Raw genomic sequence first — 144,179 nt, 5'->3', positions numbered from 1 at the left:
GTGACTGGAGCACAGTGGGCACCATATAAATGCTAGCTATGAAGATGAGAAGGAGAAGGAAGAGGAGGAAGACGATGAAGAAAATGATATTGATGGTGACCACGTCGCCTGACTTTCCTGCTGCCCAGGGGCACACAGCCAATAAGTGTCAAGTGTCTGAGGCTGGATTTGAACTCAGGTACTCCTGACTCCAGGGCCGGTGCTCTATCCACTGCGCCACCTAGCTGCCCTGTCCTAGTACTTTTAATCAAGCCCACTACTCTGTCCGCTTAGCCACCTAGCTAGCTGCTATTCGAGTCTAGGATCAGCCCTGGAGTCGGGAGAAGTGACGTCCACAAGGCCATGCAGGGAGTATCAGACCTGGGATCTGAATCTGCAGACTTGGCCCCCAATCCATCACTCTTTCCACCCTACCAGCTGCCACAGGGACAGGGCATATCATTACTGTTGACTCCAGTCTTTGGGCATTAAGCTTGAGAATAGGAGGCTAAGAGTACTTAAGGGTTAAAGTATATACTTAACCTTGGTGCTTAGCTGTTAAGAGAAACCCAATTTAAAGAGGCAGGCACATTTAGATTTTAAACATCACACTGCTAGAATGACTAATGCCTGAGGATGGTCTGGTGACCCCAAGGAAATATTGCTGGGGGCTTGAGGAATCATCTCCCCTCCCCATTTTTACAGTAACCGCAGCTCACATTCACATCTCCTAAACGATTGTTTCATGTGATTCTCACAATAATCTCCAGGGACAGGAAGCATAGTTATTATTTTATTCTTTTTATGCCCACACATTTTACTAGTGTAAGAGACAGGACTGGAACTCAGGTCTACTGAACTGAAGGGAAACCTTTCCATGCCACCTGCCCTTCCTCCCATCAGGCATTGAGACTATCTTATGCAAATTACTTGGGACTGTCAGAGGGCCCACACCCCCTCCCTTCTGGAACCCCATTACAAACAGCTTCCTAGGAATTCATTCCCTCAGGATCATTATGTTTCTTTCTCCACTAATTGGGGTTACATTAATAATACATTGATTTTTATGTAACCAGAGGGTGAGAGAAAGTTGGGCAAGATTTTCTTTTTCATCTATATTTGGCCCAGAACCTTTTTCTCTCAGAGGTAGAATGTGCTCCGGTTACCCCAGGCCTTTTTGATCTCCAGAACATCACACTGCAGGGGGGCAGCCTTTGAAGTCAAGTCTACCTGAATTCTCTGATGGAATAGATACAGCTCTTCATGGGAGGCCTCTCTCAGTCACGGGAGGATGGTGTTTCTGGCACATCCCTTTTCTCATTCCTTCACAATGTCTCTTTAAGCTTGTTCCTGATTTCCCATTTCTCTACCGCTGAGAGCATGTGATTATCCCAACCATCTCCTGCCCAATGGCTCAGCTCAAAATCCGTGTGATTCTGAGTAGTAACTACCCAGCTTAGAGCTCCCATCCTTCACCTCCATGCCTCCTTCCTTGCACCCATCCATGTGAACCTTATCCCTCCCAGGGTCCTACCCAAATCTGCTCAACCTTTCCATTATCCCTCTACATTCAATCTGAGTCAGTAAACAATTAAATGATATTAAGTGGGGCAGCTAGGTGGTGCAGTGGATAGAGCATTGGCCCTGGAGTCAGGAGGACCTGAGTTCAAATACAGCTTCAGACACTTGACACTCACTAGCTGTGTGACCCTGGGCAAGTCGCTTAACCCTGATTGCCTCAAACATCTGGGGCCATCTCCAGTTGTTCAATATGTATCTTGGCACTAGACCCAAATGGTTCTGGAGGAGAGAGTGAGGCTGGTGACTTTTCACAATCCTCCCTCACTTAAATCTAATTCATTGCAAGTCATGACATCACCTTTTGATGTCATGGTCCTCCGAGAACGAAGGACAAACAAAAAGAACATATATTAAGTGATTTCTATAAACAAAGAGGAAGATTCAATTCTGGTATAGTGAGAAGAAAGACAGCTCAGAAAGTCTTTGAGTCTGCAGAAGTCATTTAACCATTCAGTGTCCCAAACTGAAAACCAGAAGGGTCCTCAGAGGACAATCTCCTTGTTTTACTGATGAAGAAACTGAGGCCCAGATGGGCTCTAAGACTATTAGTTGCAAGGCAAGTGTCAGTCTATATTGGTTAGAAGGAGTTTCCTCATTGAAAGTTCTTTGCACCAATGAAATCTTAGATCTGGTCAAAAAAAACAAAAACAAAAAACAGTGCAAATTCTGGAGTTACAAAAACTAAAAAAAAAAAGTTTCTGCCCTCTAGGATCTTTCTTTCTTTCTTTCTTTCTTTCTTTCTTTCTTTCTTTCTTTCTTTCTTTCTTTCTTTCTTTCTTTCTTTCTTTCTTTCTTTCTTTCTTTCTTTCTTTCTTTCTTTCTTTCTTCCTTTGCTGAGGCAATTGGGCTCAATTGACTTACCCAGGGTCACAAAGTTAGTAAGTGTCAAGGGTCTGAGGCTGGATTTGAACTCAGGTACTCCTGACTCCAGAGCCAGTGCTCTATCCACTGCGCCATCTAGCTACCCCTAGGACCTTACTTTCTCTAGGAGAAGATCACAAACATAAAAATAAGTACAATCCAAGGACATCTGAGGAAGGAAAGCTGAATGACAGTTGGGGTGGGGATGGGTTAGAGTTGATCAGGAAGGCAATGACACCAAAGATGAGCCTTTAAGGAAGATTAGAAGAGGCAGAGATGAGGAGCCAGTGCATTCTAGGCCTAGGGGATGGCCCATGCAAATGCAAAGAGACAAGTGATGGAGTATGCCCATTCTGGGGACCACAAATATTTTAGTTCTTAGTCTTTCAAGGTGTCAAATATTAAAATATAGTTTTGTATCTGCCTGTCTCCTACAAACTGATCAGGGAAATGTTTAATTTCTCCAACAAAATTAATAAACAGATCAGAAAAATTATGATATCTTATAATATCTCCTACAATTTGTTTCCATACTTGTCCTCCTACAAAATATAGTAACAGATCAGAGAGCATAGTTAAGAACCAGATCATAGAATTTAATATCTCCTACAAGACAAAACCAGATCAGAGACAGACAGAAAACATAATATCAATTTAATATTTTGTTGTCCCAAGAAGAAAGAAGTAACACATGATCATGTGTGGAGTCTTCCCTAAAAGAGAGGCTCAGAGCTCCTCTTTTTTCTAAGGGTTTTTAAATTTCTTGGCTCACAGGTTACAGAATAACTTCATTGGCATGATATAGATTAATCCATTACAAATGTAAATCAGTTAAACAATAAAAATTTGTCAGAGACTAGGAGGTCTCTGTTTGCTTCCTGGGGAAAGAAGATAGTGGATGGGAATTTCAAAGTAGCATTTGAGTTTGTTTATTTTCTTGGGGAAAGTAAATAGGGACAGTCTGGTTTGCTTTGAAGTCTTTGAGCAAAGGGCATCTTATTCCTATTAATCCAAGGTCTCATAAAATCCATTTGGATTGTAAGGCACCTCCATCAAATCCAGGTGAGCCATATATTCATATTAACAAAGGTTATTCATTTTTATACTAGTGTTGTTATTAGATAAAGTCTCCTGTTTCTACTCACTTCATACCATGCTGGTTCACCTGGATCTTCTCAGATTTCTCTGAAACCATAATTTCTAACAGTACAATATTATTCCATTTAATTCATATATAATTTGGTCTGCTAATATAATGAAATAGCATTAAGTTTCTGCTTGCTGTTCTTTCCCATTACATTGTTGTAGTCATCAAGTCCCCTCAAATTCCCATTCCTTGACACTACAAAAAGAACTGCTATAAGTATTTTTGTACCTATGGGTCTTTTTCCTCTTTCTTTGATCTCTTTGGGGGGGGGTCTGGGTTTGGTAGTGGTACCCTAGCCATGCTGTTCTGTAAGACAAGTCCATCAGTTCAATTAGTTTGCTGATTTATAAAAAAGTTGGGAGAGGGGCTGGGGCCAACATCAGGACCAAGCTAATTATTTCCTCTTTTTTTTTGGAGCTCCTTATTAATGAACCCACCTTTGAAGTAAAAAACAAAACAAAACAAACATCCTGGAGGTGGGCTCAGACAGATAACTATATAGGTCTGAATTTCTGTATTAGCTAGGATCCTTCCTGCTTGGGCTGCTGGGTGTGGCCAAGCTTTAGCCACTGTTTGGTTGGCACTCTTCTGCATTATGTGTTTGGATTTCCAATTCCACCCTTCACTGAAAGTGCAGCATTCATTGCAAGCATCAGATTCCTCCAGAAACAACTCAAGTTAAACCTCAGAATTCAAACCACATTTTTTTTTTTTAAAGAGTAACTTCATTTTCCTAGAGGAACTGGAGAAATTCTGCTCTCCAAAAGCCATAAACTGGAACTTTGTTAGCTCAAGATGGGAGTGGGGGGATTTATGAACTGGGTGACCAGCACTCACTCTCCCTGCCCAACATTGACACGCAGCCTCCTCCAGAAATTCTTTCTGATTTCCTAGTTATTAGTGGCTCCTTGCCCCACCTGGTCCAAATGACTCTGTATTTACTTACCTGTGTACATATTCTCCACTACCTCAGCCCCATGTCAAATGAAAACTCCTTGAGGGCAAGGACTGTTTTCACTTTGGTCTTTTTATCTCCAATACTGGCAGAGTGCCTGGCACAGAGTTACTTAGAAGTCATCTCCTCAATCAGCCTGGGAACTCTTTAAGGGCTTATTTCGCCTTTCCTTCTACCCCCAGGTCTTGCTGAGTACATTGCATTAAATATAATAAGTACTTAATTAAAGCTTGTCAACTGCCTGAAACAAATGCTTAATAAGTGCATGATGAATTGGCTTGAATTGAACTCCAGGTGGCAGTACTGAGAACACAGTTGAAAAATTGAAGCCACCAAGTCAATAAACATTAATCATTTCCTACAGACCAGGTAGAGTGCTAAGCACTTCAAATGCAAATTAAAGAAAAAATAAAGACACTCCCTGCCCTCAGGGAGCTTATATTCTAAAAAGGAAAAGCCACAAGGAAAGCTAAAAATGAGAAGGCTAGTATAGTGGAGAGAGTTGAGTCAGTTGTAGAGTCCCAAAGTGAATGAAGACGATAACTCTTCTCATCTGGGCACTTTCCTGGGAGAAATCATAGAAAGCACTCCTTTGGTGGGGCCAAATTGATTGTACATACTTTGATTAGTAATGTGGAACACTTCACCATTCACAAAAGTCTTCTTCTAGGGTGTTAGCACGACACTCCACTCAATTGATCAGCCAATAATGATTTATTAAATGCCTGGCACTGTACTAAATGCCAGGCATACAAAAAGACAGTCTACCCTCAAGGAGCACGGACCCAAGGTTACCTAGAGTCATAACAGAAAAGGGATAGTTCTGCTTAGCTTTACCAAATTGGAAGGTGTACATCCATCTTAGAACTGGTTGTCTGGACTCCATTATTCCGAATTATAGCTGAGGAATGGGACTAAAATGATTTTTACCATAAAAGTATTCTGTCTCAGGATGATTTTCTCATATAAGACAACATGCCCTTTTCCTGCTTACGTCTACTGTTTTTTTTTCCAAATAAATAATAATTTTACTGATTTTTTAAAAATATCACTTCAGTGTCCCCCTGTGTCCCTTCCCTTCTTTGTTCCTAGTGCTATCCCTTATAACCAATGGTTTTAATAGGGAAAAAAAAAGGAAGAAGAGGGAAAAGTCAGCTAAACCCATCAATGTTGCCCCTGCTCCCCATCTGCCAATATATGCGATCTCCCAGCTGGGAACCTCCATACCCAAACTCTGCAAAGTCACAGGAAAGAACCATGTTTTCTCATTTCTCCTATCTGAGGCCAAATTTATTCCTGAAATTTTGTAACATTCATTTTTGATTATTTTGTTATGCTTATTTTTTTTTCCATTTATGGCAAATTGGCAGTGTGAGCCCCACTTAAAACCAATTGGCAGAATTCCAGCCCTCCGGAGTGTGTGTGTGTATATGCTAAGGCTAATAAGGACAGAGATCAACATTACTCCTCCCCCCTTCCCCGGCCCCCCCCCCCCCCCCCCCCCCCCGTGCTTTCATGCAACAATTTGAGTTGTTTTCTGAGCTCCTGCCCCTTATTCCTTATAAGGTAATTGAGAAATCAACTCTTATCTCAATAGTCCACATTACTCCATTAGTTTATGATAGGGCACCCCGTAGTCTATGGAACATTGTCTAAAACTCCCACCTTTTCCCATAAAGATGAAAAAAAATTGGAAATAGCCAATGCTGAAGGGGTTGCATAAAGATAAGAATACTAATTATACAGTATTAATACTAAGGCAGCCAGGTGGTGCAGTGGATAGAATGTCTAGCTGGGAGTCAGAAAGATTCATCTTTATGAGTTCAAATCTGACCTTAGACATTTACTATCTTTGTGATCCAGGTCAAGTCACTTAACCTGTTTGCCTCAGTTTACTCAACTGTAACATGAGCTAGAGAAGGAAAAGGTAAACCAAGAAAAGTCCAAATGGGGTCCCAAATAGTTGGACATGACTGAAACTGCTGAGCAACAACAGCAACAACAGCAACAAAAACCATGGAATCCTAATAAATGGTTGATGGAGATAGAAATTCACTCAACATGGAAAATGCTTGGGAATTATCCTAAGAAGACATTAAAGTACCCATTCCCTTTGATGTTGACATCCTACTGCTATATCCCAGGGAGGTTAATGGTAGACAAAAAAGTTGTCTTATATACTGAGATACTCAATGCAGAGCATTTTGTATTAGCAAAAACCTAGAAAATAGGAATTCAGTTACAGGGGCATGGTGAAGGAAATGGCGGTTCATGTTCTAATGGAATATTTCTGGGTCATAAGAAATAAATTGTGAAGAATTCAGGAAACTTTGGAAAACTTATATTACCTGATAGATTAGAGGAAGCAGAACCAGAAAAAATGACTACAAAAATGTAATAGGAAAAGAGCAATAAAAGGAAATATAATTATATGCTAAATGATTATAATGACCAGGTCTGATCCAAGAGAAGAGGGTGCTATTGGTATGGGATACTGCATATGTTGATGGACATAGTCTGTATCAGTTGGGCTTGCTAAACTCTGGTTTGGCTTGTTTTATATGTTTTTTTTAAGGGAAGATTTAATGTTACATGAAAAGCCATCAACAAAAAGAAAATGGAACAAGCAGCCTCAGGAAATAATGAGCCTTTCCTTCTCTATTTTTTCCTCTTGGTCTCTCTGGCTTCCTCTAAGTCAATACTAAAATCCTACCTTTTATAGGAAGCCTTTACCATTTCCCTGTAATTCTAGTACCTTCTCTCTGTTATCTCCAATTTATCATATATCTATATCTATATCTATCTATCTATCTATCCATACACACACACACATATATCTCCAAGTGTAGGGAAAATTACCGAGGGTTTTTAATATAAATTAGAAGCTTAACACCAATTTTGGGCATTAAGCACTTATTAAAGTACAGTAAAAGGGAACTCCTGGGTTAGAAAGTAAGAAAAGGCCTGTCTAACCTAGAGCCCTAGCCCGTCTTGGTTCTTCCTCAAGTCCTCCTTCATGAGCCTGTTTGAGAGATAAACTGGCTGAGGCATCATTGGCCAGCATCACCCAAATCCATTGGTTCACTGGACTTGAGGGTGGTCCTGTGTTGAGGTCAGAGTCTACATCCCCTGAGAGCCAGCATCTTAGGTAGGTGTGGTTTCAATCAAGTCAACTTCAAGTGAGTCAATCAGCAGTCAGTCAATCCAAATCAGTCCCTTTGATCTGGGGCCTTTGGATGTTGGCAAAACCTATTATTTTCTTGCAATACCATTTGCACATGGATATTTGCATGTTGTCTCCCCCATTATACTGTGAGCTCCTTGGGATCAGATCTTGTCTTTTGCCCTTCTTTTACCTCATTGCCTTGCATCTAGTAGGCACTTTTTTTTGGTGAGGCAATTGGGGTTAAGTGACTTGCCCAGAGTCACACAGCTAGTATTAAGTGTCTGAGGCTGGATTTGAACTCAGGTCCTCCTGACTCCAGGGCCGGTGCTCTATCCACTGTGCTACCTAGCTGCTCCCAGCAGTTAATACATACTTATCCAATGATAGACATCAATGGAGTTTTTTGTAACTATTGGAATGATGCCACCTGCTGGAGAGCTATTGTAGGAAAGCTCCACCATGAGGAGAAGCTATGCGGCTTTTCTTTGGTGTCAGGAAGTGATGTTTGCTTCTGGGAGGAAGAAGAGGTGAGGCTGGCTCTTCGCTCTCTTTCACCAGGACTCTCATGGAGAGCAGAGCAGGAGAACTGTAGCTCCCCAAGATAGATGGCTGAATCTAGGCCTCTTTTTCTCTCTCTTCACCAAATTCTTATTCTCTTTAATAAATGCTTAAAAGTCTAACTCTTGCTAAAGCTTACAATTTATTGGTGACCACTCATTGGATTTTTAGACAGACTAGCTAGAATTTTAGCCCCTTACATCTTCAAGTTCACATCAAGGGCTATCATCTCCCAAATTGTGATTGTCAAGTCTCCGATTAATCCTTCTTCACTCCCAACCTAAAAATAGAGGGGCAAAGTTCTATCAGATTCATGGTTCTCAGATTGAAACATAAGGTCTGAAGTCATGCTACCTAATTAGCTTTTCATTCTATCTTGGGTCAGCAGGTTAGAGAATGCCAGACTTCATAGATCTGGATAGAAGAAATTCTTGTAACCCCCATCATGGTTCAGATGGAATGCTGGGGACAGATACCATATCAGTTGTTCTTTTAACAGTTGCCCACAGCTCTAGTGGATAACTGAGTGGATAAGAGTGGATAACTGAGTGGATAAGAACACAGCAAGCCAAATCCTAATGGGCTATTTACTATTCTTGTGAGACCTTGGATAAGTCAATAACATCTCTGGGGCTCCGATTCCTCGTCTGTAAAATGAGGGGATCGAAATAGAGGAAGTCTAAAGTCCCTTCCAACTCTAATCTCTTACTCTCTGAATCAAGTCAAGCCAACAGGCACTGTGCTCAGTGAAAGATATTGGCTTGCTCAAAGTCCCAAGACTCTTGGTCAAAGTTGAAACCATGATCCAGATCTCTATGCTTCCTTTCCCATGCTCTTTTCCTGACATCTTTTCCCTGCTTCTGTCTCCATGACTTTAAAAAACTGCAGATGAAGGGTTAAAGCCATAATATTGCAATGAGCTAAACATGAAGCTGACTTAAAACTGTGGCTGGCAACAGCCACTATGAGTTTTCAGTACCATGAATTGCTGATTCAACAAATGAGATAGAATAATTCAGTTCTGGAAAGACCTCTTTTTATGTATGACTATGTGAAATGTGAACTCTGCCCTATTAGAACAGTAATGTTTATGCTCGGGCTGTTTGCTCTTGATAAAAAGGCAGCTTAAAAAATTACCCAGTCTCCATTTCCAAGGTCTCGGTCTTTTACCTGCTAACAAAATGAAGAAAAATGAGCCATGGGGCCCCATCTATTCCCTGATGTAAATTGCCTTTTGATTAAAAATAGTGCTGATTATTATAGGGCTCTCCTAATTTAAATGAATGATTTTTCAAATAAGAGTCATTGCCCATTCTTTTTGCCTGCCGTGTGAAATCTTCAGGTTCCTGACTTGCATTCTTTCCCATTCAGAAACAGTCCCTGATCAACAGTGACTTAGCCCCTCCATTAATTATTCTGGTATTTATTCATTCATATGCATGAAGTTCTATCCCTGCAGAAATACATTCCAATGAAGATTCTGGAAAGTGACAAGCTATAATTTCTAGCCAAGGATTCCGTCAGGGTTAAGCAATGGCAAGCTCCTGAAAAGAGACTCTGTAATAGCATTAGGAGAGAGGGGGAATAAAATCCAATTTTAATTATATCCTTAATTAGGAGAAAAATATTGAAATCCAACAGTGCACCTGATGCTGAAGAATTGTTCCTGATGGTAAAAGTATACTTTTGAAGAGGAAAAAAGAGAGAATTCCACGTGTAGGGAGAATAAGTTTGTTGCTTGGATATAACCAACTCCATTTTGTGTTAAGCCTCCATTCTGTGACTGAGTAGTTGTCTTATGTTGTTTTTCCAGTGTAATAAGATGAGGATTTGAGTAGTATAGTTTGGCAATGATGTAGGCATCCCCCAAATTTGATAAAGAAATATTAATGATGTAATGTCTTCCAAATCTGATAAATGACTACCAAACGCTTTCTTCTATCCTACCCTATCTCTTGACATCTGTCCAAATTCATGCTAATTGTTTCCATAATGCTATCTATCCATCTCATCCTCTGCCATCCACTTCTTTTGCCTTCAATCTTTCCCAACATCAAAATTTTTTCCCGTGAGTCTCATCTTCTCATTATGTGGCCAAAGTATTTAAGTTTCAGCTTCAATATTTGACCTTCCAGTGAATAGCATGACAATTTCCTTATGTATTGACTGATTTGATCTCTGTGCTAGCCAAGAGACTCACAGAAGTCCTCTCCAACACCACAGTTTCAAAGGTGTCTATTCTGTGGTGCTCGGTTTTCCGTATAGTCCAACACTCACAGCCAAAGATTGCTAATGGAAAACAAACAAACACACCATAGCTTTGACTATATGGACCATTTCTGGCAAGGTGATTTACACTTTTTAGTATGTTATCTAGATTTTCCATAGCTTTCTTTCCAAGGAGCAAGTGTCTTTTAATTTCATGGCTGCTGTCAATGTCTGCAGTGATTTATGAGTCCAAGAACATGAAATCTGACACTGCTTCCATTTCTTGTTCCTCTACTTGCCGGGAAGTGATAGGATCAGTTGCCAAGATCTTAGTTTTTTGATGTTCAGCTTCAAGCCAGCTTTTATTTTCTTGTTAGCATTAGGAGGAAGCTATTCTGATAGCTCCATTTTTCAGATCATGGGATCATAGAGAGGGAGCTGGAAGATCACCTAATTAGAGACTATGTAATCCAACACCTTCACTTTACAGATGAAGAACAAGGTGACGTGTTCTGGATCATCCATCTAGGCAACTAGGTGATACAGTGGATAAAAGACTTGGCTAGGATTTAGTAAGACCTGAGTTCAAATACTATCAAACACTTAGCAGCTCTGTGACCCTGGGTAAGTCTCTTGGCCTTTCTCAACCTCAGACTTCTCTCTCTCTAAAAACAGAATAATAGCACCTACTGCACAGGGCTTTGTGAAGATAAAATGAGATAAGATTTGTAAAGAATTTTGCAAACCTCAAAGCACTATATAGATGATAACAATTATTGTGAGTAGTAAGTGACAGGGCTGGGCTTGCTGGAACTATGGACATATCCCCATTTTTTCCTCTTCAAAGACATACTTTTGTATTTTTTTTTTTAGTGAGGCAATTGGGGTTAAGTGACTTGCCCAGGGTCACACAGCTAGTAAGTGTTAAGTGTCTGAGGCTGGATTTGAACTCAGGTACTCTTGACTCCAGGGCCGGTGTTCTATCCACCCTGCCATCTAGCTGCCCCAACATACTTTTGTATTGATGAATAGTGTAACAATTTATCAACTAGTTTTTAAAATTACATATAATTTTTTTCAGTCAATAAAAAAAAATCATTTTGTTTCCTTCCCACCATTGGTAAAAACCAAACCAAACCAAACCAGACCAAACCAGAACAAAACAACAAAAAAAAAAACCAAATCCTTATAACAAACATGCATAGTCAGACAAAATAACCCAACCCTTCCCAAGTATTGGCTAAGTACCCCAAAGATGTCTCATTCTGGTGCATTAACTGTCGATTGTGCATAAAGGAGTTCTACATTTTTCTTTGGTTAAGAATGTAATTAAAATATTAAAGCATGGTTGTGTTCCCCTTCTCTTTCCCCTTCCCCACCCACTCCTTTCTTAGCTATTTGAAAAGTGGGAGGTGAACCTCAATCTTCTTGGCTGCAGGTTCAACTGCATTAATCATCTGTGGGGTCAAAACTTGTGGCAAAGAAGAACATGGTCCATTCTCCTGCCTTCAACAACATTCAGGGAATCCAGGATAACTGTCTGTCCTCTAGTATTTGCTTTAAAGTGACCCTGGTTAAAAAGTTACCCTGAATAGACTTGGCTCTTCTCAGAAGTGCAACAATTCAAAACAGTTTCAAAGAACTCATGATAGAAAATACTCTCAACATCCAGAAAAAAGAACTGTGAATTATTCATGCAGATTGAATCATACTCTTTCTACTTTTGGACTGTTTTTGTTCCTTCTTGTTTGAGGTCTTTCCTTTGTGCTCTAATTCTTCTTTCACAAGATGACTAATGTAGAAATATGTTTGATGTGACTGTACATATACAACCTATATCGGACTGCTTTCCATCTTGGGGAGGAGGGAGGGAAGGGAGGGGGGGAGAAAAGAAAAATTTGGAACTAAAAATTCAGTGTAAATAAATGTTGAAAACTATCCTTAAATATGTGACTGGAAAATAATAAAATAAAATAAAAAATAAAGAAAAATAAATAAAGAAAAAAAAGTCACCCTGACCCTCAACAGCAAAAACAGATATTGAGAGTTATCTCAATAGTTTTCCAGGGGATAGGGGAACACAAAGACAAATACAACTTAGCAACACATATATAATACCCGGCTGAGTCACATAACCTTTCAGCCTCAGTTTCCTAATCTGAAAAATGAGAATTAATAGTAGAACCTACTGGGGGCAGCTAGGTGGTGTAGTGGATAAAGCACCGGCCCTGGATTCAGGAGGATGTGAATTCAAATCCGGCTTCAGATACTTGACACTTAGTAGCTTTGTGACCCTGGGCAAGTCACTTAACCCTAATCTCCCCCCCCCCCAATAAAGATATCTGCCAGCTGTGTGATTTTCGACAGGTTATTTCACCTATCTGTGCTTCAGTCTGTAAAATGAGAGGGTTGACAGGGGAGGAAGGGAACAAACATTTATTAAGCACTAGATGTATGCAAGGCACTGTGCCAAGTACTTTACAAGCATCATGTCATTGGAGCCTTACAAGAACCCTTCAACTTTACAGCTGAAGAAACTTTGGCAGATAGAGACCAAGTGATTTGTCCAGGGTTCAGACAGCTGTTAAGTCTCTGAGGTTGGATTTGAACTCAGGTCTTGCCTCTAGGGCCAGCATTCTATGAATCCCTTATTAGGGGCTTCTCAAGGAACTCACCAGTGGGAGAACAGGGAGAATAGAGGGCATGGCAGAGGGATGTTCCAGCATGAGAAGTCTTTCCACTGAACTTTAGATTTATGTCACCAAATGCCTATTGGACATCTTCAAACTGGATGTCCCAGAGATGTCTCAAACTTAATATACCTCTAAATGAATGCATTATCTTTTCCCTCAAACTTTCCCTTCTTCCAATATTCCCTGTTTCTGTAGAAGGGACCAGCATCCAATCTCCCAGGTTAGTAACCTGGGTATTATCCTTGACCGTTAACTCTCACTAAGCCACTATATCTGTTCAATGCCAAATCATGATGCTTTTACCTACAAGATATCTTTTGTCTGGATCCCTTCTCTACTCATGCATCTACCATCTTTGTTAAGGCCTTTCTTACCTCTCACCCAGGTTATTAGAACAGCCTCTTAGTGGGTCTTTTTTTTACTACATCTCTTTTCCTTTTCAGTCCTTAAAATGTAAACTCCTCTCTTTTTCTTTTAAAGCCTATCACATTTTGACCCCAACCTCTCTTTCTAGGTTCATTGGCCATTACCTTCCCTCAAGCCCTTTGTGTTCTAGCCAAACTGGACTTCTCTCTGTTAGTCGCACATGACACTTTGTCTCTCTTCCTCATGCCCTTTGCATTGGTTTTCTGATATGCCTGGAAAGCACTCACTCCTTACTTCTACCACCCAGAATAGCTCTCTTTAAGATGCAGCTCAAGCACCTCCTTCTACATGAAAGCTTCTCTGGTTCCCCTCCCTCCTAACTGCTAATGTCCTCCCTTCCAAACTATCTTGTATTTAACTACATTGTTTTTATTTGTATTACTTCTCTCACTTTTCCCTTAGAATTGATTGTTATTTTTCCCAATTATTAAGCATTACTTTTTTCCCCTTCCTACCTTCCCTCAACCACTGAAAAAAAGGAACAAAGGAAAGAAGGAAGAAAGGAAAATAAAAGAAGGAAAAAAGGGAGTGAGGAAGGAAGAAAGGAAGGGAAAGAAAGGAGGAAGGCAGGGAAGAATGGAGAAAGAAAGGAAGGGAGGGAGTAAGGAAAGGAAAGGAAAAGAAAGGAGGGAGGCAGGGATCTCTGAAATACATGAGCACAGGGAAGCACAAGGTATTCCAATATTGATCATGTCCCAGGATGCATTTCCTATTCTACATAATAATCTATAGTCTCTCTGGCAGAAACGGGGCAGCATTCTTCTCTCTCTGAGGCAGTTAGAAATTAAGTGACTTGGGCAGCTAGGTGGCACAGTGGATAAAGCACTGGCCTTGGATTCAGGAGGACCTGAGTTCAAATCTAGCCTCAGACACTTGACACTTACTAGCTGTGTGACCCTGGGCAAGTCACTTAATCTCATTGCCCAGCCACCCCCCCCCCCAAAAAAAAAAGAAATTAAGTGACTTGACCAGAGTCTGACAACAGATTTGACATCAGGTCATCCTCATTCTAGTCCAGGTGCTCTATCCTTTGCTTCACCTATCTGTGAGCCTGTGAAAAATAGGCACACCAATGCACTGTTGGTAAAGTTGTGACTGCATCCTCTGGAATCATGGTTGATCATTTCATTGATGAAAATTCTTAAGTGTTTCCAAATTGTTCATTTTTGATGTTTTGATAAAAATGATTTTCTTGGTTCTGCTCAATTCCTTCTGCCTTAGTTTTTTCAAGTCTTTTTATGTCTCTTTGGGATCATCTTTTCTCACATTTCTTACAACATAATAGTATTTCATCCTGTCCATACACCACAGTTTATTAAGTTATTCTCTGATTGATGGGCAACCTCTTAGTTTATTGTTTTTTTTACCACCACAATAAAATCTGTTACAAATGTTTTTGTACAAAAAGGAGCTTTTCCTTAGCAGGAACATGGCAGGGGCAAAGGGCACATTACTGTTTAATAATGTTTTGTCTACAGTTCTCAATTGTTTACCAGGAGTGGACTCATTTGTTACTTTCCTAACAGTGCATCATTGTGCCTTTTTTCCATAGGATCACAGTTAGGTGGTGCAGTAGATAGAGTACCTGGCCTGGAGACAGGACGACTTGACTTCAAATCTGTCCTCAGACTCTGGACAAGTCACTTAATCACTAACTACCTCAGTTTCCTCAACTATAAAATAGAGCTAATAATATCACCGACCTCCAAAGGTTAAGATATTTAAGAAAGGGGCAGCTAGGTGGCGCAGTTGATAGAGCACCGGCCTTGGAGTCAGGAGTACCTGAGTTCAAATCTGGCCTCAGACACTTAACACTTACTAGCTGTGTGACCCTGGGCAAGTCACTTAACCCCAATTGCCTCACTAAAACAAAACAAAACAAAACAAAAAAAACCAAAGATATTTAAGAAAATGATAATATTTGAGATCATATGAGATCATATTTGTAAAATGTTTATCACAGTGCCTGGTACATAGTAGGCATTAATAGAAGCTTGTTTCCTTCCTTCAATAGTCCCTTCAACATTTATAATTTCCCATTTTGGTCATCTTTTCCAATATCGTAGGTGTGAGGTATAACCTTGAAGTTGCTTCAACTTGCATCCCTCTAATTATAAATGACTTGGAATATTTTTTCATGTGGCTATAAAGATCTTGGACTTCTTTTCTTGAGAAGTGTTTTTTCATAGATTTAAAGTATATATCCTGGCCCTGGATTCAGGAGTATCTGAGTTCAAACCTAGCCTCAGATACTTGACACTTACTAGCTGTGTGACCCTGGGCAAGTCACTTAACCCCCATTGCCCTGCCCCAAAACAAAACAAACAAACAAACAAAAAAGTATATATCAATTGGGGAATGGATTTTATTTTCTTCTTATTATGATAATCAATTATAGCTACTGGGACAATAACTCACTATCTGACTAAAACTTCTTGGAAAATTGAGCATCAATATGGAATCTATTATGTTTTTACCAACACCTTACATATAATATCAGGATAAGCTCCAAATGGATATGGGACCTAGATGTAATGGGTCATATCATTAAAAAAAAAAATAGAGAAACAAGAAGAAGGAAGAAGGGTTCATGACCACACAAGAGATGAGAGGTTTACAAAAGATAAAACTCAGATGAAGCTCCTTGCTCACTTTATTCCATAGTTCCCAATAAATAAATCTTTAGGGGACTTAAAGCGCAGGATTATTTGCAAATTTTTTGGTGTTAAGTAGTCAAAAGATCTATTCTTTAACCATTTGTTTTCCAGTAAGCTAAAATTTTTTTTATGCCATATAAAACACAGGTTGATAAGCCTTGCTTTTTCATGCCTGACTGAATTGGTAGGTTATGAGAGTCCCATGCTGTGATTATTTTCTCAAGGGGAGACCCCTGTATTAAATGGTATGTTCTGGTAATTTCCTTACTATACACAAAGAAAAGTAAGAATAAAAATAGGAATAGAACATTCAAATTCATAAGGACCAAACGTAAACCCAATTGAAAATTTAAAGGGACAGGCACATGTGGAAATAGGGGAAAATTTTTTACTCAACCAGATCAGAAGATCGGGGTTCAGCTTTCCTCTTCGTGGTCAGCCAAACTATGGAGCTTAAAATTCTAACTGTGATGTCTAAAAATCTAATGAGTGGTCACCTTAAATTAGAAACCTATAGCACTGATCTTTGGGCATTAAGTATTTATTAATGTATATTAAGGGTTAGTAAAGAGAAAGAGAGCAAAAGCTGCTTTCACCTAGCTATCAAAGAGATTGTGAATCTGTCTACCACCAATAGCTGGTTCCCAAACCAAAAGGAAGATCCTTAGCTACTTCTCCCAGAAGCCCCCTGTGAAACAGGAAGCAGGGCCATCCTCACACACAGCTCCAAGCTGATTGGCTGGTAGCAGTGATTAACATGACCTATGGGTGTTTATATGAAGAGATGTAACTGTTTGGATGCTAATCACATGCTTTTTTTCTTAGGGTGGCAGCACTCAGGAGACATGGTTGGCATTGGAGTTCTCCTATTTCTCCTACTTCTTTCCCATGTGACCTCAGGCAAGGTATGTTCTGCTCTTGGTATCCATTTCTTTTTGTTTTTTTTGTTTTTGTTTTTGTGGGGCAATGGGGGTTAAGTGACTTGCCCAGGGTCACACAGCTAGTAAGTGTCAAGTGTCTGAGGCTAGATTTGAACTCAGGTCCTCCTGAATCCAGGGCTGGTGCTTTATCCACTGCACCACCTAGCTGCTCCAATCCATTTCTTTTTTTTTTGCTTTATATTCCTGAGTTTATTGAGCACTGCATTATTATGTTCAGGAATTACATTTCTTTTTTTTTTTTTTTGATGTATGAGGTATTTTATTTTTTCCATTACATGTAAAGATAGTTCTCAACTTTTGTTTATACATGCTTTACAATTTCAGATTTTTCTCCCTCCCACCCCTCCCTCCCCCCCCTCCCCTAGACAGCAGGTAATCTGATATAGGTTATATCTATATATCTCTATACATATACATATATATATATATATATACACACACATATATATATATACACATAATAACATTAATCCTATTTCTGCATTAATCCTGTTACAAGAGAAAGAATCAGAGCAGTGATGCAAAACCTCAAAATAGAAAGAAAAAAAAAACCAACAGCACCCAAAACAAAAGAAATAATATGTTTCAATCAGCATCTATACTCCACAGTTCTTTCTTTCTTTTTTTTTCTTGGATTTGGAGATCCTCTTCTATCATGAGTTCCCTGGAACTCTTCTTTTTTTTTTTATGAGATATTTTATTTTTTCTGTTACATGTAAAGATAATTCTCAACTTTTGTTTATACATGCTTTACAATTTCAGATTTTTCTCCCTCCCTCCCCTCCCTCCCCCCTCCCCTAGACAGCAGGTAATCTGATATAGGTTTTATCTATATATCTCTATACATATACATATAGATATATATATACACACACATATATATACACATAATAACATTAATCCTATTTCTGCATTAATCCTGTTACAAGAGAAAGAATCAGAGCAGTGATGCAAAACCTCAAAATAGAAAAAAAACCAACAGCACCCAAAATAAAAGAAATAATATGGTTCAATCAGCATCTATACTCCACAATTCTTTCTTTTTTTTTCTTGGATTTGGAGATCCTCTTCTATCATGAGTTCCCTGGAACTCTTCTGTACCATTGCATTGGTGAGAAGAATATAGTCCATCACAGTAGGTCAACACTCAATGTTGATGATACTGTGTACAATGTTCTTCTGGTTCTGCTCATCTCACTCATCATCAGCTCACATAAGACCCTCCAGGTTTCTCTGAACTCTTCCTGCTCATCATTTCTTACAGCACAATAGTATTCCATTGTATTCATATACCACAACTTGTCCAGCCATTCACCAATTGATGGGCACCCCCTCAACTTCCAATTCCTTGCTACCACGTAAAGAGCAGCTATAAATATTTTTGTACATGTGGGTCCCTTTCCCCCTTCCATGATTTCTTTGGGCAAAAGACCTAAAAGTGGGATTGCTGGGTCAAAGGGTATGCACAGCTTTATTGCCCTTTGGGCATAATTCCAAATTGCTCTCCAGAATGGTTGGATCAGCTCACAGCTCCACCAACAATGCATTAGTGTTCCAATTTTCCCACAGCCTCTCCAACATTTATTATCTTCCTTTTTGTCATTTTAGCCAATCTGATAGGTGTCAGGTGGTACCTCAGAGTTGTTTTAATTTGCATCTCTCTAATCATTAGAGATTTAGAGCATTTTTTCATATGGGAATAGATAGCTTTGGTTTCTTCATCAGAAAACTGCCTGTTCACATCCTTTGACCATTTCTCAATTGGGGAATGACTTGGATTCTTATAAATTTTATTTAATTCCCTATATATTTTAGAGATGAGGCCTTTATCAGAAGCACTGGCCTCAAAAATTGTTTCCCAGCTTTCTGCCTCCCTTCCAATTTTGGATGCATTGCTTCTGTTTGTACAAAAATTTTTTAATTTAATATAATCAAAATCATCCATTTTGCATTTTATAATATACTCTATCTCTTGTTTGGTCAAAAACTGTTTTCCTTTCCAAAGATCTGATAGGTACACTATTCCTTTCTCTCCTAATTTACCTATGGTATCACCTCTTATGTCTAAATCATGTATCCATTTTGACCTTATTTTAGTATAAGGTGTAAGATGTTGGTCTATGCCTAATTTCTGCCATACTATCTTCCAGTTTTCCCAGCAGTTTTTGTCAAATACTGAGTTCCTATTCCAGAAGCTGGAGTCTTTGGGTTTATCAAACACTACATTACTAGTGTCATTTACTACTGCATTTCCTGAGCCTAGCCTATTCCATTGATCTACCACTCTATTTTTAAGCCAGTACCAGATAGTTTTGATGACTGCCGCTTTATAGTAAAGCTCCAGGTTTGGTACCACTAACCCACCTTCCTGTGAATTTTTTTTCATTATTTCCCTGGATATTCTTGATTTTTTGTTTTTCCAGATGAATTTTGTTATTATTTTTTCTAGCTGTATAAAATAATTTTTAGGTAGTCTGATTGGTATGGCACTGAATAAGTAAATTAATTTAGGTAACATTGTCATTTTTACTATATTAGCTCTGCCTATCCATGAGCAATTGATATCTTTCCAATTATTTAGATCTGATTTGATTTGTGTGAAGAGTGTTTGGTAGTTGTGTTCATAGAGTTCCTGGGTTTGTCTTGGCAAGTAGACTCCCAAGTATTTTATATTATCTACCGTTACTTTAAATGGAATTTCTCTTTCTATCTCTTGCTGCTGGACTTTGTTGGTCATGTATAGAAATGCTGATGATTTATGTGGATTTATTTTATATCCTGCTACTTTGCTAAAGTTGTTAATTGTTTCAAGTAATTTTTGACTTGATTCTCGAGGATTCCTTAAGTATACCATCATATCATCTGCAAAGAGTGATAGTTTTGTTTCCTCCTTGCCTATTCTAATTCCTTTAATTCCCTTCTCTTCTCTGATTGCTAAAGCTAACATTTCTAGAACAATATTAAATAATAGGGGTGATAATGGACATCCCTGTTTCACCCCTGATCTTATTGGGAAGGCCTCTAATTTATCTCCATTGCATATAATACTTGCTGATGGCTTTAGGTAGATACTGTTTATTATTCTAAGGAAAGCTCCCCCTATTCCTAAACTCTCTAGTGTTTTTATTAGGAATGGGTGCTGTACTTTGTCAAAAGCTTTCTCTGCATCTATTGAGATAATCATATGATTTTGGTTGGTTTTCTTATTGATGTGATTGATTATGTTAATAGTTTTCCTAATGTTGAACCAGCCCTGCATTCCTGGTATAAACCCCACCTGGTCATAGTGTATTATCCTGGTGATCACTTGCTGTAATCTCCTTGCTAATATCTTATTTAAGATTTTAGCATCAATATTCATTAGGGAGATTGGTCTATAATTTTCTTTCTCTGTTTTTGCTTTGCCTGGTTTTGGTATCACCACCATATTTGTGTCATAAAACGAATTTGGTAGAACTCCTTCTTCCCCTATTTTTCCAAATAATTTGTATAATATTGGAATTAATTGTTCTTTAAATGTTTCGTAAAATTCACCCGTAAACCCATCTGGCCCTGGGGATTTTTTCTTAGGGAGTTCATTAATAGCTTGTTCAATTTCTTTTTCTAATATGGGTTTATTTAAGGATTTTATTTCCTCTTCAGTTAACCTGGGCAGTTTGTATCTTTGTAAATATTCACCCATTTCATTTAGATTGTCAAATTTATTGGCATACAGTTGGGCAAAATATTTCCTAATTATTGCTTTAATTTCCACTTCATTGGTGGTAACATCACCCTTTTCATTTTTGATACTGGTAATTTGGTTTTCTTCTTTCTTTTTTTTAATCAAATTAACCAATATTTTATCTATTTTATTGGTTTTTTCATAAAACCAGCTCTTAGCTTTATTGATTAATTCTATAGTTTTTTTGCTTTCAATCTTATTAATTTCTCCTTTAATTTTCAGGATATCTAATTTAGTGTCTAATTGGGGATTTCTAATTTGTTCTTTTTCTAACTTTTTAAGTTGCATGCCCAATTCATTAATCTCCTCTTTCTCTTTTTTATTCATGTAAGCATTTAGAGCTATAAATTTTCCCCTAAGCACTGCTTTGGCTGCATCCCATAGATTTTGGTATGTTGTCTCATTATTGTCATTCTCTTGGATAAAGTTATTGATTGTTTCTATGATTTCTTGTTTGGCCCATTCATTCTTTAGAATGAAATTATTTAGTTTCCAATTGATTTTCATTCTACTTTTCCCTGGCTCTTTCTTACATGTAATTTTTATTGCATCATGATCTGAGAAGGATGCATTTACTATTTCTGCCTTTCTACATTTGACTATGATGTTTTTGTGCCCTAATACATGGTCAATTTTTGAAAATGTGCCATCTACTGCTGAGAAAAAGGTATATTCCTTTCTATCCCCATTCAATTTTCTCCAGACATCTATCATGTATAACTTTTCTAGTAATCTATTCACCTCTTTCACTTCTTTCTTATTTATTTTTTGGCTAGATTTATCTAATTCTGAGAGGGGGAGATTCAGATCACCCACTAGTATAGTATTACTATCTAATTCCTCTTGTAACTCATTTAACTTCTCCTCTAAGAACTTGGATGCTATACCACTTGGCGCATAAATCCATTTCTTTTTAAAAGAATCTTTTTACGAACCTAATCATGAAGAATACAAACAACTCAATACATGAAGAACAAAAGAGAGATTTGCCCATTAAACCATGAAATTCTATTATTGTACATCTCTCTTTTCCTCCCTGCCTCCCTGCCTCCCTCCCTCCTTCCTTCCATCCTTCCTGCTAAGTTTCTTCCCCACCCCCATAACATTTTAGATATCAGTATCTTCACCTTCTCCAATAATATATATATATATTTGCGGGGCAGTGGAGGTAAGTGACCTGCCCAGGGTCACACAGCTAGTAAGTGTCAAGTGTCTGAGGCCGGATTTGAATTCAGGTCCTCTTGAATCCAGGGCTGATTCTTTATCCACTGCGCCACCTAGCCGCCCCCTCTCCAATAATATTAACGAAGGATATTGAAAATACAATGTAAATCAGGACAAAAATGGAAGAGGGCTATACATTCCAGCATTTGAAGTTAGGAGGCACCTTAGAGATCATCTAACTACATCTTACCTCTTTGACAGACAAGAGAACCTGGTCAGGGGGAGCAGGGTACCCTAGGGTGGGGCGGGTTTAAAAGTCATCTCTCTTTTGACTGGCTAGGGAGGGAGTCCTAGAGTGGGGACCACTGTGAAGGTAGGGGTTGGTAGGATCTCCCAGATAAAAAGTCCCTGCCAGTTGTACAATTGGGCAATAGCTAGCACATGACAGTCTGGAACAGCCCAGACATTTAGTCCACAGACAGAGGATTGAACAGACCTGGTGCCTGAACATTTGGACAGGTGAGTAGCTGGGGAAGAGGTTGCTTGGTGACTGAACAAGGGAAAATAACATGTACAGGTATTTATATTCTCACTAACCATCTCATTAAGTGAATCAGTATAATAAACAAGCAAATATGCCTTCTAAAGATTAAAAAATATCACCCATGTGTATGAATACTTTCAAGAGCATGGAGAAGCTGGTTATGATTAACAGAATCCAGTCATGGGGAAGAGACATTTCTTGATATTAAAAAGCAGAGCTTATATCAAAAATGCCAGAGCCAGAAAGACTACCTCCCATTCTCTAATTTTTAAATGATGTGATTTTTGCTTAGGTCACTTATCTATTTGAAACTTGTGGTGGTGTATGGTATAAGATACTAACCTTATAATTATCAAAATTATCTGGTACAAGCTAAGAAATAGAAAGGTAGATCAGTGGAATAGAGTAGACATACAATTTATAGCAGCAAACAAGCACAATAACCTTGTATTTGACAATTGTAATGACTTTGGGATGTGAATTAATTGTTTGGAGAAAATGTTAGGAAAACTGTAAAGTAGTAGGGCAGAAACAGGACAGAGACCAATATCTTACACCATTTACCAAGAGAAGATAAAAATGGATACATTACCTAGATTTTTAGATTTTACAAGAAAATTAGAAGAACATGGAACATATTGCCTATCAGACTTATGGATAGCCGAACAATTTCTAAACAAAACATAAAAAAGCAAATAGGTTTAAAATGGATAATTTCAATTATATTAAATTGAAAAGGTTTTGTACAAATAAAACAAATGTAGCCAAGATCAGAAGGAAAGCAAAAAATTTTGGGAAAAATATAAACAGTTTATCAGATAAAGGTCTCATATCTAAAATACATAAAGGACTTTGTCAAATCTACAAGAATATGAGTCATTCCCCAATTGATAAATGGTCAAGTTGAAACACATAAACGGGTAGTTTTCCAATGAAAAAAATCAAAATAATTTATGGTAATATGAAAAAAATGCTCTAAATCATTATTGATTAGAGAAATGCAAATTAAAACAATCTTTCCCCCACATTTATTTATTTATTTATTTAGAATTTCCCCCACCTTACATATAAAAGCAAATCATAACATTGATTTTTAAAACTTTGTGTTCCAAATTTTCTTCCTTCCTCCCTCTTAAGAACTCAGGCAATTCAATAGAAGTTATACATGTGTAGTCATGCAAACCATAGCAGACAAAAAAACTTTAGAAAAAGGAACTAGGGGCAGCTAGGTGGTGCAGTGGATAAAGCACTGGCCTTGTATTCAGGAGTACCTGAGTTCAAATCCGGCCTCAGACACTTGACACTTAGTAGCTATGTGACCCTGGGCAAGTCACTTAGCCCCCATTGCCCTGCAAAAAAAAGGGAACTAACAAAAACAACAAAATATCTGTATTCGGATGCCATCAGTTCTTTCTCTGTAGATGGATTGCATTTTTCATAAGTCCTCCATAGTTGTCTTGGATCATTGCATTGCTGAAAATAGCTAAGTTATTTCCAGCAGATCATCTTACAATATTGCTGTTATTTTGTATATAGTACATTTCACTTTGCATAAGCTTATGTAAGTCTTTCCAGGTTTTTCTGACAGCATCCTGCTGATGTTTTTTTTTAATAGTAAACTACATTTATATAGTACTTTAAAGGAAGATTTCCTTTCAAAACACCCATGAGGTTGATTATTGCAACAACAATAATAGCTAATATTTATGTAGTACCTTATAGGTGGCAAAGAATTTTCTTCACAATAGCCCAGCAAAATAAGTACCACCACCACCATCATGATCATCTTACATTGGTCTTGCCTCTGCTTCAAAAATTTCCCCCCCGTTACTATTGCTAACTGTGTTTCCCTCCATCCTATTTGCTCCCCATGATATTTACTCTATTTTCTATCTTCTTTCACCCTTTCCCTCCTCAAAAATGTTTTGCTTCTGGCTGCCCCTCTCCCTATCTGCTCTCTGCTCTTTCACCCCTCCCCCCTTATCCCCTTCACCTCCCACTTCCCTACAGGGCAAGATACATCACTATACCCACTTGAGAATGTATGTTATTCACTCTTTGAGCCAGTTCTGATGAGAGTAAGGCTCATTCACTCCCTCACTCCTCCCCCATCTTCCCCTCCACTCCATAAGTGTTTTCTTGCTTTTGTTATGTGAGATACTTTACCCCATTTTCCCTTTCCCTTTCTCTGTATGCAATCCTCTCACCCCTTAATTTTATAAATTAAAAAAATCTTGAGATATCATTTTACACCTACCAGATTGGCTAAAATTATTAAAGGAGAAAGCAACAAATGATGGAGGGAAATGTGGAAAAATTGGGACACTAATTCATTGTTGGTGAAATTGTGAACTGATCTAACCATTTTGGAGAGCAATCTGGAGTTATGGCCAAAGAGTTATTAAACTACCAATACCCTTTGACTCAGCAATATCACTATAATATCTATTTCCAAAGATAGTTACAAAAAAAGGAAAAGAATCTATATGTTAAAAATGCTGGGGGCGGCTAGGTGGTTCAGTGGATAAAGCACCGGCCCTGGATTCAGGAGTACCTGAGTTCAAGTCCGGCCTCAGACACTTGACACTTACTAGCTGTGTGACCCTGGGCAAGTCACTTAACCCCCATTGCCCCGCAAAAAAATGCTTATAATAGCTTTCTTTGTGGTGATAAAGAACTGGAAATTGCAGGGATGTTCAATGTAAGGAATTAATTGTGATTTTCTTGACCTCATCTTTTCAGTCTGACCATGATGAAGCAAAGATGGGGTCATGGAAACCCCAAATCACAATTCTTTACATCATCAATAGGGAAATGGTTGAACAAGTTATAGTAAATGATTGGGATGGGATAATATTGTGCTATAATGAATGGTGAGTTCAATGATCTTAGAAAAACATGGAAATACTTACATGAAATAATAAAGGGTAAAATGAGCACAACAAAGAAAATATTGTATATAGTAATAGCAATATTATTTTAAGAATTACTTTGAGTGAATAAGTTATTTTGACTATTACAAATACCCAAATTAACTACAAAGGACATATGAGGAAAGATGTTCTCTGCACCCAGAGAAATAACTTATAAATTGAAGTGTATATAAAATAATTTTACATATATTATATACATACATATATATGTACACACACACCTATTATATATAGTATATATGTGTGTGTATATCTCTATCATTTCTCTCTCCCTCTCTCTCTCTTTCTCTCTCATCTATAGGATATTTATACCTAATGGTAGCCATCTCTAGAGTGGGAGGGTAGAGAAGAAGAAAAAAGAAAAAAAAGAAACTTACATGTTAATTTTGTTGTATATTTGAAAGGAATAGCAAGTTGTTTTGATTTATTGTTGTTATTTTTCTGTTTATACCATCATAGTTATTGTATATATTGTTTTCCTGATACTTCATTCTTTATTTTGCATAAGTTCACATGCCTTCCCAGGTGTTTTGTATTCATCATATTCAATTTCTTATAGCACAGTCATATTTTGTTTTATGTCTTTCAATTAAAAAAACATTTATTTTCTCTACTTCCCACAACTCCTTTCCATTGGAAAAGAAAAAAAAACACAAGAAAGAAACAAGAAAAAATATATACAAACAAAACAAATTTCCACATTGGAAATGTCCAGAAATATGTTTCATTCTTCATCATAGATTTATCACGTCTGTGTCAGGATGTGGGCAACATGGATTATTATGCTTCCTGGAATTGTAGTTGATCAGAATTCTAATTCTTTCAAAATTATTTTCTTTTACAGTGTCATAGTTGTATAAATTAACCTCCTGCTTCTGTTCACTTTACTTTGCATATTTGTAATTTGTCTGAAATCTTCTCTAATGGCACAATAGTATTCCTTTAAATTCACATGTTTCTTTCATTTTTAATTTGTTCAGTTAGTTCTCAAATTGATGGCCAGCCATTCCTTTTAATTTCAAGAGCCACCATAGTAATATTGCATCACATTCATGTAAATAACTTGTTCAGCCATTTCTCAGTCAATGACTTTGACATTGATTTCCTTTTGCCAGTGCATAAGGTATTGATATAAATCTTTCAGTATATCTCAGGAGTTTCTTTTTGCCAAGAGATAGGATCTTTGAGTCAAAGTGTGGTGGAATGTGAGACCCAAATAACCTTAGAGACCTTAAACTTTAGCAGACATGAAAACTTTAACTTAAACTGTAGACACTGAAACCAAAGATTTCAGAAATGAAAAATAATCCATTTCACACCTCAGGGATGTGATGTTGCCAAGACCAGGGGTCATGCGGACCCCAGGCTATTTAGAGACATTTCTATCTATGATGTAAAAACCAATAAGCATATCAAGGTCTGCAAGGAACACAGATGATATGAGAGTTCCATACTTGCATGCCAGCAAGATGTGTACATTACTTGACCCCTGAACATCTCCACCCAATGCCCTCTCCTGGGTGATTTTGCAATCTCAATTCTGTCACGAAACCTTCTTTGTCTGAAACTGTGTAAAAAGTCAACTCTCCTTTCCATTCAGATAGACACTATCCATCATGACTCTCTTCTGGTCATTTATTCCTCTTTCCTAATAAATCTTTCTATTTTACAAGATTTGCTGTGAGCCTGCCAATTTTTTTTTGATGAGCCAGCCCCTGAACCAGCTCCCATGTCATTATGGTGCCCAAAACCCAGGAGAAGTACAGGTAGGTGGGATGCTCATTTGACTGTTGGATTCCCGGGATGGAATGTGCACTGTACTCTCTCCTCTGTCAGGAGCCTCAGTTTCATTGGGCAGGTCCCCACAATCTGAGGTCAGACTAGCCAAGACTATATTTAGATTCTTGTTTCTCTAAGGTCACAAGACATCCTAACTTCAGAAATACTAGGTCGTGGGGGTATTTTGGGGGGCATCCACTTAGATGCAGGTGTGCTCTTCTCTCAGTGCAGTTTAGCCCATCCCACCATAATAAAGGACAAGGAGAAAAACATTTTGTGTGACTTCCCCCTTGGGTGTATACCTGCAAACTGGATTTAGGTGAAAATGAAATGAGTGATTTTATATTGCAACACTAAATGGTTGTTATCTCTCAGATGATTTACTTCTGCTGTCAGGAAACTGCAGTTCTACAGTACCCATGGGACTGGCTTGTCTTTCTGACACCCCCTCTGAAATTCCATCTCCCCTGTCTCTCCTCACTCCCTCTTCTTCTCTTCCCTGCTCAGTTGCACTCTTCCTTTCCCCCAGTTAGCTTCTGGCATGAAGCCTTCTTTGTCTGAAACTGTATAAAAGGTCAACTCTCCTCCCATTCCGAGAGACAATCTCCATCATGCCTCTCTCCTGGCCATGTATTACACTTTCCTAATAAATCTATTTGACAAGATTTGATGTGAGCCTGCCTATTCTTTGGATGAGTCAGCCCCACCAAACCTGCTCCCATGTCAAAGAGTATGGTTCCCACCATTGTAAGTTCCCACGTAACCGAGTAAATACCATATTAAAGGGTTATTTCTTGTGACTTCCCACAGGTATGATGTGGATGTATATTCTCATGAGGAAGCCTTTCTTAGATGTTAATATCCACCTGTTTCCAAGACTAGCAAGAGCTCACATGTGTAGCCTGATGGCTCAGAGACAAAACAAGACTTCAGTCATGAAGAATTCCCACATTCTGTATATCACACAGTTTAGGGGAATGCCTCACCTCATACACGACATTTCTATTCCTTCTGGCTCTAAAAGTAGAAAATCCAAGAACAGCTGGTCCTTTCCTGTATTAGATGGAAGTATTCATCTGGAACAGACTGAGACAATTGAAGCAAACTTGAGAAACAGCGAAGCTTGTATTAAGAGGTAATGAGAGGGGGCAGCTAGATGGCACAGTGGTTAAAGCACCGGCCCTGGATTCAGGAGTACCTGAGTTCAAATCCGGCCTCAGACACTTAACACTTACTAGCTGTGTGACCCTGGGCAAGTCACTTAACCCCCACTGCCCTGCAAAAAAAAAAAATTAAAAAAATAAAAAAGAGGTAATGAGAGATTCACTAATGATTGCTCGGTGACTAAAGGGTTTGCATCTGAAGGAGAAATGATTAAAATTAATGTGTAGCTCACAGGATCCACATATCCGAATTTAAACCATGTTTATTTGCCTTCTAAAAAGCCAATAATTAAGATAATAATGATAGTAAGTACAAAGGATCATAGGGAAGAAGACCTAGAGAAAGCCCATCCATTCACTTATTTTTCCCTACAGCTTACCACCCTTTCATCCACCCCACTCCACACTATTCCACTCCACTCCAATCTACTCTATTCCACTCAAATCCACTCTACTCCAATCTAACCCGAAACCAATCCACTCCAATCTTAAAAGTTTTTTTGTGTATCAATTGTGATAATCATATGAAGAAGAGAAGCAAATAAATGGGAAAAATCTTTGCAGTATGTCAATGAAGCTTTCATTTCTATGAAATATAGGGAAATGATTCAAATTTATAAGAATAAGAACCATTCCCCAATTGATAAATGGTCAAAGAATTTGAACCAGAATTTCTCTGAGGAAGAAATTCAAACTATTAATAGCTACATTACTATTTTTATTGCATTATTACCTGTAAAGGGATTTTTATATTTGTTTTCAATATTTCTATGTCCTAATGCATGGTGATTTTTACTAAAAATTCCATGGAATGCTGAGAAATAGGTATATTCTTCAGCAGTCCCACTCCCAGTTTCCATAAGTCTTTTAGCTCTAGCTTCTTCAGAAATTTATTTAATCCTATAGTTTCTTTTAAAGTTGATCTTAGATTTATCTAAAACAGAGAGTAGGACACTAGAATCTCCCATTATTGTGTTATTGTCTATGTCTTTTTGTAGTTTTGTTTAACATTCAAGTTTTTTTCTTGCTTTTATCTAATTACTTCATTCTTCCTCCCTTTTGTCCTCAGTTAAGTAATTACAGAAAATCCTCCTCCTTCTCCTCACCTTCAACTTACTGTTAATAAGTTTAAATTTTAAAAAATATTTCTGTGTCCTTTTCTTTATTTTTAAAATTGAATTAATGTAGCGGCAGCTAGATGGCACAGTGGATAGAGCAACGGCCCTGGAGTCAGGAGGACCTGAGTTCAAATCCGACCTCAGACACTTAACACTCACTAGCTGTGTGACCCTAGGCAAGTCACTTAACCCCAATTGCCTCACCAAAAAAAAAATTGAATTAATGTTTAATAATTGCAGGTGCTGTGACCTCTTTCTCCTGCCCAGGCAGCAGCAGAGGAAGCACAGGGGGCTGGGGTTGAATGCCCCAGCAGTGAGAATAGCTGCTCCAAAAGTGATTTTCTTAAAATAAAAAAAGGACCACAGGGGTAGGAATGGTACCCAACCCCAACACCAATTTTTATGTTTGTGTACTTTTCTTAAAAGAATTTCATTGTCTTCATTTCATTGTTTATCTTCCCTTTATACCTATTCTAGACTTTCATTCTGATTCATAGCCCTTATATTTTTAATTCTTCTTTAGTCTTTATTCCTCATGGAATGAAAACTTCTAAGGTTCCTATTTCTTCCTCTATACAGTTTCTATGTTATTGATCCATTGATCCCTTTACCCCTGGGACCTTTTTCCCACCTTTTCTGTTGCACCTTTCTTCTTAGAAATATAAACACCTATTTGTGATAGAGAGGACATTTCCCCATGGTACAAATTGTCCTCTTTGTGACTGTGCAATTTAAAAATTATTATTATTATTATTATTATTATTATTATTATTACATGGGGCAATGAGGGTTAAGTGACTTGTTCAGGGTCACACAGCTAATAAGTATCAAGTGTCTGAGACTGGATTTGAACTCAGGTCCTCCTGAATCCAGGGCCAGTGATTTATCCACTGTGCCATCCAGCTGCCCTGTGCAATTTATTATTAACATTTACTATTCTCGTGGTTATTTCTTTCCATTTGCCTTGAAATCTGCTCTTCTGGGTGTCAGAGGCCCCTAAGAACTCTGCTTCCCCTTATCCTGTGGCAGGATGAATAATCCACTAAGCACGAAATCCCTGCAAATTATATTCATGATAAGGTCCCTATCCCCCATTCTAGAAAATGTCTCTTCTCCCATAGAAACATTCATCAGTGGTAACTCTTGCTATCACTAAAACAGGATTTCTCCCTTTCTTTACCCTCTTTCAATGTCTTCCTTTGTCCATTGCTCTAACAATATATATTTTCTAACAATAATAGCTAATATTTGTATAGTGTTTACTATGTGTCAGGCATTGTGCTAAGTGCTTTATACTTATTATATCATTTCATCTTCACTATAACCCTGGAGGTAAGTGGTACTGTTATTCTCACTTTGCAGATGAAGAAACCGAGCAAACAGAGCTTAAATGACTTTCACAGGGCCCCACAACTAGTAAATGTCTGAGACTGGATTTGAATTCAGGTCTTCCTGACTTCAGGCTGGGCCATCCACTGCCCCATTCATGAGAAATTTATACTTATTTTCCATTTTCCATCTGTTGCTCTGCCTGGAATAAGTTCATCACTTCCTTTTAAAAAATAAACATTTTTTATTTAAAGTTTTGAGTTCTAAATTCTATTTCTCCCTCCTTCACACCCCTCCTCCCTCCCTGAGGTGGTAAGCAATCAGATACAGGTTATACATGTGCAATTATGTAAAACATTTCCACATTAGTCATTTTGACTCAAATAAAAGAAAAAAGAAAGTGAAAAATAGCATGCTTCAGTCTGTGTTCAATCAATATCAGTTCTTTCACTGGAGGTGGATAGTATACTTCATCAGTAGTCCTTTGGGATTGTCTTGGATCATTGTATTGCTGAGAATAATAGTCATTCACAGTTCTTCATCAAACAATATTGCTGTCTTTGTGCACAACATTCTTCTGGTTCTGTTTACTTTACCACACATCAGTTCATACAAGTCTTTCTAGGTTTTTCTGAAATCATCCTGCTTGTCATTTCTTATAGCACAACAATATTCCATTACTATCATATACCACAGTTCGTTTAGACATTCCCCAATTGATGGACATCCCTTTGGTTTCCAATTCTTAGCCCTCACAAAAAGAAGCTCATCACTTCCAATCACATTAACATGCTGTTAACTAAAGCCTTGACTGAAACCACCTCCCTCAGCCTCCTGTCTCCTTTAATTGGAGGACTGGAGGCTGGAGGACTAAATTCATCCAAATGCCTTTGTTTATAGAGGGAAGAAATTGGACCCTCAGGTCTCTTCACTCTGCATCTGCTGCTCTGACTGATATCAACTCCATAGAGCAAGATATCACTCTTCCTTTCTTGCCTCCTTTTCTGTGCTGTCTTCTCTCATTAGATTGCCAGCTCTTTCAGGGCAGGATCTGTTTTTCTTTATATTAATTATATCCCTAGTACTTACCACAGTGTCTAGAACATAGTAGGTACTTAATAAGTATGTATTGCATTTTATTACCTTCATTGTTAACCTTTGTAACGATTGAAATGATGCCACCTGCTGGAGACTTACTGTAGGAAAGCTCTGCCATGAAGAGAAGGCGCCTGAGGGCAAGACGTGGCTTTTCTTTGGTGTCAGGAAGTGAGGTTTGCTTGTGGGAGGAAGAGGGGGCGAGGCTGGTGCTCTCACTCTCTTTTGCCAGGACTCTCATGGAGAGTGGAGCAGAACTGTAGCTCCCTGAGATAGAGAGCTGAATCTAGGCCTCTTTCTCTCTCTTCACCAAATTCTTATTCTCCTTAATAAATGCTTAAAAGTCTAAACTCTTGCTAAAGCTTATAATTTATTGGTGACCACTCATTAGATATTTTAGACAGTATAGCTAGAATTTTAGCCCCTTACACCTTTGAGTTTATTAGGGTACATCATATATTCCCCTCTATCTTCCTCCTCCCTTTCCCCCTTTTATGCATTCCCTGATTCTGCACACATTAATAAAAATGATGTTTGGGGCTTGTTTCTCCACAATCATTTCTGTCTGACTTCTGCTCTCACCCATGTTTCCTTGGGTGCATTTAGAAAGAAAGCTTTTGATGATTTCTGTTATTTTGTTGTTTTCATCTTTGGTTGCTCTATTTTACCTTTCTTGTAAAGGTTATTTAAAGTATTTGAAAATCAAATAATTACTTCAGGTATGGTTTTCTTTTTAGGGATGTTTCAGATGTCTTCTTTTATTGAACATCCATCTATTTTCCCCCATTAACAGTTTATCTCGGGTTGCATCTTGAGTTCCTATGCTTTTCAGAAAACATTCCATTCCTTACTATTGTTTGTGATAGGTGAAGAATAATTGTGTTGTGTTGCGTGAAATTCCTTTCCTTTATCTTTGGAAATGTTCCTCCTGATTACTTGTAGGATTTGTTGTTTGTCAGTGGGATTGTTCAATTTAACCACTATGCATCTTGGAGTTTGCAATACAGGGTTCTGCCTCAGTTGATTTGTGGATTCTTTGGACTGATGCCTTGTTTTCTACATTCAGAAATTCTGGGAAGTTTTCTTGCATTATTTCTTGCCTCGTGTTTGGGTTTTTTAACTTCTCATATTCTTCTGGGAGACCTATAATACCTAAGTTGTCTCTATGCACCGTGTCTTTTAGATCAGTGTGTTTTACTTGTACTGGGATCGTGTTTTATTTCAAGGTTTTTGCTTTTTTGCTCATCTTCCATATTATCCTTTACTTCTGGGTATTTGCATTCCCGCACCTTTCTATCACTCAATCATTCTCTTTGTTCTTCAGTTCTCAGGGTGCTGTTCTACTGACTCAGTCTGTGCAAGCATTTGCCTTTTTCTATTCCACAGAACTCAGGAAAGGGGGGAGAGTAGAGAGAGTTTTATTATGCTGCAATCCTGTGCCTTGGCTAGTGTATCTCTTCTACTGGAGCATACTAAAAAGTGGGTACAAAAAAAAAAGAAAAGTGGGTAAGAGGATGCTGAGTGAGCACATGAGAGGCTGGTGATTACCCTTCTTTGGTACTAGATTATTGAATTGTTACCTATTTGGATTCTTGGTGTCCTAGACCATGTTGTTGGTTAGTCATTTCAGTCATGTCCAATTCTTCATGACCCCATTTGGGGTTTTCTGGGCAAGAGATACTGGCATAGTTTGTCATTGCCTTCTCAGGTTCATTTTACAGATGAGAAAACTTGGACAAACAGGGTTAAGTGACTTGCCCAATGTCATATAGTTAGTAACTATCTGCAGCCAGATTTGAACTCGGAAAGATGAGTTTTCCTGTCTTCAGGCCCAGCACTCTGTCCACTCTACCACCTAGCTGCCCTGTCCTAGACCCTAGTGGGTCACATAAATGAATGTGGGGATCATGAAAAATTTGGAAGGACATTTCACCAAAGCAACCTCAGCCATGCAGCACTATGGGGTAATAGAAAAGAAAAATGGGTTTGGAGGCAAATTACCTGGGTATGAATTTTTCTTTTGATGCTTGCTCCCTGTGTGACTGTGGTCAAGTCACTTAATACTTCTCAGCCTCAGTTTCTTCATGTGTAAGAAGAGGGGGTCAGACTAGACATTCTCTTCTAAGGTCCTTTCAAGCTATAAATCTATGATTCTGTGATTCTGTGATCCTTGACAACTTTACAAACTATGGTCACTTTCTGGGTGACCCACCCAAATCTTTCCTCAGGGTGATAATAATATCCATAGTACTGACCTCATGGTGTTGTTGGGAAAATTAAGGGAGGAAGTGCAGATAAAGTGCTTTGTAAACTTCAAAGCACTGTGTAAATGCTTGTAGTAGTAATAGTAACAATTAATAAGAATAACAAACATACTAAAAATTTTAAAGCACATTGTCACAGATTTTTGGTCATCTTTTGGACAAACAGATATTTAGAGTTGCTTGGAAAGGTCTCTGAAAGAGAAGAAAGAGACACCCTAAGACACACCCAAAACAACCACAAGCTACTGGTCCGTGACCATCTCAAGCTGGTTCTGGATGATGACTCTTTGAGCTCTCCCCACTGGCTGGCTATGATTTACCCTATGGCACAATTTCAAATGCTGGATGTCTTACTGGTGAGTTGAAGAAGCTGACTCCCACTTTACTTTCCTGGGAAATCTGAGTTCTTGATCTGCCATTTTACCTGAGCCAGAGTTGAAGGTGCAATGCAACAGGTATTCCATTCAAGTCCAGGTTGAAGATAGGGAAGCTGCTGAATACCTTCTCAATTTTCTTGGTGAGATTCAGGTCACTAGTTACATACTTGACTTCTTGGGTGGGATCTCTCTATTTTTTATTGACCAAATTATTTGAGACCTTGACCCAAAGTAGAGAATGAGCTAGGTTAGTTGCATCTAATGCACCATAACTAAACCAATCTTCCTAGGAAAGATGATCTTTTGGCCAAGATGGCAGAAGAAAGCCAGTGATTCCTCAGAGCTCTCCCCCAAATCCCTTCAAATAATGCCATAAGACAATTCCTGGAACAGCAGAACCCACAAAAGGATGGGATGAGATCATTTTCCAGCCAAAGATGGCTTAGAAGGTTGGCAGGAAGGGTCTGTTATACCAGGGTGAGAGTGGAGTGCAGATCCAGGCCACACCACACAGACCCAGACCCAAACCCAGAGCATCAGGCCTCTGGAGCTTTGGAATCAACTGAGACAGAAGCTGTTTCTGGAACTCAACTCACGTACTGGTGAGGGGGTTGAGCGGTTGGCTGGGGGGAGACTGCAAGGGTCTCTACTGGTGCTGAGGTGGGACTCTGTTGTGTTGCTCATGCTTGGAACCAGGAAACAGTTTCAAGTGGCGGCCCAGGTGAGGGAGGGGCACAGGCATGCCAGAGCTTGCAACCACAGTGAAACAGAATTTTGTTCCCGGATTAAAGAGAAAGCAGGCCTGTGGTTACTTACAGACCAGAGTGCAGGCCAGGGGAGTATAGAATGTGCCTCTCCTTAAATCATACCACCTTGGACCCCTTGAATCTTGGTACAGTAAGTCCTGGAAGCAGTGCTCCACTTTAAGAAGGAGTTAAAAGTCAAGAGATAGGCTAAGAAAATGAGCAGACAGAAAAAACTGTGGACCATAGAAAGTTTCTTTGGTGACAAGGAAGATCAAAATACACCCTCAGAAGAAGTTAACAAAGTCAAAGGTCCTACATCCAAAGCTTCCAAGAAAAATATGAAATGGTCTCAGACCATGGAAGTGCTCAAAAAGGACTTTGAAGATAAGGTAAGAGAGGTGGAAGAAAAAATGGAAAGAGAAAAGATGTTCTTTTTCTACCCATGGGCCCCCATGTGTGGTAGTTTTTGTACTCTCAATTGTCTTTTTTTTTTTTAATTTTTTTTTTTTTAGTGAGGCAATTGGGGTTAAGTGACTTGCCCAGGGTCACACAGCTAGTAAGTGTTAAGTGTCTGAGGCTGAATTTGAACTCAGGTACTCCTGAATCCAAGGCCAGTGCTCTATCCACTGCGCCACCTAGCTGCCCCTCAATTGTCTTTTTATAGAGCAGTGGGAGAAGCTATTGATTCTCAGTCAAAAAAAAAAAAAGTCATCAGGAGGTAGCTAGCCCTAGTCTCTGAAGCCAAATCAGAAGAGCATCAATAGGTATGCTTAAACTCCATGGAAATTCTTTCAAATCGAAGTCCACACTCTGTGGATCTCATCCCATTGATTGGGGAACTCATTGGATTAATCCTTGGATTATTTGCCTTGTGACAAGGTCCCAGTCTCTAAAGACTATGGGAGTTGTATTGCTAACCAACGTGGGAAGAGAAGAAACTATGAAGGGAGTGAAGATAGAGGGCAGATTTTCTGGTACAGAGACAGCTTTAAATATCTCTTTGGAAAGGGATACAAGAGAAGAAGCTAGAGAGAGAGTTGGAGAGAGAGCAAGATCTGCAGCAGGAGCAGCAACCCCAGATGGAGTACCCTTTCGAGGAGACGGACTCTAAGTCTTGAAGTGGCTGGAGTCTTTGCCTTTCCGCAGCCCACCACTTAGCTTATTAAAAGAATGCACCATAGAGTGTCTGAATTAAAGCTACACTTTCTCATTCTCCTTTCTGTTTTATGGCCATAGGCAAATGATGGGATGACCCATTACTAAGAGTCTCTCAGCTATTTAAAATTTTGTGTACTGGTAACATGCATTTTTGACAAGGGCTTACTAGATAAAAATGAGATAATTTTAATTGTGTCCTGAGTAGATGCTTTTTTCTATAGAAAGTTGGGGTGGGGAGGGAGAATGTGGATAATTGATTACACTCGATTCAAATGATGGAGAGAATACCTTCTGAGCTTATTCACCAGCAAATTTCTGGAGCATTTTTTGAATTTTATCTATAATCTGTATTTTTAAGTTTTCTAACTTTGTAGAGAAAGGAAACCATGCAGAATCGGGACCTTTGCCCTAGACCTAAATCCTTAGGAACTAATTTTATTATCTCCAAACGGAGAGATGATTTTTTTACCAGGGACCTTTGGGCTTTTCTTTATCTTCCAAGGTGAGAGAGGGGAAAAAGGGAATAAGGACTTAAAGAGAAGGTTACCAGCTGAGCAGATCCCCAGAGGGTAGAGATAGGCATGATGATTCTTGTTATCTCACCTCAAAGTAAGGGGTGGGGTACAAAGGGAACTCTTCTTCCAAACTTCTCTCTATAGTGACATCTGCTAGGTATTGTACATACAATATTTTTGGATAGTTTGATTGGTATAGCACTAAATAAATAACTTAGGTAGGATTGTCATTTTTATTATATCGGCTTAGCCTATTTCTTTTTTCAAATGAAAGTATTTTATTATTTTCCACTTACATGTAGAGATAGTTTTCAACATTTGTTTTTATAAGATTTCACATTTCAAATTTTTCTCCCTCCCTCCCTTCTCTCCCCCTCCCCTAGACAGCAGATAACCTGATATAGGTTATATATATATATATATATATATATAGTAACATTAAACATATTTCTGCATTAGTCATGCTATAAGAAAAGAATTAGAGCAAAAAGGAAAAACTTCAAAAAGGCACCAAAACCAAAAGAAATAGTATGGTTCAATCAGCATCCATATTCCACAGGTTTTTTTTTTTCTGGATTTGGAGAGCCTTTTCCATCATGAGTCCTTTGGAACTTTCTTGTACCATGGCTTGGCCTATTTCTAACACATTTTGTCAGTTAATAAGCATGTGTTAAACACCCCCTGTGGGCTAGGCACTGTGCAAAGTACCAGGTATTCAAAGAAATGGTCTCTTTCCTCAATGAGCTCCTAGTTTAATGAGGGAGACAACATGAAAACAACCATGTACAAACAAGATATGGACAGGATGAATTGGCAGTTGTCTCAGGGGGGAGGCACTAAGATTCTGGAGCATTGGGAAAGGCACCTGGCAGAAGGTGAAACGTCAGCTGAGGCTTGAAGCAAGGCAGAAAGCAGAGATAAGGAGGGAGAAAGTTCATTAATGGGGGACAACCAGGGAAATCCATGGAATTGAAGTTGAGAGATGGAGGTGTGGGAGGGACAGCAAGGAGGTCAGTGTCACTGGATTGCTGAGCACATGGAAGGGAATAAGATGTAAGGAGACTGGTAATGCAGAAAGGGCCAGGTTATTTAGTGCTTTAGCAGTGAGAGGATTTTATGTTTGGTCTTGGCATTAAGAGGGAACCACTGGAGTTTATGGAATGGAGGGGCAGTGATAAACTTTAGGAAGATCAATTTGGCAGTTGAGTGGAAGGTACACAGGAGTGGGGAGAGACTTGAGGCAGGTGGAGCCATTACCAGGCTATTGTAATACTCCAAGAAGGAGGTGATGAGGGCCTGCACCAACATGGTGGCAGTGTCAGAGGAGAAGGGGGTGTGGGTGAGAGATTTTATGAAGGTAAAAATGACAGAGAAATTATGGAACTTATCAACTGATTGGATATGGGGAATGAGAGAGTGAAGAGTTGAAGTTGACACCTGGGTAGTGAGCTTGAGGGACTGGGGATGGTGTTATCTTTGACATAATAAAGAAGTTGGGATGTGGGATGGGATTTTGGGGAAAAGATGAGTAAAGTTTTGAATATGTGGAGTTTAAGCTTTCTATTAGGCAGTTAGAGATGCAAGACTGGAGGTCAGCAGGGAGGTTATAGTAGGATAAGGAAACATAAGAATCATCAACAGAGTCAATTAGTATTTATTAAGTGCCTACTGTATTCTAAACACTATGTAGAGAACATGGGAATGCAGAGATAGTGAATCCATGGGAACTAACAAAATTACTAAATGAAATAATATATGGGCAGGAGATGAGGACCCAGGACAAGAAACTGGGGGTGGGGGTGGGGGGACTGACTTGGATGAAGATATAACAAAGGAAACTGAGGAGTGGTCTGCAAAATGATTACCAGGAGAGATCGCTGTAACTAAAACCTACAGAGAAGAGAGTTTCAGGAAGAGGCTGCAGAGAGGTCAAGAAGGACTCAGGAGAAACATTAAATATGGGCTGTTCTCTAGGTATTTCTATTCTCTTGGAGGAGCTTACCCTATAGTGTGGGAAATGACATTAACTCTAGTGAAATAGTCAGACAATGGCACCTTTTAAATTGAACAACATATGGGTTTAGGCATTGATTTCTAAGCTAGGAGATTTTTCTTGTTTAAAGAGCCAAATGTGCATGATCTTATAGGAATTGGGAAAATATGTGGCGTTTGGTGCATGTTAATTGCCAATGATGCAACAGTGAAGGGTGGAACACTATACCCTATCACAGTGAAGAAAGAACTCCGTGCTCAAAATATTGCAATTATGAACCGTTTGCCAACAGTGTATTTGGTGGACAGTGGAGGAGCATTTCTGCCCCTACAGGTACTGTTCCAAATGGTTTTACAGGGCATTAAATCAATGATCTCTTATTAAGCACCTATTATATGCCTCCTAAGTGCTATGGATTCAATGACCAAAATGAAACAGTTTCCAAGAGTGTACATTCCTTTGGGGGAAACAATAAATACATATATAAGTGTATACATGACAGATACAAAATAAATGGGAGATAATGGAGTGGGGAAGAGGTGCAAGCAGCTAGGGTATCAGCTAAGGCCTCACAGAAAAGGTTGTGTTTCAGCTAGACATCGAAGGGAGTAAGGAATCCATGAGGCGGAGATGAAGAGGGAGTGAGTTCCAAGCATAGGTACATAGATCATTGGGTATAATTGGGTAAATTTCATAATCTTTATACTTTTCTTTCCTTCTACATAAGGTATCAAGGTACCTCAATGGAGGAAAGTTTCTGTTTGTATTAAAAACCCATGCAAAATGTAGTCATTATGAACCAAAAGATGCAGAACAAGCTGCTCTTTGATCAAAGAAAAGGAAGGCTTAATATAAATAAAATCTCAATGAGATCATTCCCCACTCCCCCAAGTGACTAGGAAGGTGCTGAACATTTGCAGCAATCTGTCTGCCATGACAGTTCACCATGAGAGGTAACTGTCATCAAGTAAAAATGGCCAAGCAAATTTTGCAGTGACCTGCAGAAAGGCTACTATATTTGTATTTCTGCCTGTGTCAAGTAATAGCCATGTATACACAAAGCTTGGGGTAGTCTCCCTTTAGAAGAGAAGATGGCTTCAGTAACACCTTGCTATTTTCCAGCTTCTTTATGACAAAAAAGTATTCTCAGATAGAATGGAATAGGTATTTCTAAGGGAAATAAGAAAAAGCTGGAAGAGACAGAGATAGATAGATAGGTCCATAGATGGATATAGGTAGGTAGATAAAAAGATGATATCTGATAGATGATAGACATATAGACAGACAGACAAGATGGATGGATGGAGAAATAGATAAAAAGATGATACATGATAAATGATAGACAAACAGATAAATGGTAGATAACATAGAAGAATTTTTAAAGCAAACAGAACCTGTCCATGTCTGTAGAAATCCAACCATTAACCATATTTGACAATTTCTTTTCTTTTCTCTCTCTCTGCTGAATCAGCCTTTAGAAATATACTTCCTTTTGCTAGTCATCTCTTTAATATCTTTACCCTCACAGGTCCTTGAACAAGGCTTAATTTCTAGCAGGGAACACCAAATTTTTTTCTTGACAGAGCTTTCTCATCTGCCTTTGATACCTGCCAAGTGAACCATAACTAGGTTGAGGTGAGCAGAGCTTTTCCCAAAGTGCTGAAATGTAAAGGATGCCAACAGCATTTGTACTCCTTCATTAGCAAGGAAACCACTGATCTTAGCACCATTTTAGCAAAAATAATTGACTAAAATGGGAACCAGCTGAGAGGTAGAATTAACTAGTGGGTAATGAATGGGCTGGCTGGTCTCAGAGTCAAGAAGACCCGGGTTCCTCACTGATCTCTAACATAAACTAGCTGTGTTATCATGGGCTGAAAAGTCATTTAACCTCTCAGTACCCCTCAGATAACTATCTAAGACTTTAAACAACAGATGAGTCACTAATCTGAATTGATGGAAGGAGTTTCTACGCTGGAAGTTCACTGGAAAAGAAGCAACTAGATGATAACTTTCTTCCCCACTGGATCACAGGGCAAGGCTCCCTACCCCCACTTGTGGCATGTTCTTGCTTTGCCTTGGGATTTCTATCTGTCCCTTTCCCCCAACAAATTTGTAGTTTAAAAGTTAATTGGAGTTTCCTTTTCATATTGATGGCTACAATTGTGCTTTGTGAAGCATGCATGCTGTGCAACATATTCTGGTTACAACTCAGCCTACCCATTCCCAAATGCACACAGAAACAACTTTCATTTTTGATATTAGAGAATAATAAAATTATTTATCCAGAACATTTTAATTTATTTAACTAGACTCTTTTAGTGGACTGTTCATTAAAATAGCCCCCATTTTTAAAGCTTTGTTACAAAAGGTCCATTTTATTTTTATTTATTTATTTTGTGGCACAATGAGGGTTAAGTGACTTGCCCAGGGTCACACAGCTAGTAAGTGTCAAGTATCTGAGGCTGTTTTTGAACTCAGATCCTCCTGAATCTAGGGCTGGTGCTTTATCCACTGTGCCACTTAGCTGTTTCCACAAAAGGCCCATTTTAAAGAAAATCAAATCCACAATTTAAGCATCTGTGATGAGTCAGGAACTAGATTTGTAATTCAATTGATAAAGAGGATTTCCAAGTGTGGAAACTCCCTCTATCAATTCTGATCAGCATGTAGTTGGCAATTTCCAGTTTCATACAATAGCTTGGAGCACAGAGAAGTTAAATGATTTGACCAGCTACACAGCCAGTATAGTTTAGAGATTAGACAGCAACTCAAGTCTTCCTGGTCTAAGGTCAGGCCAACATCTACTCTGCCATGTTGTCTCTCATTCTTGAAATTTAAGCAGACCCTGCCCCCTAGGAGCTTATATTCACATTAAGCAACAAAATGCCTACTGCCCATACAGTTATCCCCTTATTATATAGGTGATTGCAAAGATTTACCTAGTTGTGTTTTAATACAATAGCATTTTTAAAATTCACTGGTAATTGATTGATCTCTAGAAGTGGCCATATTTGAAAATGTACTAATAAGGATCTCTCTCTCTCTCTCTCTCTCTCTCTCTCTCTCTCTCTCTCTCTCTCGGTCTCTTTCTGTCTCTCTCTGTTTTTCTCTGTCTCTGTCTCTCTGTCTCTGTCTCTCTCTCTTTCTAGGCAGAGATTTTCCCTGATCATTGCCATGGTGGAAGAATTTTCTACAATATAGTGCTCATGTCTTCTATGAAGATTCCTCAGGTAACTGGCCAGTCCAGTGAAGATCTAACAGGTCTCCTTCCTTACCACACCTCCTTGCTTACCAGCTTTCTTTTGTGTTGTCTTTTCCTTTGGAATGTAAGCTCTTTGTGGTCAGGCACCGTCTCCCCAACTCTTAGTATAGTGCTTGACACACAGGCATTTGAAAAATGCTTTATCTATCTGCAAAATGTTTCAGATGTTTAGAGGCATATGCATGTTTGTTTTTTTGTTTGTTTTTTTGTTTGTTTTTTTGTTTGTTTTTTTGGGTGAGGCAATTGGGGTTAAGTGACTTGCCCAGTGTCACACAGATAGTAAGTGTTAAGTGTCTGAGGCCGGATTTCAACTCAGGTTCTCCTGAATCCAGGGCCAGTGCTCTATCTACTGTGCCATCTAGCTGCCCCAAGACATATGCATTTTCAAGATCGCTCTTCAAAAGTTCTGGACAAACAGATGAGATTATTTAAGTTTTATGAAGACTTCCTTTGTCCAGGACACCTTAGTATCCAGTGATGGCTCTAACTTGGTTATTTAATCAGAAGATTGCATATTAAGGGCTGTTAAGATGGCTCCTCGGGAAAGAGGGTTAATAGAAGTCTTAACAATTGAAAATTCATGTTCATCTTTAAGTCTCATGTTCTCTTTAGGTGGCAGTGGTGTGTGGCTCTTGCATTGCAGGAGGTGCCTACTTTCCTAGTATAGCAGATGAATCTATAATTGTAGACCACATTGGCTCCATGTTTCTTGCTGGACCTTCTCTGGTCAAGGCTTCTACAGGAGAAGACATTTCCATTGAAGAACTTGGAGGAGCCACTCTGCATTCACGGTAGGGATACAGTGTGTTTTTTTCAGCCTGATGTTTAAAGCCCTCCACAGATAATGGCCTCCACCTAATTTGATGGTATTTTCCCTTTTGCCCTTCATATACCCAAGTGGTGTAGTGGATAGACTGCTGGCTTTGGAGTCAGAAAGACAAAAATTCAGATTCTGCCTCAGACAATGTGACCTCAGACAAAACACCTCACCAGCCTGTGCCTCTGTTTCTTCATCTGCAGAAGATGCCCCTGGTATCCCTTTTAGCTCTAAAGCTTTGATCTGATGATTTTCCCCACTATCTTTTTCTGCCCCTTTTCGTTGTAAATAATCTCTGACTTAAGATCATGTTGTGCATACTGGCATTGACTGATCCGTGTAAATGCTTCATTCTCTCAGAAGAACGTAAGCTTTCTGAGGGCAGGGAGTTTTTCATTATTTTCTTTGTACCTCCAAGTACCTCCTGAAGTGGCTTGCACATAGTAGGCATGCCAAACTGCTCGATGGATAAGTGCCTAATATTAAGATTTAGAATAAAGGTCCTGGAATGTTGAGTGGAAAGACCTTTGTGGAGAATCCATGGGAAGTCGTGCCCAGCTATCTGTATGACCTTGGGCAAGTCATTTCATCTTCTTGGGCCTCAGTTTCTTCTTATGTAAAATGACGGCACTAGATGGCCCTGGAGCTCCCTTCCAGCTCCAGCTCAGGGCCCCTGTGGACCCCAAATGAGTCAGAGCCTGAGTTATTGAATGAGAATTTACGTCATTAGATCAGGAGAGATGAAAATGCTGAAGTGTAATTTACAGCTTGGGTTTTGCCAATTACTTTTTAGATGTGTTGAAATGGGATTTATCTGTCCGTTACCTCTTTTCCTCTTAGAGTCAGCGGTGGTATTGATTATATTACGTCTACTGAGGAAGAAGCCTATGAGCGGGTTCGGAATGTTGTGATGACCTTCAATTATAGACAATGCCCTGAAGAGGCCGTCGAGTATGATGACCCCTTATACAGTGCCGAAGAACTGACATCACTGGCACCACAGAATTATGAATGTAGCCTAGATGTCAAACTGGTAGGCAAAGGAAGGGCTTGGCTTTAAAGGAGATTGGGATTGATCCCTTTAATGAGGAAGGGCTCTATTTTAAAAGGGAGTGTAGCTAAGTACCCAATGGGTCTAAGGAGGAAATATGTCATGCATGTGCCAAACGTTCAGGTTAATGATAATGAAGAAGGTAGCAGCAAGAATGCTGAAACTGCATCAGAATTCCATCTGTGCTTCTTACTGCCTCTGTGGCAGCTAGGTGGTGCAATGGATAGAGTGTCAGGCTTAAAGTCAGGAAGACCTGAGTTCAAATCTGCCATCAGATTTTTACTGTGGGACCCTGGACAAGTCACTTAAAAAACCTTACCTCAGTTTCCTTAATTGTAAAATGGGTATAATAATAGAACCTACCTCTCAGTATTGTGAGGATCAAACAAGAAAACATTTGTAAAGCAGAGGGCCTGGTGCATATTAGGCATTAAATTAATATTTTCCTTTCCCTACTTTTTTTTTTTTTGTGGGACAATGAGGATTAAGTGACTTTCCCAGGGTCACACAGCTATTAAGTTTTAAGTGTCTGAGGCCAGATTTGAACTCAGGTCCTCCTGAAGCCAAGGCTGGTTCTTTATCCACTGTGCCACCTAGCTGCCCAGACATCTTTCTTAAATGCACTGTGCTGATACATAGAGCATGCGGTGATGTTTTATTACTCAGAATATTCAAAGAGATCTGAAATCTCATTATGTTGGGAATTCCCTCCAAGAGTCAGGTTGCAGCCTACTAATGCCTGCCCTCTGTGACTCTTGTCCATGTATTCCCTCAGTTTTCCAGGTGCCTGGTACATTTTCAGTCCTAAATTTCTCTTTCCAATTTGAGGGTGCCAGTGTAACACTCTGGATGACCACTTGTCACCCTTCCTTTTTGCCATGTCACCAGACTTTTTTCTCTTCCTACCCTGTGATCCTTTACTATCATACTTTGTTCCTATTCCTTTTTTGGAGATCCTCATTGGTCATATGATTCAACCTGCTTACACACCTACCATGTGCCTTGTATATGAACAATCCCTTTGGAGAAACAACTCACCTTTCTTGCCCCTTCTGGCACTGACCAATGACCAACTGCCACTGATGATTAGATGATCTCAAGAGGGCATCCCTGCCCTGCCCCCCACCCCCAGACCGTCAGTCCTGCTTTCAGCCCAGCCCCAACAACCATCATTCTCAGAAGTGACCCCTGTGGAGATGCAGCTGTGGCTACTGTAGACTCAGAATAAGAAAAAAAAAACCCAAGTCCCACTATCAAAGTTCTTGGCTTTGTCAAATGGTCCAACATCAATGAAATTTAAAGAATTTTTACCAGTGGCAATAACCTTAATAAAGACATGTCACTATCTCCCTTGCTTCCAAATTATAAGGAAGATGGGACTTTTCCATTTGATGTTCAGCTGAAATCTGCCTTGTGTGTTGCCTTCTGCCATTAAAATGAGAGCTCCTTGAAGGCAGGGACTGTATTCCCTTTCTCTTTGTATCCCCAGTGCTCGGCATAGTGCTTTGCCTGTGGTAGATGCTTAATAAACGCTTCATTGCTTCATTCATTCATGTCCAAAAAAAGGATGTCTCATCATTCTCCATCTAAAGTCTATCATCTCTCTCCAAAAAGGTGGGCAGCCTCATTCATTTTGAGTCATCTGGAATTTGTGGTTGGTCATTGCATTGATTGGAGCTCTTACATCTTTCTAAGTTGTCTGTCTTTACAATGTTAATGTTCTTTGCCAAGAGAGCCATCATAAATATTTTTGTATATTTGGGTTTTTCCCCCTCTTTCGGTGATTTCTTTAGAATACAGGACTAATTGTGGCATCTTTGGGTCAAAGGGTATGTACAGTTTAGTGCTTTGTGAGCATAGTTCAAAATTACTTTCTAGAATAGCTAGACCAATTTACAGCTCTGTCAACAGGACATTAGTGTGCCTGATTTACCACAGCCTTCCCAACAGTTGTCATTTTCCATTTTTGTCATTTTTGTTAATCTGAAATGTGTGAGGTTGAACCTCAAAGTTGTCTTCATGGGTAGCGCTCTCATTATTAGTTATTTGCAGCATTTTAAAAAATATGGCAGTTAATAGTTTGGATTTCTTCTTTTTGAAAACTCCCTATTCACATCCTTAGACCATTTATCAATTATGGAGTAGCTCTTGTCTTTATAAATTCAAATGAGTTCTTTATATATTATGGAAATGAAACCTTTATTAGAGAAACTTGCTGCAAAGAGGGTTCTCCCCCCCTCCCCTGTTAACTTTCACTTTTGATTTTAATTATAAAAACAATAATAGTGGTCATGTGGCACTTTACAATTTGCAGTTTACTTTACCAACATTATTTCATTTAATTTTCATCCCTACTCTGTGAGGTAGGTACTATTATCAACTCTACTTCAGATGAGGAAATCAAGGCAGACAGCAGTTAAATGAGGATCATCTGTCAGGATAAATATCTAGATCTGAATGTAAACTCACGTTGTCCTGACTCTAGGCTTAGACCTCTGTTAATTTTCAACTCAGGAATGGCTCTTATTCTTCTAAACTTGAACTAGGTCCTTTTATATTTTAGAAAATGAGACCCTTAACCAAGAGACTTGCTGCAGAAATTGTTCCTTCAATTACTTGTTTTCCTTCAAATTTTAGCCATATTGATTTTGTTGTGCAAAACCAAAATTTTTAATTAACATTTTCTTTTTTATCTTCTGTGATCCTTTGTTTATAGATCTGACAGATAAGCTCCTTTTATTGGTTTATGATATAACCTTTTAGATCATTCATGCATCCACTTGGAACTTATTTTGGTGTATGGGTTTGGGGTCTTCAGGGAGGACCAGCACATCTCTGAGGGCTGCTCATACACCTGTGGTGTCCACCAGGCTCTTGGCTCTCACCTATGGCTCCAAGAAGCTGCAGCATGAGCAGAGGCCTCGCCCTAGGTAACCATTTTGGCAAACAGACTAAACCAGGTTGAGGGTAACCCAAGGGCCTCACATCTGTAGGTGAGTTAAGGGGATGTCTGCCCCAAGCAAGTGAAGACTTCCCCCTCATGGAATGAGTGGATGAGAACAATTTGTTTTACTGGTCATGAAGGTGGTACCTTGGTTAGATATCAAAGACATAGACACCCACTGCATCCTGGGCCAACACCAGTCATCCTGACTTTTATCTTGTCACTGGATGTTGATGACTCTAGAAGAGAGAGTGAGGCTGACAACTTTGTGCAACTCTGTCCCCACTTCAATTCAATTCACACACAAGTCAAGACATCACTTTATGATGTCCTTGGTCCTCTTTGAAAATGTAGGACAAACAGGGGCAGCTAGGTGATGCAGTGGATAAAGCGCTGGCCCTGGATTCAGAAAGACCTGAATTCAAATCTAACCTTAGACACTTTACACTTACTAGCTGTGTGACCTTGGGCAAGTCACTTAACCCTCATTGCCCCACCAGGAAAAAAAAAAGAAAAAAAAGAAAAGAAAAAAAGGGAAATGTAAGAAAAACAATACCATCTTGGTATGTGTTGTGATATTTTGTCTCTACCTAATTTCTGCCAGTGTCTACCCCCTACCCTCCTACTGCCCCATTTCCCTAGCAGTTTTGTGAAATAGGGAGTGAGCCCTTTTTTGTTTCACTAGGGAATGTTTGGGTTTTTGAACATTGGGCCACCGGGTTAATTTGTTCCTCTATGTCACATATCTCATCTGCTCCACTAATAGACACCTCTCTCTTTTTTTTGCCAAAAATAATTTTAATGACTACTGATTTGTAGACTAGTTTGAGATCACATAATTTTAGGCCCCCTTCCTTACCATATTTTCCATTATTTCTCTTTATGTGTTGTCTTTCCCATTAGAATATAAGCACCTTGGGGGGAAAAAACTATTTTGCTTTATTACTTTTGTATTAGTGAGGCTTAGCACTGTGCCTGGAACATTTTCATTCATTGATTCATTCCTCCAAATTCTTAAAGTAGGTGTTCATGATATAGAGGGATGAATCTGTAATCTACAAGGCATCGATCTCTTTCGTTCCTTCTTCCTGAAGCACGCTTTCCTATGTATTTCCTCCCATCCTCACTTTTTCCAACTTTTATTTTGAAATCACAAAGTATAAGAGGTAGATTAGTTTCATTTGGAGGGTCTTAGCAGGTTTCTCATGGATTTTCACTATTTCTCTATCCTTAGCAACCAATGTTCATGCACAAATTGCAATTATTTTCATTATGGTCTTTGTTGCAAATACTGTCATTAGTACTATGATATGTGATGACCAAATTATCCATGAGACAATGTTTCTTGTCACCTTTGGGTGCTAAAACCCACTTTGCTAATTCCTTTCTTTGCCTCTCCAAGGAATGCTGAGTATTGGCTTTCTTTGTTTTTTCTGCTTTCAGTCATAGCTACAAGGTCAAAGATTTATAGCCACAAAGATTCATTTTCTGTAGCCATATGTCCACTCAGTTGTTGGACATGGATCTCCCTTTCAGAGTATCAGGATTCAATTTGAGGTCCATTGTGATTTTTTTTTTTTTGTGGCATAACCAATGAATGGCTGAACCAATTCATAGCTCCACCATTTAGTATCTTTTGTCATCATGTACCATCCTTCTGCCACCATCACTGCGAGAGAAGAAAGGGGCGAGATGTGGGATTGAGTGACAATTTTTATTTTTATGTTTCATGGGTTTTTATCATATTTTAATAGGAATTTTACATTTATAGAATTGATTATGTATCTGTATGTATATGTATATACATACATACATATATATATGGAGAGAGTGAGAGAATGAATTAGCATTTGGATACATGGACATACACACACACACACACACACACACACACACACACCCCTATGAATTGTTTTTAGGTCCCTGTCAATCTTGTGGTAGATGGTGACACCCTCTGGCAAAGGGTGGTATAGCACCCCAGTCCTTTGAGCCCATTTTAAAAACTACTTTGAAGCAAGTTCCTCCCTGAAATGAAGACCTACCTCTTTCCTGACACCAACATGCTGGTGATGCTGTTTGGCTGAGCGTCTCTGAAGAATTAAGGTTGACCTTCGCTCAAAGGGAAGTGGGGAAGCAATGGCAGGTTTAAGCATGTCAAGAACCATTACATCCAAGGAATTATACAGTAGAAACATAAAAGTATGTTGTTAAAAATATATATGACAAGAAGAAAGGATGGGCTAGAGCTCTGGACCTAGAGTCAAGATAAGCTAAATTTAAATCCAGCCTCTATACTGGGCAATTTATTTAACCTCTGCTTCTATTTCCTCATCTATAAAATGGAGTTGATAATATTTTAATAATTTTTAAAATTTTAAATAAAATTTTATTATTTTATTCATTAAATAAATTTTAAATAAAAATGTTAATTTTAATAATTCCCTCCAAGAATATTTGTGAGAATAAAACAAGTTGATATTTGTAAAACACTTTGCAAACCATAAAACTTTAGGTAAATGCTAGGGATGATGATGATGATGAGAAGGAATAACTGGCATATACTGGAAAGATTTCAAATTCTAACAGAAAATCTGGCTTCAAATATCACTTCTGATGATTATTGTTTGTGTGAACTTTGGTAAGTCACAACCTTCCTGGGGTCTCAGTTTCCTCATGTGTAAAATGAAAGAGCTGGACAAAATGACATTCAAAGTCATTGCTCCTAACTGTAGATCTAGGGTCCTATCCTTAGACAAAATGTGCTCACCTGTTATCTAACAAATATTAGGACATCTAGAGGAAGATACTCAACATGTTTGGTGGGTCCCCAGTAGTGGACTAACAGAATTTTATTTAAGAGAAGGCATGAATAGTTGATGATCTGAATTACTAGAGATAAGACTCACTTAGCCAGACTGTAGTTCCATAGAGGTATCAAAACATACAGTGGTATGAAAATGTCTTCTATTATAGAAGATGTGTGCCTCCCTATAGCATGGGGAAACTGTGTGTTCTCAAAGGCTATGCCAGTGAGGCACAAGATTGTCTGGGTCCTACTGAGTTGGAAAGGCTTCATGTCTGCTTTCTGGGGACCAACCTAGCTCAGAGGGCAATAAGGTGTAATGAAAAGAGAACTGGATTTTGGAAGCAGGGGACGACACTTCAAGTCCGTCCTCAGCCATTTGCTATGTGTGATCTTAGACAAATCAGACAAATAAAACTCCCCTGGTCTTAGTTTCTTCATCTACAAAGTTAGAGCATTGGGTTAACTGGCCACTAGAAGCATTTCTAACTCACAATCTATGATCCTACAGAGTAGAAGTATGGATAAGCTCACAACCAGTATGTTGGCTGATACAAAATTAATTCTTTGGTCTTGGTGATCCATTAAGGGTTGGGTGGGCATAAGGACTGAACCTCTTACTTGATTGGGATCTCCCAGGTGAGGTAACTCTACCAATGAAGGTAGCCATGTTCTCTGAAACTTCCAGTCTTAATAGAGTTGAACAGAGGTGATAAACCCAAAACCCATGGCAGTGCTGCCATAACCAGGTTAAACTGTAATTGGGTAAATGTTTAACAAAATAAATGGAAATCCAGGCAAACACAGATAATGATCCTTTATGGTTTTCTAAGTCCATGTGCTGCTGTTGGAATCTGTTTCTATCTGAGTTTGGTGCTGCTGGTCTAGAACACTGACAGTTTTAGGCACTTGCCCATGTATACACATTAAGGATGGGGCAGAGAATAAGACTTCAACCCAGTGACTCCAAGTCTCTATTCACTACATGCCTCTGCCTCAGTCTAGGATCATTTGACCATAAGCTACTTAGTCATAAATAAGTGATGATTTTCATAGAGATAATTTTTCATACCAAGAATTTCTAGTACTGCTAAAATCACATCTTTAAAAAAAACATATTTGTATATGATTTTATAATGGAACTCATATAATGGCTTAAGTGAAATGTATCTGGCCTGCAAATCAAGGAATACTGACCGACTGTGTTAGCAATCATTTATAGGCTGTTTATATTCATTCCTTTTGCAGATTCTGAGTCGTTTGATTGATGGGAGTCGATTCCAGGAATTCAAAGCTGAATATGGAACAACTCTGGTAACAGGCTTTGCTCATATAAAAGGGTAAGCCTTTCAATGCTTCACAGCCCTAGGTCCCTTTGAGGACTCTCAGAGAGGTTAAGTCACTTGCTCATGGTCACAAAGCGAGTAAGTGCAACTGGTCAGATTTGAATACAGGTCTTCCTGGCTTCAGGTCTTATCACTTCTGAAGGGGTTGTACTAGGTGACTTGTAAACTCCCTTTCAGCTATGAACCTGTGAGTCCATGATGCTGTATCAACTATGCCATGGTTCAGTTCAGCACAAGGACATATTTAAGATTGGGGGAGGGAGAGAGAGGACATCCTGCTTCCAAGAAAAGAAAGCCAACTTCCTGAGTCTGGGCCCAGGATTCTTTCCATAGTACCACCTGGCTCAGGCACTTCAGGAAGTTGTAGAACAAATTGATATCTGCATTCGTACAAGGATTTTTCTCATGTGGTACAGGGGAAAGAATACCAACTCTGGAGCTGGAAGACATGGGTTCAAACCTTGCCTCTGATGTTAATGACCTGTGGGATTTTAAGAATTACCTAAACTAATGTGTCTCATTTTTCCTAGATGCCCATTGGGGTCCCTTTTAGATCTATGACCTACACCAATGAAATCAAAGGTCTGACCCCCAAAGCTCCAAACCATGAGCAAGCTCACAAGGGCTTATCACTAGCCAATCGCTCAAAAGCTGTGAGTCTTTTAGTTCATCAAGTGTTTTGATTTTGAAAGCAAGAGGAATACATCTCTCATTAGGTTCAGTCATCTGTTCTTCCCTTGACTTTGTTATACAGTGTTTCTCTTGTATCCCTCTTCTCCCCTACTCCAGCTCCCTTTAGTGGTGAAAAGGCATAAATCAGTAGTCTGTTTGATTCTAGTGGTATCTCAGTGAGTCGAATGTTTTATATTTGAAACTTAATTCAGTTGTATATTTTACTCTTAGCCTTCACAAGCTGAAAAATTACATGATTTCCCCAAAGTCACTTAAAACAAATTATTTGGAGTTCTCAGAATGATCCTTTTTTCCTTATTTTAATTTTTTTCTTATTAGAATACCAGAAAAGATGTTTGCACAAAATAGATTCTGGGGATAAGCCTGGTGCCTTCTTGTTCTCGGCTAGGGCAGCTGTCTAACAACAAACCTCTCTGTGATGGAGAAGGGGAGCCAGGGAGGCTTGGGGAAGGGCTGGCATTCATAGTTCCAGTAAAATCTTCCTGTGAGCTGTTCCCTCATCATCTGGGGAGCCCTGGGGAGTCTTCCCAGGTTCCAGCTGGGAACAGTCTATGAAGCAGGTCTGTGTTAGGGAGACAACACGAATCAAGTGTGTGGGAGAAGCAAAGTTGGCAGTTAAGGCATTTTTCATCCACCAGCAATGGTTTCCAAAGCAACCAGCTCATTTCAGGGATAGGGATGGCTGTGGCTGTGCTTTGGCATGGGCGTCTCTGCCTTCCTGCTTCTCACTCCGTTTCTTGGGGTCATTTGAAGACAAGGAAATGAAAGCGTGGCATTTTCAGTGCACGTCTGGTCAATGAGGAGATGAGAGTCTGTGTGAGCCCCTCAGACTGACCTGTGAATCCTATCCCTGATTCTCCACTCCCTTTCTGCCTCCACTTCATTGCTCCCCCTTAATGAAAAGGCAAACAAAAAGCTTAGTGATAAAAGGGGATGGTGGGCAGATGCCAAGCTCTTTGAGGGGAGAGACTGTCTTTATGCTCACATTTGTAGTCACAGTGCTTGGTAAAGTTCCTGGTACATGGTAAGTCCTTCAAAGATACTTCTTCCCTCCCTCTCTCTTTTCCTCTCTACCTCCCCATCTGCCTCCCTCCCTTCTTCTCCTTCCTTCCTTCCTTCCTTCCTTCCTTCCTTCCTTCCTTCCTTCCTTCCTTCCTTCCTTCCTTCCTTCCTTCCTTCCTTCCTTCCTTCCTTCCTTCCTTCCTTCCTTCCTTCCTTCCTTCCTTCCTTTCTTCCTCCCTCTCTCTCTCCCTCCCTCCCTCTGGAGTCTTCCTTTTTCGTTTTTGTTTTGCTAGGCATCTAATTGGCGTGGTGGCGAACAATGGGGAGCTAACCCATCAGGCCTCCCTCAAGGGCAGCCACTTTGTAAATCTGTGCAGTTGTCGAAACATCCCCATCCTGTTTCTCCCGAACACTGCCCCACAAACATCTCCGTGCACGAGCCTTGCACAGGTATGAGATCTTCTGGTACGGAGGAGAGTCAGTCATAAGTGAGTGTTTGCCTGTAGAGAGGGCTTCATGGTGATGTGTCTACACCCATATGTCACTGAAGTCCAACAACCTTATTCAGTGATGCTGCAAATTGCCATAAACCCCCTCTTTACAGGGGAGGAATCAAAGGCTGGAAAGGTGAAGTTAATTGTCCAAGGCTACCCAACTTTTACATGGAAAATCTGAACATCGTTCTAGGCCTCTGGTCTCCTAGTCCAAGGCTCCCTACCTCTCATGAAAGAGTCAGAAGATCACAGATGTAGAGTCCATGTCATCTAACCCACTCATTTTACAGAGAAGAAAATGGACACCAGGATAATAGTAACAATAAAATAATAATAACAACAACAGCAATTTGTGGCACCTACTACCTGCATGACCCTGGCAATAATAACAATAGTTTACATTTATATAGAGTTTTAAGGTTTGCAAAGAGCTTTACAAATATCTCAATCGATCCTCACAACAATCTGAGGAGGTAGGTGCTATTATTATCCCCATTTTACAGAAGAGGAAACTGAGGCAGAAAACAGTAAAATGACTTGCCCAAGGTTGTACTGTGTACAGGTGGCCAATCTTGAGTTTGACCTCAGTTCCTGTGACTCCAGAGTTTGGTGTTCTTTGTACTGTCCCACTAGGACCCTCCACATTCATCTGTCGATGGATTTTTTCTCTTTTACATTACAACTCATTAGTTTTTCCATCTGATTTGTTCATTCTAGTCACTTCTTGAAGTTTTAACTTAATAGCTTCCCTTGAGAGTTTGGCAGAAAGTTCCCAGAAATATGAGACCCCTTCATTATCTAAGTAGAGCTCATCTTACACTATTTTGTCTTCACTCTGAGCTCATCCTCCTTAGTTATATTCTATTCTCTCTCTCTCTCTCTCTCTCTCTCTCTCTCTCTCTCTCTCTCTCTCTCTCTCTCTCTCTCTGATTTAAATCCCACTCCTTTCTGCTCCTCTCCCACCCCCTCACAAAAGATCCATTTTCCTTACTTTGATAGTGACAAGGTTATAGAATCCCAGGATTCAGAGCTGGAGGGGGATTTAGAGTTTATGTAAGCCAACCTCCTCTTTCTGTTCTTTACTTTTTCTTCAGTCATGTTTGACTCTTTGTGACTTACCCAAGGTTTCATAGCTAGCGAATAGTGGAGCTGGGATTCAGAGCAAAGTCTTTTGACTCAGAATCAATTGCTCTTGCCTTTCCATTTTTTATTTGAAGGATCACTGGGCTTCAGAATCAGAAGACTGGGGTTTCAGTCCTGGCTCTCCCATCCACCATTAAAAAACCCAACATTTATTTCCTGACTTTCATCACCCCACCCCTCTCCTGTCCCATGCCAAAGGAGAAGGGAAAAAAGAAGAGAAAAAGAAAACCATTATAACAAAATTTACTGCCTTGGTTCTGTCCAGCCATGTTTGTCTCCAGCATCCTGAGTCCATCCCCACTCCATTGGGAGGTGGGCAGAACTCTTCATCACTGGTCCTCTGGATTCATGGTTGGTCATTGCATTCATCAGAGTGATTAAAACTTTCAAAATTGTTTGTTTTGGTAATGTTATTTTTATAGAACAGACTGTTCTGTGTCTGCTTCCTTTCCTCTGTGTCAGTTCATACAAGTCTCCTCAGGTTTCTCTGAAACCATCCCCTCCATCATTTCTTAATTTGTCCAGCCCTTCTTCAGTGGATGGATGCCCTCTGAGCATCCAGTTCTTTGTCACCACAATAGGAACTGCTACAAATAGTTTCATACATAGGAATCCTTTCCTTGTTGTTTGACCTTTTAGAATTATAGGTCAAGTGATATTATTCTTGAGTCAAGGATAATTTTTTGGTCAAAGATTTTGAGCAGGTTAGTAACATCAAGTATCTAGGCAGTGAAGTCACTGGACCTTGAGTCAGGAAGACCTGAATTCAAATTCTGCCCCAGATAAACACCATTTGTGCAACTCACTCTCTGTCCACTTGTTTCCTCAATGGTAAGATGGTGATCACAATAGCACCTACGTTCCAGGGCTGTTAAGAGGATAAAATAAAGTAATATTTGTCAAATGCTTTGCAAACCTTAAGGCTACAGCAGTGATAGTTATCAATGATGATGATTTCTTAATTATCTAGCTACTTTCCATTAAGTTTTTAAATGGCTACTAAATTACCACAAGACCCTTGTTTTCAGAATGGCTTCCTGATCCAGAGGCCCCCTTCCATTATCTCTTTGATTATTTTTCTTTGCTAAAACACATCAACAAGTATTTGCTACATACCTATCGTGTGCTGGGTTCTGGGGAGGCAGAGACACAAATGAAGAGCAGCCAGGGCTCTGAAGGGACTTGTGCTTCCCTGTGACTCTACTTCCCCTTGTCTTCACTAAACCTGAGTGTGCTGATCTCAGACCACCTCAGCATGCACTGGGGAAGAGAGAGGTCATCAGGATTCAGGCCATTGGCACAAAAGGCCTGTTTCAAAAGAAGGCTAAATAATAATACTGGTGATAATAACAATAATAACTATAGCATTAATGTGGTATTTTAAGGTTTGTAAAGCACTTTGCAGACATTATCTCACCTGATCCTCACGGTAACCCTATTTTTATCCCCATTTAACAGATGAGGAAACTAAAGCAGAGTGTCTTGGGACTTGCTCAGGGTCACATGACTAGACAGTGTGTTTCAGGCAGGGTTCAGGTTCTGAGCCCAGTGTTCTTGTCCACCCCTCCTCCTAGCTGCCCACACTTGGGGGTCGCTGATGACCCCTTCACTGGTGGTGAGTGTGGTAGAGAGAACCCTGGAGTCAGTAGAGACCTGAGTTCAAATTTGGTTCTGAGAATTCCTAGCTGTAGGAGCACGGGCAGGTGCCTTTAACTCTCTTACCCTTAATTTCTTCCTCTGTAAAGTGGGTGTGACTGTGCTTGTTCTACTTCCCTCATAGGACCGCTGTGAAGAAGGTGCTTTATAGTTCAAAGTGCTAGAGAGATTCAAGTGATGGTTCCTATCCTGGTCCATGAGTGGCCTCAACCAGTCATTTCTGTGCTTGGGCTCAGCAGAAGGATGGGACAGTGACATGGAGGCCTATGGCACACAGATGGGAGAAGGCTGTAGAGAGGAGAATGGAGGAGGGATGATAGGAGGGAGGTGAGGACACAAGGCACAAGATGGAGAAAGGCAGGAGGGATCATGAAGGGAGGGATCAGGAAGGGAGGGGTCTAAGGAACTTAGAGAACTTCTAGTCTGATTCCCCCCCCCCCATTTTACAGAGGAGAAAACAAGGCTAGAGAGGCTAAAGATCCAAGATCAAGTCAGGTCCACCTTGACTCAAAGTCCAGTGTTTCCCCCATTACACCAAACAGATTCTTGCTTTTTAGGGGAAAAATGACTTAGAAAAGTCTTTATGCCATCCGTGTCTTCTTTCCACTTTCATTTCAGGCAGAGGATCTTGGCAGAAGACTCAAAGCCCAGGCCTGTATGATGACCACCATTGCTTGTGCAGAAGTTCCCAAGATAACTCTGGTCGTTGGTGGCTATTTTGGAAATGACGGCTATGCCATGGTATGGAAATATTGATTATTGGGCTAAGTAACACCTCATGTTCATGGACTTCTTAAGCTTCCCCCAAACCAAGGTAGTGCCCCACCCTTTGCCCTCCCCCATACTACTTCCCCGGCTTCCACTCTCTTTGTTTGGCCAGATTACTAGAGGCCATTTACATATTACAAGTCTCAGAGTTCTAGGGAATAATAACACTGTTGTCATATTACATTATGTCATATATATTAATTATATTGTGTCATGTCATGTTGTATCATATTATGTTGCATTGTATCATGTTATATTGCACTTTACTAAATTAAACTATATTGTATTGTATTATCATGAGTCCCCATCAGTATTCTTCACATTAACAAGGAGCCAGTAGATTTTAGTAAAGGTATTTACTAAGAAAGTGTCAGGAAGAACAGTTATAGGTTCTAGTGCATTCTTCCTCCCCACCAAAATGTGGGGCTCTCTCTCCCACAAATGTACACAGAGTCTGTGGGGAGATTGGGCACAAACTTGGTGGAAACTGAGGGTCAGATAAGCTAAGTGACTTCACAAGGCTAATTAAGAATCAAAGGCAGGACTCAGACACAAATCTTTTTGACTTCAAATCCAATCCTCTATTCGCTATCCCATGTTGCCTCTGTTATCGTGTACATAAAATCTGAGTTAAGTATGTCTTCTTTCAGGTAAGTAAGTGACTTAATGGCACCTAGCTGGTGCAGTGGAGAGTGATGGACTTCGTGTCAGGGAGACTTGATATACAATCCTGCCTAGGCATTGACCTTGTGACCCTTGGCACCCTCCCTGCACTTCATTTCCCTCATCTATAACATAAGGGAGTTGGACTTGACACCCTTTAAGGTCCCTTCCATTCCTAGATCTATGGTCTTGTTGTTATTGGCATGATGTTCCCGAACAGCAGTTTATTCTTATTTTTTAATCACTCTGGGGGTTGGCTCATTTTTAGTGTGGAAGATCATTTGACCCTAATTTCTTGTTCCTGTGACCCAATGCAAGAATTTCCCTCGTTGATAGCAGATCACTATTTGCTGACTTTATGGAAGGAGATGAATACTTCTCTATGAATCTGGAGAAAAAGTAAGTTTTTAAAAAAATTAATAAAGTATTTTATTTTTTCCCTATTACATGTAAAGATAGTTCTCAAGTTTTGTTTTTACAAGCTTTCCAATTTCAGATTTTTCTCCCTCCCTCCCCTCCCTCCCCCCTTCCCTAGACAGCAGGTAATCTGATATAGGTATTATATATATATGTATACATATATATATATAATACACACACATAATAACATTAATCATATTTCTGCATTAGTCATGTTATAAGAGAAAAATTAGAGCAATGATGAAAAACCTCAAAATAGAAAAACAACAGCGCCCAAAACAAAAGAAATAGTATGGTTCATTCAGCATCTATACTCCACAGTTCTTCTTTTTTTCCTGTACCATTGTATTAATGAGAAGAATATAGTCCATCACAGTAGATCAACACTCAATGTTGATGATACTGTATACAATGTTCTTCTGGTTCTGCTCATCTCACTCATCATCAGCCCACGCAAGACCCTCCAGGTTTCTCTGAACTCCTCTTGCTCATTGTTTCTTACAGCACAATAGTATTCCATTGTATTCATATACGACAACTTGTCCAGCCATTCCCCAATTGATGGGCATCCCCTCAACTTCCAATTCCTTCCCACCACATAAAGAGCAGCTATAAATATTTTTGTACTTGTGGGTCCCTTTCCCCTTTCCGTGATTTCTTTGGGAAAAAGACCCAAAAGTGGTATTGCTGGGTTAAAGGATATGCACAGCTTTATCACCCTTTGGGCATAATTACAAATTGCTTTCCAGAATGGTTGGATCAGTTCACAGCTCCACCAACAATGTATCAGTGTTTCAATTTTTCCACAGCTTCTCCAACATTTATTGTTTTCTTGAAAATGTAAGTTTTGAGGTCCCTACTCTGCTGACTCTTCACTGATATTTGGACAAGGCCCATTAGAGCAAGTAATGTAAATAACCAGACTTAGGAGAGAGAGTTCAGGTCTGTAGTTCTCTTGGCTTTGTTCACTGCTTCTTTCCTAATATTCTTCAATTAAAAACCATTAACCCATACCTGTGGAGCAGGAAATATTTTTGTTGTTTGACTTTGTATACCCAGGACTGTTGGTAACACAGAGCAGGAATTTTAAAAACACTTGTTGAATCAAACACTAGATTCAGGTTTAGCATTTCATGGCTATAGGGACCAGTTTGAAACCTGGTTCTTTTGACTAAGCTTCATTCCCTTGGGAAGTCACTTTACCAATTTTCTTACACATAAAATGAAGGAGTTAACAAAAAAGAAGAAAATGTCTCATCTGCACAAAAGTATAGCAGCTGTTTTTATCATGGCAAAGAAATGGGAACAAAGGGAGATGTTCTTCCAGTTGGAGAATGGGCAAACAAATTATGACATATGAATGTAATAGAACATGATTGCATTGTGACAAATAAAGAGATGTAGTCAGAGAAGTCTAGAAAGACTTCTGTGAACTGATGCAAAGTGAAGGATAATATACAATACAATGACATAATAAATAATAAAGAAAAACCATTATGAAAGACTCAAGAATTCTGATCAATGAAATGACCAACCAACCAGGATTCCAGGTGACCCATGATGAAATGTGTTGCCCACTTCTTAATAAAGAGGTGGATAATAATACAATGCAGAATGAGAAATGCATCTTCAAACATGGCCAATGTGGGAATTTCTTTTGCTTGAAAATGCCTATTTGTTACAAGGGTTTTATTTGCATTTTTCCCATTTGGGAGATGGTAAAAATAGGAGGGTTTAGGAATAATATTCCTTACCTTCCCTACCACTGATTTCCCTTAAAAATAACATAATGGAAGGAAGGCTGGAAAGAATCAAAGACTAGCAGGATAACTTTGAAAGTTACATTTTGCATTCATTACACACTTAAAAAAATAAAAGCAAGGGGTACATGATAGAGGTTCACAATTTCTTGTATAATCCAAAAATAAATATAGAAGTGCTCATTTTATGGTTTATTGTTAAGGTCATAATTAAAAAAAAGTAAAAGGAAGGCATTTGAGGACAGTTGATTGTCAGTGTTCCTCCATTTCTAAGTCCCATGAGCTCTTTTTCTATTGTGAAACTGAATTATTATTATTATTTTTATTTTTTTTGTGGGACAATGTGGGTTAAGTGACTTGCCCAGGGTCACACACCTAGTAAGTGTCAAGTGTCTGAGGCCAGATTTGAACTCAGGTCCTCCTGAATCCAGGGCTGGTTGTTTTATCACTGCACCATCTAGCTGCCTTGAATTCTTTTAAATTAGTATATGTTGAGCCACAAAATGAATCAGCTTCTTCTTAGTTAATATTAACTTAAGATTTAACAAAGAGTAATGACAGATTTGGTTATCTCCCTGCAGTTTGCAAAATGTTTTCACCTATTTGAGCCTCACAACACACTGGGAGGCAAGAAAAGGCATCAACACCTGGACACAGAAGGGGCTGGAAGATAGAACAGCAGACTGAGAAACAGGAGAACAGAGGGCAAATGTTACACTGGCTCCATCCTCAACCTTCTTGACCTCCCTGTCTATCACCTTCTCTTGGATGTTCTCTTCTCTCTGGGTTTTTAGGACACTTGTCTCTCTTGGTTGTCCTTCTAGCTATTCAACCACTCCTTCTATCTCCTTTGTTGGATTATCATCCATAGCCTGTGCCCCTAACTGTGGGTATAGTCCAAGGCCCTGTTCTGAGCCCTTCTTTCTCCCAACACTTTCTAACTCAGTAACCTCATCAGCTCCCATGGCTTTAATTATCATCTCTTAAAGATGACCCAGCTCATCTTTACACTGCCTAACACAATCAGCACTTGATAAATGTCCTCTCTCTCTCTCTCTCTCTCTCTCTCTCTCTCTCTCTCTCTCTCTCTCTCTCTCTCTCTCTCTCTCTCTCTCTCATCTATTTACATCTGTTACACTTGTATATTTCGGTTGTATTTTCCCTCCTGAGTTCCATTTCCACATCACCAGAGACAGGATTCAAACTAAAATCCTCTCTAACATCATGCCTGAGGGTTTTTCCCTCCATAGTCATCACTCTATTTCTTACCATAGCTGTTGTCATTTTCAGTCTCAGATATAGCTGTATTTTATTTCTTGTGTGTCAGTAAAATGCTGTCTCATGGAGGGCAGGGTCTCTTTTAATTTGTTCTTGTTCGCAGCCACTAGCACTGTGTCTGGTGTATATACTTGGTGTTTGATAAATGCTGATCACATTGAATTAGCTGTTTGTAACTATCAAATTTCATGTTCTCTTTATCAGACTGGAGAGTGAAAGCACAGCGTTTTATTCCTCAGCCAGACTATGGGATGACGGAGTGATATTGCCCCAGAGTTCCAGAGAGGTGAGTTACCTTTGGTGCTCTGTCAGTTTGGGTCTGGGTTTCTGGAGACATCTTTAAGGATGGGAGATCCCAGGAGGTTGACTACCATACCATAGTATATACCATAGTCCAGCGAATCTCTAATGATTACTTGTTTGGGATGATAAGAAGATGGAAGAGTCTAGGCTTTGTTTTTTTCCTTTCCCTTGAATTAATAGGAAGTTAAAAGCATATGAACTGTTGATTCTGCCAAATCATTGTTTAAATTAAAGAAAAACAATGACCAATATGTTATGTTGACTGACCTTGTTGGTGACTTCTCCCAAACTAATTTATGTGTATATATAACCAGAGCCAGCAGGTCCCATGGTCATGTGTGTGGTTTAGTGGAGAGAGACTTTGATGCAGAGACTTGGGTTCAGATCCTGCCTCTCTCATATTGGCTGTGTGACAAGTGCTCTAGGCAACTCTACAATTTCTAAATTGAAGAGATGGTACCCACAGAATTTCCTCCTTGGGGAGTCCCCTGTACCAGCAGAATGACAAGTCTGGTCCCTAACTCACTTTTTTCCAGGCTTATTTAGCTTTGATATAACTCAATTGTTTTCCAATTCAAACATTCTCTTTATTATTATTATTATTATTATTATTATTATTATTATTAGTGATCCCTATTGTTATTGGGGCAGCTGATTGCATAGTGGATAGAGCACTGGACCTGGACACAGGAAGACCAGAGTTCAAATCCAGCCTCTGACACTTATGAGCTATGTGACCCTGAGCAAGTCACTTAACCTCCATCTGCCTCAGTTTCTTCAACTGTAAAATGGGAAAAATCATAGCACCTACCAAGCAGAATTGTGAAAACAAACAAGGTAGTAATTGTAAAGTGCTGACCACACAAATACTTAGTCCCTTTCCTTTCCCTTTATTCTCCTTGTCCAATCTGTAAATCTCTTCTTCTAAACAAATTCTTTGAGTTTTTGGTCTTTTTTCACTTGAGGAAAAGCAAGAGATACTGCTCAATATCCCATTTTGTAAATGAAAATACACAAGAATCTTTGATTTTCATCAGCATGGGAGCATTTCCAGAGTGGGAACTCTCTTTACCAGTATATATTGAAATTTATTTATGACTTAGTACAATGGTTCTGGATTCTCACCCATCTCTTCCTGACTGGAAGTTCGGCACTCAACCACTACATCACGTTGTCACTTTTACTGGATTTTGTTGCTGAGCCAGTAATTGCCCCAGCTGTGTCATCATCAAATACTTCGCAAAGAGAATTTTCTGTTTTTTCTGTGGAATTTGTTCTTGTAACCAGTGCCCCAAAGTGCTCAAGGTAAAAGCTATAGCATTTAGCAGATGTGGCAAAGAGACTCAGTTGGTGTATATAACACTAGACTTAAAAAAATCCAAGTATGAAGCAACCACCGAAATTCACCTTACCAGTGTGAACACCCACCCCCTTGATTGACTATTCTTCAGACAAAGAAAGAGATCCCTGCTTACACTGGGGACCCCGAAGCCCCAGCAAGGAATGGTAGAAAATTTAAATAATAACATCCAGCATTTGTATAGAGTTTTAAAGTTTGCAAAGCCCTTTGCATTTATTCTCTCATTTGATCTTCACATTAACCCTGGGGGAGGTTCATTATTATCTCCATTTATACAGATGAAGGAACTGGAGCAGACAGAGATTAAGTGACCTGCCCAGTGTTACACAGCTAGGAAATATCTGAGAATGGATTTGAATTCAAGTCTTCCTGATTCTATGTTTTATGTTCTGCACCACCTAGCTACCTAGGTGCTTTAAGGAGCACACCAAGGGAAGAAAAATGATGACAAAAATAGGGAAAGAGACTGACTTTATGAGAACTCACAGCTAAAGATTTGTAGAGAACTTGACAAGTTTCCTAGAACCATAGACTCTTTTTTTTTGGTGAGGCAATTGGGGTTAAGTGACTTGCCCAGGGTCACACAGATAGTAAGTATCAAGTGTCTGAGGCTGGATTTGAAATCAGGTCCTCCTGACTCCAGGGCCAGTGTTCTATGCACTGTGCCACCTAGCTGCCCCCCAAAGACTCCTTTTTTCACTTTTTTTTGTGGGGTAATGGGGGTTAAGTGACTTGCCCAGGGTCACAGTGTCAAGTGTCTGAGGCCGGATTTGAACTCAGGTCCTTCTGAATCCAGGGCTGGTGCTTTATCCATTGTGCCACCTGGCTGTCATCATAGATTCTTTAAGGTCCAGAAGGGACTTCAGAGATCATCTTGTCCCATGTCCTTGATTTTCAAAGGTGAGGAAACTATAGACTAGGAAACTAAATTGATTTTTCCAAGGTCACATACTTAGTCAGTATGAGTCAGACAAACACTTCTCTCCATGTCAAGTTCAGTATTTTTCCCAGTACACCAAGGTAGACAATATGATGTCTCTTTGCCATGGCAGGTCAAGAGGTCAAATGACTACTTTAGGGATTAGTTTTAGAATCTCTTGGATGGGGGGCAGCTAGGTGGCACAGTGGATAGAGCACCGGCCCTGGATTCATGAGGACCTGAGTTCAAATCTGGCCTCAGACACTTATGAGCTATGTGACCCTGAGCAAGTCACTTAACCCTCATTGCCCCACAAAAAGAAGAAGAATCTCTTGGATTTAGAGATTGTGGAATATTGTAATGTGCTGCCAAGAAGCTCCCTTTCTGGAGATTATTATGAAAAGAACCCCAGCTACCAGGCTGAGATTCTGTCCTTGGGTGAAGAAAAATCATTCCATCAAGAAGCATTTATTAAGAGCAGGAGACTTGCCACCTTCCTCAAATTCTCCGTCCCTATGGTCCTAGAATCCCCAAATCAGAGTTGTGATTTTAGGGATCTCAGAGGTCATCTTGTCCAACCCATATATCTATGACACACCCACCAAGTGACCATCCAAGCTCTTCTTGAAGACTTCCAATGATGGGAAGCCTATCACACGCCAAGGTGGACCAATTTACCTTGGGATAATGCTCCTTTGGATATATTTATCATGCCTCAGGAACCTTTTCATCCTGAAAGATCACATCAGCCATAGAACTCACACCTTGCCAGTGCCCTCTGACCCTGAAGCCCCCCCCCTCCAGATGGAGAATGGAGAGTTCTTTTCAGAACTTCCATTGAAATAAGGCATTCGGGCAAGCCATATCTTCATTTTCTACCTGGTTTCACTTTGCTGGGCTTTGCCATCATGAACCCAAGTTGAATACCTTCACTCCTCCCTGCTCCACCCTCCTTCAGCTTCCTTTTTGAGTATAGTCTTCTCTCATTAGATTGTAAGTTTCCTGAGGGCAGAGACTGTCTTTCTTTGTATCCACAAGTGTTGACTTGAGCTCTAAGAGATGAAGTGACTTGCCCAGGATGAAACAGCCCAAACATGTCAGAGGTAGAACTTGAACCCAGTTCTTCCTGGCTCTGAGACCAGCTTTTTGCTCACCTCACTATGCTGCATTGAATAAGCTGTAGAATAAAGTCCATCCCAACTCCCCAACATTGCCATAATACGTCCCACAGAAGAACAGAAGACAGCAATCAAAAGGAGATCATTTCATATATGTGGATTCATTCATTCCCACTCTTGATCTCTTGCATTTTCTCTGAATCTAGGTCATTGCAAAGTGCTTAGAGATCATCAAACAGAAGGACCGCCCGACTCTCAGCCATCAGCAGCAGCCCATTCTCCGAATGTAATTAAAAGTGACTGTTACATGTGTGAAATACTGCGCTAACACTGGCTTCAAGGGACTTTTGTTTTTTACAACCATAAGATTGGATTGATGTTTATTTACTGACACTGAACAAATTGAGCAAAACTCAGAAATAGAAACTTACTAAGAATGCTGAATCATTAGCCTTCTACTGCCTCAGTTTCCCTACTTCTGGAAGAATCATAGACATACTGTTTGGCTTCCTAGCAAAGGACTCTTCCTTATCTTATGTACTTCCTTCCTTATCTTAGTGGCCAAAGGGCTGGGCTTAGAGCCCCGAGGACCTGGGTCATATTTCTGATTCTGACCTTCACTATCGATGTGACCCTAGTGAGTCCTTCAACTTTTTAGGTGTCTGTTTCATCATCTGTACAATGGGCAGACTGGCTGATGAGGTCCCAGTCCCCAGAAGATGTGCAATTTGGCTTAAAAGATGAGCCCGCCTCTGGTGTGATGGAGGGCCCTTCTCTCTCCATGATTCAAAGCATGCAAAGGTACCCTCTGTTTCCAATTACCTTGCTGGGTGGTCATGGAAATGCTTTTCATTGGCTGCTAAGCCAGAAGTGAGCATGGGTAGAAGGGCTGGGAAAGAAAATGGATGAATTCTCTCTTCCCTGGTGGTCACTGAGGCAAGAACGGGGGTCCTGGAAGCAGCCTCTCCCCTGTAGGTGGGAGTGAGGGGAAAGCAATGGCAGAAGCAGCAGCAACCTCCTGTCTGTCCCCAGCCCCCTTCTCTCTCCACTGAACATGGTCTTGCCTGCTTCTGCCCCTTGTGTGTTTCATTCCTGATCTTATGTGAAGGAATATTAGAGAAAGAAGAGAACAGCTGATGACTGTGATCTTCAAAAGATGGGAAAGTCCCAAGAGGACCAGCAATTACAATTCAGACCAGACTCTAGCAGCAGTGGCAACTGCTGAGCAAAGTGAGGAGCCAGCCCTGAGGTGGGATCTACCCAACCCAGCCTAGCAGTCACTGGATCCAGCAGCTGAGATGCTGCAAGCAATGACTCCACAATAACCAACCGTGATTCCAGAGGACCAATGATGAAGCATGCTGCCGACCTCCTACCCAAAAGTCTATAGACTCAGGGTCCAGAATGAGATATATTTTTGACATGGCCAATTCAGGAATTTGTTTCACTTGATTCATCGACTGTAGATATTCATTACAAAGGTTTTGTTTTTCTCTCTCTTTTTATAAATAATGACAAGGTTGAAAGGAGAAAAAAATCCATTTTTGTTAATCAAAAAATAATACTTAAATAAAGAAAACAGGCACAAAAATGGAGTGACTCATTTATCAACTGAGGGGAATGACCTGGTGGAATGTGTGGTAACCACCATTTCCAGTTTAAGGTCATTATCTACAGGAATCAGGGAGGTGGAGGGGCTCTGCTCCCAGGTTGGGAGCTTGTCGCAATTATTTTTTTCCATATTTTCTCAGTAATTATTCCTTTGTAAGAGCCAATTGACTACACTGAGGAGGTATTAACTGGTGATTGATTGATATGGGGGTGGGGACATACCAGGTGGGGGCTCATGAGTGGTAGATTTAGAATACTCCTCCAAGCCCTGGTCATCCCTAGGACCCCGAGGGGAGAAGTAAGAGCCATGGTCTGGGGACCCAGTGTGCTTCTCCAAGTGGGAGGGGAGAATGAGCCCCAGGGCTCTGTGTTCAACCTGTAAAACAAACATGGAGATAATACTTAGGACCATAGACTTAGGGCTAGAGAGGGACCTTAGGTGTCATGGAGCTCACCTGTCTCCTTGGACACAGGAGAAACCTGAGATGCCAAATACTGTCTGAGGAAAAGAGGGAAAATCACCTGCCCTGGGTCATAAAGATCATACAGTCATGGGATTATAGATTCGGAACTGGAAGAGTGTTGAGTCCAGTGACTGATTTTACAAAAGAGGAGCCTGAGGTCTTGAGAGTGGAATGACCTGGGATTGGAACATAAATGGCAGCCAGTGGCATTGGGGCTACAGTGACAGTGGATACTTTGGGGCAGAGGCCTCCTCAGCTGGTGTCTCCCCTGTGTCGGGCAGGTTATAGACCTAAAGGAATGTCAATGAGGTACTCACCGAGCTCATGGCCTCCCCATCATCTGCTACACTTCTCTGGTATTAATGTCCTTGGACCCCTGGGACTTACCATCAATCCTATTGGTGCATCTTAAAGACAGCTGGACCTTGCCATGCCCCATTGCCTACCAGCCTGCAGCCAGACACTCCCATGGGCGTGTCTCTTGCATTGGCCTGGGAGAAGGGCCTGCCTTACTCTTCTGTTTGTAGACCAAGCACCTGACACACAGGAAGGATTTAATGTTTCTTCCTTCCATTACCCAGCCCCAAGTCAGAGCTTTTCCCATCACCCCATGCTTTCTCTTCACCAGAGTGAATCCACAGAAGATCGGCTATTGTAGTCATAGATCAGAGAAGACACCGGCTCGTTAAATCCCCTCTTATTCGCAAATGTGGAAATGGAGGCCCAAAATGGAGAATGACTTGCTCAAAGTCATACATGTGACAGCAGAGGAAGGACCCAAGACTCCAAATCCTGAGCTCTCTGCACCATATCACACCGATTACCCCCAACAGGGATCTGGGACTCATCAGCAAAACTTTACACACATCAGCAGCCCCAGAACCTGGATCTCAGACCAACAAAAAGAAGACTGAACACAGAGATTCACTGAATGCACAATTTTGTACCTGGAATTGTTTTAATGATATCCACACTCACACCATCTAAGTGTACCCCATAGTCTGTCCAAGGGGGTCTTCTCAGGGACCCCAAAGGTGATCTTTTTGAGGGTAGTAAAGTGCCCAATGCTGGATGAGACCTCAGGCATTGTCTGGGAAGATTTGGGCCACTCTAGGAGCTTGTGGTGAAGACGGGGTCAGGTGCCCTCAGCTCAGCAGGGCAGGACTAGAGGAACAGAAGGAAGGATGGCCCGGCCCATGGGGATGACTAGGGTGGGCTGCTGGGGGTCTCGATGGTGCTGAAGAATGACCCAGGGTCAGGATTTTTTGAACAGCCCATGGAAGGTGACAGGGATGTTGATTTCCACTTCAGCCCGGGCCATCTCAGTCATGTCCTTGGCATTGAGGACCAGGAGGTAAGCGGGCTTCTGCCCCACCCCGGGGCTCACCACCACGCTCAGAACCACTCCTGGCAATCAAAGGCAAATAACAAGGAGAGAGGGTTAGGGCCAAGCTCACAGATCATGTCCCTGTGCCTATATTGATGGGGAGCTGCAGGAACAGGAAGCTCCTGGTTCTGTCCTGACTCTGACACTTGGTGAGTGTCAGATACCTTGGTGGGCAGATACTTCCATGGTGCAGGAAGAGGGCTCACCCTCCCAGCCCCCCTCACCCCCTGGCTGATTGTTCATGTGGCTCTGATCACCCCTCAGGGCTCTGGCAATGGCCTGACATTGGAAGGTGCAGAGAAGTTGTTGATCTGTGTTGGGGAGACAGTTTCCTTATCCAGGAGGTACCTATACGAATGAAATCACAAGTGGCAGATAGGTCTAGAGTCAGGAAGACCTGAGTAAAAATCCAGCCCCAGATATTTCCTACCTGTCTACCTCAGTTTCCTCAACTATAAAATGGAGATGATAGTGCCTATCTCACAGGGTTGTTGTGTGGGTCCAATGAGGTAGTATCGATAAAATACTCTGCAAATCTCAGGGCATTATCTGTTATCATTTCTACATTATCTCATCTGAGCCTTACAATTTGCTGGGGAAATATGTTTTTATTAACCCCATTTTACAGATGAGGCAACTGAGGCTCAACAAGGTAAAATGACTTGCCCGTGCTCACACAGCTAGTGAATGACTTAGGTGGGGTTTGAATAATAATAGACATTAATAATCAACATTTATGTAGCATGTACTTTGTACCTGAATACAAAGCCCATGTAAACCCTTTTGTTGTTGTTGAGTCATTTTAGTCCTATATGAGTCTTTGTGAGTCCTCAATTTGTTGTTGTTGTTGTTGTTTTGGCAAAGATACTAGAATGGTTGGCCATTTCCTCCTCCAGCTCATCTTACAGATGAGGAAATGGAGGCAAACAAGGTGAAGTGACTTGCCCAGGGTCACACAGCTAGTAAGAGTCTGAGGCTGAATTTGAACCAAAGAAGATGAGTCTTCCTGATTCCACTGCACCACCTAGGTCATCTTTTTATAGCAAGTGGCATCGTTACATAAAACTTCCTAATAATCAGATGTCCCAGAATGAAACGTGTTTCCCCCGGAGGATCCCTATCAAGACTGCACAGTCACCTTCATCACCACAATTGCTACCATCCAAATAGCACCTTAAGGTTTGCAAAGCCCTTTCTGCACATTATTTCATTCAGCTTTCACAACCACCTTGGGAAGGAGGGGCTGTCATCACCACCTTCCTTTTACAGATGAGAACACTGAGAAGGGCAGTGACTTCCCCAGGGACACGTCGATCCATCCCCTGCCTCCACTCTCCTCTCAGCACCGGCTGCAGTACCAGCCCATTGAGTCTAGCTCTGCCTCTAGGCCATGCACCACCCACCTAGTCCCACTTCTACACAGCAGCCGTGACATCCCCCTACACCTTCTATTCTCTCAGCTAAATCTTTCCAGAGCCTTCCAGTGGTGGGGCTTCAAGGTCCCTCTGACCTTGGCTGCGTTTCTCTGGATGCTCACCGGCTCTCCAATGTCCTTCCTAAAATGTGCCCTTCCCCCAACCAGATCCTTATGCCTGTCATGGTAAAGAATTATTCTGCCCTCACAGGGAAAAGGGACTGGCTCCTCCTTAGCTGTTGAGCTGAAAACGAGAACACAAGAAGGGTCCAGGATCCTAGGGCATTTCTGGTCCTCATTACCGTCATCCTCTTCCTGGGCATCTGGGTGGGACACAAAGATGGGCTCTGATGGGTAGGAGTCCGGTTCTTGCCACAGCCACGTTTCTTTAGTTTTGACATTCAGTTTACAGAGCTGCACAGTCAGAGAAGACGAGAAACACCCATGAACAAGTTGTTTTCCTTGAATAAAAGAGCTATCTCAGGCTCCTGCCCCCCAATGAGCTCTGAGGATTACCCTGTCGGGAACAAAATGGTTCAGGCCCAGGCCATATGCGTACATGTAGGGCTTCCCACCATACTTTTGGTAATTGATCTGGGGAAACTCGAAAGCTGCAAAAGAAAGCACAAGAATGAGTGAAAAGAATCAAAAAGCATTTCTGAATCAGCTACTATGGACTGGGCACCATTATATGGGGGGATACCAAGAGAGGAAGGTGGGCCAGTCTCCTTAAGGAGATTCCATTCTCCTGGGATGCCCTGTGGGGCAGCTGGGGTTGGGGATGGCTTCATGATACCTGTGAAGATGCATTCTGTGCAGAAACTGGGCTTCCTAATAAAAGGGTAAACCAAATGAGAATTCTCAACCAAATTTAGAATTGTAACCTCCCCTTCTTTTCCCAGGAAGGTCCCATTCACTTGTTTCGTCCAGTAAATAAAGTAACCATTAAAATAAAGAGGACTGAGGAAATTCCAATTACTTCGACTTTAGGGAGAAGAGAACAAACCCAAGAAAGTTCCACATATTAGAAAACGATTCCCCTGCATCAGTCACGATAACTCCAACCCCCTCATTTTGTAGGTGGGGAAATGAGTGCCCAGGGTCACTGGGGAGTCAGCGGCAGAGCTGAGAGTTAAACTCAGGTCATGAGATTCCCGAGGGATGACTTTTCAGAGAAGGAGATGCCAAATATAGGAGTGGCCCTGTGGAAGGAACCCTGATTGGGGTCAGAGCCCTTGGGGCCTGAGCTTGTGAGCTGAGCCTGGGAGTTTTCATTTGCAAAATGAGGGGTTTGGATCAGATGGCTCCTGAGGACCAGAGCAATGACCCGCGTTTATAAGGCACCTGCCTTCACGAGGGAGTTTGAGAATGATGCTAACTTTGCAGATGAAACCGAGGGCTGGAGAGATGATGAGACTTAGCCAAAGTCCAATGACTACAAACAGCCAAGACTTGGCTTTAATGAGATGGGAACCAACTGGAAACATCTCGGAGAAGTGACTGTGGACCTGAAGTGGTGTCAAGACAAGTGAGGCTTCCCTTCTGCCTTTGTATTTCCAGGGCTGGCCCAGCTCCCAGCTCGGGGGGACGTGCTTGTGGAATTATATGTGGGGGAGATGGTGCTCCCAGGTGTCTCCTGCACCACTGATCACCTTACCTTGGCGGGGCCCAGAGAAGAGGACCTCTGGCTCCAGCCAGACGGTCTCATCACTACAGAGAATGGCGGCAGCTGTGGTGTTGGGCAGACTGACCAAATTCTTGCCTGTGTCAGCCTAGGGGAAAGACAACAAAGAGCCACTGGGAGAAGAAAAGCAAAATGGTGGGTGGGCACCTCCCTATGCCATCATGGCCTTCTACAGACATGCCCAAGATATGATGATGACATCATTCCCGAGGTTTGCTAAGTGTTGTCTTCACAACAGCTCTGGGAGGCAGGATAGAGTGCATATGTTATTATCCCATTTTACTGATGAGGAAATCGAGGCTCTGAGATATTATGTGACCTGTCCTTGGTCATAGACATGGGAAGTGTCCAAGGCAAGATTGGAACCCAGGGATGCAGATTCTCAAGCAAAGAGAACTTTCTATTATACCATGAAGCATCAAGGCTGCCTAAGGCACAAAACCCACACTGGGACGGGAGGCATGAGAAGGGAAAATGGTGGGGCTGAACTAAGTGCCCTCAAAAGAAGAGTCAGCATTTACCTAAACACTTGAAGTTTTTCAAGGCATTTTACCAATATTACCTCATTTGATCCTCACAACAACCCTGTGAGGAAGGTGCTGTTATTATTCACACTTTGCAGGTGAGTAAAGTGAGGCAGACAAAGGTTCAAGTGACTTGCCCAGAATCACCTCACCATTAAGTGTCTGAGGCATGTTTCAAACTTGGGGTCCTCCCGATTCCAAGGCTAACACTATGTGTTCATCCACTTAGCTGCCTCAAAAGTCCCCCTAAGCTCCCCAGAGCCCAGGATTCCGGAGAGGCCTTATTATAACAGTAGTTTCCATAAGAATTTTCTTGGGTGTTATACCTAGAATCCAATGATGTATACACATATAGGTACATATACATGGATAGGGATATATATGGATACATGTAGCTATACATGTGTGTTTCTGTGTGTGGAGAGACAGAGTGCTAACATGCTGGATTTGGAAGTAAGAAAACCTGGGTTTAAATCTTACCTCTGACATTTATGAACTCTATGACCAGGGGCATGTCATGAAATCATAGAAGAAAGATTTAATGCTAGAAGGAACCTTAGAGGCCAAGTCCAGCCCCCTTATTTGACAACTGGGGAAACTGAGTATCAGAGAGTTAAGTGACTTGCCCAGGGTCACACAGCCAGTAAGTGTCTCAGGCAGGATCTGAACACCTCTGCCTGACTCCAGGTCCAGCTGTTACTATACCTTCCTGGGCCTCAGTTTGCTCAATGGTGAAAATGAGGGAAGAGAAGTTGCAAAGTTCCTACCTCAGAGGGTTGTTTTGAAGCTCAAATGAGATTATGTAGGAAGAGTATTTTGCAATCTCAAGTGCCCAATAAATATGCTGAATATATGACCTGTCTACACAGTCACCATGTGTATAAATCCCAGAATTCATTTGAGGGACATTTTTCAGTCACAATTGTAAGATCGACCCCTTTGTTCCATTCGACCTCTTGGCAAGGGCTCATCCTCTTAATTTTCTTTTCCTGGTGTATCTAGCCATAGATTGGCAGGGCCCTTGGAGACTTGGGGAAATCACCTTCCATTTCACAATTGGGATTATGTTGCACCAGAGGCAAAGGTATTGAGAAAACTCAGATTCAAGTACTTTCTAAAAGTTTATTTTTATCCACTCTGGGTTCATGGAGAGAAGACACTGGAGAAATTGAACCTAAGATGGAATGTAATTATAACATCTTCTCCCTTGTCTCCAATTACATTTTGCCTCCTGGCTTTGTGATTTCACAGATGGGTGATTTGCAAATGAAGTCAAAATAGACTTTGATACTTGGTGACTACAATGCAAAGGTGGGAAGAGGTGATGGAGACAAGCCATCCCAATATGTTGGGAAATGAGGTTGAGGAGGAAGGAATGAGAGACACCAAGGGTTTGTGGACTGCCTTGAAGCCTCACACCTTGGCCTCACAAAAGAAACAGAAAGGGGCTGGACCTGGCCGGCACCAAATATAACATCAGAAAAAATTAAATGAGTTCTATTCGAATAGACAGGAAACAGCTGGTGACCAATAAGGAAGCCATTCCCAAATGGGATGTCTGTGTGCAGTTAATGAACAAAGATCAAACAAAAGCAAAGCTGGGAACAAGCTCCCTTGTGTCTCTGGAACTTCCTTCCCCCAAGGCAGGGGACTCAGTAGGCAAGAAATAAGTCCTGTGATTTGCTGAAGGTGACACAGATCCTGAGCCTCAAGGACCTGAGGCTCCTTCCACTGTGTCTGCCTCACCTCTCTGAGTGCAGGGCTCCACAGTGGGTATATACACTCTCTGTGGGGAAGGGAAGCCAGCTGATGTTTCAGGGCCATGAAGGTGTGGTTATGCCTGATGTGTCTGGAGCTGCTTTGGTGAAATTACCTTGTTGATAGTCAAGGGAAGGACGTATCTCCGAACTTCAGGTTGGGGAGCCTTGGTGGCGTTTCTTTTGACCTCCTCCCAGTTCTCCCGTAAATTGGCTAAATACAAATAATTGTAAACGAACTCAAACCTGCCAAAGGAAGAATCCCAAAATGAGCAGAATAGCAGCAAATGTGAATATTTATACTTCACCAAGGGCTTTGTGTGTCTCCTGCAGCCTCACAACAGCCCTGGGAAGCACTTGCTGGTTTTATTCCTTCTACAGAAGCCAAACTGAGGCTGAGAAGCGTTGTGTGGCTTGGCAAAGGTCACTTGGTCAGGAAGCATCTGAGGGCAGAAGGAAAGCTCAAGTCCTTTTGACTACAAGTCCAGCATTTTACTCACTGAACCCCCTACTGCCTTCCAAGAAATCACAAGCAATGGGATCCCTGACTCTTGGATGGGGAGTAAGGTCCATATTCAGCACATGGAGCTGGCCTCGGGCCATGTGGATGATGCCCCTACCAATAGCCCACTTCCCATTTCCTCTGAGCCCTAAAACCAAGTCTTCATGGCCAGCTTCCTGGCAGCCAATGTCTCCACATTGAGCTAGGTTTCTTCTTGGATGACAGGTGTGGAATGCTCTGCCAGGTCTGAACTCTAATTCTCTACCATGGCTCTCTCCCTTCCCCCTTCCTTCCGTGCACCAACATGAGTTGTCCTAGAAGAAAACGGAGAGTGAAGCCTTCTAATAATTAGAATAGCTAATGATTCCATAGCATTTGACAGCTTGCAAAGTTCTTTGCACACATTAGCTCATTTGGAACTCACAACCACCCTATAAAGTATGTACTAGTATTATCCTCTTTTAACAGAGGAGGAAAATGAAGCTGAGGGCAATGACATGACTTGCTATGGTTACATAGCAAGTCAGTATTTGAGGCAGGATTTGAAGTTAGGTGTGCTAGACTGTAAGCACAACATTCTATCTGCTATTCCACCTGCTGATTCAAGGCTCTTACTGTCCAAGATACAGACATGGTTCCTCTAGGGGACATCTCTAGAGAAACATCTCTATATTTGAAGAAAGCATTTAACTTTCAGGCTAAGTTAGTGAAAGGCAAATGTGTGGTTACTGAGCCTCAGTTTCCAAATCTGTAAAATGAGAGTGTTGGAAAAGATGGCTCCTTAGGTTCTTTTCAGCTGAATGACCCTAAGGCATTTAACCTCCCAACTGTCAAATCAAATGTGAACCTATTTTGTGGCCTGGGGAAGTCTATAGACCCTTCCTCAGAATCATGTTCTTAAATGCATAAAGTCTGTAGGGTTACAAGAGGAACCAATCACATTGAAACAAGATGATCCAGTTAGACTTTACCACAAGCTCGGCTCTAGAGAAATAATCCCCTGATTCTGAGTGAAATGGAAGCCCACAAAGGGACACCCCACACAAACCCGGGCCCAGGCATGGAGACAGCCCCCCCTCATTGTTTTCTGGTCCATACCCTTTCCAGCAGCAAAGGTCCACAATGAGAAAGTTACCCTCTTCATAGGTGTTAATGTGATGGAAGAGGTTAAAAGAGGACGTTCTGTATTTGTGATTGAGGTACATGCCTTGTTTTTTATCAGCCACATGAAGCCACACCTTGGAAAGTGGGAAGAGAGTTAGAAGGGGCCCGGGAAAACTCTCCCCCCACCCCAGTACATGGCTTAGTGAGGAGGGAGCCTACCCCCATGGTTTCATTGGACTCAAAGCAGTCCATGTAGTTGGCTCCCCAGAGAGTCCAGGAAGAAAGGAATTTGAGCAGGTTAATTTTGACGGGTGTTTCCACGAACACGATGTAATTTGGAGTCAGCCCAAAACTGTGGAGAAATACAAGGGGAGTGTGTGAGGCAGGAGGACTGCTGCCCATGGGCAGGGATAACCACACACCCCTGGGGTTTCCTGACAATGTTGCAAACATTTAAATGTCATTGTCTGCATGGAAATCCTGTGGTTGGGTTTGATCCAAGGCAGGAGAGGCCCTAAATCAGCTTCCCTTTTTCCTCTTGGACACTGGTGAGGGCCCTTAGGTTACCTGTGGACATAAGATGGTTTCAGCCGATCACTGCAAGGAAACTGGACGACCACCTCCGACTTGGTTATTGGGTCTTCTTTGTCTGAAACAAAGGCATTAGCACCAGGCCATTGCAGAATCTCTTGGGGAGGAGTCAATTTGAGAATTTGAAACCGTGGGTGCAAGAAAAGCACATTTTCAGCTTGTGTTTTGCAGAGCTTATTCTTGTCTTACTAAGACATTTAATCTCAACTTTCCTCACACCTGTGTTCTTCTCTCTGCTCAGACCATCTCCAAGACCTGCTCACCTCCATTGGAGCTATCCTAACTTCTTCTTCTTCTTCTTCTTTTTTTTTTTTTTGGTGAGGCAATTGGGGTTAAGTGACTTGCCCAGGGTCACACAACTAGTAAGTATTAAGTGTCTGAGGCTGGATTTGAATTCAGGTCTCCTGACTCCAGGGCTGGTGTTCCATCCACTGCTCCCCTAGCTGCCCCCAATAGTCTTCTAATTGCTTTCCCTGTCTTCAGGCTCTTCCTTCTTCAGTGTTTTTCACACACTCCAAAGCTGACATCCCTCAAATACAGATCTGACCTTATTCTCTCTCTTCCCTTCAGCCCACTCAAAACTCTTCAACAGTTCCCTAGTTAAGTTGGCATTTCAGTCCCTTTCTCCCCAATTCTGCCTTCTCCTGATCCCCCATTCTTATTAACAGGCCTTCTCTGCTTGCACTCTCTACTCCAGTCAAACCAACCCCAAAGCCATTCCCTAAACATATTATTTTCTTTTTTGCAGGGCAATGAGGGCTAAGTGACTTGTCCAGGGTTACACAGCTAGTAAGTGTCAAGTGTCTGAGGCTGTATTTGAACTCAGGTCCTCCAGAATCCAGAGCTGGTGCTATTCACTGCTCCACCTGGCTGCCCCAAACATACTATTCTGTCTGCAATGATGGTCCACCATGTACAGGAAGTACTCATGATCCTCATCTGTGCCTCACAGGATTCCTGCTCAGGTGCCTCCTCCAATGGGAGGCCTTCCCAGAATCCACTAGTGTTAGCACCTTCCTCTCCTGAAAGGACTTTGTTTTTTACCTCCTTGTATGCATTAGAATGGAAGCTGGGCTGTTTTTTTTTTTTTTTACTTTGTACTCATGGTTCCTAGCACAGTTCCTGGAACTTAGTTAATCTTTAATAAATCACGATGACTTGAATTAAAATTTCAGTTCAACACAGATTTCCACTAGAATCCCTGAGTTCGACAGGAACCACAGGAGATTTGGGGTCCTGAAAAGTGACCAGGCCCAGCCCAAAGACAGACAGAAATCGGCTTCCTCATCATGGCCCTGACTTACTTCTTGCACCCAGGCAAGTTTGCTTAAGGAAAGATCTAGCTTGTGAGCATACCTGCTTGTAAGGGAGGAATCCTGACAATGTTATAAGCAATAGAAAAGTTCTTCCCAAAGCAGTTGCCAATGTTATAAACAGTTCCATCATTTTCGATGTGGGGGTGAGCTGATGCACCATTGACGGAGACATAGTTGCAGAGATCGACCTACAGGAGAAGAAATGCCAGGGGTTACTAAGCCAATGCCAATCAAACTCTACCTTGTGGAGCCTGACAAAATAATAATAGAATTGATCTGGAGGAACACAAGGTCTAGAACCTCAAGGGAAATAATGAAAAGAAAAGTGTAATGGAAGGGGAATAAGCCATGTAGACTTCATATTAGGTTAAAAAGCAATAACTGTCAGTACTTTTGGTCCAAGTTGCCCATGATACAGTGGAGAGAATGTTATATGTAGAGCTGGGGGACCAAAGTTAAAATTCTTCCTCTGATACATATTATCCAAGAAGCATCGGGCAAGTCATTGGATCTCTCAACCTCAGTTTTTTTTTTTTTAATCTGTAAATGAGGAAGCTGGGCCACAAGGCCTCTCTGGGACTCTCTTTGTCTAAATTTAGGATCTGATTTTCTTTTGGTTCTAGATAAACAAAAATGAAAAACAAGTGAGCCCAATAACACAGAATTAAGTGAAATCTGGGGAGACAAGTACTTGAGAAAGAATTCCTGCTTGGCAAGAGCTTTTTGGAAAACTAGAAGGCAGTTTGGCAGAAATTAGGTTTAGATTGACACATTACACCACACATCCCAGCAAAGTCAAACTGGGTGTGACCTGAATACAAAATGTCATACCACAAAAAATTAGAAGAGATTAAAATCGGGTTCCTTTCATAGCTCTGACTGGGGGGGAGAAGGCATGAAGATACTACTACCCCTTCACTCTCCCCATCCCACCAAATAGATCCTTTTGATTACATGAAATTGAAATACTCTTGTGTGAAGAACATCACTACTGCTAAGATATAAAGGGAAACCTTCCCCTGAGCATCAAGTACTTCTGAGTAGTGTGTGATATCCGAGATATACAAGGAAGTAAAGCAAATATATTAGATATGAGCTCAACTTCAATAGAAAATTGGTCAAAGAATGTGAACAAATAGTTCCCCAAAAGATTGCAAACTTTTTATAATCATGTGAAAGATTGTTCACATTCACCAATAATAGTAAAAAATATAAATAAAAAATCTCTGAGGTGAAATTCAATTAGTACAAAGTAAATAGGAAAAAGATAAACAATATGTACAGTGTCAATGTTGGAGGGGCTGTGGAAAGACAGAAATAATGACATACAGCTGGTGGAGCTGAGAATTGGCCCAAATATTCTGTAAAGTAGTTTGGAATTACGGTAAAAATGGTGAAAAATGGCCACACCCTTTGACCCAGAGACCCTCTGGTCAACGAGGTCAAAGCTGGAATGGGTCCATTTATATCAGAACAGTCACAGGTGCACTTTACATGACAGCAAAGAATTGGAAACAGAAGAGTTGCCCATTGGTGAGTTGCCCATTTGCCCATTGGGATTTTTGTGAGGATCAAGTGCAACTCTCAGCTATTCTTACTGCTCACTATGTAATTCTGCCTGAGGGATGGAATCCTTCTAAGACCATCTTCTTGGCCCAGCACAGTGGCTTGGCTCATTTCATTGAGGAGCCATTAGACTTTCAGACCTTCCCATTTCATTCTAAACTCTTTGTTCAGACGTGGACCCTGGGTTCACATTTAATCTCTGAAGCTTAGTACTTGTGTGAGCCCATACATTCTCTGTGCCTTCCTTTTCTCATTTCTAAAATAAGGGTGTTGAACTAGATGGCCTCTGAGGGTCTTTCCCTTTCTAATCTTGTGATACTGTGATGCTACTGATTTAGAGGTAGGAAGCAGGCACAGCTTGGTGTCAATGAATACAGCCTCACCTGAGCCTAGGTGAGATTCACTAATTCAATCCTATTTACAAGAAAGCTTATAGGTCTTTGTTTTCTAGGTTCCTGTGAAAACAAATCTTTCCTCTGTTTTTGGAAATAATTTTAATGGATTTGTATGTTTGCTGTTGAACTAACACTTTTCCCCAAAGCGCTGTTGCACATTAAAGAGAGAGCTGGTCTTAGAATCAAGAAGACCTGAATTCAAATCCTGCTTTGAACCATCCTCACTGAGGTACCTTGGGCAGCTCTTTCAGTCTCTAGCCTGTGTAAGAGCTGCTAATCTGTGTGAGCAGAAGGAATTTCCCCCCTGGGAGCTGTTCCTGCAGATGAAGTCACAGCCTAGAGACAAAGAAAAACGAATCTGCCCAAAGCACAAAGTTCTACCTGCTTAATCGTCTCCAGAGTCTCCGGGTTTATCTTGGTTATGAAATTGGTCTCGGTGCAGGCGTAGTAATCTTCCCCCACTGGGTAGATATTGACGAGGGCATTGTCGGTGACCTCCACTCCTCGGAAGTAAGAAAAAAACCTGCAGGAGCAAATGACGGGTGAGTCTCGAAGCTCTTCCGGGAGGGAGGCGGCCAACCAAGCAAGCACAGGAGAGGAAAGCGCGGAGTCCCAGTCACCTGGAGAAGATGTTTTTGCACGGATCAGGGAAGGCGCAGGTGCCGAATTCCGTCAGGACGATCCTCTTCTCAGTCATGGCCCTTACATAGGCATCCGTGCGGATGAACCTAGAGAAGGGCAAGAAGCACATCTCCTGAAACGCACTGACAGGGGAGAGGGGGATCCCCACGAGGCCTTCAGGGGCCTCATTTGGGATTCGCCTCCAAGTTGGAGAGAAGAGGGATGAATGAGAACCACCAGCAGCTGGAATCAGATCCAACAGGCACAGGGCCAAGAGTTCCGTGTGGATGGACGTCATTTCCTCCTAAGGGAGGACTGCAGCCGAGTGAGAATGGAAGGACTACTTTCCAGGTGAGTGAGCCTCTCGCCCATGAAGGCCGGGGGTCAAACATTTAGTGCCCGACACGACCTTGAAGGCCCACTAGTGCAGTCCCCTTGTTTCACAGATGGGAAGCCGAGGCTGGAAGGGCTTGTGCCTTGGGTAGCGATATCACAGAATCCTACATTTAGAGGTGGAAAGGGCTTTGAAGTCCCAGTCAGGACACTGGGACACCCAGAGAGGAAGAGACTTACCCAATATTACTCTTGGTGGCAGAGTCATGCTTCCTCGATACAGAGTGTGTTGGTTTGTGCTTACAATGGTGCCTGCCAGAATTCTGGGCTGATCATGGTAGAACATTGCCTGAAGGAGAGGGGGGACTGCAGAGGCCTTCTAATTCACCCCCATTCTTGTTTTAGTGGTGAAGAAACTGAGGTGCAGGGAGGAAGTTAAGTGACTTGTCAAAAGTCACACTGGTCATGAGCATCCGAAGGAAGATTTGAACCCAGGTCCTCTCCCTACAGAAACCAATACTCATTCCACTGTACCAGGCTAGAAGGCAGAAATCTTGGTCTGAGATCGAGTGATTTTTGGAAAAGAGTTCTCTCACTGCCTTTGTCTTTTTAGTAAAGGTGGCCTTTTGTGAGCCTAATCAGCCGAACCTAAATGCCCCCCTCACTTTCCACAGGCCCCAGACACTCATGGAGGTTCGCTGACTATTTGCTTTTCTGCCAAGGTTCTATTATAATTGGAATGATTTAAGTGGCTCAGTAGATAGCATGCTGGGCCTAGAGTCAAGGAGACCTGAGATCAAATCTGACCTCAAACATTCACTAGCTGTGTTACCCTAGGCAAGTTACTCTGCCTGAGTTTCTTCAACTATAAAATGGAAGTGATGATAATATCCACTTACCTACTGAGGATATTGAGAGAATTAAATGAGATCTCACATGTAAAGTTCTTTACAGCCCTTAATGTACCATATAAATTTCACTGTTCTTAGAGTTCTTATAAATGATATGAAAAAACAATAACTTAAAGGGGAAAACCAAACCTTTGATTCTCTGCTTTCTAAGGGATTCTGGGAGGTGAGAGGGAGGGTCCTTGGGGATCACCTCTAACCCCCAAGCCCATTTCAACCTTAGGTGTGTTCTGCTCAGGGAGATTTACAGATTCTTGGCCCAGGCACATGCATGTAGATGAGAAGTAGGGCCAGGTGGTGACCCCTGGATATCCAAGAAGGGACAATGCAGTGCAGATGGGGATTGCCTGGGTTCAGATCTTATCCCAAACACTTAACTACGTAACCCATGGCAGATCATTGAATTGCTCTGTGCCTCCATTTCTTCATCTGTAAAACAAGGGAGCCATATTTTATGGCTTCTAAAATTCCTTCAAGTTCTAAATCTATGAGGAGAAATGAGGGGAATGAGCATTTATGTATAACCTACTGTGTGTTAAGCCCTTTCCAATTTTATCTCATTTGATCCTTACACAACTACATGAAGTAGGCACTGTTATTATCCCTATATTATCATTGAGGAAACTGAGGCAGGCAGAGGTGAAGTGACTTGGCCAGGGTCACACATCTAGGAAGTATCTGAATCTGGATTTGAACTCAGGGCTCTCCCAGCTGCCTGGGATCCTCTGATATTGGTATCTCAGCCTTTCACATTCACTTACCTTCTATGATACGTGACCCGGCCTTCCTTAAAGTCAAACTTATGGAGAAGGGCTTGCCCATCAAATAGATGGTAAAACGGTTCACTTCCAACTTCAAACAGACCAGGCCCACATCGAAGGAGGCTGCCAGTGAGCCATGGCGGAATTCTGCCTATGAGGAAGGAGCACAAGAGCAAACCCTGCTGAGTCCCTGCCCAAGTTAAAGCTAGTGACACCTGTTTAGACCAGAGGGTGAGCTAGCTTAGCATAGTGCCCGGCACATAGTAGGCTCTTAATGATGTTTATTGATTATTGATTGATTGGCTGCTGAACCTGTGGGTCTAGGATGGAGGTGTTTGGGCATGATGGATCAGTGAAAAGGGACTGCCTGTTGGTAGTACTGGGGAAGAGTCACCCAGCATCCTGGAAGGGACCCACTGCAATAGATTCTTCTTTGTCTTTAGCTGGCTCAGTGACAATGAAGTTGCCCAACCAGGAGGCAGCTGTGGAGTAGAGGACCTGAGGTCACAGAATCACAGAAGCTGAAGGGGACTTCTGAGGTCATCTGATGTGACCCTTTCCATTAGTTGTGATGAGGAAGTGTCCATGAACATGCTTCACAAGGTGATCCAGTGAGTTAGAGTGGTTAGAGCAGCCCAGACAAGTTGTGGACGCCTCTACTTCTTGGTTGGGCATTGTACAAAAGTCTGCAGAGAATGCTTCCTAAAACTTAGTAGATGGCAGGCTCATAGGTACCACTGCTTCTGCCCCCTAACAGAAGGTACTCTATCTCATTGGGCAGCTGAGGAAATTGAAATTCAGATAAAATGACTTGCCCAGAGTCCACCTGCCATGACCAACCCAGGGACTATATGAACAGAATTACAAAACACTATTCACACAAATAAAATCAGATCTGAGCAACTGGAAAAATATTAATTGCTCATGGGTAGGCCAAGCCAATATAATAAAAATGATGATTCTATCTAAATTAATCTATTTATTCAGTGCCATGCCAAACTACCAAAAAATCTGAAAGAACAAAAGCTCAATAATATCAAGGGAATCAATGAAAAAATGTAACAGAAAGTGGTCTAGCTATACCAGATCTCAAACTGTATTACATAGTGATAATTATCAACACAATCTGGTGCTGGCTAAGAAATAGAGTGGGGGATCAGTGGAACAAATTGGGAAAACAATAAATTATAGCAAATGACCATAGTAATCTAGTATATGATAAGCCCAAAGATTCAGGCACTAGGGACAAAAACTCATTATTTGACAAAAGCTTTTGGGAAAACTGGAAATCATTATGGCAGAAACTGGGTATAAACCAACATCTAATACCATATACCAACATAAGGTCAAAATGGGTACATGATTTACACATAAAGGGTGATACCATAAGCAAATTAGGAGAGCATGGTATAGTTTACCTGTCATGTCTATACATAATGGAAGAATTTGGGACCAAACAAGATATAGTGAACATTCTAAAATATGAAATAGATAATTTTGACTGTATAATTTTTTTTAAATTACATAAACAAAACCAATGCAACCAAAATTAGAAGGAAAGCATAAAACTGGAAAAAATTGCAGGAAATATCTCTAATGAGTGCCTCATTTCTCAAATATATAGAGAACCGATTTAAACTTATAAGAATATGAGTCATTCCTCAATTGGTGAATGGTCAAAGTATATGAACAGGCAGTTTTCAGACAAAGAAATCAATGCTATCTATAGTCATGTGAAAAAAAAATGCTCTAAATCACTATTGATTAGAGAAATGCAAATTAAAGCAACTGAGATACCACCTCATACCTATCAGATTGCCTAAAATTATAGAAGAAGAAAATGACAAATGTTGGAGGAGATGTGTAATTGAGGAAAATGTGGAAAAACTGGGACACTAATGCACTGTTGGTAGCATAATCAACTAATCCAACTATTCTGGAGAGCAATTTTGAACTATGTACCAAGGGCTATAAAACTATGCATACCCTTTGACCCAGCAATACTCTTGTTAGGTCTGTGCCCCAAATAGATTTTAAAAGGGGGGGGGTTCCTATATGTACAAAAATATTTATAGCAGCTATTTCTGTGGTGGCTAAGAATTGGACATTAAAAGGATGCCTATCAATTGGAGAATAGCTGAATAAGTTGTGGTATATGATTGTAATGTAATACTATTAAGTTATAAGAAATGATGAACAGGATGCTTTCCGAAAAACCTAGAATGACTTACATGTATTGATACAAAGTAAAGTGAACAGAACCAGGAGAATGTTGTGCACAGTAGCAACAATATCATTGAATGCTGAACTGTGAATGACTTAGCTATTCTCAGCAATACAATAATCTAAGACAGTCCCAAAAGACTCATGATGAAACATGCTGTCTATAGAGGAAAAAAAACTGATATTGACCAAATATTGACTCAAGTATACTATTTTTATATTCCTTCCTTCCTTCTTTGTTTTCTTGTACAAAATGACTGATATGGAAATGTTTTACGTGATTACACATGTATAATCTATATCAGATTGCTTACTGTCTCAGGGAAGGGGAGGGAGGGATAGAATTCGGAACTAAAAACTTTAAAAACCCCAAATATTAAAGTTATTTTAACATGTAACTGGGGGAAAATTAAATATCATTAAAAGATAAAGGGGAGCCATGACTTCTCCCTAACCTGGAGCTGCTGGGATGTTTGCAGAACACCCTGTTGTTTACCAAAGATTTCCATAAACATTGATTCAGTTAGTCTCCACCACAGCCCTGGAAAGGGAGCTGGCCAGGGGTCCCAGGATTCTATAGACAGGCTGAGATGGAAGGGATCTACGCTCCCCTCCCCCATCCCCTTTTTTTTCCAGATGAGGATGCAGACTCCAGGGAGGTTATGGGACTTGTCCAAGGCTACACAGGATCCAGGATTTGAACTTGGATCCTCTGACTACAAATCTGACCCATTTCCCAGACTCATTTGTGAAATGGGATTTTTTTATTCCTATATTTCACATATAAAGATAATCAAGTGCGTGGAAGGTAAATAACTTCACTAATGTTACAAAGAGATAACAGCAGCTACTATTTACAGTGTTTTACATATACCACCTCATTTGATTTTTTTTCTCCAGTCCTGTGGCACTGTGCCATGCTGATCAGCCTCACTTTACCCATCAGGTAACTGAGGCTGAAGAGGTTAAGTGATTTGCACAGAATCACTCAGCTGCTAACTGGATTCGAACTAGGGCACACCCTCCAGCACCTCCTGGTGGCCACCACAGTTCTTTCCACTGCACTGCCTCATCCCATCTCCCACCTCATCCAGGGCCCACTAACTGACATCTGAAATTCTACCCAATATCTAGACATGGGGCTCAATAATGATAAAAATAGGTATTTATCCAGTTCAGTCTCTTGCACGACCTTGGGCATAGCTTCTCATCTTCCCTGGCCTCTGTTTACTCTTTCGTAAAAAGATCAAGTTGTTCTGGATGCTCTCTGAGTTCTCTCTAAATCTCCCATGATCCTGCCCCTAAATAGAAGGTGGTTCCCCAGACCCTTCATGGCATCCCTTTGAGGTCACTTCGATGAGAAGCGATTAGTAGAGCAGGTCAGACGCCATGTGTCCGCTTAAATGCCCAGGTTCTGTTACTCCTTCCTGCATGGCCTGGCACCTACCTGGGAGACTCAGGGGAGAGGGATGGCAGGGACTCACCTCGGACATGAGCGGGCAGTGGTGAAGACAGCTCTTCCACGGTTTCAAAAAGCTTCCTGTAGCCTCCAGCTGGGTGCTCGACTCTGAAATGGTCCAAGAGCCAAGAACAAGCCAATGTTGCTTCCCGAAGAAAACCCAGGGAAAAGATCCAGACCTCATGGGGATGGGGGTGGGGACGGGAACTGTGCCATTGGCTAGTTTTATCTTAGAAACGCAGTCAGGCTGCCATGGGGCCTCCAGCCCCTGGAGGGAGGAGAATGGTCAGGGTTCAGGTGTGTGAGTGGAAGATCCACTAATTGCCTCAAAAACAGAGATGCTTTTTTGGTGCCAACGGAAAAGATCTTAGAAATCTCACAAATGGCTGTGACCATAACAATTCTCAACTCAACTCACAAAACTGTTCTGGGACTCAGTTTCCTTCTCTGTCAAATGAGTGGTTTGGAGGACGTTACTAGTAATGTCTCTTCTCTTGGCACTTGAGCAAGTGCCTCCTTAGTGTATGTCATGGGTCTGGGGAAGCCCAGGGACCCCTTCTCACAATCATGTTGTTAAATAATTCAGAGATGCCTAATGTCGGTTAGAGGTAAGTGAAAATAGAGATGTCTTTTCTTTCTCATCCAAGTTCACAGACCCCCCTGAAAATCTACCCATGGGGTCTTTGGGAATTGTGGACCTCAGTTTAAGAACCCCTGCTCTGGCTGGATGAACGTATTATCTTCTGTGTCATTTAATGGAAAGAAGATTGGGTTTTAAGAAAACATTGTGTGGGGCAGCTAGGTGGTGTAGTGGATAGAGCACCGGCCCTGGAGTCAGGAGTACCTGAGTTCATATCCGGCCTCAGACACTTAACACTTACTAGCTGTGTGACCCTGGGCAAGTCACTTAACCCCAATTGCCTCACTAAAAAAAAAAATGTAAAAATAGGGCAGCTAGATGACGCAGTGGATAGAGCACCAGCCCTGGAGTCAGGAGTACCTGAGTTCATATCCGGCCTCAGACACTTAACACTCACTAGCTGTGTGACCCCGGGCAAGTCACTTAACCCCAATTGCCTCACTAAAAAAAAAAATTAAAAAATTAAAAAACATTAAAAAAAACCCATTGTGCACAGAGACACAATATTATTGGATGAAGAACTGTGAATGACTTAACATCTCTGAAGAAAGAACTGATATTGATGGAACCCAGACCGAAGCATGTGATTTATGACTTTTCTTTCATTTTTTCTTTTATTCAAGTTTTCTTATACAAAATGACTAATATGGTAATGTTTTACATAATTGTACATGTATAACCCATTATCTGATTGCTTACCACCTCAGGGAGGGGGAAGGGGAGAGAGGGAAGAAGGGATAAAAATTGGATCCCCAAACTATAAATAAAAATATTACTTAAAAAAAAGAAGATTGGAGTTTGAGTCACAGGACCTACATGCAAATATGTCCTTTCCCAATTCCTTCCTTTGTGACCTTGGGCAAGTCACTCTCCTGGTCTTGGCTTTAGTTTCCCCATCTGTAAAATGTCAGGGTCAACCTAGATCTCTGCTGTCAGATTCCAATAGAAACACACCCTGCAGCTGCATCTTGACTTGGAAAACCACAAATTAACATCATCTATGTTGTATTCTTGCATATTTATTTTGTTAATATTTTCCAGTTCCATTTAAATCTGGTTCTGCTGACTCACGAGTACTGTGGCCCTGAATGCTGGTCCCATGTTTGACCCTCCTGGTCTGGGCAACCTCCAAGACCCCTATCAGCTCCAGATTGATTGACATTAGGATCCAAGAGGTCAAGTAGCTTGTCCCAAGGCCACCAAGCTAGTAAAGCACAAGTGCATCTTGAAATCAGGTCTCTTGCCTCCAGGTTCAATGCTCTTTCCACTATAATGTTCTCCCCAGATCCCTGGTCAGCCTCCTCGAGGCTCTTCCAGAAACATGAGGTCAGCAGGAGGAATGGCTACTTTTGTATGGCCTCCTCTCCTGTACTTAACAATTCAGGCTGTCCCTTCCTTGAGTGCCCAGTCACTGCCCTCTCCATCTTGTGTTCCCTGTCTATAAAGTGTCAATACCTCTGTGGAATCGTGATAAGGACAAGCTAACATTGATAGATATTTTAGAGTTTGGGCAGAGCTTATGAGTATGGTCTCATTTGATCCTCACTACAATGCTGGCAAGAAAATGAGGCAGACAGAGCTTAAGTGGCTGGCCTTGAATCACAAGGCTAGTAAGTGTCCGAGGCAAGATTTGAATTCAGGTCTTCTTCCTGACTCTAGGTTCAGCATTCTATCTGCTTTGCTATCTAGCTTTGTGTGTGTGTATGAATATATATGTTTATTTATCTATGCACATATATACATAGGTATATGCAGACACAGAGACATATGGATACATGTGTATACACATCTATGGCACTGTATACACACAGATATATGTATGGGTATTTGTGTGTATGTGTATACATACATACATGCATGCATACATACATACATAAATGTGTATAGTTGTTCAGTCATTTTATAGTCATGTCCAACTCTCCATGATTCCATCTGGGGTTTTCTTGACAAAGATACTAGAGTGGTTTGCCATTTCATGCTTCAGCTCATTTTACGGTTGAGGAAACTGAGAAAAATAACATTCAGTGACTTGCCCAGGGTCACATGGCCAGTAAATGTCTATGGCTAGATTTGAACTCATAAAAGATGAATCTTCCTGACACTAGGCCCACTACTCTATCCACTGAACCACATAGCTGCCTCTATTTATTGATCATCTATCTATCTATCTATCTATCTATCTATCTATCTATCTATCTATCTATCTATCTATCTGTCTGTCTGTCTGTCTGTCTGTCTTCATCATCATCTCTCTCTGTATCTTTGTCTCTGTCTCTTTCTCTTTTTCCTCCCCTCTCTCTATTATCTACTTCACTGAGCTGTAATGTGGACCTAATTAAATAATTTCTGTAAATCTCAAAGCCTTAGATAAATAAGGATTGTAGACCCACAGCTGGAAGGAGCCGCAGAAGCCACCTAGTTCAACTTCTTCATTTTACAGAAGAGAAGTCTAAGAACAGGTCCAGAGACTGAGACTTCGCCAAGGTCACACAGTATCAGAGGTTGTGTTTGAATCAGGTCTTCTGACTAGAGAGTCAATGATTTGTTCACTGTTAGCATACTCATCCTTACCATCTATATGATGGAAGACGTGGTGGCAACAGCAGCAACCGCCGCCACAGTCAAGGTCCCTTCTGGCTCTAAGATTTAGGAATTTATTTTTAATGGGAAAGCCAGCCAGACCAACCCTCTCATCCCTTGATCCTGTCAACCTCCTTACCTGGCCCTGGGGCAGGTTCCCTGACTGATAGAGAAGGTATTTATTTGTCTTTTGCTTGTCCCAAGATACACACAAACCCTTCCACTTTCAGAAGAGAATCTATAGAGTCCATTCCACTTCATAAAACTGGCAAAAGACTCTCTCCCCCAAGACCCCTGAGCAATGCCACCAGCTGCTCTCCTTCAGAAGAATGCTGTTCCTAAATCCCAGCTCCCCCATTTTCCACTCCAGAGGCTAAAATCAACCCCCCAGTAGCTACTTACCGGCTGGACATGTTCTCCAGACAGGGTGGCAGAGTGGGGTGGCAGCAGGGGCTGTGGAGACGCCAGGGCTCCGGCTGCAGTATTTATATGGCTATTAAGTCCTTCTGAAAAGAGAGCTTTTGAGAAAACTCCTCAGCCAGTCATAGGGGGAAGGTGAACAGAGGCTGCTTTCACTCCTCAAGTTCTCCTAATGCTCTCGAGCTCTTAAGTTCTGCTGTTCCCAAGGCAGAGATCTTTGACCGTATTCCAGAGACCTTAATCCTTCCCAGGGAGTGAAGGATGACAAAGAAACTGGAGGCTGGGGGTGGGGCAGGCCATGGAGTCCCACTGAAGGGCCAGTGATTTCACTGGCACCAGCTGCCACCCCCATCTCTCCAACTCTCTTTGGCTTTGGCCAGGGAAGAGTACCAATGTCATTCAGGGCCTGGCCCCAGGTTCCAGGACCTTCTTCCTGCAGGGCAGGGCCATTGAATATGGCTGCATCCTGGATCAAGCTTGTTTCTGTCCCCTCCGTCTTCACCTTTGATGACTGCCAGAATCACACTAATCTCTCTTTAATCCTTATGCTCCATGTTTAAATAGTATTTAAATGTCTTTTCCAAGTCTTCTTTTTCTCTGCCAAAACATTTGGAAGGTAGATAGCCTAAGTCTTCTCAGGTTTCTCTGAAACTATCCCCTTCATCATTTTTTCTTCTTCTTCTTCTTCTTCTTCTTCTTCTTCTTCTTCTTCTTCTTCTTCTTCTTCTTCTTCTTCTTCTTCTTCTTCTTCTTCTTCTTCTTCTTCTTCTTCGAGGCAATTGGGGTTAAGTGACTTGCCCAGGGTCACACAGCTAGTAAGTGTCAAGTGTCTGGGGCCAGATTTGAACTCAGGTCCTTCTGAATCCAGGGCCGGTGCTTTATCTACTGGGCCACCTAGCTGCCCCCCCCCATCATTTCTTATAGCATAATAGTATTCCATAACAATCATGTAGCAAAATGTGTTCAGCCATTCCTTAATTAATGGGCATCCCTTCAGTTTCCAATTCTTTGTCATCCAAAAAAGAAAAAAAGGAGAGAGCTACTACACTTTTGTACCTATAAGTCCTTTTCCTTTTCCTTTGATTTCCTTGGGGTATAGATCCAGTGGCAGTATTGCTGGGCTAATGCACAAGTTGATAGTCCTTGGTTTCAATCACTTCTCCAGAATGGATGGACTAGTGCACAACTTCGCCAATAGTACATTAGTGTATCTACTTTCCTACATCCCTTCTAGCATTTGTCATTTTCCTTTTCTGTCATCTTAGCCAATCTGATAGGTTTGAGTTGGTGCCTCAGAGTTGTTTTAAAAAACATTTCACTTTTAGTGATTTATTAAGTGATTAGTGATTTTATTATGACTATTGATAGCATTTCATATTAATACTGAAAGATTATATATTTTTTGAAAATATTCTGTTCATATCATTTGACCATTTATCAATCAGGGAATGGCCCTTATTTGGCTTAGTTTTAAGTATTTGAGAAATGAGACCTTTATCAGAGAAACTAGTTGAACATTTTTTCCATAGGTTCCTGGTTTTCTTTCAATTTTAGTTGCATTTATTTTGTTTGTGCAAAAAATGTAATTTCATGTAATCAGAATTATCCATTTTACTTCCCATGATCCTATCATTTATTTGGTCATAAATTTTCCTTTATCTACTGATCTGACAGGTAAAATATTCCATGCTCTTCTAATTTGCTTATATTACCTTTTATGTCTAAATCATATACCCATTTTAATCTTATTTTGATATATGGTGAGATATTGTTCTATACCTAGCTTCTGCCAAACTGCTTTCTAGTTTTCCCAGAAATTTTTGTTGGATTGTTAGTTCTTACCCCCAAAACTTGGATCTTTGGTTTTATCAAACACTAGACCACTATGGTTATTTATTACTGTGTATTATGTACCTAATATAGTCTGCTGACCCACTGCTGTCTTTGCCAGTATAAGATTGTTTTGATGATTACTGGTTTGTAATATAGTTTGAGATCTGGTATGGCTAGACCGTATTCCTTCACATTTCCCCCCACTGATTTTTTTGATGTCTTTGTTCTTTGATGTCTTTTTGTTCTTCCAGATGAATTTTATTTTCTAGTTCTATAAAATATTTTAGTAGTTTGATCGACATGACACCAATTAAGTAAATTAACTTAGATCATATCATTTTTATCATTATTGGCTTGGCTTACTCATGAGTAATTAACATTTCTCTAATTGTTTAGATCATTGTGTGAAATGTGTTTTATAATTATGTTCATATAGTCCCTGACAGGGAGATATCCTTGACAGCTAGATATCCAAGTATTTTATATTGTTTGAAGTTATCTTAAATGGAATTTCTCTTTCTACCTCTTTCTTCTAGGTTTTATTGGTATGTAGAAACTCTGATTTATCTGAGTTTATTTTATATTCTGAAGCTTTGCTAAAGTGGTTTTGACTAGTTTTTCAGTCGATTCCCTAGGATTCTCTAATATAACCTGTAAAGAATGATAATATAATCAATTCTATAATCTAATATAATTCTCATACAATCTGTAAAGAATGATAGTTTTGTCTCCTTATTAAAGGGTACTCAGTTTTTCTGGGTAGGTGATTCTTGGTTGCAATCCTAGCTCCTTTGCCTCCTGGAATCATATTCTAAGCCCTCCATTCATTTAACACGGAAGCTGCTAAAGCTCGTGTTATCCTGACTGTAGCTCTAGAATATTTGAATTATTCCTTTCTGACTGCTTGAATTATTTTGTCTTTGACATGGGAGCTCTGGCGTTTGGCTATCGTGTTCCTGGGAGTTTTCATTGTGGGATCTCTTTCAGGCGATAAGGGGTGGATTCTTTCAGTTTCTATTTTACTTTATGGTTCTAGGATATCAGGGCAGTTTTCCTTTATAATTTCTTGAAGTATGGTGAGTATGATGCCTAGGCTCTTTTTCCATCATAGATTTCAGGTAGTCCAGGGATTTTTTTTTTTTTAGGGAGCTCATTGATGGCTTGTTTAATTTCTTTTCCTAAGAGAGTTAAATATTATTCTATTTCCTCTTCTGTTAATCTGGACAATTTATATTTTTGTAAATATTCACCCATTTCACTTAGAATATCAGTTTTGCTGGTATATAATTGGGCCAAGTAGTTCCTAAGCAGCTGATCACTTTGGAACTCTTCTCTCTTCACATGCATTGTGTTGTCATGCCTGTGACTGATACTATTAAAAGCCAAACAGGTGCTGAAATCTTGGCCAATTCTGCTTATTTGAATGGAGGTGGGAGGAAACTCAAAGGGAAGAAAATTCAATTCTGAGGACTTGTAAAAAAATACAAGAGCTGCCAGAGTAAATTGGCTCCATGTCTGAGAGCCTCATACTTAACTAGTAAAAGGAGAAAGAGAACAGTCCTTAAAACCTAATTCCCCTGAGACACAAGCTTTGTGAAAAAGGCTAAAGAAGCTTGCAATGGGTGGCCATTAGTTTTTTTCTCTAATTTGGAAAGGAAAGCTATTTCAGAGTTGCTAGGAGAGAAAGTCATGTCTCTGCAAAGGGAAGAGCTTGACTTGCCCAACCATGGGTCCCATTTGGGGCTAATTCTGGATACAAAGGGTTGGTTTCTATCAAACTCAAGTCCTTAATCTCTGGGAACCCCACATGTTTGAGGATCATCTGAATTCATTTGCTTTCTTTTTGAGCTAGCCTACTATGGTGTTGGTTGAGGTGAGAAGTCCACCTGAATTTTCCTATATATGAGCATGGGTCCACTCGAAAAGAGTAGGGTGGTCTAGGTATTTCAGGAACCCCTAGAGAAACTTTATATTGCCCTCCATATGGAATGCTCTACACATTGCAAGAATCCATTGCAGAAAGGTGGGGTTTGCCTTAAATGTTGAGGAATTTTCACCCAGAATAATTTGGTTTTTTTAACCTAATGGTAAAGGTCTGACTTCCAGTCCACATTATGCCCTATTGTAAGAATTCCACATGATTCAGTAGCTCATTTGGGGCTAGAATCTTTTGATTAGGGAAACTTTTTTTCTTTTCCTTCTACTTTTCCACTTTTGTCAGTTTAGTTTTCCTTATTTTGGTTTGGATAGACCATTACAAACACTAAGAAGGTAGGGACCTATAAGAACTTTGCAACATGTTTAATTAACGTGTAACACTTTGTATTTCCATGAGAGGCAACATGGTATGATGAATGAGAGAATTAGCCTGGGAAACACTTAGACCTGGATTTAAGTCCTATCTTTTAGACATACAGGATGTGTGATCCTGAGAAAGGATCATGCTTAACCCCCTTACTGCCAGGGAACTCAATAAAACTGAGTTGTTGGTGAGGTGTCTATCTATCTTCCTCGTCAAGTTCTCAGTGCCAATGGTCCTGTCCCCATCACTATCCCTTGTATTTAGGATGAATGTAATCTTCAAGCCCACCAGCTAGGGGAGGGTGTGGCCCTCACAAAGGGCTATTAATTGTGGGATTTTTGAAGAACTATGATGAATGGACTGTAATTGAGACTCTTTGGTGCAAGATATGGAGGAGGTAATTAAAAGGTTAATACTTGAACTTTCCCAGAAACCTTTCAAGGGTATGGACGTATCCTCAATTGTACCTCAAGCAGTTTGCTGAGGCCAACAAAGATTTAACTGAGGAGACATTCTCTGAGAGTTAATCAGAGCAGTTCTCCTTACCTGCTGAACTGTGGGGATCACTCCCATGCAGCACATGTGGAGCTGAATCTACCCCCTGACCATTTACAGTGGTCTTCATGATCTGCTGACATGTATTCTAGTCTCCTGCATGTGTCATTAGAATCTTCTAGTTGTCCCTTGGTTGTCCTAGTGGCCAGTGGAGGGGGACCAGGGAGGGGAAGCTTTGTGAAAGAGGTTTGTTCAGTGAACAGGGAAGAGTGCCCTGCCTCTTTCCTGTCTCTGGTCACTGTGAGCACATGGGAGCAGGAATGTAACATCTTGGAGATGATGAGCCTTGTAAGTCTGAATGGCCGGAAGATATGGATGTGAAAGACTTGCTCACACAGTATAGATCTGAGGTCCAATGGTTCAGCAGTTCCACAAAATGTTTAATGCTTCAATACTGCCCATGTCAACCTCCTAGAAGAGTAAAATAGGAATTATTTCTTACTGTTTCATGATTTAAATATTTGTCAATGTTTGCTTATGAGTCTTTATGTTTTAAACATTTATTTTCTAGTGAAAGAAAAAAATAGCTGTCCTATACTGGATCTACTCTGTTGTATAATAAAGAAAACAGAAATGTACATTGAATACATTTCTAAAAGGGACCACCGTATTGATCCTTTTCAAGGGATACCTTATACAGGAACTATATAAAAGCTTTATTTAAGACTTTCCTTGGGCCTTTGGGGTAGGAGTATAATGAAGGAAAAACAAAGCATTTGCTAAGTGTTTCCTATGTGCCAATCACTGTGCTAAGCCTTTATTCTTTCCTCTACACTCATACTGAGGTGAAATACTCATTTTCAGTGTGCAGATTATATGAATTCTTTTTTTAAAAATCTCAGAACCCTTTAACTAGAAAAGACTTTAGGCACTACCATGTCTAACCTGTGCCTAATCAAGGATCCCCTCTGTAGCCCACTTGATAAATGGTTATCCAAGCTTGATGATCTTCATTGAAGGGGGCTCATTACCTCCCCAAGGTAGCTTTGGGGTAGCTCTAATTGTTAGGGTTTTTGCTGACATTCAGCCTAGATTAATGATAAACATTAATTAAGCACCTACTATGCATTAGGTCCTGTGCTCAGCACTGGATCAGCCTCTATTTAGCTTATTCCTATTGCTCTTGGACCACCACCACTACTGCTAATGATAATGATAGTTAACATTTATACGATGCTTTAAAATTTGCAAACCCATTGGTCAGTAAGCTTTTATTGAGTGCCTGCTGTGTGATTTGATCCTCACAATGGCCTTGTGCGTTAGGGACTGTTGTTATCACCTTTTGACAGATGAAGAAACTGAGGTGGAGATTGATTAAGCTCTGCATTACATAGCTAGTAAGTGTCTGGGGGAGGATTTGAACTCACGCCTTCCTGGCTCAACATCCAGCTCTCTTAATACCTGTTTGATCCCAGGAATTTAATTTTTATGGCATTTTCGGCTTTTATGGAAAAAAGAGGGAGTTGTATGTTAGCTTTGGGTGAGTTATAACTGCCACCATCCAATGAACTTGAACTTCGAGGAAGCTCCTTCTCGGATCTAAAGTTCCCAAGCAACCTTCTGTCTTAATGGGAGGCCTTACTCTGCTCTCAAGGAAATGGCTAAACAGCTTCTTGCTGGATCATCCCTCATGTGTTCTAATACAATCTGAGGCATTAGGATGTCTTTTTAAAGGAAGCTGGTTATATTACATTAAGGTAGATACAAAACTAGCTAGAAAGGTGGACTCCAGGGGCCCCCCCCGCTCTTTGGGCGCCTGCTCCAAAGGACAATGAAGGGTAAATAAAATGACTGATTATAAGTCCTTGAAAATAGAAACTAATGCTCAGAGGAATAAACAACTGATGCCTTTCAGGTCCAGAAGAATTTTTCCCCCTAAGCAAAAGATAACTGGTTCAGCAGACAAAAGAGCTTCTTCTCCAAGTACACAGCTTAGAGCTAGATCTGAAATGCTCTAGACTCTTAGCTGAAAGGATGTGGATTCAGAATTTATTCCAACAGGCTGAACTGGGATCCAGACTATGCTAAAATCTCATGGACCCAGCCACTAGATTGTTTGGCTAACTTGCATATAAGAGAGAGAATGAGAGGGAGACAGACAGAAACAGGGAGGGAGACAGACAGAAACAGGGAGACAGAGACAGAGAGACAGAGTGACAGGGAGAGGCAGAGGAAGAAAAAGAGAGATAGTGTCAGAGAGAGAGAGAGAGAGAGAGAGAGAGAGAGAGAGAGAGAGAGAGAGAGAGGAGGAGGAGGAGGAGGAGGAGGAGGAGGAGGAGGAGGAGGAGGAGGAGGAGGAAGAGGAGAGGTGAGAAGAGAGGAAAGAAGGGGAGAGGAAGGGAGAGGAAAGGGGGAGGGCAGGGGAGATGGGATTTCCTTTCAAAAGCCTATGAGCCCGGGTGTGTGTGTGGGGGGGCAGCTAGATGGTTCTGTGGATAAAGCACCAGCCCTGGATTCAGGAGGACCTGAGTTTAAATCCAGCCTCAGACGCTTGACATTTACTAGCTCTGTGACCCTGGGCAAGTCACTTAACTCTCATTGCTCGGAAAAAACAAAAAGCCTATGATCCCTTATCTATAAAGAACTCCCACAATCAATGTGTTAGTTAAATTACACCATGATGACCCATTATGAGGGAAATATCTGGGTAAGAAAGCTGTTAGCATGCCTTGGAGAATGGTACTCTGAGTGAGCAGTGAGCTGTAGACCCACAGATGGCCAGAGCTAGAACTCTTGTTGCCCGAATTTAACAATACCAAGGAATCAGGAAGCTTCCCCAGAGTCACAGGCAGGAGTGAGGGTGGCCTGAACAGGACCCCCTCCTCCTCCCCCAGAAGTGCATTATCTTGCTCTTACACAATGCCTTTGTTTAGCAGAGTTATAACTCAAACTTATCATGGATCTGCCTTTTATTGCCACTCAACCTTGAGCTCTGACCTAGGACAAGAGCATCTTCATTTCAGCTCACTGTTTCAGTAGCTATTTCAGACCATACACTGATTTCTTCTGCTCTTTCAGTGTGTGTTTGCAGATTTTCTCTTATACAAAATTGTCCTCCAATGATCACCCAGGCTTCAAGGTGTCATCCTGGCCACCTCATCTCTCTTATTCCCTCTGTTCAATCAGGTGCCAGGTGCTGCTGTTGCTACTGTCATAACATATCTCATGTATGCCCCCCTTTCTTTCCTCTAGTCACCAGCCTGGTGCAGTCCCTGGTCACCTCACACCTGGATTATTGCAACAGCTGTGGGTGGGTCTGCCTGCCTCAAGTCTCTCCTGACTCCAGTTGATCTTCCTAAAGCACAGGTCTTCATTAAATGAATGCCTAGTGTGAGATTTAAAATTGGATACTAGAGTATTAATTTCCCCTCTTTAACCTTTCCCTTAATTTATCTCCCAGACTAGTAAATGGAAGAAACCTCTGGTCTATAGTTAGAGCTTTTATTGTGTGGTAGTTACCAGGTGATGTTGATTAGAGGGATAGGAAAGTAGAAATACAAAACAAATAGTCTTAAGTCTAAGCTTAGTCTATATTCCGTATAAAACTCACCAAAAGCCCAAGGCCACCTTTGGGGAGGAGAGAGCCGAGTCAAGTCAAGCACGTGCTGCTAATGGCGAGCTGGGCTGCATCCAGCTCCAGTCCGAGTCTGTCTGTGTGTCGCGCCAGTCATCGGACCAGGAGAGCAGGCAAGAGATATCACTTCCATTCTCTCTTTGCCTTTTAAGCTCACACCCCAGAAGTGGAGTGCTTAGCAGCCGGGTTGACGTGCGTAGCCTGTGCATGGCTGTCGATCTCCTCCCCGAAAGGGTGGTCCTTTAAAAACTGGTGTATTTCTGTATTCACTAACCGACTGTTAAAAAAACTTTTTACCACATTCCCCCCTTTGGCTCAAGAAATAAAATGTTGCCTTGACGGAACAGTAAAAAAAATATAATAACTATTGCTAACTAATAATATGCGAACAACAATATAGAAAAGGAAGAGAGGGGGCAGCTAGATGGCGCAGTGGTTAAAGGACCGGCCCTGGACTCAGGAGTACCTGAGTTCAAATCTGGCCTCAGACACTTGACACTTACTAGCTGTGTGACCATGGGCAAGTCACTTAACCCCCATTGCCTAAAAAAACCAAACAAACAAAAAAAAAAACCAAAAAAAAAAAAAAAAGAAAAGGAAGAGAGGAAAGTTTTGTCCAGAGGGGCGATTTTTTTGTCCTCATGAACCGACGCTTTGACATTGGTCTTGCAAAGGGAGGACCTCTGCAGAGAGTACATGTTACAGATGGCATATTATAACAGAAAGGAGATAGTAAAAACTAACAAAACAAAACAGTTCATATAAAGTCTCTGAGTTCTCTTGTCTTCTTGAAGTGGTAAGATGTCATCAGGAGGAAACTGGATTCTAGTCTGGAAAGCTGGATTCTGGACTCTGGTCTGGAAAGCTGGATTCTCTTCTTTAACTGTTTGAATTGCTGCATTTTTACTAAACCTTAGCATAGCATTGTCAATGATCAAATTAATAAATTCCATTACATTAGCCAAGATTGCAGGACAGCAAGAAGAAGTACAACATCCTCCCCTCCAATCCCTTCCCCTCACCACCTCCCCCCCCAACCCCCGCCCTGGAAGCAAATCTAAAAAATTGTGCCAGACTGAATCTTGATGGAGAAATCTAAGAAAAAGTCACAGTGAGTCATCTTTTCTAGCCCATGCCAGTATAGGGGGATGTCTGTGGGCACTAGGGATGGGGGCTAGCCAGGAGCAGGCTGTGAGGTACAATCCAGTGTTCACCAAAGCAGGAGGAGGTCCCCAAGCTGTGCCAGACCATTAATCCTACATTTAGGAGGTAGGGACTTTGTTGCTCATGACCCATTTCTAGGTCACAGATCTATCACAGACCAAGGAGGGGACCTGTGCCCATGGGGAGCTTGCCAAGGTGAGGGGAGGACTCAGGCCTTTAGTTGTGTCCCGACTGAAGAACAATTCAGTTCTGATGCAAAAAGCACCTCTATGACTCTGCCACAAGGAATAGAGAAAGGTCTCAATTCTATCTTCCAGACTAATATAAAGTGTGCAGAGGATTAAGCAGGGCAGGAACCCCAGATCAAAGGAGAGCCTATGGTTCTGTCACTCAGAACCAAAAGAATTTCCCAGTTAGCTGATAGGAGTTGAGTCTAACAGCATCTGCTGTTGCTCAATCCAAACCCAGGTCAGGAACTTGCAGAGCTCAAGGTGGGAGTACAGGTAGGGGACAGAGTGTAATGAGGCAGTGATCAGACCACTATGGAAGTACTGAAAGCTTGTGGGTCCCCAGTCTGGGCTGTCCCTGAGATACCCCAAGAATGCAACAGCAGAGCCCACCTAGACCTTCCCTCCACTAGTGGAGGACCTGGCTCTAACATTAAGGCTAAAGTCAGAAGTAGGTTGGAAAAATGAGAAAACAAACAAAAAAGAATCCCACCATGAAAAGTTATTATGATCACAGTAACACTCAAAACCCAAAACCAGAAGACGAAAATGACCCTAAAGCATTTACAAGCAAAGCCTTAAAGAAAGAAATAGTGTGGGTACAGGTTTAACTAAAATTCCCCAAAAAGATGAAGCAGGAGTTTAAAAAGGAATTAAAAATGTTTTATAAATGAAATGTGAATATGAGAGGAATGATGGAAAAGAAATTAGAGCTATGAAAGAAAGAACTCAAAAAGGAATTGATAATTTGTATAAAACCTTGGCCAAGCAAGAAACTCCCTGAAAATGAGAATGTACCAAAGAGAAGCTAGTGATTTCATGAGACAACAAGAAATAATAAAACAAAGTGAAAAGACTGAAAAAAACAGAAGAAAATATAAAGTATCTCATGACAAAAAACAACTGACCTGGAAAAGATAAGTAGGAGGAAAAAAATTAAGGATCTTTGAACTATCTGAATGCCATGACACTCTAAAACCAAATCAATCAAACAAATTAAAAAACAAACCAAAACCAAAACCAGCCATTTTATTTCAAGAAATCTTAAAAGAAGACTGTCTGAATCTCTTAAAAGCAGGGGTAAAGTAGAAATAGGAAGAATCCACTGGTAATCTCCAGGAAAAAAAAGAGAACTCCTTGGAACAGGATAACCAAAATCCAGGGCTTTCATCCAGTTCAAAGAAAATATATTGCAAGCAGTCAGAAAGAAAGAATTCAAATAATGATTAATTACAGCCAAAATCACACATGACACAGCAGCCACACCTATAAAAGATCAGAGAGTTTGGAATAAAATAAGCAAGAAGCAAGGATATATGATTAGAACCATGAATAACTTACCTGCAAAACAAAAACTAAATAAAATCCTACAGGCAACGAAAACTGATCTTTAATGAAGCAGAGGACTTTCAAACATACATAATGAAAAGATCAGACCTGCATAGAAACTGAAATGAAAACTTAGGCATCAAGAGCAATCACTAAGAACTAAACAATGATAAATTGCTAACATTCAAACATGGGGAGATGATGCATGGATCCTCTTTGAACCTCATTACCATCAGAAGTCATATCTAATCTAATCTAATTAATCAATTAATTAATTAATTAATCTAATTAGACAGAAGGTCTGGAGTGGTTCTGTTATGTCTTGATGATTTTAAAAGAAGAATGGAGAGGGAAGAGGAATGTATTGTGGGGAAAGGGGAGAGGGAGAGGGAATTTAGGGAAAATTATCTCACATAATAGGAGCACACCAGTAGAAGTCTGTACAAACAAGGAAGGAGTGGGGGAAACAGCTGACACTTGAACCTCATTCTGATCCGAACTGGTCAAAAGAGGGAAAAATACGGACATGAAGTTTGGTTTAGAAACATATTTTATACATTTCATTCAGTAGGAAAATAGGGAGAAAGGGCAACCAGAAGGAGGGTAGACTAAGGGAGAAGTTAGTCCTAAGAGAAACAAACTTTAAGTATGCACAAAAATATTTATAGCTCTTTTTGCAGTGGCAAAGAAGTGGAAACTATATAAATGTGATAGAATGCCAGCATGCTCTAAGAAAGGATGAAGGGCATAGATGGCCTCAGAGAAACCCCAGAAGACTCGTATGAACTGATGTGAAGTGAAGTGAGCACTAGAAGTTATATAATGACAGCAATCTTGTAAATAAAAAGAACTTTGGAGCACTTAGTAAGTCTCATCAGTGAAATAACCAACAACAATTTTCAAGGTCTAATGATGAAACATGATACCTAACTACCTTTTGTTAGAGAGAAGAGCTTGGAAAGCAGAAGTTTTGGGGACAGACCTATGCAGAAATTTGTCTTATGATTAGCACTATGCTTAGAGCATAGTATTTAACTAGGAATTTTTCATTCATTTATTTAATGAATTAATTCCTTGTTTATATTTTGTTTTCTTAAAATACACTTTACTTTTCTGCTTAGGAAAAAAGGGCACACAGTTTAAGCTGATCACCACATTGTACCTGCATAATATTTTCACTCAGGCCAAGATGGTCTCATTAATCCCATGATGTAGATTAATACTTTGAATTCAAACTAGGGCAGTCAAATGAAAGGTCAACATGAGGAAACGGGAACATTCCAGGAATAAGTTACTTAACTTGAGCCCAGAAAAGGACAAGGAGTTCCCAACGATAAATAATCTGAATAAAAAGGTCTAAAGAGAACCCATGCAAGCTCTCAAAAGCCTTTTGAATTTTTTTTTTCTTCCTCCCTCCCTCCTCAACCCTCCCTATGAGATCAAGCAATTCAGAATTAGCTCAGGGACCTTGATCTCATTGGAGTGGGCTCATGGAGGGAATAGCTTTCATACCCAATTGGGAGGAGCAATCTATTTAACCCTGCAGGAAAATAGGAGGGGAAGAGGACAAGGAAGGAAGGGTGAAAAAAGGGAGTGCAGAGCGAGGGAGAGGATAGTCAGAAGTAAGGCACCTCTGAGGAGGAATAGGTAAAAAGAAGATAGAGTAAATGTCATGGGAAGGGAATGGGATGGAGGGAAATAGTTATGATGATTGACTATAATGGCAAAATGTATGGTACCTACATTGCTGGGCTTTTGTGAAGAAGATTCTCTGTAAAACTTAAGGTTGATATAGAGGTTGTGATGAACAGAATGCTATGGGGAAAACCTGGAGAGACCTACATGAGCTGAAGCCAACTGAAATGTACGGTATACAAAATAACAGCAATAGTAGGGGATGATCTGCTGGGAAGCATGTGGTTATTTTCAGCAAGGCAATGATTCAATGTAACCCTGAGGGACTTATGAAGGTTGCAGCCCATCTGCAGAGAAAGAACTGATAGTATCTGAAAACAGATGGAAACACATGTTAAAAGTTTTTTTCATTTCCTCTTTGACAATTCCTTAATCTGAAGTTCTGGGTTTTTTGACTGTTTTCTCTCACAACTAGCTAATATGGGAATGTTTCCATGACTACTCATGTATAACTTATTTTGAATTGATTGAGTTCTTGTGGGTAGGGGATGGAAATGGAGGGGGGAAGAGAAGTTGGAACACAAAGTTTTTTAAAAATTGATGTTAAAATTTTGTTTTTATATATATTTTGGAAAATAAAATTCTATTCAGATTTAAATTTTTTTAAAAAGCCTTTTGAAAAATACTCCAGGTCCCCCATAACAAGAGAACTATCAATTCAAGTAGCTCTGAGATTTCACCTCGCCCCGCTGATTAGCAAAGAAGGGGACAGGCACGCTAAGGCACTGTTGGTGGGGCTGTGAAGTGGCCCAGCCCTTAGGGAAAGCAATTCGTAATGATAATCAGAAAGCCACTAACTGGGCACACCTTTAAGCCAGTGATACTGACAGGCCTATTCTGCAAAGAGATCAAAGAAAGAGGGAGAAGAACAATCTATAGAGAAATAGTTCTAGCTACTTTTTTGTAGCAGTAAAAAAACCCAAAAGAACCCAAACCTGGAAACTTAAGGGAAACCCATCAGTTTGGGAATGGCTGAACAGACTATGGTATGCAAAAGTAAAGGCATATTGTGGTGACATAAAAAATTATAAAAAAGATAGATTCAGAGAAAACTGGGAAGAAAGATTTGGGTGAATCAACAAGAGCAGAAGCAGGAGAACAATTTACATAAGGACAACAATGGAATAATCAGGCACACAATTTCAGGAGATCAGTGATAAATCACAGCACAGCCTGAAGGGGAGGTGGCTCTGACAGCCCATCAAACAGATAGGGAAAAGTAACTGAGGGCTGAAAGGAGATTGAAGGTTTCAGAAATGGCCACGGTGTGGGTTATTTCCTTGATTTTGTTTATAATAATGGAGGGTGTGGTGTGGAATTCTGAGGGGATAGTGGTCCACTGGGGTTAGTGATGCATCCCCCAAAAAACAAAAAAAGAAGGAATGTCATGCTAATATTTCACAAATGCCCAGAACAAAATAAGAACAAATTCAAAGACAAGCAGGACAGCTTTAACATGTTGAATTATAAGCACTTTACGAATATTATCTCATCTCATTCTCATAACAAGCCTGGGAAGTAGGTGGTATTATTATCTCCATTTTACAGATGAAAAAAAACTGAGGCAGAGGTTAAGGTGACTTTCTCTGGGTCACACAGTTAATGTGTCTGAAGCAGGATTTGAACACAGGTCTATTAAGTAAGAGATCGGGGGCAGCTAGGTGGTGCAGTGGATAAAGCACTGGCCTTAGATTCAGGAGGACCTGAGTTCAAATCCAGCCTCGGACACTTGCCACTTACTAGCTGTGTGATCCTGGGCAAGTCACTTAACCCCCTTTGCACTCCAAAAAACGAAAAAACAAACAAAAAGTAACAGATTTACAGTTTTATATACAATCCTCTTTTTTTGCTCTTTTTATTTTGTTGTTTGCTTAGTTCATAATAATAAAAACAGGGGCATATTGATATATGTTTAACAACTGGCTTTAACTCCAGGAAAATAAATACACTTGACACACTTTTAAGTATAATCTGCATCATTATCATTTTCTAAAGTCCAGGAAAAAAGGGCAAAATTGCATAGGGGAAGGTGGTCATTAAAGCCCTTAATGTTGCAGTTATGTATCGTGTACTTAATGAGGAGTCATGGAAAGCACACATTGGACATCAGTCGACCTCAGTTTAAATCCAAACATTGGTGATAACAGTGTGACTTTGGACAAATCTTCTAGTCGCTCTGAACCTCAGTTTCCTCATCTATAAATTGGGTTTCCTGCCAGTCTTAAGAGGTAAGTGCTTCAAAAGCATAAAGCACTACATGAATGTTACCCCGGGCTAGAGAGCTCTGGAGCACCTGTCTGCTTCCTAGGCATGATCTAGCATTATGATTAGCATTGATTCAAATCCACCATTGAAGTCCTATTCAAATCTCTTTCCCTCCCCACTGCATCCCCTCTCCTCTCCATGTACTGTGATCCAGCGGAACAATACAATCCATCCCTGAATCCAGAAATATTCCCTGGCTGCCCCCCTGCCTGGGACTCCCTCCTGCCATCCCTGGTTTCTTTCCTAGCCTTTCACAGTTTCTTAGGGCTCACATCTTCCTTCCATCTTGCTTGTATAGTCTGCTCCTCATGACTACCCAGTTCTTAGCACATCATAGTGGCTTAAAAAATGCCTATTGACTTGTCAGTCTTGACAATCTGGAACACAGGTGAAGCCCAATACACCCCATTTTGACTAGAATCAAATTTAAATCAATTGGGAAATTTTTAACAAAATACAACAGAACAGAGATAATGTTAGTTTGTGGTTTTCTATGTCAGTAGGCACTCTCTGGAGTCCATACGTATGGGTTACTGGCCTGTTTCTATCTGAGTTTGACACTCTTGGTCAAGGAAGTACTGATCCCCCAGGAGCAGAAAAACAAAGTCAAGTTTCATGACATCATGACCAGGTCCATGAAGCCCATGTCTTTCTCCACATCTTCCCCTGGGGCTGCCATCACCTCCTACAACCAGATTTTCCTGAGATCTCACAGTACTTGTTAAATCTCCCACACTCACTGTTTTCATTGACTGGGAGAATGTATCCGATGATATCATCACAGAACCACAGGCTGGGAAATATAGTCTAGAGGATGCCCTCCCCCCCCCCCAAAAGCAAGACTGAGTTCCAAGCATGGTGGGAAATGAAGTCCACAAAATGCCCATGGGCCGATGTAAGTCATTATTTTGGAAGTGAGCTTCAGGGATGCAAATTCAGGCAGACAGTTAGAAATACTCCAGGTGAAGATAAGGAAGCCTTGTGGGGGCCCCAAGCCAGGTTAGTGAATTACTTGAGCTGTCTCAGATCTGCCTTTCTCATGGTGCTGAAAGCTGAGGAAAAAATGAAACAGATCGGGGTGGGGGGGTTCTAAACCCAGAATTTCTAGACTGGCAGAGCAGTTTGCAACAAAAAATGGTAAAAGTGCATTAAAGCTGTGAAATGGCTTATGAAAAAGATACTGCATACCTTGCTGTAAACACAGGAATTGCCATTCAATCTGGCCAGTGGATTTATGTAAATCCCTTAGAATCTTTTGCTCAGCAGCTCCTGGATGCCCAGAGTAAGCAGGCAATGGAGGTCATTGTCTGGATGATTCATGCTCAAGGATTCTCATTTGCCCTTGAAGATTCAGATAGTTGAGGTAACACAATTCTCCAGCAGCAATTATCTAGATAGTGGCTTCAATTTTCTACTCCAGTCTCTGCCCTCATAGCAAACCGTACCTTCGCTCCAAAGCAGTGTGGTTTAGGGGATAGAGCACTGGACTTCGACCTGGAAGACTTGGATTCAAATCTTCCCTAAAATGCTGACTAGCTGTGTGACTGAACAAGATACCCGTTTCCTTATTTACAATAGGAGGATGCTAATAGTACAGACTTCATAGGGTTGTCAGGATCATGTGAGTTGATGCACACCAAGCACTCTGGAAGCCTCAAAGCACCAAAGAAACATTAGCTATTGTTGCTTTGGTGATGCATTCAGAGATATTCGGAGTAACTCAAGTTTTCTTTGAAGAGAAGCAGTCTGGGTCTATACAGATGCCATTCTTCCCTGTGACAAGCTGGAGGAGAAGGTACCATAGAGGAGAGACATCCCTGGGAATCTGAGGCCAGGAAGCATTTGGTTCCATTAGATCTGGAAGTAGGATAGGACCAAGGAAGCCAAGGACTGAGTTTCTCTTCTTTTCTTTCTTTCGCTTCCTTTCCTTTCTCTTTTTTCCTTTCTTTTGTCACTTTTGTCTTTTCTGTCCTTTCCCTTCCTTCTTTCCTTCCTCCCTCTCTCCTTTCCTTCCCTCCTTCCTCCCTCCCTCTCTCCTTTCCTTCCTTCCTTCCTTCTTCTTCTTCTTCTTCTTCTTCTTCTTCTTCTTCTTCTTCTTCTTCTCTCTCTCTCTCTCTCTCTCTCTCTCTCTCTCTCTCTCTCTCTCTCTCTCTCTCTCTCTCTCTCTCTCCTACCTATTTCTGAGTCACTGAAGCCTTCCCCCAAACCTTGTGTTTCACTTTCCCTCCTCTCTGCTTCCTCTTTGTGTGGGTGGGAGGTGGGCTAAGAGATGACAGAGGATGAGGAGGAGGGAAGGGAGCAGCTTTTAACAAGCATCCTAAACTTAAGAAAAATAAACACCAGAATACACAAATGTGAGAAATGATCATTCGTGAAAGCATGAACAGGCATTCTTCATCTGGGATTGGGGAACATTTTGGTTTTCTTTGTTGACAACTGGTTTTCTTTGTAATCCTCTGCGTTTTATTTTATGCATTTAAAAACATGATTCTGAGAAGGGCTCCGTGACAGGATGCAGCTGTTATTGAAAAAAACCAGCGTGTGCCCTTTAACAAGACAACAACCACCATCACAACATGCCTTTGCTTTCAGCTTTCCTTTGGAATCATTTTTATTCCTGTGCAGTTTTTGAGGGTGGGGGTGTTGCTTCTATTCTTATCTAAAATACATTTCCATTGATTAAATGCATTCAGAGAACTGTCAGAAACAGCTCCTATTTACAGAGCCTTATACTCACAAAGCACTTTGTTCTGGGGCAGGGGCCTTTAGCTTTCCCCCTTGTTCCTGCAGAGTCAAAGAATTCAAGGGGAGGGGGCCAGCCTGTGGGGACGAACGTCTCCATAAGGAAGCGGCTGTAGCCTGTCACTGAGATGGTGCCTGGAGGCTTGCCAGAGCTTGGCACTAGGGGCCCAGACTTAAAAATCCAATGTCAGCTTCCTGCTCCAAGATCACGCATCCTTTGGAAACAAGGCAGATATTAACCTCGTTTTGCTTTCTGTCACACTGTAATGTCCTTCCATATTTCCCCATAGTCTCCGTGTTTGCCATTTCTTATCAAGTAATCCAGAAGCAGCTAGGTGGTGCTGTGCACAGTGCTGGGTGTCATACACTCACTACCTGCGTCGCTTGACCCTGTCTGCCTGTTTCCTCATCTGTAAAATGGGGACACACTGGAGAAGGCAATGGCAACCCCCTGCAGTGTCTTTGCCAAGACAACTCCCAATGGGGTCACAAAAAGTTGGTTATGATGGAAAACTGAGTCAACAACAACAACTCAAGTCATCTCTTGCATTATGTCCACTTTGCTCAGTCACTTTGCAGTCAGGGAACGACCAGGGCACAGCCACATTTTAGCACATGCTCTTACGAATAATTCTGCAGTGTGATATTGTACAAAGAATTCCTCCTCCCCTCCCCTGGCCCCAAAGCACACACTGTGCTCATGTTCTATGACATGCAAGCAATGATGTGCAAAGAGACGCAGACTAAACTGGAGATGCTGAGAACAGAGGCACTAGAGTGAGGGGGCTCAGCAAAGAATGCTTGCAGCAGATTTTAGCTAAGGCTTGAAGGGAGTGAGGGAGGACGAAGGCAATTCCAAACAAGATGAACCACCGTGGGAAATGCAGGCCTGCCCAGTCTGCAGAGGGAGTGCATGTACAAGGGGGCCATTTTCACTGAACTGCAGACGTTGTGGAGGGAAGTAAAGCAGACCAAATCCTCTTAGTGAGGGGTGCGCCAATGGCTGCCCCCATCACAGGTACCCTCTTCGGCCCAGGGCCACACCCTTTCATCTCTTCATCATCAAATGGATCACGGTCTCTTCTGCTCAACCCCCATTACTGTATGATCATCACTGTCAGTAGAAATAAAATCAAGGGCAAGGACCTGTAAATGGCACCTTCAGATTCTGTTTAACAGTAAAGGGAAGTCTGTGACAAATGTTTTTGAATAACGAGCACTAAAGAGGAAACAGCAGTTCGTTCTTCAGTCCTCTCATCCACTGGCCAGTGTGAGGGACTAGCTTCAAGCATGCTGAGAGGCAGTGAGATTCGGATGCCAAGGACAAAATGCCTGCTTCCAGATTCAGCAAGCGTGCCTGTGCCTGCCATATTCCATCACAATGTATTCTCCAGTACCAGGGCACATCACTGCTTCTAACATGTGCCATGAACAGTGCTCATCCAACTGAGCTCATTTTGTGACGGGCTTTTCGTCGTGTGGTTTATGAAATTTCACTCTCCCTCCTCTTCCTGTGTCCCTCGATCCTGGAGGCTGCGTCCCAAAGCTCTGTCTCAGCCCAACCCACAGCTCAATTGGTATTCACAGGTCTTCTCCATTGCAGAACTTCCCTTGGCTCAGAATCACTCTTCTAGTGCAGGAGGCTACAGAGAGAGCATCACACTGGGAGCTTTTTTAAAAACAGCATCATCTGACAGGAAGTAGGTATGGAGAACCATAGCCAAAGGCATCCACCACTTTAGGCTGCTGTTCGCATTCTGATGACCAATGAGGGAGACTTCCTGAAATGATTTCTTTTTAGGAGAGATGCCGCGTGTATGTTTGTGGTAGAGGAAGAAAGCCTTATTAGGGTCAGCAGGGGAGCAGGTCTAGAGACAGAGGCCACTGCTCAGAACTCGTCTGCACTAGCTCCTTCACATTCTAGAACCCTCAAGCTCATAGAAGCAGAGAGGATTCTGAGGGAGGCATCACTGAGATTCCGTGAGTGTTTGTATTTTTCCATTCACTATTGTTAAGTTGGCCGTTAACAAATCTGTAGGTGATACAACGTTGGGAAGAATGGCTGACATTTGATGGCAGATCCAGGATGAAGGAATCTGGCCATGTTAGTGTGACTAAAGAATTAGGTGACTTTTTTTTTTGGTTTGGTCTGCAGGACAATGAGGGTTAAGTCACTTGCCCAGGGTCACACAGCTAGTGTCAAGTGTCTGAAGCTGGATTTGAACTCAGGTCCTCCTGAATCCAGGGCTGGTGCTTCATCCATGGCACCACCTAGCACCCCGAATTAGGTGACATTTGATAGGGAGAAATGTCGAGTCTTTTACCTGGATCCAAAAAAATCAACTTGAAAGTACAAGATGTGGCTTGGGAGCAGTTTACTTGAAAAAGATCTGGAGGTTTTAGTAGACCCCAAGATCATGCTTATCTGATAGTGTTGAGAGGCAGCAGACAAAAAGTGACGTGATCTTAGGTAGCATCAAGAAGCCTATCTTGGCCAGGCCCAGGGAAGGGTCTTTAGGCCTCTTCTTTGCCCTAATGGGGGCTACAGCGTAGGAAGACATTAATAAACCAGAGATTATCCAGAAGGCAGGCAGAAGGGTGAATGGCCCCCAAATGATGCCACGGCTCTATTAGTTGAAGGACACAATGACCATCTTTCAATATTTGAAAGGATGTTCCATGGAAGAGGGAATAAGCTTGTTGGTGGTACAGTATATGGAGCACAAGACCCGAGTTCAAATCAGGCCTTAGACATTTACTAGCTGTGTGGCTTTGGACAAGTCACTTCACCTCTGTCTGCCTTGGTTTCCTCAAATGTAAAAATGGGGCTCATAACAGCACCTACCTCCCAGGGTTGCACTGAATATGGCAGTGGAGGAATGAAGATTTCTCGATGACTTCTAGTGAATCGAAGAATGCTGGTGGTCTTGCACAGAAATAAGAAGGGAAGTTTTGAGGACAGATGACGATGAGTTCAGTTTTGAACATATTGAAGACGTTCACTGGGACCAAAGCTGAATAAAGAGGCTCGGGCTTCATGTACAGACCTGGGAGGGCCCACAGAGATGACAGAGAGAGGTGGGTCCAGGAAAGAGCATGTGCACTCACATTTAGGGCATGGAAAAGCAAAGAGCAGCCAGACATGCAGGAGAACCAGGAGAAACGCTGTAGAAATCTAGGATCTATGAAGTGGTAGATGCCGGCGTCGCATCCTGCAGAAGTCAAAAAGCAGGATGACTCCCAATGGGCAAATCTGGTGGTCCTCCAAGAGATCCTGGCTGTGTGAATGCACAGTTGGGGGTGGGGGCTGCAAAATGGTCCAATCCTTCTAGAGAGCAATTTGCAATCATGCAAAAAACCCCACAAACTAAATTGTTCCTCCCTTTGACCCAGAGATCCTTTTGTCAGGGAAAGCTGCAAATGCCCACAGCAGCCCTGGGTGTAGGAGCCAACAATTGTCAACAAATGAGATGCTGCCCACCCCGCCCATTTGTGGTATGTTGTCTTTTGGGGCACAGGCCTGTTTTTGTTTGGCATACACTAGTGCTTAATAAATGTTTCTTGGTCACTAATACAAAGACTTTAGAGAAGCAGCATGGGAACTTCTATGAATGCAAAGTGAAGCCAGTAGTACTAAGAAACCACCACACACAATTGCAATGGTCTCTGCAACGGAATGCCATAGAATTATAATGCCCAGTGCTGCCCTAGAAGAGATGAGCAAGTACAGCTTCTGTCCTGTTCTATAGAGGTGGGGGACTTTGGGTGTGGAACAGTACATACAAATACTGCCAAAAGTCAGAAACAATTCATTTCAGCTTGTTTCTCCATTGTGCTTGGTGAATACCTACACAAAGAAATGATGCCTGATGAAAAATGATATTCACTATTAAGGACAATCCTTGTCTTTTAAAGAAAATCTAAAAAAAATTCATCTATCTACATTAATCAGATGAACTGAATGGTTTATTACTAACAAAGTTATGTGGAGACCATTGGGCTAGGCAACATTTTCAAGAGGAAAAGTTCTGATGATTTTAGCCATCGGTGTGAAATAGTTCAAAGATATTACCAGTAGGACTTTGTATATAGTATGGGATATTTCTCCTGCATGCTGCCTTGGTTAGAACAGATGGGGTTTAATTTCTCTCTGGATGCTTTAGAAAGAATAATGAACAATAGAGGAGGGTGAACAGGATGATGAGAGAATTAGAAGCCACACCAGGTGAAGGAGAAGGGCCTTAGGATGCACGATGCTTCTCTTCCAACAGTCCAATGGCTTTGGAAGATCAACGAGGCTTGATCTATTTGGTTCCAGAAAGCAGACTTCAGAACAATGAATACAGGCTGTTGCAAAGTGGGAGGTCATCTTCATAAGAAGATTTCAAGCAAAGGCACACACATATATGGACAATCATGGGGGATTGTGTTTGTTTCTGGGGGGAGGTATGTGGTTACAGATTGGACAAAGTGGCTTCTCTGGTCCCTTCCCATCCTTTTTTGCTGGACCCTTTTGTTGTCCTGGTTTTACCAGAATTCCAAGGGTCTTAGGCTGAAAGAAGCAGCAGAAATGGCAATTACTAGCTCTAATTTTTGAGAAGTATTTGAAGACTGTGTAAGAAAAAAAGAGTAGTGAACATCATTAAAAATGCAAAAAAAAAAGATATACTATTATATGGAAACATAAAACCAAATGATTAATTTTCAAGTAGCTAACAGACACAATGTGCCGATGAGCAATCAAAGCTATAGGGTTTTGATATAGTTACATGACATTTTCCTAAAGCAGTGAAGATACAGTTTAGCTTTCAAAGGTTTTTATCTACCCGTAATACACACAATGTGGTGCACACCTAGATGGTGTTTTTAAATTGACAAAAATACTTGGGAGTTGTTAGTAGTTGTAAACACTGTCTTAGTGATGGCTCTGCAAATAGTAGGTGAAAGTTTTATTTTACCAGGCATTTTATATTTTTAATTTCATGATTACAAATCTTTTTACTATGTCTAGTTATATCTTTATTAAGGTTATTAAATATAGGAATAGACAAAATTAAACCATTACAAAAACCCACATGATGATTTTCACCTCAATTTCCAACACAATCATATTATAACATTTTTAAACAGAAAAAATGCTTGGATAATATTTAAAATGTAATTGGGTTCAGTATGTTCAGCAATTTCAGAGACAACATATCTGGATGAAATATACACATATATAAACCAGCTCTCTTTAAACTATCCAAACTTTTAATAAAAAGTAGTAACATGTTAAACACAATGCTACCACTTAATGATTAAGGCATCATGAAATTCCACTGAGAAGCTGAATGTATTATATTTCTCGGTTCAGTCTCTTTTTTGACTTAAAGAATCAAATGATGAGGGTGGAGAACAAATGAGTAAGCTGGAAAAGGGAAATGTCCCTTAGACTTATGGAAGGCCACAGCGTAAGCCGTTCCCTAATCTCATTTTAATGTTTTCAGGTCACCTCCTGGGTGAACGATGCATCGTCCTTCTTGAGCGGTTACGGTTTCTAAAGAAGTTCACCGTGGCTCTGTGAGGGAGGTAGGGAAAGTCCTACTGTGATTTTACAAAGAAACCTGCTGGCACTAAGCCAGGCCTGGGGTCCAAAATGGGTCCAAGTGGAGAAAAGAAGACTAGGTGGAGAGGCATGAGCCAAGGCTTACATTTCTTCTGTATCCTAACATAACAGTGCATCTCAACTGGTTGAACAACCAGATAGAAATATGGTAAATGTGTTAGAAAACAAGCAAAATGTTATACTGTACTTTTAACTTTTCCACAGACAAAAACATATAAAAATATGGAAAAATATATAGAAGTGCAAAATATAGCAGAATATATAAGTGACTGAGTTTATAAAAACTCCTCACCAACCTATGCTTGGACTAAATGGCTAAGTAGCAATCCTAGTCACCTAGAACTTCATCTCACAACACGCCCACACAACCCAGGGGTAAATCTTTGCTCTTCAAAGAATCCTGAGCTAGTCTTGCTGCTCAAGCATCCTTTGGTCAAAGGTCAAGCACATCAACTTCTGGCACATATTGTGATGGCATGAGATGCTCAGTAGACTTCTGGTTACTAATTGTGCTTTCCTTCTTCATTTGTTCTTCAAGAGTAAACATCAAGCACTCGTATCACTAACTACTTTGCACTTTTCTATGTCCAGAACACGCTAATTTTGGGAAAGGACAAGAAAAGGAGACTGCCTAACGTCATGTCCTTTGGAATATGGCTTCATTTAATAATGTCTGATTATCAGAAAAACTGCAGTTCAGTTAGTACCTAAGGCTACGGAACTTTGGCTTTCTCAAAATTAGCATCGGCTGCTTGATTGTTGGCTTGTCACCAAACAGGGCGGCTTCACTTTCTGTAGTTGGAAATCTTGTCTGGTAGATGGCAGGATATTCCTTCTGAAACTTAAAAAGAAGATTTGGAAGGACAACTGAGTAAAGCTTGGAGTGCCCACCCAATTTAGGGGTGACAACACTGAGGTCCCAGATCTGGGGCCCTGTCTCAGAGCTAGCAAGACTCTCTCTGATGACATGTTGTTTAAAACTCCTGGGCTATTGAAACTCTGCAAAATGAGGTTCAACTAGATGATCTCCAAGGCACAACTAAATCTGAAAATATCAGGTTTCTAAATATTGCAAACTACAATGGATTCCCTATGTTCTCCTTCTGCCTCAGCATTTCAACCAAGCAATGCACACGCCTCAAAGGGTACCACCACAAGGTGTTGTACGTCCAGGAGGTATTTTGTCAAGCATTTCCCATGAGCACCCAGGCTTCAGCCTAGCAAATTCGGCTGACTAAAACTCAGACTACAAACTTAATTAGTTGACACATTTGTGCAGCAAAAGCTTTATGAACTGCAAGATTATCATGCAGATCTGTGTGGTTTGTTAATAATCAAACTCCCAAAAGCCAGAACTGGAAGCCTCGGTCCCCTAAAGAGAAACAAACACCTCTGATGTCAGGGACTTATTTGAAGAGAGTCCCCATAATTTTCCTTACCTTCTATGCCTACAGCAAGGCATAACGATAACGGATGTTCTGAATATCTCAAAGGGGACAACATTAAAGGAAGACAATTATGTTCACCGTTTGACATCTACAAAACCAGGAAAATGAACTTCTACGTTTCAGAACTACCGTGTTCAAGAGCAGAGGTTGAAACAAAAGTTTTCTCCCTGGGACTCCCTTCAGCAGCTGGATTTCTCAAGCTAAAAGGACCCCCTGCCATTCTGCCCTCAGCCCGACCACGTTATCAGGCCCATTCTCTAACCGTGTCCTCGACTTAGAATGGTGACGTAACCATCTCTTACCTGTTTTAGTTTTTTCTTTTTTTCTTTGAGAGATAAGCTTTTATCCTTGATAATATTCTCCAAAAGTTCTGCAATGGCAACCTGAGAGGTTGAGACTTTCTGTTCATCAAACTCCTGGGGGCTTATCCGCTTACAATACGAGTAGGTTGGCAAAGCAGCCATCAGCTCATCCCCAGGCTGTGTAATCTGAGAAGAACAAAGTGAGACAACACAACTGCATGACTTCTGTTCTGATGTGAAAAAGGGTTGTTTCAATGACATTTGGTGACTACGAGTTTGCAGGCGAGTCACACACGGAACTCTTGGGAAAGGCTCATTTGGGTATTAAAATGAGCTCCCTTAAAGCTCTGACTTCGCTTGAAGACAGAACCAGTGAGAGTCTGTCATTCAATTTCCTGGCACCTACACGGCCCTTGCTCAGGTGTTCCAGGTGCTTTTCCACAGCAGCCTGTAAGTGGGATGGCACTTGAAGAATTTCCTGATGATGGTCCATCAGAAAGGAGACTAATCGGGTAGCAAGCAGCTCATCGAGACCAACTTCCTCCGCACAGCAGAGCACACATCGGGAGAATGTCTGTATCATCTGCAAGCATTTCAGAGATTGGGAGTCAAAACCCAGAGCTTCACCGGAATCAGAAGACCAGGCATTGCTGGCAGTACCGTGCTGAGGCATTCAGGTGAAGCCATCAGCTGATTTCAATGTTCAGTGGAGACAATTTACTCCTGTTAGAAAGCTCAAGAATGCTGGCTTTGCTTAATTCTCCACTAATGATCTTGCATTAGCTGAGCATTTTTTAACCAAACAATTCCACAGGATTAAACAGGTTTAGGACTTTTTAAAAAAATAAATGTTCCCTATTTCATCAGGAAACTGGACAGTGCTCATTAATACCAGATTGGTGTAAGCTGCTTAAGTGTAAAACTGCTTAGAAAACAATGACTCTTTACATAAAATCAATCCAAAAGAAATATAAATTAGGAAAATATATAACATACCAAAATCCAGTATTCATCAGGAGATGCAAGATTGGAGCCCAATATCTTTTAAAACTTTGGAAAAAAGTAATTACCTATAGTTAGAGGGCAGTATCTGGAGGAGGGTCTAGCAAAGCCCGAGGAGGGGTCAGAGAGGTAGAAGGACCAAGAGGGATTGATGTTCCCCAAACTAGAGACAAGAGAGTATCAAGGAGAAGAGGGTGGGCAACAGTGTCAAAGACTGCAAAAGGTCAAGAAGAATGAGGACTGAGAAAAGGCCACTGGATTTGGCAACTAGGAGATCACTGGTAACTTGGGAGGGAGCAGTTTCAGTGGAGTGATGGGGTCAGAAGCCAAAGTGGAAGGAGCTAAGAAGAGTGAGAGTAAAGAAAGTAAAGGCACCGACTGGACATAGCTTCTCAAGGCATTTAACTATGAAGGACAGAAGAGATACAAGATGATAGCAGGGATGGAAAGATCAAGTGAGAAATTTTTAAGGCTGAGGTAGATATGGGTACATTTGTAGGTAGTAGGGAAGGAGCCAGTAGATAGGGTGAGACTGAAAATAACTGGGCGTGGGAGTAACAGGAGGGAGTCTTCTGATATGTTCTCTTAGAGTCATCTACATAGTTGACACACGTTTCAGTAGTAAATGTCCTTTTTATCTCCTCCCCACCAGAATCGGTCACTTCTTAGAGAGTAAACTCACCAGTGATCTTGTTCCCATTGCATCATGGAGTTTTGGCATATCCACATTCTGACTTATTCGAGAGATCATTCTCATTAGAAGTTGGAGCTTTCTCCGGTTTGGTGGAGGAAGCAACAAGCAGCATATTTGTAGAGCATCAATGGCAACCCTCTCTAAATGAGGCTGCAGTAAACCTAAAAGAAAAATTATTGCCATAAACAGAGGGCAAGGCTATCATGAACTGTTGTTAGCATGGAGTAAAAGCCTTATTTCATTTATGCCTTCAGACTATATTACTGTGATATGTTATCAGTGTTCACACCACATACAACAATGGGGGGAAACAGATCAAAGACTAGACATGGAGCTGGGAAACCAGTATTTATATCAGACAAATTCCGAGCATGTGAACGTAGGCAAATCAGTCATCCTCTCAGGGCCTGAACTTCCTCATCTGTAAAATGGAGACAAAGAATGCTTACACTACTACCTGTCTTAGTGGGTTGTAGACCATAAAGTGCTATATCAACGTGAGCTACTATATGTCTCTATGGGTGTTAGGAATCATTCATCTGAACAACCAAGAAAGGTTATCCACAAGCAAAATCACTAAATATGGGGAAGAAGAATGCTGGAAAGTGAACTAATGCTATTTCCTAAAATACGCTATGGATCAAAAAGCTAAATAACTAAAATAAAACTTAAAATACAAACCACCTACAAAAAGCATGGCCAACAAAACATTTCTTTTGCAAAAATTAAAGCAAATTTTTTGAAAGGTACAACAGGGAAGCAAAAAACACAGGGTTAGTCGACACTGAAAATTAGTATTTCATGCACTGGGAAGCATCAACCTTACTCTGCGTGCCAGTCAGCATAGAAGAAACTGGAGGAAAAGACTTTCCTGAAAGCTCTAAGGTACTTTGGCAGAGTCTTTTCCTGACTGTGGTCCGGGAATCCTCAGGCTCACTTTCCATGGCCACAGACACATCTGTGGTGCTTTGACCAAGGTGGCCCGTGCTATTTGGCTTCACGATAATTTCTGCAACAGGCGCGTTGATGCGGCAGCTTCTTCTACGATTACTGAAAAGCAAACTCTGAGACCTACAGAGCTGCTTCGACTTGAGTTTCCCTTTGCACGATTCCTCTTGGTCTCGAACAGTTACTGTGGATATTCTCTTAAAGCCAGCACAGGTTGGCTTTTGACCCCCTCCGTCTGAACAAAGATCCAGTTCAGAGTTCTCTTCAGATTCAAAATCCAAAGATTGGTTTTCCTTATTTTGTCCGGCTATATTAAGATCAGACTGATTGAAGCTGGGGCCTTCTGTACTACCAAACCCTGAAGTATCTACAATTCCTTCCAAAGAATAGCACCATGGCCTAAGCTTAGATAAAGGCAAAGCAGGCTCATTTTTCAAACCTGCTAAGTTCTGACAACTTCCTCCTATTAAGACATTAGCCCTGGATCTTCTGTGGCTTGGATCACACAGTGGCAGCTTCTTAGCACATTGTTTTTTAAATCCTTGCTCATTTATCTGAAGAGTCTCAGAGGTTTCCGATCCTTCCTTCGGCTTCTCTTTACGAAGTAGACTAAGAAGAAGACACTCAGTGGATTTGAAAGAGTTCATACTGTTTACATGGAGGGCTTTTGAAGACTGTGGATCATCTTGGATTTTATACTTTCCACTGGTTCTATTTGGAACTGTGATGTAGCCACAGACAACTAACAGAAAATGAAACAAAAATTAAGATGCAACTGGTTTGACAGTGGACAAAAACAGAAAAGTTTTAAAAAGGCGTCATGTATTGTTAGTAATATACAAAAAGCAGATGCTTAATTCAGAGGCCACTTAAAAAAAAGAAACATGCAACATTAAAATGCAAACATGCAAGACATTAGGTTTCCCCTTCAAAATATTCCCCTTAAAACAATTTGCACAGCTGACTAAAATTTCTACTTCATGTGTTTCCAATCAGAAAATAAGTAGGACTTCCACTATCTCTATTCATGTATTAATTATCCTGAGAATTCAACTATTTTAATAGTGAAATTAAAAGGTTCTCTACTTTAAAGGTTTCCTTCCTATTTTTTATACAAGGGAATCCCCAAACCAAAATCCATAGGAACCAAGACCTCATACATACCCAATATATTAACAAATAACTCATAAAATTCAAAAGTAAGTAGCGGTTCTGGGAGATCTAGAAAATAGTCAGCAATGGTTCGGAATACATCTCGTTCAAATCCAACATAAGTTGGTTGGCTCAGGTCATTACTTCTTGGCCCTAAAAGATTGAATGAGAAAAGGGTATGTATAATTGTAGCACATTTATTCTTTTTATATATAAAGTTTCTTTTAAGAGCCATAAACTTCAACAATAAACCTCTCCATAATTGATCCTTAAAGTTGTATGTATATCTACACCTTTGTAGTAGGAAAAAGAATAGTAAGCAAAGAGTATTGGAAACCCAGTGAAGGATATGGGCCCTGGACATCACTGGAAGGACAGAAACCATCAAAGGCAGGGCAAGTCTGGTGCCAGGGTAAGAAGCTCATCAGAGGGAGGGATTAGCTGACATCAGCAAAATGAAGCTTTAAGGAGATCAGATCAAAAGACCAAAGCAAGGGCAGGTAAAAGGGGAGACTCCAACAGAGGGGCATGAGCCTGTCAGAACTGGGTTGGAAATCCAAAGTCTCAGAATGAGTTGAGGGCCACAGACCACGCTAAGGATAAGGAAAGAGGCACATTAAAAAGGGAAAGGACAGTTCTTTTAGGTGGATGGGGTGAGAGACGGCCCAGAGAAATTCTTGTCTTATTTTGTCTCTTTTTTCTCTACCAAGGAGATGGATTTTTGGACTGGCAAGGTTGGAATAAAAATGATTAACGTGAATGGAAGATAAGAATGGGCAAATGTAGCTACTCAACCACTACCTGAATTTCCCTGTTCCCTGAGTTTCCCTGCTGAGGTCACCACCGTCCTGAATTCCTCTCTCCCATATCCCACATATCTGCTCTGTAGTTCAGTGCTGTTGCCATCTCCACACCAGCTCTCCTCCAGCTCCTCTCCATTCCCATAGGCACCACCCTAATAAGAGCCTCCTATCTGGTTCCCATTCTTCATCTCTCTTTATTCTCCGAGTTGTACTGTGTCCAGAAGTGCCAGTGCTTTTCCTAAACTGCAATCTCACAGGGCTCCTCCTTTTCTTCATACTCTCGAGCAAGCTCTCTATTGTCTGTTAAAGAATAAACTGGTATTCACAGCTCTTCGCCACCTGGCTGGTATAACAAAACAAACAAAACCCAACCCAACTTCAGTGGCTTCAGTGTGTTGCCCACCAGATAAAACACAAACAGCTCAGCTTGGTGTTGCATTTGGCTGCAGTCTGACCCATTTCATCTTCTTCACACACAATTGTGCTCCTGCCAAACCGGCAAGTCAAACTCTCCATGCCTCAGTGCGCACATCAGAAAAAGTGGGGGTTGGACTGGATGACCCTGGAGGCCTTTTCCAGACCTAGATCTTCAATAAGCCACAACACTGACCAGCACCCAGGGCACTCGATATGGCCATACCTAGGCTCCTCTACTTGTGAATGTTCCTGTCCTCAGCTAAGGGGCTGCTGCTCCTGTGACGCCATTGCCGAGGGTTCCTCTCAATTATTGTCAATGTTCTTTCCCTCTTCAAATTTTCCTAAAGCATTTTGTATATCTACTTGCCTTGTATCATACTTTGATGGCATAGGTGTGAATCTTCTTATCCCACAGGGCCCTCCCCCCTTCTCCCCCTACACTCCCCCCTCTCCCCCAGGGCAGTTTTGTTTTTGTCTTTGTCCACAAGCTACTGGCCTCATCACATGTGAAGTATGGGGCTCATCATACTTCACAAAAGGACTTACAAACAAACAAGGTTGAGGATCAAAGGGGTAAAGAATACAGCTTGTCATTCTGCCCAGCTAACAAAAAATATCATGTTAATATTCAGAGAACAACGAGCCAGTTAAACAACAGAAAAAGCTACCAAAAGTCCAAAAAAGCACAAATTACAAAGATATCTATGTAATTTCAGATAAACAACTCCAGGTTTCATTTCTTTTAACCCATAAAATGTTCTAAGACTAAATGATTTCTAGTGTCTTTCAGCTCTAAATGTCTATCATCCAAATAGTGATTCAGAAATATTGGGAGGACAAAGATAAGCAGGGAAATCACACAGCAGTGCTATGTAAAGGAAAGAAAATCCAACTCTGCTTTCTCTAATTTTATTCAAACCTTTTTAAAATAAAAATTTAAATATCTCATCTTTTCTGTTAAAGATAATGAAAGGAACAGATTTTTGCATAACTTACAATTTGCTAGACACTTCATAGCAGATAATACCCAGTGAGGAAGGTCATCTACATAGCAAAAAAAACAAAACAAAAACCACAGTTAAAAACTCACCCACTTAGAATGGTAATAAAATGTAATAAATAGTTATTTAGTACTTGGATTTACATTCAGAAGCTCCAGGTGTACCAATTCTCCTCTAACTCCTTAGAGCAGCACGCAGGCAAACTGGGCTAACTACAGAGATCCCGGTTATGTGCTGAGTTACTCTGGTCATGAAGGTGTGGTTCTCCTCCCACCCACTAAAACCCCACAGAGATAAATGCACCACGACTTCCTAGCAGCTTGTCTTCCTCTACAATGTTGGGAGAATGAAGAATAATCTTTTATGGGTTGTGTTGGGATGTATCAACTTGTCCCTAGTCTTCTCCATTTAGGAGTGTGAATTCTGAGAGCAGACAGTGTTTGCCTTAATGTTCTGCCATTCATTCATTCATTCACTCAAAAATCAAGTTCCTATTACTATTGCTTTATCTATTCCCATGTAGTCTCATTAGACATATATTTCATCAACCTATGACCACCTGGATGTCAGACCACAGTCCCTAGAACATTGCTGCGGCCAATTTTAGTCGTCTAACATCTCCTCATTTAACCTGGCAGGTCTTCATAGGACCACATAGAGTGGTCTATCCTGAACCGCCCCCCCCCACACTTTTTTTGGGGGGTGGGGAAAGTATCTGAGACTGGATTTGAACTCAGGTCCTCTTGAATCCAGGGCCAGTGCTTTATCTACTGGACCACCTGGCTGCCCCTGCTGAAGCCCTTTTAGCTTGGTAGGGCTTGCCAGATTGTATTCTAAGGAAATATCATTGGCCATCTTAAGGCTACCTTCATGCCATCCACTTTGAGGATGTAGTGAAAGATGAAAATCACCTGCACACATTTCGGATGATTTGTCTGGGAACGAGCATAGCTTAAAGGGTTGTGTTATATACTAATGTAGTTAGAATCACAAAATATCTAACCAATGGAATAGTTCACATTATTTTAGCTGAAAAGACAAGGATATTTGATTCCTAGATTATCATTTACTGGAAGACTCTACCTGAGATAAAGGGGATCCTGCTGCTTCTTCTGCTGGCCTAGGCAGCATTCCTTTTGTGCCTTAAGCAAAACAAATCCTTTACTATTTCTTGGGAATTAAGGCCTTAATTTAAAGTGACCAAAATAGTTCAAATAAAATGATTGGTACGAAAGTTGTTAAGTTGTTCATATTTCAAATACTGGGATCAAGCTGCATCATAGATAGACAAAAGGAAAGCCCACCTCTAGTAAACACCCATGAAATGGACGTGACTACAGTGAGTAGTGAAACTGGAGAAAAGCTTTAAAAAATACGAATACAATCAAACACGCAGTTACACAAGCACAGTCCAAGAGAAGCACTGGTCCTCAGGGGCCGGTTTTGTGGTGTTGATTTATTTTGATCCTGCAGCTCCCTCCATTGCCAGTCAGCATGATCATCAGCCACATCCTCATGGGGCTTGCCCAGCCCCTGCCTGCATGTTATCAGTGCCAATTAAACCCTGGCATCGAGGGGGTTTTGCCTGATATACAACTGAAGCAGGGCGGACGATAAACACTCAGTATTGTCACCACACGGTGACTGCAGTCCCCTATAATGACATCGATAGCATCACTTAATACGACCTCTACAAAACCATCCACGTAATCGCTCAGACATCTGGTTCCCCACTTACTCTAACCACAGGCCCAACACACAAGAGTGGAAGAATTTTTTTTTTAAAGAAAATTTAAAAAACATTTGTCAAAGTAGCAAGTACACTTATCCATACTGACCAGCTTTGTTTTGCAATACAACCACTCCATGTTTACTTGTATTGGTCATGTTATATATTATATGCTGAGGTATTACTTGGGTGGGATCCAAGATTTCTTCTAGAGATGGCATACCTAAAATGGTTTGTAAGCTGAATGGAAACAACAAGGAAGAGAATCTTATTTCAGAGAATAAGGAAAATAAAATATAAAAATAAGCCACATATAGATTCTTTCAAAGATCCAATTTGACTGGCAAAGAGGTTAATTTTAAAAGAAAATCAGTAAAAAATAATCCCCCAATTTCCATTAACAAAATTTCACATATATTTATGTATATACGCATGTATATGTATATATATGTATGTGTGTATATGGAGAAAGAAAGAGAAGGAAAGAGAAAGGAGGGGGGAGGGAGGGAGGGAGAGAGAGAGAGACAGAGAGACAGAGAGACAGAAAGAGACAGAGGAGGGAAAGGGAAGGCAGAGAGGGAGAGGGAGGAGGAAAAGGAAGAGGGTCAGAATTACTTCTTCCCAATTACTTTTTAGGATTACATAGTAGTTATTTTAGGAACATATATATGAAACGTGGGTTCAAAGGGAAAAAAAAGAATCTAACTGAAAAACAAATTCTTTGAGTATAGTTTTCATTTATATATTTGAATTTAAAAATGTCAAAGCTTGAATAACTCAAGAACTCATAACTAAATACAGACTTACTGCATCAAAATAATGTCTCCATATTTCTTCAATATCTTCTTGGCTTATTTCCCTTTCTTCTACTGGGTTTTCTTTATTTTCATCTCTAATTTCACTACTAATATTTTCTGTATTTTCCTAAAAAACAAATAAAAAATTATTTTAAAAATCACTACCATAGATTTAGTGTGGCAAAATTTGGTAAAATATTAAACCACAGTAATGCCTTCTGTAAAATGTTTAGTAATCTAGTCATTTCTTTAAAGCGTTGCTGCAGATAAGACTTGCCTGCCTCAGTTATGAAAGGTCATCTCTATGAGCCGCTTCCTTCATTACAATTGTGGGTTCCAACAGTCACTTTTAGCTACAAGGGTAGAATTTAGGGTTCTATGAAATAACTCAGTGGTCTCTGTTGCATCTTTAATTTCTCTGGGCATTAAGGTCAGTTGCTTAGGATCAGTGAAGTTACTGAAAAGCATGCATAACTGAAGAAATATTTCATTTTCAAACAGAAATTCAAGCTTCCAAATAAATCATAATACAAAAATACTTTTAAAAAGCAACCCGTCTTACAACTCTCATTGACTGTAAGGTCCTTGTAAGAAGGGATTATTTTACTCTTTGTCAGCACCTCGAAGAGTCTGGCACATAGTAGGTGCTTATTAATGATTGTTATCAGCAAGAATAAGTTAAAACCAAATTCCTTATTAACACTGAAAGTTTTTTTTTTAAAGGGCAAATTATTTTGCAAGCAATGGAAGCTGGGCTTCCCCACGCTGGTAATAATCTGATTACTGAGGTCTCAGAGGTATGGTTAGAAGTCTTTTGTAAAGCTAAAAAACTATATAAATATTAGCTGTCATTACTATTCCCAGGGAAGAGATTATGCATTCCTAACAGGCTACAGATCTCCCAAAAGCAGACCCCTGAAATGGAATATGTGCTCACAACGTTCTTCTAAAAGGTTACAGAAGAGCAGACTTCAGGCCATCCTCCATGCTGGGTAATAAGTCAAATATTCCTTACATACCAACAAGCAACAGAGGAATCTAAGCTCCCACTTTTGTCATTCCTGAGGAAGAACTACATTTTGCTCAGTTTTAAAACCTGGTTTTGCTATTTTTAAAAGAAACACTGGAAGGCACCTTCTTAGGCCTGAGAGAAGTTACCGGAGGTGTTGCCTGCTGTCTTCCCCAGCCTCCAGGAAGCTCTGATGACTAGTGAAAGCTAGTTGCTCCCCCCATTATCCATGGATCAAGATGTATTTCTGGGATCCCAAGGTAGAAGCTCAGGTTGCGTTTTCCACAAAGGCAGTGTCATAAATGTTGATAGCCAGTTGGAATCATATTATCAACATAATTTAAAAAACTTTCTCAGATAAAGTAGACGGCTACATTCCATTTGGCTTTCTAGATGGTCTACAGGAAGCAGAGGGGGAACTCCTTTAGCTAAAGAAATCTCAGTCCTCCATCCTGTCCTGTTCTTTCTGAATCCTACAGGATTCACATCAATTTAACCTTCACTTGCATTTAAAATCTATGTCTAATCTGTTCTGGCTGGACTCCAAAACCTGCTGCTTCCATACTTTATTCCTTACCAGGGCATTCCTGTTTTCTTGCTAACTTTCCACGCTCTTCCACTAGACACATGGTTCATCCCCAACATTTCTTACTTTGCTGCTTTCCTTCTGGACTCTGTTGCTTTGCTTCCCTTGGGTCTTAAAAGATCATCCCTTGGCCCAAATGCCATCTCTGATTCTGGTAACCTAGGCTCTCTCAGCAGGAAGGAGGAATGTGTCTTCAAGCTGTTCTGTGACTGTCTGGGACTCTCTAGGGATTGTCTAGAATCATGCCACATACACTGGGTTGCTCTGAATTCTAAAAAACTGACTTAAAATGAGCTTCTGAAATCCAGCTCCCCCCCCCCCTTTTTTTTTTTGCAGGGCAATGAGGGTGAAGTGACTTGCCCAGGGTCACACAACTAATAAGTGTCAAGTGTATGAGGCTGGATTTGAACTCAGGTCCTCCTGAATCCAGGGCTAGTGCTCTATCTACTGTGCCACCTAGCTGCCCCCTTAACCCAGCTACTTTTAAGTTTGGGATTAACTGAATGAGCTTTGGATGTGGGATGGTTACTTTACTTTTTACTGATTATTGGAAATCATGTCAATTAGAAACACGAATTACCTGACAGACTTGCTTTTTAGGAGTTCTTCGAGATAAGGGCCGTAACTTAAAGATACTTTCTTTCTCTTTAGAAATATTCTCTAAGCTGCTTTTTCTCAATTCTGGATGACGGCGTGGTACAGTTTTAAGAGGAGAAGTTGTAGGAAATCTGTTTCAAAAATAGATTTGAAGCGATATAAATTGTGAGAATGGGAATAATGTTCTATAACTTTTACCTTTATAATAATATTATGATTAATAAAATACAGTAATATTTGGTTTGTTTGGCTCTGCTGGGAAATGCAATGTTTTATTTAAGTGACGTTTCCACAGATAAATCATTCTAATCACACTTACCTATCTCTTTAAATAAAACATACCCAATAGTAAACATTTTCTTTACACCAATCTGGCATAAGGTTCTTTGCCCCTACATTTAATGTCCCTAGAACACTAAGCGTTTTTTAGCCTTCATAATGATTTTTTTGGTTGGTCTCTTCTTTTGCCATGAAAAGTCATTACTTACCATTTTATTTTCTACATATTTTTGATCTGCCTTTGGGGCCCCAACCTCTTAAACTTGCTGCTGTGGTATGGGAAAACATATCAAAAACTTCAGAGAGAGGGTACTTCCCCTTCCAAACTCAAGCCACAAATCCATGGGAAGCCAGGCCATAATCACTTGGTACCACTTCTGGGAGCCACTTATCCCTGTCTCCACCCACCTCATTTCCTACTGCCCCACAGCACTGTAACCCTTGAGGTCCCCCCCATCCTTTTGGTAGGCAACCACTACCTAACAACATTAGCCTTGGTGCCACCTGGCCCTGCCCTCTGTGTGCACCCCCTTCAATCTGTTCCCAGGTATGTGCACAGACACGCTGAGGCTCTCTCCCTCAGTAACTAAAGGGCGTCCTGACAACCACATCACTGTTCTGACCCTCACTTTCTTCACTGATAAAAATGAGAGGGTGCCCAGTGATCTGTGCGCTCCCGTGCAGACCTAGAGGGCTCGGAGGCGACTTTAGAATTCTCAGCAGTTGATCTTGTCTCCACTCTACCAAGAAAAAAAAACCAAAAACAACCAGGCCAAATATAGCAAACTCCTTCACAACCTCTACACCTTCGGCTCATTAAAATCAATGTCAAAATCCTAAATTTTACCTTAGTATTACTATTCTAAAAGGAGTATTTTTAATACCTCAATGGATAAATGGTCAAAGGATACAAACAAGTAGCTTTTAAACTATCAATCACCATGTCAAAAACAGCTGCAAATCACTAACAATGAGTGAAACATGAATTAAAGCAGCCCTAAGTTTCCACCTTTTACCTACTAGATTGGCAAAGAAGATGAACAAAGAAAAGGACAAATGCTGGAGGGGCTGTGGGAAAATAGGCACATTAATGCGCCGTTTTAGGGGAGCGGTCCAGTTACTGTGGAAAAGGAGGCGGAGCTTTGCCCCCAAACACCCAAGTAGGCACATATCCTACTCAGTGATAATAACACTAGATCTCTTCCCCAAAGAGAACGGGAAAAAAAGAAAAAGTCTCAAAGATATTTACAGCAGCTCTTTCTTTAGTGGCAAATAACTGGAAACCAAGGGGCTCCAATCAATTGGGGAATGTCTGAACAAATCAATGGAATATCATTATACTTCAAACGACGGAGAAAGGGATGGAGGCAGAGTAAAGGGAGAAGAACTCAAACAACAATTTAGGACAACCAAGACTTAAGAACTGTCAGCAACACAGTGACAAGTCCGGGAGACTGATGATGAAGAATGCTGCCTACCCTCCCGACAGAAGAGGCCATGACTCACGATGCAGAATAAGTCATACCTTGTTGGACGTGGCCAACAAGAAAGCTTGTCTTGCTTGGTTTAGCGAGTGCACAAAACAGCTTTTGGTAAATATGAGATTTGCTATTATCAGAGGAGGGGCAGCTAGGGGCGCAGTGGCTGGAGCCTTGGCCCTGAAGTCAGGAGGACCAGAGTCCAAAGTCAGAGACTTTTTTTTTTTTGTTTTTTTGCAGGGCAATGAGGGTTAAGGGACTTGCCCAAGGTCACACAGCTGGTAAGTGTCAAGTGTCTGAGGCTGGATTTGAGCTCAGGACCTCCTGAATCCAGGGCTGCTGCTTTATCTCCTGCGCCACCCAGCTGCCCCCCAAAGTCAGAGAGAGACTTAGTGGCTTAGACATCCCTGTTTGCCTTGGTTTCCTGCTCCATGAAAGGAGCTGCAAAAGGAAGCGGCGAGTGCAAACATCGCCACCGAGGCGTGGGCCGATGCGATCCGCAATCTAGGTCGGACTTGTCCACAGGGCCCAGGCGGTACCTGAAGAGCTGACCGTTGTCGTGCAGATTTTCGGAGCCCCACCTCCCGTGGACGTCTTCAATGACGTGATTCTTGAGGAACTTTCTCAGCAGCTGCAGCGTCTGCTGCCGCGTCACGTCGGGCCCGAAGTGGCCGTGGCTCCTCAGCAGCTCGCACAGCCAGTCAGTGGCTTCGCAGGCCGTGAAACAGTGGCCGTGTGTCCGGAAATTCTGCCGGTGCTTCCTCAGGGGCATTCCGGCCCGAAAGCAGGCCGTGACCTCGTTCCACTGCGGAAAGGGGGGGGGGGGGGCGTTGCGTTGGTACCGCCTGGGGACCCGCCCCCGCTGCCCGCGGCGGCCAATGGGGCCCCCAAGAGCCCGATCACAGGCAGTCTCCCCCCACGATCCCGCAGGGACCCCGCTCCACGCCAGTCTTTGTGGCGCTCCCTTAGCCCCGAGCGAGGCCGGGTGACTCGGCTGCGTTTACTCCGCAGAGTCTGAGGGGACCCCGGGCCCGTTTCGGGGGGACGGCGGACGCTCGGGTCTCCGAGGGAAGGCTCGGAACCCCGAGACACCCAAGCTCGCACTGCCTTAACCGTGCGGCTGGACGGGGAGCGGGAGGGTCCGAGTTCGAATTCGCCCGGACGCCGGCCAGCCCAGGGGGTCTTTCTGGGCCGGGTCACGACGACCCGACCCGGAGCTTTGGGGAAATGGGTCAGGGAATGTTTGCGGCGCTGACGTCACCGCGGAGCGTCCGGCCCGGATGGGGGTCTCCCCAGGCTAAAGAGTCTTTGGGTTGTAAAGGGGGCGGGGGCGCCCGGAGAGACCCCCCCCAGCAGTCACGGCGGGGCCGGGGACCTTAAAGGAGGTTCTGGAGCAGAGACACTGGGGCTGGGGGGAAGGGGGGTCACTCCCCCAGCCGGACCCCGCCCGCCCATCCCCAAAGGCCACGCAGCGGCCCGGGCCTGAGAGCCGGAGCCGGAGCCGCCGGGGCCTCGCCCCGCTCTGAGCCCGGGCCTCACCGGGAGAGCACCCGGAAGGATCGCCGCACGGGCCCTCGGGGAAACCCTTACCAGCTTGGTGGCCCGGTAGGGCCCCGGGGCCACCCCCCGGCTCTCCATGCTCCCCGCCGGGCTCCGCTAGCGCCGCGGGCCTCCTGCCATGGCGGCGCCCGGGAGCCCGACCGAGAAGCCTCGCCGGCCTCCGCCGCCTCCTCCGCCCAACCACTGACCAACCGTCCGGCCGCCCAGGCGAGAGCGTTTGAATAGCCCGGGCGGCGCCGCCGATTGGCTGGAGGCGGCACCACGTGACGCGAGGGGCGGGGCGGGAGCAGGGGCGGGCCGAATGGAGCCGGGGCGGGGCTTCTCTGACCCGGTTACCAGCTGTCAATTCCTTTGGACAAGATCTCGGAGGCGGGAGGGTCCTAAGCAGCCGCCTCCCCGCCCCCCAACAAGGACCCCCGACTCCACGCCCCCGCTGCCCCCTCGGCCCTCACTTCTGTTGCATTCCTCCGCTTTATCCAAGGTGTCCCCAAAGTCTCAGTGCAGTTTAAAGGGGAATGCCAGTAAAAGACGCCTCGCCGCCTGCCGTGCTGCTGCACCCCAAGGTCCTCTGCACCTTTCCATCCGACCTGAAGCCGAAGCCTCCCAAAGGCGGCGACCCCTCCCAGAGACCGGCTGTGCCTGGTCTGTCTGTGTCCCTAGCACCTAAACACAGAGGGAAGTGAATAAAATTAATGCTGAGCGATCCCACCATGCTACACCATAGCCTATGTCAGCTGCTGTAATATCACACGGTGTGTCGGCACATTGCATCATGCCTCATGATGGGATATTATGTTAATATGTATTACACATATTATGTACACAGTAGTATTTGTATAGATGGCCCTTCAGTGTTTCCCAAGCACTGTGCACACACTTGCCGATGGTTATACATGTAAAGTGCTTCCGAGACGTTAAGTATTGATCCTCACAAGAACTAATTTGACAGATGAAAACCCCGAGGTTGAGTGAGAGTGCTTAAGTGACTTGTTGAGAGTCACATGGCTAGGAAGTGTCTGGAGCAGGATTTGAACTCAGGTCTTCCTTATTCCTCTGTCCCACCTAACTACCTATATACATAGTAGGGACTTAATAATCTTTAAACGTGCCTTCGATCATTAATTAGTAATTAGTCTGACTGGTCATTTACAGTCTTTAGAATGTAAGCTCCCTGAGAGCAGGGATTGTTTCATTCTTTGGATTCATGTTCTCAGGCATTGTGTACTTGTCACATAGAAAGTGCTTAATGAATGCCCATTAATTATTGGTGAAAGGCTTGGACTATGGCTAAGACCCCATCCACCTTAAGTTCTGATGTTTCTATAAATTGGGAGTAAAAACAATGTGCCTAATTTTTCTTCAGGTTCTGTGGGATTGAAGGGAGTGGGAAAGGGAAGGGTCAGCGCCCAGAAGGATGCTGAAAATGAGGCCCCTACTAGCTGTAAGTCTTTCACTTCTTTGAGACTCAGTTTCTGTCATTGGTAAAATGTTCTGATCTCCCAGAGGTCCTCACACTTTAATATCCTGCCCCCATCATCCAATGTGTTGTTTCTTCCAACTTTGTATTCTCTACAAATCTGATTTTGTGATTCAAGTTGGATAAGCTTGCTATCTCTGCAGCTTGTCATCAATCCTTTAATCTGAGTCATTACCAAAAAATGTTCCATAGCACAGAGCTAGGCACAGATCCTTGGAACCATTTGCTGGAGACTTCCTGATGAGTTGACCCTGGACCATTAGAGGTCCCCTACCCCACTAGTGAGCTGGGAGCAGGCTCTTTCCATTGGCTGCATCTACCCTACAGGGGGAGAGCAGAAAGGGGGTATAGGGAGTGGGAGCAGACTCTTTCCTTTGGCTGCCTGGCCAAAGCATGTTGGGTCTTTAAAGCTACCAGACCGTGATATGTTTTCTCTTTCTTCCCAGCAGTGTTTAGGGGGTAAAGTTCAGTTCAACCTGACTCACAGACCCTTTGCATTGAACTGTGGGAGGGGAAGGCCCATTTCCCCTCCTCTCTGCTCTCTCCAAAATTGGGCTTGGGGTTTGGTCTGTTTTCTTTGTCCTTTTCCATCCCAGGCACAGGTGATCAGAGTCCCTGGACCTTCTGGGGAGGGATTCTGGTCCATATATTGCTGCCAGTCCAGCAGGGAAGCCTTGAGAAGTCAGGGTGCTGGGACATCAGCCTAGGGGCCTTTGGACTTGGAACTTGGTGGTACTGATATAGGAAGTAACGAAACTGGGAAACTAACCCCTCTCTCTGTCAGAGACTTAGGTTATATAAAAGGAGATGATGCCTCAGGTGTTGTAGGGTTACAATGGTGTGATTGTTCTTGCTAAGCATTAATGGCAAGGATATGGGCTTCGTTCAAATCCTGGCTCTGATATATTGGCTGTGTGACCTTGGGCAAGTCACTTAACCTCTGTTTGCCTTGGTTTCCTTTATACCTTGGGAACCTCTGGTTGTCCTTTAGCATCTCCAGATCCGTAAGAGACACCCAGGGGTGCATAAGGAAAAGAAAGAAGCAGAAACTCCTCCCAAATAATTCCCTTGAGGGAAACTGGGCAGAGTTCCTCAGCTACTAACTTGGCCTGTTCCTAGACCATTTTAAATTAGTTTGCTGTTTTCTTTGTAGGCTCTGAGGTAGATCTGATTCTTTCAGTCATTCTCAAGTTATTTCCTGTTTGGATCCAATGATCAAAGCTCTCTAGCTCACTCAGAAAGATCAAAGACTTGTTCACCACACTGAATGCAATGATACCTGATGGGTTCAGTTGTGTTGTCTGGGCCTTCTGTGATTACCTTACTGAGGTGGGGAGAAGACCCCTACCATTGCACAGTCATAGCTACAGCTGTGTAAAAATGATCCAGTGGGTTTTGCAGATGTGATTTCTGATTTAGAAATCCCCAAAACTTGAGGAACTTTCAGAAGTTAGGTTGCTATTCCTAGAATCAGAACAATTGAACCTAAAAGGCACTTCAGAATCCATCTTGTCCAATCCCCACGGTGGGGGGGGGGAGGGGAAACTGAGGCCTAGAAGAGTGGAGAGATTTGTCCAAGGTTACCCAGGATGTAAACACTGGAGCTGGGATTTGAACCCATGTTTTCTGACTATGAATTCAGTGTTCTTTTGAATCAACTGCACCATATCCTGGGATTTAGAGCTGGAAATCACCTTGGAGATAGATTAACCTCTTCTAACATCTTCCAACACCTTCACTGAGACACAGAAAGGGGAAGAGACTTACCCATGTCACAGGTAGCATTTACCAAAGCTGGAATTTTAAGTCAGGTCTCTCGACTCCAAATGCAATACTCTTTCTGCTACAGTCCATTCCCATACCTGTCCACTTGCCGCAATTGGCTCAGGACAGAAGATAACTCTTGGTTAACTAGTCTGCCAAATGCTAAATCATACAATTATTGAATAACTGTTTTCATCTGCTTAAGTACGAAAACATCAGGCCTTGATGTTTAAATTTTTGGCCCTTTCTGCATTCTTGATTAGTGTAGCTCAGCCCTTGGGGATTTTAATCAAATGTGTTATTTTCACTCCACCATGCACATTTCAGAAGATAATGAATTGGTTATTTTTGAAACAACCTTTCCAACTAGATCTGAATGCCTTTAGGTTTGTTCATCAAATTTCTAATTACCCTAAGTATTACATTGATTTAAGCCTTTTCTTGTTTTGGACTGGATTTGATATTGATTTCGAAGCATATCCGATCATTTCAGCATTTGTTTGGGTTTTTCACAAAAGCCCTTCAAGGTGTTCTCAAAATCTCAAATCTTATAAATGAGAACACACACCTTTCTGTATAGAATTAACAGGGAATTTGTCTTCTATCAGATATCAGACAAGGAAGGAAAAATAGAACTTGTGAAAGGTATCTGGAGAGCCATTAGAAATCTGATAATTGGATAGGAAGTATAAATTGTAAAAAGAACCAATGTGGCAGAGTGGGCAGAGTGAAATGTCTATGTAGGTGTCAGGCACAGATGACAAAACACAATTCCTTCTCAGTAGACGAGTGGGGTCCCTGGGTGCAGAATGTCCATCAGTTTTTTTTTTCTTTTTGGTTGAAATACAAATATGTGAAAATTTATGTAAAATGCTTTAGTCTGGAAAGCACTTTCCGTATATGATCTCACTGAAACTTCACAACAGTCCTGTGAGGTAGGTACTACAAGTGTTATTATCCTCATTTTACAGATGAGGAAATTGAGGCTCAGAAAGTTTAAGTGGTCACTTTATGAGAAAGTGCCAGAGGCAGGATTTGAATCCAGGGCTTCCTGATTATGAATTCAATACCTTCTTTATCAGGCTGGTAGGGAAAGGTATAAAAGCCAAAATATAAATTTAAACCCCTCCCAAAACATGTTTATTTCTTATTTGTTTAATTTAATAAAAAGATACACAGCACACATACCTGAAAAATACCATGTAACTTGAAATGACTGGAATCATTAGGTCTGTGGCCAACTAAGAGTTGATCATCCATGATAAAGAGCTGGTAAATGCTATCATTTAATAGCATTTCACTATTTTACTGTAAGAAATGAAGAGCAGGAAGATTTCAGAAAAACCTGATGCTGAGTGAAATGAGCAGAAGCAGGATAACATTGTACACAGTAACAACAACATCGTGTGTGATAACAACAACATCAACTGTGATAGACTTAGCTCTTCTCAGTAATACAATGATCCAAGACAATTCCAAAGGACTCATGATGAAGCATCCTATCCACTTCCAGAAAAAGAACTATGGAGTCTGAATGCAGATTGAAGCATACTATTTTTACTTTTGTTTGTTTGTTTGTTTCTTCTTTCTTGGGGTTTCTGCCTTTTGTTCTGATTATTTTTTTTAAAGTAATAAACATTTTTATTTATAGTTTTGGGTTCCAATTTTTATCCGTCCTTCTTTCCCTCCTCTCCCCCTTCCCTGAGGTTGTAAGCAATCAGATATAGGTTATACATGTACAATTATGTAAAACATTACCATATTAATCATTTTGTATAAGAAAACTTGAATAAAAGAAAAAATGAAAGAAAATGAAAAATAGCCTGCTTCAGCCTGTGTTCCATAAATATCAATTCTTTCTTTGGAGGTGGATGATATGTTTCATCAATAGTCCTTTGGGATTGTCTTGGATCATTGTATTGTTGAGAATATTAAAGTAATTCACAGTTCTTCATCAAACAATATCGCTATCTCTGTGCACAACATTCTCTTGGTTCTTCTCACTTCACTATACATCAGTTCATACAAATCTTTCCAGGTCTTTCTGAAATCATCCTGCTTGTCATTTCTAAAAGCACAATAATATTTCATAACCATCATATACCACAGCTTGTTTAGTCATTCTTCACTTGATGAGCGTTCCCTTGATTTCCAATTCTTAACCACCACAAAAAGAGATGCTAGAAATATTTTTGTACAAATAGGTCTTTTTCTCTTTTTGGGGATGTCTTTGGAATATAAACCTAGCAGTGGTATTGCTGGATCAAAGGATATGCACAGTTCTATAGCCGTTTGGGCATGGTTCAAAATTGTTCTCCAGAATGGTTGGATCTTTTCACAACTCCACCAACACTGGATTAGCATCCCAGCTTCCCCACATCCCCTCCAACATCCAATATTTTCCATTTTTATTGTATTTGTCACTCTGATAGGTGTGAGGTGATACCTCAGAGTTGTTTTAATTTGCATTTCTCTGAGCAATAGTGATTTAGAGCATTTTTCATATGATTATAGATAACTTTGATTTCTTTGTCTGAAAACTGCCTTTTCATATCCTTTGACCTTTTATCAGCTGGGGAATGACTTATATTTCTATAAATTTGACTGAGTTCTCTACATCTTTGAGAAACAAGGCCTTTATTAGAGATATTTCTTAAAAAATTCTTTCCCAGTTTTCTGCTTCCCTCGTAATCTTGGTTACATTAGTTTTGTTTGTGCCTCTTCTCTTACTACATGACTAATGTAGAAATATGTTTAACATGATTGTAATGTACAACCTATATCTGGTTGCTTGCTGGCTTTGGGAGAGGGGAGGGAAGGAAGAAAGGAAGAAAAATTTGGAACTCAAAATCTTACAAAAATGAATGTTGAAAATGATCTTTACATGTAATTTGAAGAAAAGAAAATACTATTAAAAGAAAAAAAATAAGATAGAAAACTCCCCAATAATAACATTCTATAGTGCCTACTATGTGTCAGACACTGTGCAAAGCACTTTACAAATATGACCTCACTGTATCTTTGAAACAACTCTGGGAAGTAGTTGCTGTTATTACCCCCATTTTACAGATGAGGAAACTGAGGCAGACAGAAGAGTAGCAACTTGCCCAAGCTCCGACAGCCAGGAAGTGTCTGAGGCATTCGGTATCTACTTGGTTTTTCCTGTGTGGATAGTTAGACCAAACTCTTTTGGGTCATGGATGTCATTGAAAACAGTGCAAAGTAGGGGGCAGCTAGGTGGCGCTGCAGTGGATAAAGAGCCTGCCCTGGATTCAGGAGGACCTGAGTTCAAATCCAGCCTCAGACACTTGAGACTTACTGTGTGACCCTGGGCAAGTCACTTAACCCTCATTGCCCCGCCCCCTCGCAATAAAACAGTGCAAAATAACTCACATATAATCCAGCCTCCTCTTTTACCCCATTAGAATTTAGGCCTAGCTCATTGTGCTCCTGATGCACAATTCTCTAAGTTTTAAATTTGATTTTGGCTTTTATTGTACATGAGAAAGACCCATTTTTAACATCACAAATATGCAGACCCGAGAGCCAAGAGCCAGGGGACTTATATTGACTAAACACAACCAATAGGTTATCTAGCTAGTCCTTGAAGCTCGCCAGTGGGGGTGACTCTCTGCCTCCTGAGGAAATCCTTTCAACTTTTGGGAAAACATTTTCCTTACATTGTGCCTTAATTTACCACTTGACAATGTCTAGTATAACTTATTGTTATGAATTCTGTCCTCTGAGACCAAGGAGAACAAATCAAATTCTTCTTTCACGTGTTATTGTTGTTTGTTCTTTATTCTCTAAGAGGACCATGACATCAGGGTGATGTCATGACTTGCACTGATTTGGATTTAAGTGAGGGAGGGCTATGCAAGGTCACCAACTTCACTCTTTCCTTAGAGTCATCCGGGTCCAGTGGCAAGATATATATCAGGACGATGGATGGCCCTGGATGTTTTAAGGCAATTGGGGTAAAGCGACTTGACCAGGGTCACATAGCTGGTAAGTGTCTGAGGTGAGATTTGAACTCAGGTCCTCCTAACTTCAGGGCCAGTGCTCTATCCACTTCACCACCTAGCTGCCCAGTTTTCATCTAACAGCATTTCAGGACCACTGAATTACAGTCCACTAACACCCCCATATCGTTTTTAGAAAGACCCATCTTGTAATTGTGATGCTGACTTTTTGAGCTCTGGTGTAAGACTTTCCATTGATCCCTGTTAAATTTCATCTGATTTGATTCAGCCCAGTGTTCTAGCCTGTTAAAATCATTTTGTATCCCGACTCTGTCATGTGGTATGTTTGCCGTCCCTCCCAGTTTTGTGCTATCCAAAAATACCCTAAAGATGTTGTCAATGCCTTTTTCTGAGGCTGTTTCTTCTTTGCCCTATTTGATCTACTCAGAAACTCTGAAGCCTATTTTTGGCATATATTGATTTAATGGATAAGGAAACTGAGGTACAAAGAAGTCATGTTATTTTTTTAAGGGCACGTATCTATCTCGGACCTCATGCCTCTCATTCTAGGTTCTTTTCACTTAAAGTTGTTATAAGAACAGTGATGCCTTATATTGCTTCTGCTTGTGCTAATTGTAAATGACAGGAAAAATGCAGATAACACCCAGATGGTGAAAGAAAGGAAGAAAATATTTAAGTAGTTGGGAAAAGAGAGTGACGATTGAACTGGAGCCGATTATGAAAGGGACATGATTGAAATAATGTCCTTTGGTAGTTTCAGGCAAGATGAAAATGTGTTGAGGGTCAGGTCAGCAGAGGAGGTTGCAGTAAATTAACACAATCAACATGTTATTAATGCAGTCTGATTGATGTCTGGAGAAAGCTCCCTTCACTAGGCCCCATTAATTTTATGTTGAATATGTGTGAACAATTAAGATTTACGGGAATTCGTGTCACCTTTGAATTGTCAGTAATGTTGAGAAATGAATAATGTGGAACTTGGATTATTAACATTAGCTGAAAATAACACCTGACAAGTGTAGCAGAATGCATAATGTTGGATGAATTCAATTTTTGACACCATCCGAGGGGAGGGCTGGAAGAAGCAGAATGCTTCAGGGTTGGAGCACAGACTTCAGGTGCTGCAGTCCCGCTGGTGCAGATGCTGCTGCTGACGAAGACAACTATCATTAATATGGTGCTTTAAGACTCACAAAGCACTTTACAAATATCATCTAACTGGGTCCTGAAAACACCCTACAAGAGGTATGGGCAATTACTATTCTCATTTTGCAGATGAAGAAACTGGAGTCAACAGAGCTTAAGTGACTTGCCCAGGATCACAAAGCTAATAAGTATCTGATTCAAACTCATATATTCCTGCTTCCAGACCCAAAGCTCTGCCCATTGTGCCATTCATCTACCTAGAAATGTGACCAAAGCAGTCTATAACAATTTTGGAAGAGTACATGTGCACCTCTGGGTGTCAGTTTTACTTCTTCAGGGGTCAGATGTATTCAGGTCTCCTTGCCTTATAACAATATTGATAGCATATTAGTATTAAAAAGGCCTTGGCGCTCATAAGGGGATCAAGGTCGGTAAAGGACACTTGTAATTTCCTGAAAGTAGTGTAGCCCTCTCTTTTCCTCCTCCTTCTTAAGTCCGGGCCCCTGCTCATTTTTTATCTGTATAAGTCTCCGATGTCCATACTGTTGGATAAGCGTCCATCCAAATGCATGTTGAAACGTGGGCGATAGACATTTGTCATCTGTGTGGATGGAGAGGCCATGGTCCTCACCTTGACTCTTCCAGGAGGCTTGGCAACGTTCTGGGTTTAACACAATAGCACAGTGTAAGCTGCAAACACAAGAGTAGGTGGAAGACTCACTCATACATAGATAATCCCTCTTCTCATGAAGAACTTTGACAAGGAAAGGAAACAAAAGATGTCATCCAGGGATTGTCTGATAGGAAGAGAAAGGATGTTTCAATGCTGAGAACGAGGGATGACAGGTGGCCGGCCAAGGTTCCCCTTCCTCTCCCCAATTCTTGTAAGGAGAAAGTGAAGGGTTTCTGCATGTTGGGCGGATCCCCTGTGGTGAACTCATGGGAGGACATGGGCAAAAGGATGTGTAGAATGGACAGGAATGAATGGGTCACAATCAGCGCTGCTGGGGAGAACTTCTGAACTGAAGAGATCATAGATACAACTGGAGCATTGGAGCTGATCTTACACATGCTCAAAGGCCTAGTCTGATTCTGTGTGACAGCGTGGAGCCAACCACGGAATCCCACAATTACAGACTCTTGGAATTTGGAGTTAAGGGGACCTCAGAGGCCACCGCTATCATGTAGCTGAGACTCTGCTTGAACACTTCCAAGGAGGGAGAGCCCCCCACTGCTCGAGGCTGGCTTTGGGAGGTCTCGTCATTAGCAAGTTTTTCCAAGTCTACATTTGTCTCCTTGCAATTTTCATTCATCATTCCTGGTTCTGCCATCTTGCGCCAAAGATGGGTCTGACCCCTCACCCACAAGGAAGCCCTTTAAACACATGAAAACAGATCTACAGAATCTAACCTGCTCTAACCTGAACACCCTCAATTTTGTTGGCTGAGGGAAGGGGAAGAGAATAAGCCTCTTTTAAACACCTACTATGTGCCAAACACTGTGCTAAGCACTGTACAAATATGATCTCATTTTATTCCCACAACAACCCTGGGAGGTAAGTGGTATTTTTATCCTCATTCTATAATTGAGTAATCTGAAGCAAACTGAAGTTAAGTGACTTGCCCAGGGTCACACAGGCAGGATGTATCCCAAACTGGATTTGAATGTATGTCTTCTGACCCTAGTTCCAGTGCTCTATCCACTGTGCCACCTCGCTCAGGATCTGTCACTGTCCTAGCAGCCATCCTCTGCATGCACTCCAACTCATTAATGTCCCTATTTAAGAGTGATGCCCAGAACTGATGGGGTCTGATGGGGGGAGAGCACAAGGCAACTCTCACCTCCCTATGCCTGGAAGAGATGCCCCCTTTACTGTTTGTAAACAGAGGGTCTTGTTCTCAAAGAGGACCAATGGCATCGTAAGGGTGATGTCTTGACTTGAGCATGAATTGGATTGAAATGAGGCAGAGTCACACAGTCATCAGCCTCAGTTTCTCCTCCAGGGCCACTGGGGTCCAGTGGAAAGACAAAGTTCATATTGGCAATGGCCCAGCCTTTCTTACTGTAGCCCATAATCAAATGAGCTTTTATAGCTGCCCCATCCCAAAGCTGACCCTTTTGCTTTTGTTTTGTTTGTTTTTGTGGGGCAATGAGGGTTAAGTGATTTGCCCAGGGTCACACAGCTAGTAAGTATCAAGTGTCTGAGTCTGGATTTTAACTCAGGTCCTCCTGAATCCAGGGCTGGTGCTTTATCCACTGTGCCACCTAGCTGCCTCCCCAAGGGTGACTCTTATTGAGGTTGCAGTCCGCTCTAATATCCAGATCATTTCCAGACAAACTGCTCTTCCTTGGTGTTTCCCTCATCTGCTACTTGGGAAGCTGATGTTTGGTACTCAGATGGCAGACCTTATATCCCAGGAACTTCTGTCCATCCTGTCTAGTCTGTTGAGGTCCTTTTGCATCCTGACTGTCACCCAGAGTGTTAGCTTTCCCTCCCAGATATGAGGAGCATACCATCATCGTCTGGGCTCTTGAAGGCTCTCAGAGCTCAGTGTCAGGCAAGCCCCACCCCCGGCAGAGAGACAGCCTGGTGCAGTGGGAGGGTGAGACCTGGGTCCAGGAGACCTTGGCTGGGGTCCTTGAGAGGACGTGTCCTAGCAGTGTGTGGCCAGGATCACAGGACCCTAGCTTCAGAGCTGGGAGGGCCTTTACAGGCCATCTCACCCTCCCAGGTTTTACAGTGACACACGGAGAGGACAAATGACTTCCTTGGGACTATGCATTGAGTCAGAATTGAAGGCCAAATCCTAACCCATGTTGTCCTCTCTCCAAGACCGCCATGTTGTTCTGTCAATGTCACTTAACCTTTTCAGAGTCTCCGTTTTTTTCATCTGTAAACTGGGCATTATAACATCGCACAAAACCATTTATTTCAAAGGTTGCTTTGTGGTGCTTTGTAAACTTAGACTGTAGGAATGCGTAATTATTATTTTAACTTCCAAACTGGAAAAGCTTTGGGTAGAATTTGGGTATAGATTGCACTTGCCATCTAAAGCTTGTCTTAACCAATCAACAAAGTGTTTATTAAGGGGCAAAAGTCACCTCTGCACTTGGGGAGCTTCCATTGGAATGAGAGAGACAACATGTTAATAAATACACACATATCACAATGCCATTATATCATTACTAGACTGCAATGTGATGTGAAATGAACATCATATCATTATAATGCAAAAGCAGTGACACTCTGCTCAGAGATTTCTGCAGGAGACCTTTCCCATCCTCCTGGCCTCAGGGGGAGAAGAGAAGGGCCTTCCCTCTGAGACCCCCCCGCCCCCAAGTCATCTTAGACAGTTCATCTTTCCAGCTCCATCTCATCTACCTACCGGGCTTGCACATGGTTGTTTGCACATTGTCTCCTCCATCTGAATGTGAGTGAGGGTGGGCCTATCTTTGTCCCTCTTCACAGTCCCCAGCCCCCACCTTCTCAAGGTGTCTCCCACCTAGTAAGAGCTTAAGAAATGTCTGTCGACTATTAGCTGATAATGGTCCTAGCTAAGGGCTCCATCGCACTTTAGGATTTACAAAGGACTCTAATATTAGTTCAACTGATCTTCACAACAGCCATGTGAAGTAGGGACTAGTATGCCTCCCATTTTATAGATGATTAAAGATAGACTAGATGAAAGGTAACATCGGAGGGGAAAAAGGAATTTTTTCTACAAGTAACTTGTTACTCCCTCTCCAAAGGTAGAGAGGAGCTGTGCTCTGTGTTGGTGGATGGATGAAAGTGTAAATCCTTGGAATATTGAAAAAAGGATCCACTTTGCTCACAAAACATTTTGTAGAGCGCTCTAATCATAACTGCTCCATGAACATGAGGAAGAATGAGCTCCAGGGGTTATGAAACATAGAAAGAATCGGATACCTGTAATGTCTGCATTGTGTATGGTTTTTGTTTTTGTTTGTTTTGTTTTTGTTGTTTTCTGTGCGGGACAATGAGGGTAAAATGACTTGCCCAGGGTCACATAGCTAGTATGTGTCAAGTGTCTGAGGTCGGATTTGAACTCAGGTCCTCCTGAATCCAGGGCTGGTGCTTTATCCACTGCGCCACCTAGCTGCCCCCTGCATTGTGTATGTTATACAAACACATAGATGATGTCTTACATGTGCATACCTGTATATGTCATATAAATATATAATGTGCATAAGGCACACGTGACTATATAACACATCTCACAATCTGCATATGTTGTAGATATCTTGCATACATACATATGGGATTAATATAAGTGTGTTGGGGTGAGTTCCTCTTGCTGACTTTCACAGGATGATGCTTTCAAGTTTGGAGGGTGTTTTCTAAGCATTCCTTGAAATCCCTCTTACCCTTAGGGGATGGCTTAATAAACATTTACAAGGCCTTATGTCCTCTGACCTTCAGAGCAGGCCAGGGGCTATTATGCTTGTTTGACAGCTGAGGAAACTGAGGCTTGAGTATCTAAGTGACTTGCCCAGTATCACATAACTAACAAGTGTCCAAAGCGAGATTCCAACCTAGATCTTCCTATCTCCCTGTGCAGAAGCATGCATGCAATTGTCCCCTTTCCTCAGAATTTAATTTAGGAGAATAATGACAGAATGGAGATGTGCACAACTTGAGAACTGCTAAAATGACCTTGTAGTAGGGCTGAGCATTCTGCCCCACCTCATGCCCCCTGCCCCCTGTCTAGGGAGTGCTTGGCAAGCATCTCAAGATGAACACTTGAAGTTACCAGCTAAGAAACACAGGGAACTTCGGAGAACCCTGTACCTCTGGGACCATTGTAGGGAAAACAACAGATCCATCTCCCAGGGACCGCTTTAGCTCTCAGATGCTGACCTATAAGTGACTGGAAATTTCCATGGCTCTCTGGGAGGGGATGCTCATTGGAGGCCTTAGATTTGATTTTTCATTGGTTGTATTTTTATTCTATCACAGGAAAATTACTACTCTCTTTAATGCTATGAATTACAGACTTGTAAGAGGAGAAGTTAGGGAAAATATATAAGGTGGTGTCAGAGAGTGTTTTCCCCATTAATGGGTGCACTCACTCATCCATACCTGTAATCCTCTTCCTCAATGAAGGGAGATAGTGAGCGTATCTATCTATCCATCTATCACATCTTTTTAAAAATCATAACAGTTGGGGCAGCTAGGTGGCACAGTGGATAGAGCACTGGCCCTGGATTCAGGAGGACCTGAGTTCAAATCTGGCAAGTCGTCTGACCTCTCCGTGCCTCAGTTTCCTCATCTGTAAAATGGGGATAGGGGTAGCACGTTCCACCCAGGGTTGTTGTGAGGAACATCTGAGACAATATTTGTAAAGTGTTCAGCACTTTGCCTGGCACATAGTAGGCATCATGTAAATGTCTGTTATTATTATGGCCGAGGAACAGCTTACAAACAAAAATAGCAGACATGAGTCACATCAAAGAGCAAGCCAACAGTAACCCCTCTTTCCCTGTCAGCCTTCCATCCCCAAAGCTGACGGGACAGGAAATAGACAATCAAAGGTAGTGCTTCAGGGTACTGAATTGGCCCCTTTGATGCCGTTAAGTTTATTGTGTAGGTTTTCATACCTTTATATTTTTGAGTACTCTTCCCACATATTAGTTAAATAATTTCTTCTTGAGTGCTTGTGGGAGTAAATTTAAACCACCTGGGGTTTCTATGGAAAAGTACTGGTATATAATGGTAATGTCACCATTTCAAACTTGTGCAGAAACTCTTAACAGAGACAGTGAGGAAATGCTGGAGAGTTTGAGGACTCTGTAAGTCTCCCTAAAAGTCTATTGGGCCCATTTTTAGATGCTTGAATCTTTTACTGGTAATTTCCATTCTGCTTTTCAGTTTCAGCCTTAAGATGGTGTCAGATGTTTGACATTTAGCTTATGGCTAAGCGAGCATTGGAGAAACCAGATTTGTTCTGAATCCGCCCATTAAGCCAGGGTGAAACCGGAAAGTTTTGCTTCTTAAGAGTTCTAAAAAGATGGAAATTTAAATGCAAGTGACATTCTGCAGGTTGAGAAAAGATTTCTGAAACATCTAGATTGAAGGATGAACAAGCCTTTTTTTTTTCCTTTGAGATTAAGGACAAAAACCAAAAAGGCAAATGGAATATGCAATAATTCAGAATCCTGAAGTAATGCTTACTGGCATGTATTTACAGAAACAACAGCAGCACATTTGGGAGACTTCTTTAGCAGGGACACCATCTCCAGAACAAGAAAGAAGCAGGTCCTAAGGTCTTCACCAAATGCAAAAGGACTTTGTTCTCTTTCCTTCTTTCACTTTCTTATTTTACAACTGATGCCTTCAATTTTATACTACATTCATTCCCAAATGTAGCCCTTCATTCTACCCTACCTATCAAGGCTTTCCTCATAATACAATCAGTTCAGCAAAACCAACCGACTCCTCGACTTCTGATAGTATATGTCCTATTCCAGATCCATAGTCTTGCATGTCCGTAATGAAGAGAGGGAGGGGAATATTTTCAGCTCTTCTCTGGAGCCAAGTGTACTCCAGAGTGATTTATCTTCTACGTGACCTTTCCTCTGGCTGTAATAATACTCCTCATTTATCTAGCAGAGCTTTTAGGAATAGTAGATTGAGATCCTCTTCCACACCCTCTCCTCCCAATCCCTCCTCTTGCCTCCTCTTCTGTCCTGTAAGCAAAATAGCATCTATATACATTTGAAAAAGAGTATCTATGTGTATATACATACATATGTAAACATATTATGTGTATATATTCAATTCAATTCAATAAACATTTATTAAGCACCTACTATGTGTCAGGGAGGAGGCTCAGCAAATAGAGTGCTGAGCCTGGAGTCAGAAAGACCTGAATTTAAATCCAACCTCAGACACTTACTTGCTGTGTGATCCTGGGAAAGTCACTTAATCTCTGAATGCATGGAAGAAGGAAATGTCAAATCACTCCAGTATCTTTGCCAAGAAAAGCCCATTGGCCTGCTGTGGTCCACTGGGCCACAAAGAGAGGGACACGAGGGGACAGCTGAATGACCTAACAATAGATATGTGCCAGACACTGTGTTGAACACTGGAATACAAGGAGGCAAAAGACATTTTCTCCCCAATATGTATGTGTATGCGTACGCGTACGCGTACGCGTATGTGTATATGTATATGTATATGTATGTGGAATAGTTATGGGTAGGAGGTACAATGGATAAAGCACTAGGCCTGGAGTTGGGAAGACCTGAGTTCAAATCTGGCCTCAGACACTTGCTAGCTGGGTGACCCTGGGAAAGTCACTTCACCCTGCTTGCCTTAGTTTCCTCATTTGGAAAATGAGCTGGAGAAGGAAATGGCAAAACACTTGAGTATCTTTGCCAAGAAAACCCCAAATGGGGTTACAGAGTCAGAGATGACTGAAAACAACCAAACAACAAGTACATAATAGTATTCCTTTATCTAACAGAGCTTATAGAAATAGAAGGCCGAGATCCCTTGTCTCACACACACACACACACACACACACACACATATATGTATACATGTACATATACA

General features: G+C 41.4%; 3 protein-coding genes across 8 annotated transcripts; 1 reads left to right on the top strand and 2 right to left on the bottom strand.

Annotated features, from left to right (window-relative positions):
- Positions 1-28,131: 28,131 nt before the first annotated feature.
- Positions 28,132-65,167, top strand: LOC122752950 (biotin-dependent 3-methylcrotonyl-coenzyme A carboxylase beta1 subunit-like). Its single transcript, XM_043999964.1, is given in 13 exon segments — positions 28,132-28,451; positions 34,452-34,567; positions 34,570-34,641; positions 39,229-39,407; positions 42,227-42,307; positions 42,952-43,130; positions 43,997-44,189; positions 51,203-51,294; positions 53,289-53,445; positions 56,907-57,029; positions 57,988-58,118; positions 61,382-61,463; positions 65,084-65,167. Coding segments are annotated over 13 exon segments (1,809 nt in total).
- A 2,739-nt stretch (positions 65,168-67,906) lies between these two features.
- On the bottom strand, positions 67,907-89,295 carry RPE65 (retinoid isomerohydrolase RPE65). Of its 6 annotated transcripts, none has more exons than XM_043999807.1 (15): positions 89,120-89,295; positions 85,523-85,605; positions 81,816-81,966; positions 79,813-79,920; positions 79,574-79,715; positions 77,272-77,419; positions 75,892-75,973; positions 75,544-75,676; positions 75,319-75,458; positions 73,835-73,964; positions 71,411-71,525; positions 70,270-70,364; positions 69,963-70,167; positions 68,564-68,687; positions 68,247-68,359 (listed from the first exon to the last, which is right to left on the bottom strand). In XM_043999807.1, exons 1-14 carry the CDS (start codon positions 89,128-89,130, stop codon positions 68,593-68,595), a joined length of 1,638 nt encoding a protein of 545 aa, XP_043855742.1. In that variant the 5' UTR covers positions 89,131-89,295; the 3' UTR covers positions 68,247-68,359; positions 68,564-68,592. The 6 variants fall into 6 exon arrangements, with proteins under 6 accessions (XP_043855743.1, XP_043855744.1, XP_043855742.1 ...); XM_043999810.1 differs by having other exon boundaries at positions 70,056-70,167; XM_043999813.1 differs by having other exon boundaries at positions 81,816-81,962.
- Positions 89,296-111,731: 22,436 nt separating this feature from the next.
- DEPDC1 (DEP domain containing 1) lies at positions 111,732-128,405 on the bottom strand. The gene is given in 13 exon segments (XM_043999415.1): positions 111,732-113,272; positions 114,182-114,367; positions 114,588-114,764; positions 115,866-116,038; positions 116,704-117,567; positions 117,990-118,130; positions 120,194-120,241; positions 122,037-122,167; positions 122,735-122,746; positions 122,748-122,851; positions 124,900-125,047; positions 127,213-127,478; positions 128,264-128,405. Coding segments are annotated over 13 exon segments (2,439 nt in total). The 5' UTR covers positions 128,312-128,405; the 3' UTR covers positions 111,732-113,131.
- Positions 128,406-144,179: the final 15,774 nt, after the last annotated feature.

Source organism: Dromiciops gliroides, chromosome 4, assembly GCF_019393635.1.
Source record: "Dromiciops gliroides isolate mDroGli1 chromosome 4, mDroGli1.pri, whole genome shotgun sequence".
NCBI classification, from domain to species: domain Eukaryota; kingdom Metazoa; phylum Chordata; class Mammalia; order Microbiotheria; family Microbiotheriidae; genus Dromiciops; species Dromiciops gliroides.
Note: the sequence above shows the minus strand (reverse complement) of the source record. Positions and strands in the feature narration are given on the sequence as shown.

Excerpts from the sequence above, each read along its gene's own strand:
- RPE65 (XM_043999807.1), bottom strand. Across the intron at positions 79,716-79,812 it reads TGCAAAAACATCTTCTCCAG|GTTTTTTTCTTACTTCCGAG; the intron begins GTGACTGGGACT and ends TTGCTCCTGCAG. Across the intron at positions 71,526-73,834 it reads TTCCCTTGACTATCAACAAG|GCTGACACAGGCAAGAATTT; the intron begins GTAATTTCACCA and ends TCTTTCCCCTAG.